Source organism: Chaetodon trifascialis, chromosome 10, assembly GCF_039877785.1.
Source record: "Chaetodon trifascialis isolate fChaTrf1 chromosome 10, fChaTrf1.hap1, whole genome shotgun sequence".
Classification (NCBI taxonomy): Eukaryota; Metazoa; Chordata; class Actinopteri; order Chaetodontiformes; family Chaetodontidae; genus Chaetodon; species Chaetodon trifascialis.
Genome location: NC_092065.1, coordinates 13,769,441 through 13,909,481, shown reverse-complemented (window position 1 = coordinate 13,909,481; position 140,041 = coordinate 13,769,441). Strand labels below are relative to the sequence as shown.

The 140,041-nt window shown below is 43.3% G+C and overlaps 11 protein-coding genes across 17 annotated transcripts in view; 7 read left to right on the top strand and 4 right to left on the bottom strand.

Moving 5' to 3' along the window:
- grm3 (glutamate receptor, metabotropic 3) overlaps window positions 1-3,264 on the top strand; it is a 39,440-nt gene extending 36,176 nt beyond the window's left edge. For all 3 annotated transcript variants that reach the window (XM_070973194.1, XM_070973192.1, XM_070973193.1), the window contains one exon: window positions 1,055-3,264. In XM_070973194.1, the coding sequence (XP_070829295.1) occupies window positions 1,055-1,131 (77 nt within the window). In that variant the 3' untranslated portion in view covers window positions 1,132-3,264. The remainder of the gene's footprint in view (window positions 1-1,054) is intronic.
- A 3,265-nt stretch (window positions 3,265-6,529) lies between these two features.
- elapor2a (endosome-lysosome associated apoptosis and autophagy regulator family member 2a) lies at window positions 6,530-19,471 on the bottom strand. The gene is made up of 22 exons (XM_070972226.1): window positions 19,168-19,471; window positions 17,488-17,608; window positions 15,752-15,941; window positions 15,527-15,674; window positions 14,749-14,838; window positions 14,520-14,625; window positions 14,266-14,418; window positions 13,125-13,213; window positions 12,840-13,020; window positions 12,590-12,718; window positions 12,099-12,189; window positions 11,908-12,004; window positions 11,681-11,818; window positions 10,675-10,938; window positions 10,401-10,574; window positions 10,101-10,287; window positions 9,805-9,901; window positions 9,608-9,709; window positions 8,542-8,668; window positions 7,961-8,139; window positions 7,351-7,519; window positions 6,530-7,258 (listed from the first exon to the last, which is right to left on the bottom strand). Exons 1-22 carry the CDS (start codon window positions 19,261-19,263, stop codon window positions 7,190-7,192), a joined length of 2,997 nt encoding a protein of 998 aa, XP_070828327.1. The 5' UTR covers window positions 19,264-19,471; the 3' UTR covers window positions 6,530-7,189.
- Window positions 19,472-33,629: 14,158 nt separating this feature from the next.
- On the top strand, window positions 33,630-51,038 carry fam107b (family with sequence similarity 107 member B). 2 transcript variants are annotated; one of them, XM_070972159.1, is made up of 4 exons: window positions 33,630-33,825; window positions 46,160-46,331; window positions 49,130-49,286; window positions 49,468-51,038. In XM_070972159.1, the coding sequence occupies exons 2-4, from the start codon at window positions 46,204-46,206 to the stop codon at window positions 49,585-49,587; spliced, it is 405 nt and encodes a 134-aa protein (XP_070828260.1). In that variant the 5' UTR covers window positions 33,630-33,825; window positions 46,160-46,203; the 3' UTR covers window positions 49,588-51,038. The 2 variants fall into 2 exon arrangements, with proteins under 2 accessions (XP_070828260.1, XP_070828259.1); XM_070972158.1 differs by lacking the exon at window positions 33,630-33,825 and adding an exon at window positions 44,889-45,145.
- An 801-nt stretch (window positions 51,039-51,839) lies between these two features.
- On the top strand, window positions 51,840-55,968 carry LOC139338089 (glycine cleavage system H protein, mitochondrial-like). The gene is made up of 5 exons (XM_070973006.1): window positions 51,840-52,015; window positions 52,235-52,317; window positions 52,479-52,542; window positions 53,128-53,259; window positions 55,412-55,968. The coding sequence occupies exons 1-5, from the start codon at window positions 51,865-51,867 to the stop codon at window positions 55,507-55,509; spliced, it is 528 nt and encodes a 175-aa protein (XP_070829107.1). The 5' UTR covers window positions 51,840-51,864; the 3' UTR covers window positions 55,510-55,968.
- Window positions 55,969-55,982: 14 nt separating this feature from the next.
- Window positions 55,983-61,991, bottom strand: LOC139338088 (deoxyribodipyrimidine photo-lyase). Its single transcript, XM_070973005.1, has 9 exons — window positions 61,594-61,991; window positions 59,467-60,142; window positions 59,019-59,330; window positions 58,750-58,922; window positions 58,566-58,650; window positions 58,240-58,472; window positions 57,857-58,051; window positions 57,519-57,744; window positions 55,983-57,365 (listed from the first exon to the last, which is right to left on the bottom strand). Exons 1-9 carry the CDS (start codon window positions 61,825-61,827, stop codon window positions 56,821-56,823), a joined length of 2,679 nt encoding a protein of 892 aa, XP_070829106.1. The 5' UTR covers window positions 61,828-61,991; the 3' UTR covers window positions 55,983-56,820.
- An 8,748-nt stretch (window positions 61,992-70,739) lies between these two features.
- On the bottom strand, window positions 70,740-88,195 carry LOC139337072 (zinc finger homeobox protein 3-like). The gene is made up of 11 exons (XM_070971426.1): window positions 87,900-88,195; window positions 83,723-85,430; window positions 83,090-83,628; window positions 82,714-82,927; window positions 81,947-82,054; window positions 81,671-81,807; window positions 81,404-81,514; window positions 79,706-79,859; window positions 74,786-79,545; window positions 73,977-74,645; window positions 70,740-73,834 (listed from the first exon to the last, which is right to left on the bottom strand). Exons 2-11 carry the CDS (start codon window positions 85,392-85,394, stop codon window positions 73,718-73,720), a joined length of 8,481 nt encoding a protein of 2,826 aa, XP_070827527.1. The 5' UTR covers window positions 85,395-85,430; window positions 87,900-88,195; the 3' UTR covers window positions 70,740-73,717.
- Window positions 87,441-96,171, top strand: gtf3c6 (general transcription factor IIIC, polypeptide 6, alpha). Its single transcript, XM_070971429.1, is given in 8 exon segments — window positions 87,441-87,483; window positions 87,486-87,522; window positions 93,945-93,978; window positions 94,385-94,465; window positions 94,587-94,650; window positions 95,354-95,398; window positions 95,501-95,608; window positions 95,831-96,171. Coding segments are annotated over 8 exon segments (528 nt in total). The 5' UTR covers window positions 87,441-87,455; the 3' UTR covers window positions 95,962-96,171.
- Window positions 96,172-96,938: 767 nt separating this feature from the next.
- On the top strand, window positions 96,939-101,740 carry calub (calumenin b). 2 transcript variants are annotated; one of them, XM_070972868.1, is made up of 7 exons: window positions 96,939-97,000; window positions 98,174-98,413; window positions 98,619-98,812; window positions 98,941-99,107; window positions 99,299-99,359; window positions 99,620-99,819; window positions 100,529-101,740. In XM_070972868.1, the coding sequence occupies exons 2-7, from the start codon at window positions 98,193-98,195 to the stop codon at window positions 100,631-100,633; spliced, it is 948 nt and encodes a 315-aa protein (XP_070828969.1). In that variant the 5' UTR covers window positions 96,939-97,000; window positions 98,174-98,192; the 3' UTR covers window positions 100,634-101,740. The 2 variants fall into 2 exon arrangements, with proteins under 2 accessions (XP_070828969.1, XP_070828968.1); XM_070972867.1 differs by having other exon boundaries at window positions 96,997-97,149.
- Window positions 101,741-103,450: 1,710 nt separating this feature from the next.
- Window positions 103,451-110,463, bottom strand: LOC139337030 (cadherin-related family member 5). 3 transcript variants are annotated; one of them, XM_070971318.1, is made up of 17 exons: window positions 110,231-110,463; window positions 109,581-109,707; window positions 109,270-109,484; window positions 108,227-108,283; window positions 108,038-108,130; window positions 107,864-107,950; window positions 107,649-107,759; window positions 107,297-107,467; window positions 106,965-107,055; window positions 106,774-106,880; window positions 106,491-106,691; window positions 106,267-106,398; window positions 105,970-106,048; window positions 105,681-105,871; window positions 105,558-105,578; window positions 104,030-104,957; window positions 103,451-103,924 (listed from the first exon to the last, which is right to left on the bottom strand). In XM_070971318.1, the coding sequence occupies exons 2-17, from the start codon at window positions 109,669-109,671 to the stop codon at window positions 103,881-103,883; spliced, it is 2,619 nt and encodes an 872-aa protein (XP_070827419.1). In that variant the 5' UTR covers window positions 109,672-109,707; window positions 110,231-110,463; the 3' UTR covers window positions 103,451-103,880. The 3 variants fall into 3 exon arrangements, with proteins under 3 accessions (XP_070827419.1, XP_070827416.1, XP_070827417.1); XM_070971315.1 differs by having other exon boundaries at window positions 103,451-104,957; XM_070971316.1 differs by having other exon boundaries at window positions 103,451-104,957; window positions 109,581-109,703.
- Window positions 110,464-113,390: 2,927 nt separating this feature from the next.
- On the top strand, window positions 113,391-136,344 carry kcp (kielin cysteine rich BMP regulator). The gene is made up of 46 exons (XM_070971428.1): window positions 113,391-113,832; window positions 114,812-115,344; window positions 115,777-115,849; window positions 116,505-116,809; window positions 116,893-117,061; window positions 123,725-123,798; window positions 123,893-123,986; window positions 124,242-124,324; window positions 124,398-124,491; window positions 124,576-124,655; window positions 124,767-124,852; window positions 125,045-125,135; window positions 125,800-125,899; window positions 126,009-126,094; window positions 126,349-126,442; window positions 126,553-126,702; window positions 126,785-126,891; window positions 127,020-127,113; window positions 127,205-127,378; window positions 127,450-127,532; window positions 127,636-127,729; window positions 127,980-128,162; window positions 128,298-128,468; window positions 128,585-128,758; window positions 128,878-128,960; window positions 129,051-129,141; window positions 129,217-129,299; window positions 129,386-129,559; window positions 129,700-129,879; window positions 130,001-130,265; window positions 130,436-130,518; window positions 130,602-130,695; window positions 130,766-130,939; window positions 131,020-131,102; window positions 131,454-131,574; window positions 131,668-131,750; window positions 132,542-132,641; window positions 132,759-132,847; window positions 133,369-133,465; window positions 133,568-133,710; window positions 134,013-134,185; window positions 134,394-134,505; window positions 134,590-134,691; window positions 134,778-134,942; window positions 135,036-135,336; window positions 135,700-136,344. The coding sequence occupies exons 1-46, from the start codon at window positions 113,646-113,648 to the stop codon at window positions 135,918-135,920; spliced, it is 6,396 nt and encodes a 2,131-aa protein (XP_070827529.1). The 5' UTR covers window positions 113,391-113,645; the 3' UTR covers window positions 135,921-136,344.
- On the top strand, window positions 118,589-121,753 carry LOC139337073 (uncharacterized). Its single transcript, XM_070971427.1, has 4 exons — window positions 118,589-119,428; window positions 119,553-119,872; window positions 119,978-121,146; window positions 121,540-121,753. The coding sequence occupies exons 1-4, from the start codon at window positions 118,870-118,872 to the stop codon at window positions 121,730-121,732; spliced, it is 2,241 nt and encodes a 746-aa protein (XP_070827528.1). The 5' UTR covers window positions 118,589-118,869; the 3' UTR covers window positions 121,733-121,753.
- Window positions 136,345-140,041: the final 3,697 nt, after the last annotated feature.

Below are 140,041 nucleotides of genomic sequence, written 5' to 3'. Positions count from 1 at the left end.
TACACTTTCACAGCTAGCGAGCAGGTGAGACCAAAACATGCGTGGGGCGTGTCTATTGTTTTGTTTCCGGTTTACAATCGGATCCGGTAGTTTTTGTAACGTTACTAGCAGTGGCCACAGCTTATAAAAAACTACAAGTTCACTAGGTCACAAAGAACGTTAAATAAAAAAAATTACGCCGTTAAAATTGATTTGCGTTAACGCCTTAATAACGCGATATTTTTGACAGCACTAGTATGTAGTACACATTGCACCCCAAAATAAAGATAAACTTGAAATGGCTTTAGAAAGAAATTTTACTATTGGATTAAGCCTGTATTTGCACCACCATTCAAAGTTTACTGCAGCTGTAGCTTTGGATGGATTTTTAATGATTCGCTCGAATGAATATCAGGTTTTAACCTTGGTAACATGTCCATGGAATGGAAATAAGGGAAATAGTGAACATGTTCAACACCATAGCTGAGCATTTTCACTATAGAGCTACAGTGCACCAGTGACATGGATTCAGACAGCCAGACTGTCAAATGCCGCCTACCTAAGGAACCAATCCCGTCAACTTGTGGGGCTTTCCATAACATCTTAACATAGTCAAGCCTAAGGTTCATGTTATCATAATTGTTACATTTCTACCACAAGTAATACAGGAGCAAATCAGCCATGCGTATTTGAACCGATACCAGACACTGTTAGAAATGTAACAATTGTGATAACATGAGCCTTAGCTTACAGTAGCTAGCAAAACAGACAACAAGCAGGAGTTTGTATGTTTGATAAGCAGAGTCGAAGGTGAGCAGGTACGCTCAGGCTGCAGGCGAGTGGCAGAGAGGTGGGTGGAGATAGAGGCGGAGAGTATTTGCATATTCATAGATCTGTGTGTACTGAATAAAGGCAAAGGTATAGAGTCACATCCAAGCCATTTTAAGGCATGAAGGGATTTTTCATCATTAACTCAATAACTGAGGAAGGCTTTTATGAATGATTAAATGCACAAATCTAACACCTAAGAATACTTGATTTCTTTGTAATTATCTTCCTTTTCTTCCTTCTGTAGCCTCCGTCAGCGCCCACCATGTCCCAACCGTGTGCAACGGCAGAGAAATTGTCGACTCCACTACTTCCTCCCTGTGACCACTTGCAGTCCAGTCTCTAAACCTGCCCCTGCGACTGTTAGCCAATCCATGAACATTATACCCCTCGACCATCACTCCCCACCTCGTACACACACTGTATACACTCACACACACATAAACATGTGTACACATACACACGAATACACGCACAAACAAACAAACAACCTTCCTTGTGAACTAGAACTGTATTGTTTCACAAATGTAGAAAGTGTGTAACTATAATTAAATTATTTTCTAGGGATGTACATACATGGAATCCATATTGTTGTAAGTAGAGAAACAAAAGAACAAAAAAAGTTTTTAGGAGGAATTTTTGGAGCCTTTGTTTTTGATAGCTTTGTTATGATGCGATGTAAATAGACATGCGCTTAATCATGTTAGGAGGGTGTGTGTCCCTCAGTCTGGATGCACATTTGTGGCTCTGCTTGCCTCACCTGCAATATCCCACAGACTTTTTATTCTCATGCTTTTTTGTAGGTCTCATTGTAATAACCAATTATGTATGCATTTCTATTGTGTATCTGTACATTTGTATATTATACTACTGATGGTTCAAACAGCACAATGTTGACGGTCTTGTAACCCTCAAATGAATGTGGACAAAGGGATAAACTGGATAGTATAAGATGGCTGGAACGGACGTGTAGAAAAATTCATCAACCCCATCGACTTACAGTTACACTGTGCCAGACCATTATCTCCGGTTTGAGAACTCATCTATTCACATCTTGATAGCTTTGCTTTGCATCCTAGATCCGTATAAAGAACCTTTGTGGCTGTTGTTGCAGAAAAAATGTGTTTTGCTTTTGATACAAATGTTCATTTTTCTATTTCTAATCATGGAATCCCTTTATCTTAATGGCCATAGTTCCAGACATGTGTTCACCAAAGCAACAGTATGTTCACTCCCACTCTCGAACTGCTGTTTCTTTAGAGGTTTGCTGAAATGGATCACTAATAATAACTAATAGCGGGGCTGCAAAGACACAGTACATCAAATGCATTTATTTTGCCTCAAAACTGTTCATACAGACAGTACTGTGATAGTCCTGTCAGCAAAAACAAATTGGTGTCTTACCCTGTAAGTATGAATATGTACTCAGATGATTCAAACACTAATGGGGGGAAACTGCCTGCTTTACTGAGCACATGTTGAATTTTTCCAATTACAAGGGGGTGGTAGCTCATGTTTTTGTGCCCCATAGATATGTGGTGATGTTTTGAATATGGCTATGTGCCTTAATGTATGTTTGATAGTGCACCAGGTAGAGGTTGTAAGAGATGTTTTACATTACCAGCTGCAAATCCTTGTTTGGTAAATGTAAGAGCGACCCCAGCATGGAGTACATGTTTTAGGGCAACACTATACGAGTTAGTTCCCTACCAAGCCTTCTGCCATTAATTGTTTACCTGAAATGTAATCAGCAATCAGAAATCCAAGGAATCCTTAGGTGAAAATGACTGTCTCTACCACCCCTTCTTTCTCCATTCTGTGGTTAAAAAAAAACAGGAAATGGATATTTCTGATAGAAGGCCATTACACTGATTTTACTTTACATTTTTTACAGCTTAGCAGGTCCAATAAAAGAAGGAAGGGGGAGGAGAAGCTCTTATACCATTAAGATGAAGTCACTGACTCGTCGACTTATTGAAGTGTGCAGTTTACATGTCTGTGTTAAATGTGTTGACGTTGAGAGGCACAGTGGAGCAGCTGGCTTCGGCAGTCCCAGAGAGGCTCACAAGAGGAAGCAGAGCACACAATGTCAGCTGCTGGCAGATCCCAACTAACAAAAGGACGCTGAGAGTAGAACTCAGATGTATAAGGTACATCACATTTATGAACATCCATAACCATCAAACTCTCTGTTTGTGGCTGGAAATATGAGAATATAAGACTGCTGGGTGGCAGTTATGAGGTGGGGGAATAAATGACAAAAACATATAAATAAAGTTTTTATAAGAAAATCTGAAATTAAATTAAATCAGTGAACTAATTTTGTGTTACAGCATATTTCATTTTAAAGAGTGACTTTATTGCATTTAGAATGTCAGACATTTATTAATGAACTGATCTTAAATGGTTACATACTATAATATGCTGTCTAAAATAAAGTGTGACTGTTATACTTGATATTTCTGACAAAATATGTGATCCGAATCACTTATTTTCTCCCCCAGGCAAGCATTTTAAATGTAGTTCCCTCGTGTTAAAATTCAAGGTAAGATCAGGACTGTTGAACACAGATCTCTGGACTGGTCTGCAGCTTTGCAACAGCACCCTGTGATTATCATGCTGAATGATAGATTGAAAGAATTTTAGAGGATGCGCCAAGACGAGCCGACCTACATTGGGCGTGTGTGTTAGGTGCAGAGAGCAGGAGGAGAGAGCGACGTGGCGGAGCAGAGGGGAGCTGCTGCTGGATTATGTAAAGCACTCCCACAGCCCAGAAGTCGCAGCGCTTCTATGGAAGCTCAAAAGCATCTCAGAGATTCACAGTCTTTGTTAGCAGAAGGCTTAGGCATCCACTCAGTGGTCCTGCTCCCACAAGATACACCCCGCATGGCAGGTTGCTATGGACAACAACCACCACATCCGCTGCCGGAATGTCTATTTGTCTGCATGGAGAGGAGGGTGGGAGGAGGGGTGAGGAGAGGGCAACAGAAGAGGAATAGAAAGAGGAAAAACGGGGTGCTGGTTGTGATTCAAATTGGCAGTGACTGATGAGATTTGGCTCAGCAAGGCCCAGGACTCTACTCCCAGCTTTTAATGGGCGCACAAACAGAGCACTTAACCCTGATTCTCCTCTCATTTAGTCTGGGGACTAGTCTCAGACAACGGTCTCACACTCTTCCTCTGACCCTCTCTCTCTTAATCCACCTCACCCCTTCAACCTTTTCCCCCGCTACCAGTGTCCACCCCATCTCCGCTCTATGTGTGAAACTTGCTGCTAAATCCATCTCAGCCAAGACCACCTAAGCCAGACCAACAGATTGGTAGCCCCCCACTTAAAACTGAAGCACTCAAATCTGGGCACCCACTGCAGCACATCCCAACGAGGCGGCATGGAGGAGGTTGGAAAAGGGATAAGGGGAAGGTAGATAAAGGAGTTGGAGAACATATGGGGAAATGAAAATGGGAATTGGATGCAATAAAAATGCATGACTTCGAAATACGTCACCTTTCTCACTAAACTACACACAGTTATCATCTCATGTACCCACTAACTCGCTCTGTGGCTCTCTTAATTGGCTTTACTCATGAATATCCCTTTCAAACAGCAAACCATCCACTACGGACATTGTTCCCCTATTCAGCCTCTGCCAACTGCCATGTGCCCTACAGAGGCCTCTGTGCTGCGGCCCCAGCTATACAACAAAATGTGTCCTTGGCCTCAAGACTTTGAAACAAGACAGGATCTCTGTGACGAAATGAGGCATAGGTCAAGCTGAGCTCTGGAGCCGGTCCATCGCAAAAAGCAATAGTTCCGTGTTTATGATATGTGCAATAACGAGGCTGTGATGACATCATAATAAATAACAACAAGCAAACAGCTGTTGTTGTCTGCTCGTCCTTCTGTGTCTCATCTGTCCTGTTCAGAAAAAGTAGTCCAGTGCCTCTGTGTGCAGACTCTATAAATCTCAGCTAAAATCTAAATGTTGAACACAAGTGTAGATAGATTTGTCTCTTCGGCAACATTAGCAGCCCCTCACCACCACTTTCTCTCTCTCTCTCTCTCACACACACACACACACACACACACACACACACACACACACACACACACACACACACACAGGCTCTATTCATAGAGTGTGTTGGCAAATGTTGAAAGATGTCTCTAACACTCCTGCCTAATCTGTTCCCTAAGTGATGGCACTCCAATTAAACTATCTACTGGAGTGCTCCTTGCCTTAGGACAATGCACCCCAGTGTGTAGGCTCACGCTCCTCAACAAAAGAAGAATGACTGAAAGAAAAAAAATTTAAAAAAGAAAGGTAGAAAAAAATAAAGGCAGAAAAAATGACAGAAATGAATGCAGAGAAAGAAAGAAAAAAGAAGGAAGGAGTAAGGGCAGCGTCTGTCAATAGTTTTCTGGTCTACACAGCCCTTTGCAACAGTCTGACACTGAGTGTCTTAGATTGGATTTTTGTGCAAAAAGGAAAGTGACATGTCAGGTTGTTGATTCAGTTGATGAAAACATTGCAGGTATTGCAGGTACTGAATGTCTGCTCCTGTGTCTTATTTCTGGCGACATCACTCTGCCTACAGGTCCTACTTTTGCAGAACTAGGTATTGACTCATTTCTTGCAGCCAGGCAGTCATTGCCCTCTGATGGCAGCCTCATATCATTACACAAATAATCTAACCAGGAATCTCCATCTTCATTAAACTGGGCAAAATGCAAGTTTAATTATCAAGTAAAATGATATTGTATTAAAATGAAGTAAAAGTAGAGTGAACAATGTGTACTTAAAGTTTCAAAAGTAAAACTGCTTTGCGGAAAAATATGACTCATGACTGATTTTTGTATATGATCTTATTAGATTAATACTGATGAACAATGTGCATGTAGCATTTTACTGTTGTGCAGCTGAGGTGGCAAGAAGAGTGTTGAGAGTTAAGTTTTGCTCCACTTTTCTCTAGTGTTTGCTTTTTTCTGAAAAATTGAACCTTGGACAGTTTCAAAGGAAATTGCTTTCTCACCTCATATACAGGTGAAACATGAAAACTAGACATTGCTTTTTTGCAAGCGATCAAAAGTTTAAAAAAAAGGATAAAAAAACCACTGAGTTAACTGCTAACAATGCTCCTTCTGAATTGTAGTTGAGTATAATTACCATATAGTGGATATGTAAAGTACCTCCAAACTGAACTTAAGCACAGCACCTGAGTACATGTATTTAGTTACTTTCCACCACTCCTGCCTATCTGCAGTTTAGTTAAAATTTGGATTCCTGATTTCTGCTTGTAAGTAAATTAAAAAACTGATTAAAATATCAACAATGTAAGAAGTTTCTTTCAACTTCTGTCTTCCACTGCCCCCTACTGGAGAGTCCACGGAAGGCCAGTGAGCAATGTGACCCACAGGGGCTTAAATATATATTGCTATGACATTGTAAAAAATCCCAAAACAAGACAGTCTTTGATCCTTTCAAATCAGATTTTAGAGAGAAAATCAATTGGTTATATCATGAACTCATTTAATAATGAAATCATATATTTCTTGAAGGTTATTTTTCACCAACAATGCCAGTGAGATTTAATTCAATATTCCAATATTCCTTTTTTATTAGTCCCGCAAGGGGAAATTCCAGATCTCTCTGTCTCCAAGCCTGTCAGTAGATTTCACAAAAGAATCGGTAGACAAGGGAATCAATCGAACTATCTCCACGTGTACATAAATACGTCATAATTTATTTGACATACATGGACAGGCAACACCACAACCTCACCTCATTTTATATGACATCTTCATTTTTCAAGTGAGTCAGCAGAACACCTCTCATTATAATAATTTCAACGAAGCAACAGAACAAACAGATGAGACGATAGAGGCTTTGTATGGCCAGAATACACCAGTCTGTGTAAACGTCTTTGACAGATGGACGCACACTCAATCCTGATGGATGCATTTACACCATGGCTGTCTCAAGAAATATCAGACACTACACAGGCTGAAATGAATATAAAGAAAACAGAATATCAATCAGATAGGTCCTTGTCTTACCCTGAGCTCTTCTAACAGCCTTTCTGACATCAGCTTGAATCAGAATATTACCAGGAAGTGTCTATCGCACACACCTGCTTCACAGTACTATGCATCGAGTTGGTCGGCTCTGTCGTGCCAAGCGTTAAGGCCACAGTGTTCGTGTGACTCCTCTGAACCTGGCCCAAGGTGCATGATGTGTGTGTGTGTATATGTGTGTATGTACACACAGTTGGTATTCCAGGTACCAAAGCTCATAAAGGGGGTGGTTGGTTAAAGGGGTTGTTCAGTGGAGAGTCTCTTGAGAGTCGATCTCTGGCCCTCATTCCCACTCACTTCACCACCTCTCTAGCTCCATACCAACGCTTTTGAGTGAGAGGAGTTTAGCTGCACGTGTTCATAGTTCTCTCCATTTCCCTGAAATCAGAAACAAACATTTATCTTGCAACACGCTTTTACCACAGTGAGATCTTCTTCCTGTTAAAGTAAATTCATGCTGTGACTCTCACCTTGGATGCTATGGCTTTGAGTTTGCCAAGTAAAGAAGGTTTTGTGTATACGACTTCATCCTCCATGTCTCCCTCATTCTCCCCCTCCATCACGGCACAGCTGTCAGCGCCTGGCATCTCACACTCCTTATTGGCAGACATCACCAAGCGGGAGTACTTATACTCCAACCTAGAAAAGAGACAAGCGACAGAATCAATACTGTCAGAAAAAAAAACAGAAGAGGAACAATGCTGTCCATGTGAATATTGACAAAGAGGGTGACATGACAAGGAAAGAATGGCAGCAGGGATGGGATCAAACAACAGGAGGTCGGAGCAGAGGAAGAGATAAAGCAGGAATTAAAGCCAGCTGGTGGGAAAGTAAAATACAAAAGACAGGAAATTAGGAAGAAGAAAACAGGAAGTGACAGTAAGTAGGGAGGAAGAAAGAAAAGATGGGAAGGCAAAAGTAAGGAAGGATGATGAGGAGGACGACAAGAGTGTAGGGAAGGAAGTAGACTTAGACTTAGACAAGCTTTATGACTTAGACAATTAGAGGAGTAGGTAAAGGAACAACAAAGGAAAGAAAGAAAGAAGGAAGGAGATAGAGGACGGGAAAAAAGAACGGTACCTTTTGTTCTTCTTCCAGAAGTAGCAGGTGAGGGAGACGAGCAGCACTGCAGTGAAAGCTCCCAGTCCAGCACCGAGCCGTACCCAGAACTCCATCCCCTCACATGGCAACGTTTTCTTTTCCGGCAGGGTGACACCTCCTATACACAGCTTGGGCTCAGTCCACACATACAGCAGGTCCTGAGGATCAACATGCACATATACAGCATTAAATAAGAATGTGGCAGAGCCAGCAGGCGCACCGAAAATTGTATTTATAAATTCTCCACACATATGGTAGATTCTCTAAGACAGTGGGGTGTTATTAATTGTTTTGGCTTTACTCCACTCTACTGCATTTCAAGTGAAACAAAGACTGTTAAAGTGCTGACTGTGAGTTTTAAGGCTGTTTGCATCCATATTGGCTGAATGGATGTGTGAATCACAACCCTTTTTACGCTTGGAGGCTATAATTTCTACACAGTCCGCCCATAAACACCCTCAAATTAAAGTTGAAAGTCAGCAGTTAATTTCAATTCCAATGTGCTTCACTCAAGAACCAAAACAAATCTGTCCCAGCACTTATAAAATACATCCACACACCTGGTGTCTTCCCTTGCAAGCTCCCTCTATCTGATGGTAGTCTCTCTCTGTGCATGTAGGACACGCTCCTGAGCTCTCCCATAAGAAATGAAAGGTGCAGCCATCACATGTTCCTGCAGGGCACTGACTGGAAGAGCCAAGCACAAGCTGTCATTTGTACACCAAATCACAGCAAATAATAATAATACTTGTACAGTATCTTTCATACAAGAAATGCAGCTCAAAGTGCTTTACAACAAACAAAATTACATGCACCAAGTACCTCACATAAAAAAGAATTAGAATGAACGAAAAAACAGGGATAGAAAATAATGTAAAAAAAAGAATAAAAAGGCCGTATCCCCAAATTTTTGTCTGTTCCTGGAAACCTCCAATAAAACAGCAGCAGATGATCACAGTGTTCCTGAAGGCAAATAATAAATGAGGGAGATAGCGATGTAGCTTGGTCCTCGTCCATTAAGGGCTTTGTATACAAGGAGGAGGACCTTAAAATCAATTCTGAATGTTACAGAAAACCAGAGCAGAGCAAAGCTGGTCTAATGTGCTCTCTCCTCTTGGTTCTGGTTAATAGCTGAGCTACAGAGTTTTAAAGGAGCTAAAGTCTCTCAGTGTTTTTTCAGGAGGCCAGTAGTGTGTCACAGTAATGGAGCCGGCTTGAAATCAAGGCACTTTTTCAGCATCTTTTTGATTTATAAATGCTTGTACTTTAGCTGTTTCTAAGGTGGAAAAAACTGTTGTTTTCATCACCTTGCTGATGTGGAATTTGAAGCATAGACCTGAATCTAGGACAACACCAAGGTTTGTAACCTCAGATTTAATCCAGGGAGTTAATCTCCCCAGGCTATTTAACAGTATGTCTCTTTTTGTTTTTGGGCAGACTAGTAGGACTTCAGTTTTTCCCTCATTTAACTTTAATAACTTATTGCTCATCCATTTATTTATTGCAAAAAGAAAGTTAATAATAAGCAGATGGTTCAGCAGAGATGTACAGTTGTGTGTCATCTGCACAGAAAAGATAAAAGGTTACATGTGATATTATACAGGCAGACTGATGGAGATTTAGTACCTGGGAACTGAAAGATCTCCTTTAGTGCTTTTTACTGGGTTACAGCGAAGTGTCACCACTGCACTCCGACCCAACTCGCAAGACGAGGTTGCCTCCAAGGACCTTACCAAAGAAACACAAAAAGAATGACAGAAACTTAGAGCTCTGATTTTATTTATTTATTGACAAAGAACATCTGAAATAATTGTCTATCTAACCTGTAGTAGACGTTGACATCAGGGACTTTCTTGGAGGTCGGGGGGTACAGCTCCGGTCTCGCCCTTATTCCTTCGAGTGTATTATCTACTGTCACTCCTGTTAATAAAACCCAAAGACAGACTAATTCAACATGACTTTGATGTCCTCTTTTCTGTAACATTAAAAGACGAACAGGACCTGACTTTTTCTCATCTTTGCGTCTTTTCTTTTCATCTTTTAAAGCAATGGCAACAGTACAAAACATACCAAATGCAGCTCTCCACACTACCACAGTCTGCATCTTACATTCACTAACCAAGGAACATGTCAGCCAGGTTCATGGACTGCGAGGAGAGTGCTGTGTGGAAGCCTCGTCCATTTGCTGGGATTATTGTTGACTGACAGATGAAGGTCTTGACAGCATTGGCTCCTTCGCCTTTCTCTCTCTGGGAGTCAGTGATGGATAGGTCTGTTACGTTGTCTGTGCATACTGCCAACTGACCCTTAAATAAAGAAAGAAAGAGCTAATAGACTGGGCATTGCATTTGTGTGCACAAACTTCAAAAAAGGGCCATGTTTTCTGCAAGTGTGTGTGTGTGTTCTCATCTCATCACACCTGTCCTCCACACAGGCTGATATTGAACTGGTGGAAGTACTTGGTTCCTTTGGAGGTAAAGCTTGGACCATTCATCAGCGACCCCACAGACCCAAGGAGGCTGAAGTCAAAAGTCAGAGTGGTGTTTCCCTCTGTGTGGGTGAAGTGACAGTCACTGTAACATAAACTGTGGTCCTGTTAAAAAAGAAAAAAAACAATTATATTGTTGTGGTCATAGATAACAGCCAAAAACAAATGATTTGTAGAACTTCTTTCCTTTCCCAAACAAACAGACCTTGTCACTCTTGCTGGCTGGCCCACAGGGTTTGCAGGCGTCTGGGCCCGGCGTGGCGTGAGAGACGAGGTACGTGTTATGTGGACACTCTGTGCACTGGCTGGTGGGTGTGTCTATATAATGTCCAGGTGGGCACGGCACACAAGTAGAGCTGGAGGGTTGTGTGCTGAGGGCACAAGCCTGGCACCCAGAGGACACCCCATCAACAGCATTACTCACTAAAATGGAGTAGATTCGCGCCACGTCATTGACTCTCCAACGCACCTGAGAGAGGACCCAAGAGACACAAAGAGTACAGAATGAACTGCAGTGTTGACTCAGTGTGAGTTGCTGGCAGGTATAAAAACAAACCACTTTTTCCCACAAACCCCTTCACGAGTGGATCACAACATACAGTATTGCTGGTTTAAACAAGATGCCCAAATTCCTGCAAAACAGACGATTTAACAAAAGCGACTGGACCTTTTCTCCAATCTTCATGTATGGTCTAAGGCACTAAGTGAGCACAGTGATGAATAGTCTGTTTGATTTATGGTTTAAACAATAACCCCACCTCAGAAACACCTGACAGAAGGGAGTGTTAGGTGTACCAAGTGTGGAGTGCATTTACATCACTAAAGGCTGTCCCAGCTGTTGTTTGAACTTGCTGATTGAGGTGCTCTGAAAACCCGTCGCAAAGTTTTTCAGAGCCTTCTTGTTCCTGGACAAAAGACAATGAATATGAAGGTTCAACCAGAAGACTGCAGATCAGGCTTCCTGGTCTTTTGAAGGACTAATCCTGGGTAAGTGGCCTGACCTGCACAGCTCAGGACAGAGGTTCCATGTGCACATGGAACAACATTAAAGTGGTTTAAAACTATGGGGATATAAGCTCGTCCTCCTTCTGCTGATCATGGTTTCCTACTGCAATTGATGAATTTGGTAATGATGAGAATATTACCAGATTTTCAATGTCTTTATCTATGATCCGGCATGCTGTATGTTAAAGTAACATACTCATACTTACGTCTGAAGGTTGGTTCGTCCTCTGGAAAGCCCATGTGTAGGAAACCGAGGCATTCTTCGTCATGACATGTGTGTAGGTCTGTCTTGTTTGTGTTTTCTCCCATAACTCCACCACTGTCGTACTCTTCCTGTTTACATCCTAAAAAGAGCATTCACTTCATTCACCTTGCCTGTGTAATAATGTTTTATATATAGCACACTGTAACACTTGTGAGGAGTTATTCTCACCATCATGAAGTAGAGCTCGCAGTCAGCTGTGCACAAAGTTTCAAATTCAAACGTGATGCGACCAAACTCTGTCCCAGAATGGCTCGACGTTGGGAGCCTGATGGCAGAGACGAATTAGTCACAACAAAAAGAAACAGACTGCTCAGTGAGGAGAGTGATGGAGACTGAAAACACAGCATGACAGTACTTACTTGAAGCCAGGAACATGGATGTTGAGGATAAGGTAATCATTATCTGAGCTTCCTGATCCACTCTGGATATGATCACCTGCCACCTCCCAGCCTAAGTGACAATATAATAATAATGATGAATTTTATTTGTACAGCACCTTTCACACAAGAAATGCAGCTCAACAAAGGTTACAGCAAAGAAATCACATGAAAAAGACAAAATGAACATAATTATTTACTAATTACTGCGATCTCAAGAGGTTTTGGTTTACTCAGTTTGTTACCTTTGGTCAGAGCCAGGCTGGGTGTTTCCTCTTCTGTCCAGTCTTTGTGCTAAGCTAAACTAACAATCTCTTGTCTTCTCTCTTGAGTGGTATCAATCTCTCATGTTACTTTCAGTAAGAAAGTCAATAAGTGTATATCTGACAATGCTGAAAAATCCCTTTCAGAGAAGCATACAGGGAGAGAAGAACCAGCACTACTGGTCATAAAGAGATACAAAAAGCACCCACCATTCATACTGTCGCATTTGGTGTTGCCCACATTGAAACAGGAGGTCTTCATGTTTGCAGGAAGAACGTTCCACCATTTATACTCATAACCCAAGGTGGGCTCAGTGCCTGCTGGACACTGCCTACATGCTGCGGGAGGAACACAATGAAAAACACAGAAAAATCAGGAAACCACACTGAGCAAAACCAGAAGTAACTGAAGGAAGATGGCAGTGAGGAACACAATACAAATCAGCAGAGTTCTCAGTACGTTTCATCCCATCAGAATAGGTCCCAGGTGGGCATGGGGAGCAGGTGGCCGTGTCATTGTTATAGAAACCAGGGTTGCAGGGGGGGCAGGGCTCTCGCTCTCCACTTGGAGGCAGCGGCTCAGCTCCAGTCACACCCTCCAGGCAGATCTTAGGTTCAATCCACTTATACATGACCTGCGTCTGAAATTACAGAGGTGAAAGGTGACGGAATAGAACAAAACCTGTGATTACAGAACAGGTCACTGCGGGCTGTTTTAATCCAGAGGTGGCCTCTTTTCTTTCACCTTGCCCTCGTGGTCGCACGCTGTGTGGATCTGGAAATAGTCCTTCCTGGAACATGGAGGTCTGTCCTTGCACACGGAGGATCCCTCAGCTTGGAAACGAAAAGTTAAAATAAGGCAAAGTGAAATTACATTCGCCTGCAAAAACCCAATTAAAAAGAGCAACTGAAAAGTAAATCTGATGATTTACCCAGAATCCTACAAATACTGTAGTACTTTAATGAATAATAACCTTTTGCAAAGAGTAACACATAAAAGACATCACATTAAGTCATTTCAACTCAAGAATCCAAATGAAAAATTTAACCATTCAGTTGAAACAGAGTACAGTAAAGCAAACCGTAAGATATGTGATGCAAGATGTGAATGTAGATGAGAAATAATAGAAGAATAGAAAGAATAATGGGCTCCTCAGACCATTTTGGCAGGAGACACTGAAAATACAGCAGTGAAGCGATGGGGTCTTACAATATTCATAAAGAGGTGGACTAAATTAAACATGGTAAAATCCTAAATACTCAAGCCTTTTCAGTCACTTATTGGTGATTTTACATCACATGATAGAAATTTTAACCCGCTGATAGGAGCGTACTGTGTATCAAGGCAAAAAAAGGACATTCAGCACAGCTTTAACTGCTTTACATTTTGGAAATGTGTAAGTAAATGCCTGTTGAGAAATGTACTAAAATAGATCAGGGAGCATATTATTTTATCCTCAGAAACAGCATATTAGAAAACAAATTTGTAAAACATAAGTAACACAAGAGCATTGTGAAAAATACAAGAGTATATCCGCTACATCATCTGCCAAAATCTGCTTCTCCCTTGCGATCACACAAGCCCTCCGCACTGAACTAACAAGCATGTTTCTTCTTCAAAAGTTTGACTAGTGCGGCTGAAAATAGAACAAGCTCTCTTTCTATCCTTTGGCTGTGTTATGGGCTTCTGTGAGCAGCACTGATAACAATTAAGCTACACTGAGCACTGCACTGCAGCGTCATTATGTTGTTCCAAGGATTCATCATAGAGTAGATCTGAAACGCTGAATACGTCTTTTTCTGTGTGTGTGTGTGTGTGTGTGTGTGTGTGTGTGTGTGTGTGTGTGTGTGTGTGTGTGTGTGTGTGTGTGTGTGTGTGTTCTCACCTGCATACTGGGTGGTAATGTTACAGGGGGTGCAGGAGCTGGCACCGTGGCCAGAGTAGGTGTCCCGTGGACAGGGGTCACACGTGGAGGAGCCTGGGACATGGCTGAATGTCCCCGGCTTACATGGGAAACACTGTGATGTGTAGGCGACTCCTGGTAGAAGGAAACGACAGAGAATTAAAAGGATTTAATTAGTATATTTGATTTGTTATTGATTAAAGAGAGAATGGGAAAAAAAGATATTTGTTACTGACCTTCTATTTGAACATTTTTCAGCAGAACAGGCTTCACCACTTTGGTCCCCATCAGGACTCCGCCCGTCCTCCAGTACAGGATGTTGGTGCCAGATTTCAGGTTCACCTAGAACACACATGATTTCTTATGTTATCAGTAAACACATTTATATAGAAGACCGACAGCAGTTACCAAAGATCTTAAAGATCTCTGTGGTTTTTGTTTATCTTTCCTGCATGAAACACTCACCGTATGGGTGGCCCATTCTCCGTGATTGGAAGGCTTGAGCCACTTCGTATCAGCAGATTGATCCATCTCCTGACATTGGTCATTCTGGATCTAAAACACACACAAATGATTAGTGATGTTTCCTGTCCATGTCGCCGTGTTCTATAGAAGTACCCCAGCAGTAAGTCACTGACACTGAGCCAGCATACATAATATGCTGGAGGAGCCCTGGGACTGGTTTTTCTAAATGTAATGCAGCCATCAATAATGTTATTGGGTTTCCCCGCTATGGTCACCCTGCTGTGAAGAGGGTATATTAACATATTCTGAAAAACAAAGTCTTTCCTGGAGCACTTTCACACAACCAACAGTCGTCATGTGAGACAGTTAAATGTCAGCTCACAACAGACAATAGAAGAGCTATTGTTACACTGAGGAATCACCGCCCAGAAAGTGTTTTTCAGGGCTCCTGATAGATATACAGCATCAGTTGTGGGTATGTAGTATACATTATGCGTCATAATCTGATTTCCAATTAGATAGTTTTTTCCATTAGCATTAGCATTAGCATTATACCATTACATTTTTAGGACATTTATGATGAGTGAGATTTCAGAACAAGATGTACTGAGGTACTCTCACAGGTGTCCAACAAACATATTACTGGTGGTGTGTGCAAAAAAAAACACTACACACTCACACTCAGCTTCCACTTTAACAGAGGGATCAATAGCCAAACACATCGAGGGATATAATTTTCCCAGAAGTGCAAAGATAAAAATTCATGTTTGAAACTCACAAAGAACTCAAACAGCAGGTTGTTGTCTGGATACTGGTACTCAAAGCTGACAGAGCCCTGTTTCTTCAGATGGACAGCATAGATGAGGGACACCGTGCATTCATCCCTGTTGGACTCAAGATAGTTTCCTTGAGGGACCCAGGTTGAACTGCAAGGAAAAGGACAGAAAATTAATTTTACACTTACAATCTGGCTTTCAGCTTGTCTTGCGACCCACTCACGCACCTGTTGCAGGTCAGCCTGTCATCTCCGTGGGGACTGTTTTCCAGCGAGGTTGCCAGGCTACTGAATCCAGCAGGCATGGAATCCCATTGGTCGAAGCGGATACCGCTGCCGAGGGAGTAGCTTCCTGCCGCACACCGGGTGCACTCCTGAGCCGACATCTCGAGGAACTCCCCAGCCTCGCATGAGAAGGCTGGAGGACACCGAGAGGAGGTACAGAGGGATAGGAAGAAGAAGAATACTGAATAAGTTATTTCCTAATCTTCTTTGCATTCTCCTTTGCGAACACACAATATAAAATCACACAGACTTAAGATGACAGAAGATGACAGGTCATGCAAACTGCAGCTGCATTTAGTCTAGCGTAGCCCCAGTGATGAAGAATCTTAATCCTTGCATCCTGTTACACACTCTGTCTGTCTGTCTCTGCACTTTTTTTCCACTGAGCCATCATGTCTTCTGCACCTGCCAGTGTTTTGACAGCGTCAGCCTTTCCTCATACCTGATCTGTTCAAATGCTTATTGTGATGTCTCTTCATGCTTCAAAGGAAGCAATGCAAAAAAAAAAAAAAGTGTGTTGGTATGCAATCTGCGTAGCACCCGTCCTTCATCTGAGGGTAAGTAGCTTGCAGAAAGTGCTTGTACGTGTGATCTGATTTAAAAACAGTTTGCTGTGCTGCTCACTTTCATGGTGACATAATTAGACGGCGAGAGATAACTCGATTAACTGGACGTCATGCATTGCATTACGGTGCAATGGACAGCGTCATGATATCCTTTGTTCAATTTCTAAGAGGTTGAACAGAAAGAGGGAAACAGAAAAAGGCGTTAAGAGTTTAAACTTTACAAATGTATCAAGAAGATGCAAACTGCTACAAGCAATGCGCAAGGAACTTTTTTGTGAAGGTATATTAACATACCTCAAGATAAGCTATTTCACCTCATAATGAGGTTCTCTCAAAATGAGAATAGACTGCATTTTATGCAGTTTATACATGTAAAATATCCACCTTAGACAACATCAGTGGCCATTATTATGCACCCTATGTGTAAGTGACCTTTCAATTATCTTACACACAGATTTCACCAGTGATAACGTCAGTTCAGCCATTAGTGAAGCAGCGTTGTAACAGCGCAGGGCAAACCTGTTCCAGGGATCTCTAACAAAGAACAAACTCGTGTGACCACCTTGTTGAACATCGGTGTGCTTTTACACAATTAAAGTCTGTCTTTCTGACTCCATCGTGATCAGGCAGTGATAAGGTCACTCGCAACAAAAAGAGGAATTTAACGCTGCCTGTGACTCACCTCTTACTTAGCAGGTCTGTTTCCATGGCAAAACATTGGCAAACACAACTGGGGAGTTGCGAGTGCTCCACCATGGGCCTCTGGAAAACTGTTTCCATTCAAAAGCACCAATTCTGCAAGCGCACTGTGTTTTTATTCTAATTGTTTAAAACTAAGAAACTCTGTTTGGTCAGATTTCCTCATGGTGACAGATGAGGTTACTGCACCTCATATGAGACTCATACAACATGGCTTATAAAAGATGGGGTTTGTGCATTAAACCAGCAGATATGTGGCACTGTTTTGCTCTGAGATTATTGGCCTGTGGTGTTGCTCTGCGGTTGGTTGGAGGGTATCCAAACAGGGTCAGTCAGGCTGTAGTGGTGGAATTTCCAGGCCACCGATAAGAAGGTGAGATACACACATCAGCTCTCTTTCACACACATACTTACTGCACTCTTTGCCGCGGACTGGCTCTGGTAGTCCAGTGCAGGATCCAGGGCTCTGCGGGATGGCCACTCTCCACCGAGATCCTGTGCCATCACATTCTGTGTACTCATAGTAATAGTCCAGCTGCCAATCACACACACACACACAATACATCTGCATAAGAAATCAGTCACCACTACAGACACAAACAATGAGCAAATGTAGTCCAAAGACAGGTCAGTAAACCTCACACCGCAAGCGGCCTCCACCCAAATCGAAGCCCTGAGTCATCTCATTCTGGGTGCGAATGTTTTGCAAATCAGAGCAGGCTACTGCATTAGCACCCACCTCTGAAATTAACTTCCCTATCCAGCTGCTCAGGCTTACAAAACATGACCACCTGTTATGCTGTTATCTCTCAAGCACACTACTACAGCCACTCTTCTGCCCTGGATACATAACATACCATCTCCACGGCGATGGGAACAGGGACAATGGCGGCAGGGGGCTGCTGGTTAAACAGCATGCTTTTCACATTTTGATGGACACTAATGTTCATGTTATGGTTTTAATCTGTGGTCTGGAGTGAAAACCGTTAGCGTGGTGTTCTCGCCCCCACAAAGCTTCTCACCATCTCTCTGTCTACAGAAGAAGGGTGGCCTAATTTCTGACAGTTTACATAATGTCGCTCCTTGAGCCAAACCAGATTTTGACACCACAGCACATGCAGGCTGCAGCATGTGGAGCGATTTTCTCTGCTATCTAAGGGTCTCGCAGTAAAGCTCGGTCACACTGATGAGAAACGATGAGAAAAAAGCGGCGACTGGTGCATAATTGTTGTCCAAACTGAATGTTTTAACATCAGCAGCAGAGACTCAAAACACAATAAATCTACCAGGAATAGGATGAATTCTGAACTCTGCTGCACTCATTATGTCTTCTGACTCCTAGAAGAGCTGTGGTCACCCACTGACAGATGGCAGACTCTCAGTTCTCCTCTCACACCACAATTGAGCACATCCACTCATGAATGCATTTCATGAGATTGAAACTAAGATAGTGGCTCTGTTGTCATATGCTGTCATCCCAGACAACGGCTAAAGCACAGCAGCGCAGTCGTTTCACACCATTATTGGCTTTAACGGGGCAGCAGCAGCCATCTCTCTGCCACTGTGAACACAGAGATTGAGACAATAACTTTGAGGAATGTTGCTCTTCTATCTTGGGACTGTGTGTTGTGTGTGTGACTTGGACTGCCAGTCAGGGCTGAGGAGGTGTTGAGCTGAGCCAGACCAGAGGAAAGGAAAGGCCAGTCCATGCAGGAAACTGATAACAGCCTGAACAGCACTGAGTGGTGAAGTTCAACATACACCAGGCCTCATCAGAGCTGCATGCTGCTCCGCGCTGCTCAAACTTGAACACTGTACAAAGAGAGTAATGGTTAGGCTGCTTCTGATTTATTATTTTATTATGTAATTCCATTTATTTACTTGGTCTTCCCACCTGCTACATGATAAGGGAATCGCACCATAAATCAGACCGGAAATGTGTCATCAATTTTTAATCGTACTTGATTACTGAATTACCATCTCCCTGTCAGCAACCGCGACAGCCCGATCAGTGCATTTTCTAATTGCCCTTCCCAGAAAGCCCCAGCAGTGAAATAGGATGAAGCCTCATTGATCGACTGTGGCATCTCTCACCTCACTACACTGCCGCTGTCCTTTGGCCCCGTCCATCAGCCGGAGCGTGCAGAGGATGAGAGCGCAACTGGCGACGAACCAAGCTGAGGACCGCATTGTGGATCATGGAGGGGGGGATGAAAAAAAAAAAAAAACACAACAAGCAGCTCGATCCAGGAGAGATGGTTTATGAACCTGAGTCAGATCAGTGCTTGGTCGGATACAAAGCGACACCCGCGTCTGTCTCTTCTAGTCGGCAGATTGAAACCCTTACCACCTGCGATTATCCTCAGACTTTGCGCTCCGGGGTTGCCTCATCACAATCAAGATGGGGAAATAAGAGGACTTCCGGTCATGGTTTTCAAAGTAAAACTAGCGACGCACGCATGAATGAATGATCGGTCACCAGTTTATTCTTACATGATTGTTTGGTTCTGTTTTTTTTCAATAGCTGCGATATAATTTTGTTAATGTGCAAACCAGTGTTCGTTTTGTGCAATAACCCCGCCACTTTTCGTACTAGGAGTCTTTTGTTGCTTTAATTTGAATAGTCAAATAGTAATACATCTGGTATCTTCTGCGGACTTGACGCCGCTGTGTGCGTGTGCCTTTAACCACCGGCTCTGACGCGCCTATGACGTCACTCAGGAAAAAATAACGTTTTGTTATCATGTAGCTGTCATGACAAAACAATAAACAAAACGATGTGCGATATAATTTGTAAGCTATGTGTATTTAGGTCATGAGGAATATTGCAAAATTAAGCGCTTGAGGCAAATGTAGACTCTCTATCGAAGTCAGTGATGCATATTTGTTCGAGGTAAATGTCGCTGCGAGAGTAGACATTTTTTAATGCATTTTGTTGTCATCTTGAAAACAGCCTCGAGTGCATGCAGCGTATTGTTCTCCTAATCATTGTAGTCCCTGTCTCCGACCGCCAGAGGGAAGCCAAGCTCTGTAATGGTTCATCATTACTGCAGGATGGATCACTTCAGGGCTGCTTTGTGTTATTGATCTGCCATGATAAAAACGTTCAGTTTGAATTTTGTTGTTGTTGTTGTTGTTGTTGTTGTTGTTGTTGTTGTTGTTGTGCCTAAATTGAATGATTTTCATAGACAGGAGAGGCCCTGGTGCTGCTGCCTGTACCTTAAGAGGTCAGTTTTATAACTCATTGGGTGTGAATAGTTGATTAAATGAACACGATAACAACTGTGCTGGTAAGGCTTAATGCATCATGTAGAGGCAGAGCGAAATAAGGTCACAGAAGAAATAAAGGAAGAAAAATACTGTGCAAATACTCTACATTTACATAGCATCTCTTATACAAATATACAGTCCAAAGTGTTTCACAGAGCAAGATTAAAGAAACACAGACAAAGTAGACCGGAGACAACGATAAATAGAATTTCTCAATTACCACAAAAAACAATAAAATGTTAAAAAAGTAAAAGCGATAAAAGCCAATGATTAAACTTAAAAGCTAAGGCAACAAATGACGAGGCCCCAAGCTAAAAGGACCTGTCTTGAGGTTTCTTTTGAAAATGTCCACAGAAGCATAGAAGAAATAAAAGTCCCTTTCAACTAAGACATCTTGAGTACAGTTATTTGAATCAAGCTTGCTGCACCAGTGTATTGTTTACACTGAGTGATAGTGAATATATGGTCTAAACTGTATATTCAGGGGTCTGCCGAGAGTTATTTGTTTCAAATAGATGGATTTCAACTTCTAACACCCCCTTTTAATGTAGTGCAATCATGGTTCTTGATCCCATTCAATCCTGTTCAGGTCTGTGAAAATGTGTTACTGTCTTTACAAGATCCACACTTCCTCTACAACACAGCCATCAGCTCCTTTAATGGTGCTGTCACATAAGGAAAATATTATCCAGCTATCTCTAACCTCATCCTGTAAGTTACCTTTAAGTGTTAGTATCAGAATTTACATGTTGCAGAAAATGTATGTGTTACAAAAAGTTATCACATGCCTTGTATTAAATCCTCTCCTAACTATAGTTAGGAGTGGTCCCTCTAAGTTTCCAAATAGTGAGTGCAAACTATATCTCTGTTTACGTCCTGAGACAAAAGAGCTCATGCATGTTTTATAATCACACCCTGGTTCAATTTGTCAGCGAGTGTTACACTTACAACAGTGTGCTGGAGAGATGGACAGAGAGGCGGAGAGCTCTGTTTACACGTGACTTATAATATTGCCCTCGAGTGGACAGAGATTATGAATGAGGTCTATTACCTAAAGAATGTTTAGTCTTCAATAAATAAATATTTATAAGAATATGTTTTATTAACATCCGAGCGCCTGGAGACACCCTGTGTGTGGGTCTGCCAGTATTTCAATTAACTGCATTAATGCATACAGACATTCATCCATCTCTACTCCATATGAGTAACATTATTTAAAGGGAATGTTGTGTCTCCTAACAGCACACCCACAACTACAAGACTGAGTCCTGAACGTCATTAAAAGAGGGAGAATCTTCCCAGCCATCAGGAGCAGATCACTGATCAGGAGGTGGATATGCAAGGTGGTCACATCACCACTGTAAAACACAGGAATGAAATATGGGTCAGGTTCCAGATAATGCAGAGAAATATGAACAAAATTTATATTGTGACAATCAATCAATAGTTAGATTATGATATTAGATATAATGTTCTTTAAGCACATTTTTTTGAGCATTTTGTCATTTTTTGTTCATTTTACCAAAACAATAACAACACAAGGGGCTGCACGGTGGCGCAGCAGGTAGTGCGCGTGCCTCACAGCAAGAAGGTCGCAGGTTCGATTCCCGATCAAAGTTTGCATGTTCTTCCCGTGCATGCGTGTGTTCTCAGACCAAAAACATGCTCATTAGGTTAATTGGTGACTCTAAATTGCCGTGTGAATGGTTGTGTGTTTGTGCCCTGCGATCGGCTGGCAACCAGTCCAGGGTGTACCCCGCCTCCCGCCCGTCGACAGCCGAGATAGGCTCCGGCCCCCCCGCGACCCCGAAAGGGATAAGTGGCATAGAACATGGATGGATGGATGAATAACAACACAAGCGGATTGGTTCCATTTGGAAGTTCAAAATCATGAAACTAGAGTTTCCCATCTGGACTTCAAAGCTGGAGACATTTTTTGTCATGACATGTTTGACTGGTTGAAATAATCAATCCAAAACCTGCATACACAACTTAACAACCAATAAGATGCCCCTCATTATTGTCACAATGCTACGCTTGGAATTGTCTTATGAAAAATATATTCACCAGGCTGGATAGAGTACTGATGCAAGTCTGCTTTATGTGATTGTATGAATATTTAAGAAGCCATCACCCAAGGGCAGCTGGGTTTCTCCTCTCTCGCTCTTTCTGTGAAGCTAGGCCTCTCTCTCTCTCTCTCTCTCTCTCTCTCTCTCTCTCCCCTCCTTTCTCTTTCTCATCCGTGGCCTATCATTTACGGTGTCTGCCTGTAACTTGAACTCTCATATTCAACCATCTGTAACACTCCAATAACCTTTACACTCTAGGCCACCGCTCTGTGATCGGATGAATTCATTAATTAATAGTGGTGAAGTGTAGGGCAAGTATATCAGCAACTGACCCTGAATCAGATGGTAACCAGAGTACCTGTGGCCCAACCCCTGCCTCCAAATGCACAGGCCAGGGAGTACCTGGTCGAGTAATGAGACACCCCTCACTGACGCTGCAGCTCACTCACTCACACACACACACACACACACACACACACACACACACAAACCCTGAGACTCTCATACATGCATAGGTTGTCAGGGAGGCAGACAAGAGGCCCTGAAGGGCTGAAGAAAGAGTGACCCTCTCCACTGAGGAGCAATGTGGCTGGGAATCTATTTTCTGTGAGAGAAAGAGAGAAAGAAGTGATGACAGATCGACCTACTGACCGAGAGACAGTCAACACAGTCTGGGCATCTGAGGTAAAGTCTGGGATAAACTGATGATCCAGTGACACAGCCGACAAGTGGACAACTAACACAGCGATGGCTTAACTAGACGACATGCTGAAACGGATGATGGAGGATATTTGTTGGCATGGATCAAACAATGTCTCCTCTGGATAATGAGATGCTTTTATTTCACATGTCACATGTTGACAGTTGTGGAAACACTTGGCTCTTTCTTGCATTTGCCTTTATCCTACTCAAAGGAAATGATGTATATTCTTATGTACTAAGTGTCTAATGCACACACCAGGAAACCCCAGATCCACCTAATGTCAGTGCAACTGGGATTTGTTTTACTGTCTCTTTTGGTTATTTCTGAATCCCCCAGCATGCACGGACTACCTTGTTCTTCTTTGGGCCACTGCTTTGGTAATCCATCTGATGTCAGCACTGATCCAGCACCAGCTCAGGAGCCAAGCAACTCCAGAAGAAGCAGAAACCAAGGCCTTCCTGCAGCAGACCCGGTTACATCACAGCCAGAAGCCTTGCCAAGCAGCCCACAGGCGCAGCAGCACACACAGCCTCAGAGGACTGTCAGCTGTATCTCCACCCACTCCACCAGAACCAGAACAGTAAATGGTACCAACTCAAACTCTATCTGCCACCTGCAGGACACGGAGGACAACCCATGCTTTGAGTCACCTCCATCCTGCGATAGCCTCTCCCAGAGCTCAGAGGATGATGAGCTGGAGTTTGATTGTAGCCCAGAGCTGGAGCTGAAATATCCACAGATCCCCAGACCCTCCATTATTATCAGACAGCCTAAGGTAAGAAGGCTGGGCTCAGGAAGTGGAAAGTACATTTTCTTATTATTAGTACAATATGAGGTATTTCTACTTTACTTGAGTGTTTCTGTTTCTTGATACTTTATTCTTCTAGACTATCACATTTCAGATGGAAATATTGTACTTTTTCTCTGCATTTATTTCATAGAAACATTTATATCAGCTTTCAACATATAGGGTATTATCCCAGTTTAAGATACACAGCAGTTGTATGAATTAAAATTAGCTCCATCTTGACCAACTAAAACATTAAAATATAGTCTAATATTTACATTTAGACATTATTATTCTTATGCTTATGCATTTATGCAATGATATAAAACTTATCTCTGGGATCATTCTGCATAATGAGTACTTTTGATACTTTAATGACATTTTCTGATAATATTTTTTGATTTCAGGACTTTTTTGTGATGCAGTAGTTTTATTCGCAGCATCGTCATTCACAGCAATCATTTTAACAAGAAACAAATATGATGAACTAAAATTCTATTTTATGGATGTGTGCAGTTGATTGTATAGTTAATGTAATGCATTATATCACCACAAGGGGGACGTAAAACCCAGATTAAGTTATTCATACAATGAGAAAGGGGTGTAAGTAGATGCTGATCTCCCTCTTGTCGTATTCATTCATCTCTTGTCAGAATACAACAGAATCTTCTCATCAATGAGATGTAAGACTCTGAAACTCCAAACACACATGCACACTTTGCGGTCAGAGTATTCTGTGACTGTAGATAGGATGTCAGTGAAATGTGTCCTGAGCTCCTGTTCAACATGATCTGTGTCTCCTGATCTCCCTAAACACATGTCTGCCTGTGGCAGTGTGTGTGTGCTTGTACATGTCTATTAGTGTGAGTGTTGTCGCTGGTCAAACAGTCTTTCTGCACAAGAGTTCTCTCTTATTCCAAGAGGAGGATGGCACGCCACGTGAAGTCATGTCTGCAGGCTTGGATCAATAATGCTGATCAGTAGTGGAAACTCTAGAATGTGAGGGGGAGGGGTGGGTTTTAATAGGAATCCTGGAATTTACACTGTTGATTACTTCATCCAAAGGGAGACATCTCATCAGCAGATGTTTAGACAGCTGTTGCGTTTGATTGTTTTTGGCCTGAGGATTGTCAGTTTCAATACGGTGTAAGTTAAGCAATGTGCCATGAAAGAATTAAACACATGGTTGATTCATTCTGGATACAAGCTTTGGCATGAAAAAATTAAATTCACTGTCCAATCGAAACACTGAGCCAACTTTAACCATTACTCAACAATTTAGATAAAAGCCCCCTTCAGCTACCTTGTACCAGCCTCCCAATAAAACTGAAGCAAACAGTACAAGACATGTTTGTAGTGGACACCCCCAGAGGTTATAAGGCTTGTGAATGTAATGTATACAACCGTGCCCTCCCCCAACATAGCCTTTATTGCTCTGTCAGAGTGAATTACAAAACCTTGTTTTCAAGCACATGTTTCGCAATTTCTGTTCTGAAGCAAGAAAGAGGTTTACCAATGCTTACTTTAGCAAGGTAAATATGAAATCATGTGTCACACCCAGGGTTGCTTCGATATTAAACTGTGATCTTCAGAGCGGATCAGAAAAAGGCAGATTGATCCACTGGAGTGCAGGCATAATCTGAGCATGTGCGTCAACCCTTGTGGCGCCCCACCTCCTTATCAGCTGACCTCTCACAAATCACAGCCAAAAGCCTTTGTGATTTCTGCCCTCAAGGCACAAATTAATGTCCCTTCTGTTGTAGAGCTCAAGGGACTGGATGTGGAGATGCCAGAAATTAATGACAAGCATAATGCCGTAAAAAAAAAAAAAAAAGACTGTATTTTGTGCCCAGGAAAAGGAATGAGAAGGGGTGTATGAGCATGACGAACAGAGGGTGACTTTTTGAGTTATCATGTTCAGTCTGTCATTCCACAGCGTGTAATTCTCTGAATCATCAGTGTCTCTGTTAAGAAATCCACTATAACAGATTTAGCTTTGATCTCCAGCACCCTGGCACTTTATCTTTGTGTGTGCGTGTGTGCGCATGCGTGTGTCCATATCAGTGTAATAATACAATTGATGCATTTATCTCCGACCTTCACCTTAAAGGTGGTCATGTTTGCGGCACACAAGAGCAGGAACTACAGTCATATCTGAGCATTCAGCACAGGACTCACACACACACACACACACACACACACACACACACAATAATTATACTGTTCATAAACCAATCTTCAACTATAAACAATCAATACAAATTCTTCAGAATCTCTCTCTCTCTCTCTCTTGCACACACACACACACACACACACACACACACACACACACACACACACACACACACACACACACACAAACACACACACAAACATGAGCCACACAAAGAAGTAAAAGATTACTGTTATTAAGCAAATGGAGGGTTTGGTTTGAACAAGACAACAGAGAGCAAAGAATGAACATTCGCCTGTCGAGCAATCACTGTCAGCCATCTGAGCTGTACTTATACATGTTCTGATATCTGACAGTAATTTCTCGTTATTTGCATTTATGTGATAAGCCCTGAATTCCAGCCCCTTGGTTCTAAATGTCGTTGACCATCTATGGCAATATTATGACAGTATTTGCATGTTAATCACAATCAGACTCTGGTACTTTGGTATTTTGGTCCATAACAAAAGATTTTAAAAAGCAAGTTCTGCAAAAGTCAAGAAACACAAATGCAAAATAGAAAATCTGACGATGAAAATATTTAAAAAATGGCTGTTGGCCTGTGAGTAACCACATATGTGAATTAATCAGCGGTATTACCAAACATGGCTATTCTTCCAAATGTGGTTTCATTGTGTTTTTCTCTCTGAAATTACACATCGTACTAAGATCTTGGCCTTTATTGTCCCATAATTCTACCTTATTCAGCCTCATGGAGGAATGCACTTCTCGGTGTGTGACTGGTAATCCCCTTTGGATTAATGTGTTTGTTCCTCAGTGATGACCTTACAGTGACTGACAGTATCCCTGTCTTTGCATTCCCCTCCCACACGCTCCCCTCAGGAATCAGAATTCCAGGAAACGGCGTCTGACAGGTCGAACGGTAGGGAGACAGAGGATGGAGGGTTATCAGGTACGGAAAACAACACGAGCTTCCTCCTCTTTATCTCCACTCCCTCCTCCCTCTCCAGCCCCTCCACGCTGGAGCTGTTGGGCCCACATTTGGTAAATGGAAACAAAGTTCTGGCTGGAGAACTTTGATTTTTATGTGGAGAGGAACGTACTTGTGCGTAAGGGAAGGATCAGGTTCACACAGTTGTTAGGGAGATTTATCTTTGACTGTAGTAAATATGATCCAGAGGAAAGGACGGACATTCTGTGTGTGTGTTTCTTTGTGTGTGTGCATGTGTGTCTTTGTGTGTGTTCACTCACCTTGTGGGGATGTCTGTGAGGAGCTGAGTGCTGGCGGTTACCTTGGCAATGAGTCTTGGGGCAAAGCACTGGGAGGGGTGGAGGACTATAAATGGGTAAATGGATGGAGTTGAGTGGCTGATTAATAATGTGATTGTTTGTGTCAACATGTGTAGCCAAAATGGATGTGTGAGTTTGGGTGTAGTTGTGTGTGCCCGCAGGCCTCCAGGAGAGGGTGTGTAACAAAGCCTTGGTATGCACAAACCAAGGCTGCCCCATCTGCAGTCAATCTCTCCATCTTTTGTTTTCGAACCCCATCTGATAACATTACAAAGAATGGATTTTGGGGGCGGGGGTTGGGAGATAAATCCATCTCACCATATAATGCAGTCCAGCACAAAAGACTACAAACTACAGCCTCAAAAACTGCAATATGAGTGAATCTGGCAACACAATTCAAATTTTTGAAGTTTTACAAACATGAAATGTATTGTATGCAACATCCCATGCTTTTCATGAGGTATATATATCACAAGTGTTTAAGGTACTGAAAGGAGGCACTCCTTTGGAACAACAGGCAGAATAGAATATATAATGTAATAATAATAATAATATATAATATAATAATGTATACCAAACACTGACATTAGTGCTTGACCAGCCCAGTTTCGATGCTTTTAAAGGATTAACATCTTTAACTATGCCCCTGTGTCACAAGCACATGCACACACACTCAAAAAGAAAACAAGAGAACATCTGTTACAGTACATGTGGTTCTCTACGAGTTGTTACACCAACACAAAGAGCAGTGTAAGCCTGACAACTGAGCTCTCTTCATTCCAATGAGAGACACTTCAACAACACAAGCACACTGTTTTTGTGGGAGAGATTATGATGCACCAGGGGGTACTGTAAGTACAGAACCTCCTCTGTCTCTCTCTCCGTCTCTGACACACACACACACACACACACACACACACACACACACACACACACATGCACACAATTGTCACACTGACCTTGATTTCCTGTGGTCACGGTGTGTGCGTGTCGTTGGAAGGGCCTTCCTGCTCTCTGTGTTGGAAATCCTGCTTATTCAGCTTATTCACACAAACATGCAGACAGACAGACAGACAAGTGGATGGACAGAGGGAGGGACTGATACATGCTTCTCTATTGTGTTGTCTGTCTCTCCTGTGGGTGTTTACCCAGGCCACCTCACCTCCCATATTCCACCTCAGTTCTTTGGGCCTTCTTTGTTTCCACACAGTTTATGATTAACAAGTATGAATGCCATTCAAGGATCCGCATGACCTGTTGGCATTTGTCCGCCATTTGATTTAACTGTGTTTGTACTGTATGTGTGCACATGCCTAGGTATAAAAACTTCCTTTTATGCCTGTATTTGAACAGGGAGTAATGAATTACTCCATTTGTGAATCCAAAAAAAAAAAAAAAAGGTTCCTAATAGTTTGAATAAGTGTGGTGTATCATTTCTAGTCCAGCAGAGATTTACATCCAGGCACACATAAATTTACCGTGTCTGTGGTCTGTGTCATAAAATAGACATGGTAAGTTGTGGGCACTTTTGTCCAACTCTGTGGATATTTCAGCCTCACTGTACTGTAACAGAGCCATCTGCTCTCATTCCTGTTGGCAGTCATTAGGCTAAGTGGAAAGGCTCTGTATGGTAAAGCTCAATAAATCTGGGTGGCTTGACCAGTAATAACAGCCTCAGCGACACCATCCAAGGGCTGCAGTTAAATTACTGTATCTGGATCTCTTTTTTTTGCATGTGCTCACATGAATGACATTCAAACACATGCAAACACGGACGCACACACGCGAGCATGCAAATGCAGGAAATGGCATGCAGCATGTCATTTTCTCATCTGCTACACTTGAGTGCATAATTTTTCATACGAATTAGAATTAAATTTGTGGTCACCTTTTAGGGATGGTTGGGATGCGTGATAACAGACAAGAGGGGGAAAAATCAAATGAAAGATAAGTAAGAATGAAACTAGAGATGAAAACCTTTCAAATGTCAGCTCTGATTAAGTAACCTAGAACGGATCACAGAGGCAGCCCTGAAAAAGAGATTTATTTGTCATATGAATTATTGTTGCTCCAGATTGCATTTTACATCTCTCTGCTACATATTTATGACAAGGGAAACACTGGGTTGGTATTAAAGACACACCTAGATAGGGAATATAGGCAAGAAAATAGTGAATCAAAGCATGACAGTGCATCAGCCAATAAAAAGCAGAGAAAGGGAGAGTTTGAGAGGGTTATGAAGGTGGGAACACTGAGAGGCTAACGCAGCACTGACCTCATAAACCTCATCCAGCCAGGCACCACGCTGCATGTGTTTGGATGTATGTGTGTGCTTCTGTGCCTGAGTGTGTGCGTGTCGTGAGTGTGCGTCTGTGCAGAAAGGGACACTGCGGTGTGAGTCATCCACCAGTGATTGAATTAGCTGAACTTTGGCTGAACACTCACAGGGAAAAGCTGAATGCATTATGTTACCCTAAGAACTGGTGAGCACATCTCAGAGACAGACAAGCTGACAGTGAGGAGTGTCGCCCAGATTTTATTAAAAAATCACCCCGCATTATTAAAGCTGCACAAAATGCTTCCACACACCCTTTTTGTAATGGGCACACGTGTGCGTGCACAGAAATACACAAGTCACAAAGTTGCTTACAGTGACCAAATTGACAATTTCTTCCAAAACGTGTCATAAATGTGGGATATTACTTCAGCACAGAGTTTTATCTTGTGGTTTCTCCACCAGTGCAGTGAGGTTTACTGTATGCCCTAAACTGTTCCTGGGTCAGACATGAGGGAGAAAGCAGAGTGGAAAGAATGCATTAAGTCTGTTTGGGACGAGTGAGAAAGAGAGGAAAATGGTGGCCTGATGTTAAAAGAGAAAGCCTGACAATTTCAACAAGAAGTTTAACCGAGGGCTCTTGATCACACACTGCCTCAGCATATGATCGGTGTACCGCTGGTGTAAACCCCCAGACATTCAGAACTAGGTCACACACGCGGGGGGGTGGTGATATGTACACTACAATTACATGCAATTATTTACCATCTACTCTTTTCCTGTGCTGCTGTGATGTTAAGTATAGCTTTACATTCTCCACAACAGCAGTGAATAAATTACTATGTTGTTGTGCTTTTCAAGTCACATTTTGTGCCAGTTTACTTCACCGTCACTCTACAAACGTGCACAAAAAATGAGCACGAGAATTGGACTTTGTGCTTGAGTATACATCTCATGAGTAGGATACTCTTGCCCAGAAAAGAATAATCCTCAAATTATTATCAGTTTTAAGACCTGCCTTCACTTACAGGAAGACCTATGCGTCACCATGGTTTTCAGATAACTGCCACATCCTGTTTAAAGCGGAGGCCCTTGGAGGACTGACAAAGAAAAAACAAGGGGCCCCACATGCAAACCTACATACACACGTGCACACACACAAACTGTGGGAAGCCCTGGAGCGATAAGAGAAACATCTTTCCTATAGTCTTCAGATACTAGCAGTGTGAGACAGAGAGGAGGAGGCAGTAAAGCTGTCCAGTTTCAGGCAGTGACAGTGAGTGAGGAAACCCCCACCCCAACAAAACCCCATCTACATACAGGAAGAGGCAACAACATGACCTTCAGTGTTCAAACCTGCCTGCATCACCCAGTCAACCTTTATTTACAGTAAAGGATATATTCAGTCCACACAGGTCAGTCACACTGAGCTGTCATTACACTGTGGAAATGAAAAACAGAAACTGTCAGTGATCGGCGTAAAGAGCACAGCGGGTTTATGTGGAGTTTTGGGTCTTTTCTGGAGCAGTAAAAAGGGGCTTTCACTTTTCCAAACCACTGGGCGTTTCTCTGCAACGTAACCGTCCCACTGAAACTCTTCATCTCAGTTGTGGTTTTGAAGAAGAACTACGAAACTGGTTCTCTGAAACCACCTGAGGCGGAAACCACTGACAGATGCCACATCTGTGCCGAATTGTGCCCGATGTCCTGACAGTGAGGAAGTGCTTTCTTCTTATAGCAACTCAGGTTTTAAATATAATTTGATTTGAGTTGAAATAGCAGTAAAAGTGTTTATTTTAGTCTGACAAGCCTGTCTATCACAAGCAGATGAGGTAATGGCAGACCAATGCCACTCTCATGGATAAACAGGACTGTTTCCTAACATTAACTTCCTGGTGTTGCCAGTGGTTGCCTAGCAATTGATTCCAGCCTAGAAATAGTCAAAAACATAATCCCTCTTAAAATGACAAAATAGATGTTTTTACACATTTTGTAAGAATTGAAAAAACAAGATGTGGCAAGCTAATTAGCGAACTTTAGAGGTAGGCAGTTTTTGTCACCTTTGGACAGAACAAGGCCAGCTGTTTCTACCTGTTCCCAGTCTTTATGCTAAGCTAAGCTAACTGACTGCTGGCTCTAGTTACATATTTGGCATACAGACATGAGAGTATCTGTCTTCTTGGTGAATAAAGTGAATAAGACACATGAAATAGTCTGGTGAGAATGGCTTGTACAACTTGCGCAATAGCTGTTTCTCTGACATTTGATTTCTCATACAGCTTCGACTTTACACTGTGTACACATCTGTTTCCTGCATGGTGGGAGCTCTGAGCGTGGTGGTCTCTGGAGGGAGTGTCCTCTCTGTCAGAGGCGACCCCTCTCGTGACTCATCCTATTGTTTAACTCAACACTTTGAGTCACCCCTCTCCTAAATTATGAGAAGGTCCTTAGGAATGCTTTACTTCTCTGACGCCCCCATTTCCCACATGTTTAGATTTCAAATACGACCCTTGGGCTGTTTTCTGTTCTTTTGGTCATTTCCAGTAAGCCTGCTCTGGCTGTTGTGCAGCAATCAAATCAATGAGATATAGTCAGAAGAACATATGCCCTGTGAAGTTAGAGGGGCCCTGAAACTAGGGGTTTCAGTGAGCCGACTTAACAGAAGGATGGTGGATAAGCAGATCCACTGACCCTTCATCAGTAAGCTGATTACTCTTTATCACAAGGAATGCTCAGGATATTCAGTCAGTGACAATAACAAACAGCAGACTGATCTATTGTAATCAGAGTGATGAATGATAAAAAGATCGACCAGAGGGAATGATGAAAACTTCACACAGAAGTTCTTAAAGGACACAAAACATCAATATTTGAGGGACACTAAAGTCACAAGTAATTCCAAATTCTGTGCAGACAAACATTGTTCAAACCCACACAACATACATATAGAAATAGCAGAGATGCCAAACTTAATTGTCAGGCATGTTGTTGGATATGTTGGATAAATGTGTATAAAATAATGCACAGTTCATCTGGAATATCGCTCTGCTTCCTTCAACAAAAAGCCAAGAAGATTCTTTCATTCTCTTCATAAGTTCTGTGAAAAACAAACGTTTAGCATATTTACACATTTAGACATTATTTCAGGCACCTAATCAAAAACCTATTCATAAAAACCCATTGACTTCAAGACAAAAGAACCAGTGCAACACTAGCTCATTTTGGGGTTTTAGGACTCACACCTGCAGCGCTCTATTCATGCTCCTTCCAGCTCTGTTTTGGTCTCATCATCTCCAAAAGGACATATCTGTTCTTCAGCTGCTAAATGCTTCACTGGCTAGTTGTTAACTTTGCCTGATGCTTGGTGCTGGGAGTACAGTGGGTTTATCAGAGCTTTTTGACTGACAGCAGCTGGACACTAGGGCCACAAGGGCAAAGAGAGCAAATGTAAACAGGAAAGCTGTGGTCTGTAAAAACCAAAACAATGAGCTGAAAGTCCTTAAGACCTAAGGACAACGGCAGCTGGGAGAGAGTACTCTCACATTCCACGTGTGATCCATTGTTAACATTAAAATATTGATGCTGTTTTAAGGGAAAGAAAAGGTAGAAAGTATGCTCGGGGGTGAAAAACAAAACACTTTTCACATGAAGACCAGCATTTTTCTGCGTGTCACAGAGAAATTGTATTTAAATAGCACTGGAAATAATGAGGAAAAAATAGAATTATATGAAGCACAATTAGTGCACTAATACATTTTGAAGAGAACACGCAAGTTTGTTTAAAGAAAAATATATTTTTTCGCTAAGTACTGAAGAAACTGTAAAATCCAGCGCTCATTAGTGTGCGCGTGTGTTTGCGGGTGCGCGCGCGCCCCTTCCACGCCCCGCCCTAACCTCGCGGAGTCCCCGCTCATCCGGCAGATGAAGACAGAGGAGGAGGAGGAGTCCCTGTGTGACGTCACTCCAGCCCTCCCACCCATCTTACATTTACATTTTCTATGGGTCCTGACTGAGCGCATATGTGTGCGCGAGGGCTAACCAACACTTTACTGAGACAGAGTCGCGCGGACACACCTCAAGCCCAAGAAGTGATCCGGAGAGGCACCGATGTGGCCTGAACCACTTTGTCATTTTTAAATATTAAACAACTTCAGTTGGAGAAGTCGCGTCGGGCTCGACTCTGAGGTAGGTGTGTATGTGTGCGCGCGCGTGTGTGTGTATGTGTGTCTGGAGCTCGTGCGTTTTTCGCGAGCTTGTTTCACCAACAAAAGCGGCGCGGGTTAACTGTCCGTCTGCTCCCGTCGGCAAAAGCAGCGGGTTTGGGAGTGAAAACTGGAAAGTAAGGCGGAAAAAGAAAAGACCGAGGAGAGAGAGAATGAGATTGCAAAATGCAAACTCTTGTTTCATTGTCTCCTTTTGTTGTAGCGCATGACTGAAGCAGACGGGACAGTGAGGAACAAACACGTTGTACAGCTCGTACAGACTACAGTTACTTTGGACTGATAGTACTCAAACAGCTGCTACTTTGTACTTTGTGAGAAGAATAGTAGAGGAAAAGGAAAAAAGGTTTGTTATTCCCAGTGTGTCTGTGGCATTCAGAGAAGATGTTATGCCTCACATGTGGTCGTACAGTTGGCAATATCTGTACACAGTTCTTCAAAAATGTAGACCCACTCTGTTTTTAAGACAAGTCAAGGTTATTCATTTAGTCCCAAATCTTTTTTCTTTTTTCTTTTTTTTATCCTCAGATGTCTTTAAAGTCTGTACAACACAAGACTGACTCTGCTTTTTGCTGTATTTGTCACCATAGCCTACAACTAAAGTCATCTTTATTGTTGAAATGAGGTTCAGCTGTGTGGCAAACAGCATTTAAGGGGCACTTTTTTATAGATGAGCTGTTCCTGAAATCATCATGTGTGAGTAAGAGTGTGTGTAATAGCTCAGCAATGACTGCTGCCCTCTGTGTCAACACACACATGGCTTCAGTCAGAGCTGACACAGGCCTGCGCTGTCATCAGGCACACAGTGCAACTGTCATGTGAAGAGGTGTGTGTTCTTTTATTTTCTTTTATTTGGCAACAGGGCTGTGAGTCTCAAACTTATGCCGTTTCTTTTTCACGGAGGCTCAGAGCATTGCTGTCAAACTTTAACAAGACGTTAAACAAACAGGGTCGAACCCAGCTCGGGCCAGAGGGTTGAGTGTGTGTTTGCTGGGTGGAGGCTGAATGGCAACCAGGCAAACACAACTGAGCAGCTTCAACCTGTGACGGAGTTTAACTCTGGTTCAGGAGTTGTGTTCTGGTGAGAGGAGAAGTGACAAAAGCAGGTGGGATGGTTGAGTATGTTGTACTGTTTAGGTGCAGTGTGTGAGTGTGGGTGCTTGTGTGTGTGTGCAAGGAGGGGAAAGTTTCTCGCACATGTGTTAGTCATTTGGAGAGGAGTTTGCTAAACGATTTACATCTGTTTTCTGATCTTTGAACCCCCTCCTTCCCTCCTCTCTCCTGTTTCTCTTACTCTGTCTCCCTTGCTGCCTTCTGCTTCCCGTAAGGGCTGATGCTGTCACTGTCTGTGTGTGCGTGTGTATGTGTGTGTGTGCGTGTGGTGGGTGTTACAACCTGAATGCTCTCTGCTCCATTATTACTGCACTCAAAAGAATTTAAATATGTGAATGAAGTGAGTTTCCATGCTATAATGGCACGTGTCCATTAGTGGTTCTGTTGCATTTCTGAGATGTATCATTACAGAATCTGAGTCTATGTCAAGGACTTATGCTGACCTCAAGAAAATCAAGGTATTTGGGGCAGGAATGGGTGTGTGTCCAGGAGGGATAACTGGCAACCACATGTGTGTTGACAGTATTATCTCCCACAGTCCTGCTGGTCTGTCTGTGGGCACAGAATCTTCATTAGTCAGCAGAACGCACTGATCCTGAGGCACCGCACACCGCACCAGACACGGTGTTCCCGTGTCTGCGTTTCACGATCCGGCTCTGCTACTGGCTCTTAACAAACATGTTGTTCACCGATAGTGAAAGACTACCTTGTAGCAAATGTTGGAGTCTTTCACCCTGTAATGAGCCATGTAAACAAAGAGTGAGGTTTCAGAGGGCCTCTGGGCTGAGAGTGGAGTCTTCATGGTTTCACCAAACACGTCTCCACTCTGTCCAGTTCCAGCCTGCAGGGAGGCTTTGATTTGGCTGGTGTTTTGTCCTCTTTTCCATGATTCAAAATTTAGAGCGTGGGGCTGGGTGTTACCTTAAATTGAACACATTTGCTGTGTGTCTATTGTTAAAGCCATCATCTACTCACTAAGCTGATCACGGCACAAGATGTGTAAAATCCGGGTGGTGCGCCGCCTCGGCTAAACAGTATCCTGGGTTACATAATAGAATGGAAATTTGTGCAACAAACTTTTGGATTTCACTTATTTTAGTTACTGTTCCTCAAACTTTACAATTGAAAGTATGCTTCATGTCATTATCATGTGAAACATCACAATTTTTGCTGCACTTCCTCTAAAATCATGAGGAACAAGTCAACTTCTATGAAACAATAACATTTAAGGAAAAAGCAAATGCCGTATATTTTTTGAGCCAGGAGACTTCGAGGAAGTCACCTACTACCTAAATTGATCGTGATACAAGATATATTACCATGTCACCTCAGATAAACAGCTTCCTGAAAGGGGACCATAAACATATGACAAAGCATTTGATACCAACTATTGGCATTCGACCTTTTTTCAATATCCGATGCTAGAAGCACATTTCACTCGGCACTGCAGCTCTGTATGAGCATGGTTTGTGCAAACACAAGTGATGCAATCACAGAACCCTACAACAGTACAAAGGATCTGTTTACACGGCGCTGTAGTTTTGTTGCCATGGTTTTAGGTTATGATGTCACAATTAAGGTATTGGGTTTCCTGATAGAGAGCTGGTTGGGGTGTGTGTGTGTGTGTGTGTGTGTGTGTGTGTGTGTGTGTGTGTGTGTGTGTGTGTGTGTGTGTGTGTGTGTGTATGAGTCAGATATGTAGAGACTTGACTCTGACCAGGCTCAGGGCTTGATGTTGACTTGCTCATAAAAGAGAGATAAGATAAATGCATACAAAAGACTAGAGCCGACACTCCTACAGGAACTCAACTTCTCAAAGAATCCCATTGATCTTCCTGTTGTTGTGCTGGAGCTTCAATCACAATAAAGCACCATTACTGTGCTGACCACTTTCATAGGAGAAAGGCTGATACATGCACACAGACTCCAGATGCTTTGTAGCTTGTTAGGTTGAAGTATAGAGTCATTGGGAGTCTGAGCTGCATGAATTGGATTAAGCTCTTTGTAAGTCAGTATCAAGACATATGATCCTGTCTTATTACAAACACAAACAGGAACATTCTCCCACAGAGGAACAGAGCCACTTCTGTCTGCTACTGCCTGAAGCTAACAGGCCTTACAGAGTATATACCCATGCATGCTTTGGAAAGTTTCATCAGACAATGAAACCACATGATTGCTGACTGCCCAACTAAAAATATACATGTACATATCTATATTTTGTGTCACGGCAGGCATAAAGCATGGAATCAGATTGAACAAAGACGCTTCATTTGGCATGTTTTTGAACACCTGGTTACCTCATTATATGTGTGTGCGCATGCACGGTCGGCTTGCACGCCCGTCTCTCTGTCTGTCTGGTTAACTGAAGATTGCGTGGTTGCCCAAGGTAACAGTTGTTTGTGGGGTTTTCTCTGCAAGCATGTAAACAAAGGAGAACCTCCCAAATCCTCCCCGGTGTGCCCCCCAGCCAATGAGAATCGAGCTCCCAGCTGGGCTCAGCCAGTAGACGAGGAGGAGGGGCGTGACTCTACTCCATGAGGAAAGAGCAGCAGTAAAGCACAAAGCTTTGAATCTGGAACTGGAACAGACAGCTGAGCCATAACAAAGGCTCTTCCTTTATGACTGAATGCCACTTCACACTGCTGAGCCAGACAGAGCGGCTGTGGCTTTTTAACTATATGGCTTTTACACCGCTAAGGAGACAGACATTGGACCTGCATTTAAAAGGATGATGTGTGTGAGGAATGTGCAGTACATGAGCGCATGTTTACAGCTCGGCGAGGAGGAGCCACATGAAACATGCATGTGCTCTGTCTATAATTTGTCTTCTTAGGGTGTGTCTATATGGAAAAACAGTCTGGATTCTGTGCATGTGTTGTTCATCTGGCCCAGTCCACCTGTTCTCTTCAGATCTATACATATACATACAGGACCATGTGTCAGTGTCAGCTGTGAGAGAGTATAGATCAGCCTTTTGTATTTGACTGACAGGTGTGACCCCAAACTGTACCCCCCACCAATTACTCAGGACATGTGTTCAGGATTTGGTGCGAGTAAGCACTTTGATTTGAACCTTCTTAAAAGTGCACATAGCATGCATCCAAGTGTTTCTGTCACTCAGAGATCATCAGTATAGGGGATATAGGTCTGTGGCGATGTGTGTGTGCGCCCCTACATGTGCATGCTGCTGTGTGTCCAAAGCAATAATCACTTTGCAGGTTCATCACATTCCTACAGTGTGACTCAAAGTGGTGTCTGTGCCTTTTCAATCCATCCCATTCATTCTGTAATCTGCCTCAGCCCAGGGCTCACAATGTGTGGCAACAGGGCTGTGCAGGAGTGCCACCGCATTCAATAACTTCGGTCAGTGCTGAACAAAAAACTGTCAATACAGGCATGTTTATATTCAAAGGGAGAGATCGCAGCTTAAGGTGAACGACTTGCACTTGTGTTAACAGTGAAAGGTGTTGGTTATTCTTGTCATTTTAAAGACAGCAGTTGGAGCATGTCAGCTGACCGATCTGGAAACTTCTCAAATTGCAATCAGCTCTTAAAAGCCAGATATGGAAGCAGTCGAACCCACATTATAATCAGACAAGACCAAATGCAGCCACTGACTGTGGTTATCCAAGAGATGCAAGACGCAAAGAGGGATGGAAAGTAACTCAGACTTGAAGAGCTGCAGCAAGAAGGTGGCTGTTTTCAGGCCCGGGTCACAACAGTGATTCAAATCAGACCCCAGAGTCACGTTAACATCATACATGAAATCATTGCCTACGTGATGAATGTGCTGTTTTGTTTGTAACCTTTTCAAATGGAGAACAAGAACTTCCTTCTGCAGATCATAGACTTGAGAAGTAGAATTGTCAAGGTTCCTCTGTGTCTGCTTGTTATCCAAAATTACAGTGCCAGGGGTACAACAAAGGCCTTTGTGTGACACGATAATTTAAACCTCCATTTCAAACTTCCTCGAAGTCGGTTGCTGTTTAATGTCCTGATACCTGAAGAGCTGAAGGCCCTTGAATGCCTGCAGTCACCACGAGGAGAAGAGAAGGCCGTTAGGAGTCACAGTAATTCAGATGTTTTTGTATGAGCTATTACTCCTGGCTGCTAATGAGTTTGGGTGTTTACTTTTCATCATGACAGTCCGTAGAGCGAGTACTCCCTTAATGACATCAGGGATTTCAAACACACACACACACACACACACACACACACACACACACACGCTCATTCCTCCCTCACATGATGCACTATGTGTTACATTATCTTTTCACTGTGTGTGTGTGTGTGTGTGTGTGTGTGTGTGTGTGTGTGTGTGTGTGTGTGTGTGTGTGTGTGTGTGTGTGTGTGCATCTGTGCTTTATGAGCCCTAAACCCCTGATTGTAAATTCCCATACCCCAGCATCTCCCCAGTGACATCATCGTGTTGTGGGAGCAGGATGGATGCTTTTCGGATGTCAGTCCACGATGGGGCCCCAGAGTTCCCCTGCTCCTCTTTCTCCTCTGCATCAGACCCCCACTCCAAGGCAGGAAATACGAAACAGATCTCAACCCCCAAATTCCCAAGCATACTTTTGAGGAACCGTTTTCCTCTCACGGTCTTTCGTTGTTTCTCCCTCAGATCATCTCATAATTCAGTCCTCTTTAGCCAAATGTTAGGAATGTTAGCTGTATGTGTTGTCTGGCTATACTTGAATAAAGACCACATCTTCAGTCGACGCTCACGCAGTCATCTTCTGGAGACTGGCAGTGACTATAAATTTTGGCTTTTTACTCAAAAGTAGCAAGAGTCAAACTTTGTGCTTGCATTGTGGACAGGCAGAAAGGTGTTTGTGCTCGTGGCTAGTTCACGGTGTTCTTGTTTTGTCTTATCTTATTGGCTGCCTTCTACTTTGGCATGCACTGGCAGGACAGTTGGGGAGTGTCATTTGCACTCACACACTATTTTGCCTACACAGGCCTGCACTGTACGACACTAAAACAAATACTGTGGGAATGTGGGCTGGTCCTTTTTTTGAATTGAAGCTGACTTCTTATGTGTTTGTAGTTGCGAGTGACAGGATGATGTGTGTTTCTATTGTTTGATTCTGTGCTCTGGAAATAATGCGGACATGTACGTCACTGCGATGCCCACCATGATTTATGTGGCGTCTAGGGGGGGCTTGTAAATGAGCATGTACGTACGTACGTGCACAGGGCCTGTCTGGGAAATGAGCTCATTGTTACGACAAGATCCCCCAACTCTCTGTATCTCATTCACTTTCCATCTCACTTTCTCCCTCACACATACACACACACACCCCTGCTCCCCCTCCACCCCGCAGCTGCCAGTTAAAAGCTCATCTATCTGTGTGTTTTAATTAGGGCCTCCCCTATTTATGGCTGAATGGCCGCTTCATTAACCGAAAGGCTAGGAGAGTCGGATCTGTCCTTGTAACACACAGCAAGGGGGGAAAGGATGTGTGTGTGTCTGTGAGAGAGAGAAAGAGAGAGAGAGAGAAAGAACGGGGTGTGGGGGTTGCTTTAGGGGTATTGATGACGCAATTTCCCCTGAGGGGTGGACCTCCCATCTGTGAGTGGAATAGATGGGATCTGGCCAAAAAGAAAAGATAAATGGAGACTGAACAAGAGGAACTATATGAAACAAGACAGTGAATTTAAGTTTCAAGGAAATGCAACATGAGATATTCGTCTTCAGTTTTTCATGAAATTTTACTCATTCATTCATTTGGTGTGTTAGCTCTCCAAAGCTGCAGCTAATATCACAAAAATATACAAAGGCAAAAATAATTGCCGTCTCCTCTCTTCTCAGCCTCTTTTTAACCAATAACAGCCACCAATGAGAGAAAAAATGAACTGATCTAGGCTCTGCTTTTCATGTGTCTATGATCAGCACATGTCAGACCAGATGCTGACATGCTGATCAGTCCTTTTTTTGTAAACCTGACCCCCGCCTGCCGCTGTGCGGGATGCTGTTGAAAACGATTCCTGGCTCGCTGATGCTGGAGTGGGTGTGGTCAGCCATGTGTTCGCAACCACTGACCGTCGACAGCCCGACCCCACCCTGCGCAGAGCACTGGATGGTCTGCTCTGTTTGCGCCTGCATCCTGGAGGAGGACAGGAAGGTCAGATGGTGAAGCAGGCCACCAGCTGCTCTCCTCGCCTTCATTTTCTCTGTCTGTTGAGGCTGCAGCAGGAGGAAGGCCACTCTTGATTCACGAAAGCTAAACCATCTCGTTTTGTCTTCCATGTCAGTCATGATCCACTTTTTATAGCTGTCTTTTCCTGTGGCATTCACAGTATTGTTTGCTTGCTTGGCAGTGAAACGAAAGAGAAGCACTCATAATGGCCAATTTAGGTTCCCCTCTCCATCCCTCATCATTAGTGTTTCTGCCCATCTGCGCTTTTCTCTGTTGGGTTAGATGAAGAAGAAGGCTTGTCACACAAAGATGTTTTTTCTAGATATATACATATTCATTTGTGCAGAGTATTTGAGCCTGTAGTAAGCGTGAAGCAGCTGTGAAGCCAACAATAACATCACTTTTTAAGTTGATATGTTACCATGCAGTTGCTCATTTACACATCAGGCCGACTCAGAGCAGCATAAGCATTCATTTGGAGTTGTGTTTCTTGTAATCTGCACAGAATATCCAAATAATCAGCTTCAGGGTCTGAAAAGTTAAGCCAAAGTTGAAGTGCCTTAAATCCTTATTTCTTCTACCGACCAGCAGGTCTAATTGTAAGCTTATGATAAAATGACTCTATTTCTCACTTGATCTATTACCTCAGTAATCCATTTCTGGATGAGTTTATGGTCTCAATAGCTAGTGTTAAGTCTTCAATACAGTGTAATGTTCATTTTGTAAACTATAGTCCTATTAAGAGTAGAATAGATTAAGAATAGATGATAAAGCAGGGTATGCTTTAGGGCGTGGCTATGTTGTGACTGATAAGGTGCTACCAGTCAGAACCAATCAGAATAGAGGTGTAGCAATGCATATCCTCCCCAGCTTCACCCCGTCATCCAAATATAGTCACTTCAGGCTCCAAAAAACAAGATGACGACGACTGTGATGCCAAACTCGAGGCTCCAAAACCAATAAGTGATGTTATGGTGGGTTTACACTTGGTCACCTTGCACATGGAAGTCCAGTATTTACCCTCTTTCAGCTCTGTTTTCTGTCTCCAAAACTAAGAAAACTATCTGGCTCTGCAGTGTTTAGCAGCTAGAAGCTAACAATGTCTGCCAGCACGTTCATACAGTTGATTTGTCAAGAGCTTTTCTGCTGAAGGTGATTATTCTCTGTGTGCATGTCACGAAGAGCAACACCTTTCACATCACGTCATTTGATTCATCGATGTTCTAAAAAGCCGCTGTTTTTAAAGTGCTTATTTTGGCTGTTCAAAGCCTCCTCAGTGATGCCCATTTGCAGCCCTCAGGTGTCGCTATGAGTTGACAGCAGCTCCTTCCTGTGTTTTGTGCTGCGTCACTAAACGAAGTGCGGGTGATGGCCGGTCTCCATGGCAACTTGGAGAAGATGACAGTTGAGGGGGAAATTGAGAAATGAGTCTGTGTTATGAATGCAAGTCTTTGTGCGTGTTAGCCCGTATAGCAGAGCTGGCCACGGTGACGCAATCGCTTGGCACAGTGCAGGCACTCTATCCTTCCAAGATAAGTCACTCTATCAGCTCTAATGCAACCTGCCACTGTGGAGTACACTTACACACACGCATGCGCACACACCGTCACTAATGTGAACGTGCTTATCGAACCTTCAATCAGTTCCTGTTTTTCAACTAAAAAAAAAGCTGGTTTTCTTTTCATGTTTGTACAGTGAAAAGTATGTGAACATGATATGAAACCTTCGTGTCGAGTTTCAGCCTCTACGTGGATTTAACTTTCGACCTTTCTTTTGGTATTTTTCTTAGATGATCAATCAGATGTTTCCTGCAGCCAATTCAAAAATGTGATACTTCACAGTGTATGAGATCAGAGTCATACTCAGGTCATGATGATGAGTGAAGTAAACAGAGGAAAGCTGTCTTCAGCTAACTCCTGTTTTTCCGATCCTACACTCTCCTCTGACCCACTTCTCAAAATTTCTTTTCCATCATTTTGTCATTTTATCCCGAACCCTCGGACGTTGTGAATCGTCTAAATGCTGCGTCCTTTCTCCTGGACATTTTAGAGATCCAGGTCTTTTGGAGGCTCATTATCTGTCTGTGTGTGCCTGTGGTCTGTGCTGCAAGGGTGTGTTTCCAAAACCAATAAACAAACCGTTTTAATGGGATTCCTGGAACGGCAGGAAGTGTTGTCCCGAAAACGGTCTACTGTGATCCGCACGCTGATGTGCTTGGAGGGTTGCTTCCACATTTTTGTGATCCGGTTGTGTTGCATTCAATGCTCTGTACCGTGTTTGTGGCAGTTTCTTACAGTTTTACTTTGTTCTGAAACCCACACACAGTAAGACATGCACTGACTGACAGTGGAACATGTTAACTTGGTTATCTCCTGTACTCTTTAGATGCTGCACTTTAGAATCAGAATCCGATATACTTTATTGATCCCTGAGGGGAATTGTTTTTGTTAACCGATAGTGAAACATGTTATCTATATAGCTTTAAGTGAAACCAGAAGCGACGTTAAATACAACATGCCAAACTACCAGTGATAAGGCCGAATTTAAGCAGGCCTCCAATTTGAGGTTCCTTTTGAACTCCCTATGTCACTTCCCCTCTCCCTGGGGGCACAGAGGAAGTAGGAGCAGATGTGTTAAGCTAACGGACACTTTTGACAACACTGCCAGTCTGTTAGTTCCCCTACGCCCCGCTACCAGCATTAACAGAAACCGCCTTTGATGTACACAGCATGTGTGTGCTCACACACAGCCCCTGATTGCAGCCACAAGCTGTTCTGCCCACCTTTGCCATCTCACATGCACATACATCATGTCCTGGCTGTGTCTCAAAGTGTATTGCAACCAGTATGTTCCTAAAAACATTAGCCAGTGATGTACTATGTAGATGCAAATACTTGATAACTAAATTAGTAAAATCGCTTTTTGGGAATATTTTCTATTCCAAACTTGACCCTAAACTTGTGTAACTAACATACATTTATTGCACATAGATTGTAAGATTTGTGTTGGTCACATGAGTTTGTAAACAATTTTTAAAAGGTTACTAATCTGAGATTATGGAAGAGATTACCCACCACTATTAATCGCAACCAAGTGGAAAAAGCAGGTTTTCCATCCGTCAACATTATTCCACGACATGCATCAAGCGTATCTATTATGTGGTATTTCTCTTTGTTCTGCAGCGTGCAGCCACAAACCATGTTTATCCTAGGCTTCTTTGTTATGTAACTGACATGATTTCCTCTCAGGGATGCAAGAATATCGACCTCTAGTGGTGTCTTGAACTCATTACAGCGATCCTCTGCGTGCATGTTTTGATTCTGAGGACACGCTGCACGTGCAGTACAATGCATCTTTGGTACAAAAGATGACTATAATTGGCCCAATCACATTGCGACACATCAGTGTGTTTTCAGTCTGTGAGTCTCTTCTAATCAGGCGCAGACGGGAGAGACTCACTCACAATGCATCTGAGAACATGATCGCTTATAAATCTGAGTCATTCCTCAGACTGTGGGAGACGAAGTGCATGTGACTCTGTTATCTAATATCCAACTAAACAGACTCAGCTATTTTGTAGTGTACTTTTATGCCAGTTTATTTTAAGGCAGACTTTTTGTTGGCAATTCTAGCTACAATACCATGAAGTTCCATGAGATAAGAAGTATGAAAATGTATTAATCAGAAATATGTTCTTTGCCCAGAGATGTAAATTGAAAGTGAGTGGGAGGGGAGTAGGTGAGGGAGGGAGAACACAGAGAGAGAGAGAGAGAGAGAGAGAGAGAGAGAGAGAGAGAGAGAGAGAGAGAGAGAGAATGTGTGTGAGCGTTGCTATAAAACAGACTTTGAAATTCAGCCAGCTCAGTAGCAGACAGCTGTTCAGACCGAAGCACCTCTCCTGTGTGAGGCTCTGCGCTGATAAACAGGACAGCGAGTTCTTTGAACAGCTTTCCTCGGATATCATCCGAATCAGAATAGCAGACATGACGACAATGTTCAGATACCCCGTCTTTCCTCATCTTCAGGGTGAGTTAAGCCAAAACTGAATTCTGTGCATTTTCGTTTAAACAGTAGACGGACATGAAGTGCTTTACTGTTTAAGCCTTATGTGTATTAAATATTAAAAGGGAATGAGCATGAATTTATTCAAACACTATTCAGTTCTCAGTCGGTTAGATTGTAGATTTTCTCTGTCGACTTGTTCATTTAGAAATCCTGATCTTTCATTGTTTTAAATGGGGCATGTGAGCCATCAGTCTCATGCCAGTGAGGATGTTTTCTCTGAGCAAAGCAAGCTCAGGAACAGTCAGCTGCCATAAAAGTTATTCACTTTGGTGTTGTTGTATGTGCCCTGTGATCAGCATGAGGTCAAGCTTTCTGTAGCCCAGTCGTTTCTCAGCTTTACCGTGCTCCAAGACATAGTCTGATACAGTGGTCAGCAGGTAGATTTCCATACATGAACTGGTTTAATTTTTAGCAATGTAAAATTATATAGAATATTTGTGAAATACAAAATATATTTAGTTTTCAGCTAATTAAGTGAAATGGCCAAAGGCATTGTGTCCACGTTTGGGGGTCATGAATAGCAATCAGATTGGTTTGTGAGGAAATGGAAAACACTGGACTGAGCCTTTGAGTTTGTAATGTTATTAGAAACTTTTGAAATATTTCCATAACTATTTGCATGACAGATATTGAAAGAGCTTTCCTGATTCCTGATTCATCTCTTCTTTATTGTCCATATGGCTCCTGATAGGAGTATGAAATGTTCCTCTTCACTCAGGGTGGAACAATTATGTAATTCCAGCACAGAGTCCCTCCATCACTATGGAGACTCTTCAAAACCTCTGAGCTTATGCCAGGGGAGCAGGCAGATTCTCTGATCAGAGTGTGAAAGGAGTCATTTCAGAGAAGTAATAGACCCCTAAAAAACATTTGCCTTTGCCGCATGAATGTAAAGATTCCTGTCACCACTGCGCTGCTGCACCTGAACCTACTGTGTCAGTGATGGTTAAATTTCATGTGTTCCTGTCTATTCAGATCCGTGTGACCCTGGTCTGTCGCTGTCACCGGGGAGGAGTGTCATGGCGGAGCCCGACTATCTGGAGGGAGACTGTGATGAGCTCATCAAACCCAAGAAGCTGATCAACCCGGTCAAGAACTCCCGTAACCACCAGGACCTGCACCGAGAGCTGCTCATGAACCAGAAGAGGTCAGGAGATGGAAAAATGCACCCTCTGCCTCTTTATGTCTCATGTGTTTCCTGATAAGCACGCCCAGAAATTCTTATTTTACAAGTAGCAACACAAAGCTTTGTCATGGTTCATGGCACAGAAACAAAACCAGGTCAGTGCTGAACAAATAAAATCCCAGACTATGACTCGGACAATAAAAAGCACTTAGTAATATTTCTTTATGTGCAGCACATAATTGGACAGATAATACTTTATCCATTTATTGAGTGGTAAAACTCTGTTGCTGTTCAGTGGTTTCTGGATTATCATCGTCTCTTTGTTTGTTTATGGCAGCAATATCAGGTGTGCCATTGTCCAGAACAGGTTAGACAAGGAAACACAGTGCCCAGATCCAGGCTCGTTTAGCTCAGCCTCTAACTAATGGGGGATGAGTTCCCCTGCCACTGTCTTGTAATTGGTCTGATAGTATCCATGCTGTGCTGACGCTTCTGCAGCGTGTCACTGAAGTTGACTTCACTGGTCCCTTCACCCTCCAGCAGCAGTATTATGTAAAGCTCAGCACATAAAACTTTCATAGGAGTGATTATATAAAACCTCAAGTGCATTAGTGTGTCAAAAATTGGTTATGTGAAGGTCACACAGATACTCTGGACAGGATAAACCCGGCGTGGCTGATATTAATACGAGATCATGCAACGCAGGATTTCATGCAATCTGCATGAGCGCTCGTGCATCAGTTTTAATGTGTGTGTGTTGTGTGTGTGAGAGAGAGAGAGTACACATGTGTACTGGGGCCAATGATCATGCTTTTGATGCTTTTGACTGCAGCTTTGTGCCTGAGCTATAAATAGCTATATAAACACACATGCTGTTGACAGCTGTTACATCACAGCAGCCATGCTCCGTCTGAAACAGGTCAAACAGTGAGGTGCTATTGTAGTGATGGAGGCAGGACATTAACGAATGATGGGGAGAAGAGGCCAGGGTGGGCCATGGAAGAAATTTAATAAAAATATTAGGAGGGAAAAAACATTCTTCCTCTCCAAATGCTGCAGAATATTTGTTTCTAGTCGTCTAGTCTAGACGGAGTATCAGTAGGAGTCTGTGAGATGGATCTAGAGGGTTTTGGGGGGATGAACTTTGTTTTCGTTGGGCTCTGTATCCTGTACTGAAAGTATTGAAAGCTGTCCTGCCGAGTGGATTAGTCACGCTGATGAGAGAGGGGAGGGGATGTTGGATGGATGCATGGATGGATGGATGGCTGCACGATGAGAAAAAAAAAGTGTTATGTAATCAAGATTACAAAACAGTCTCTAGCTGAGGGCCTTTCTCTGCCTTTGCTACCTTCGCTGTGGTGACCCCTCCTACACACACACACACACACACACACACACATCTGCGGAGGAATTTCAGAAATTCAGCCACCAAGACTGGTGAAGCATTTGAGCAGATGGAAGTATTGACGTGTGGGACTTTTGAACACGCATTCCTCCCAGCCTGCTAGAGGGCTTGCGCTCATGGGAGGGGTCGCAGATAGGAGGGCCAGTGATTATGTAAATGTCACCTACAGTCAAAGGACAGCGGCGCAAGCATCTTTATGGCCTGTCACACTGCTTTCAGTGACCCTGACCCCCCTGCCTTTCTGCGTGAGGTGCAACAAAACAGCCCGACCCGATCGCGTCTTCTCCCTCTGCTCTGCTTCAGCCTGTAAAGTGCTTTCATAAGACCCTCACTATCAGCCAGAGCATTGAACTGCAGCAGAGACGGTAGATAAAGTAGTGCCTCGTAAATTAAGTCCTACTCCTTCTTTGAACAACGTGGGCTCAGTTATGTAATCGTCAAGACTTAATAGCGCATTTAATTCAGGCATTGTTGTTGCTTGAGTGCATTCAGGTAGGCACGCTGTGTTTTCTGTGAAGAACCGACGCAGCCTGTGCAGAGTCACGCTTTCACGGTGAAAGGAAGATCAGTAACCTTGAGGAGAGTTAACTAACATGGTTATATGGTTTTTAATTGAATTTCTGAGGGCGTGAGATTGTATTTCTCACCAACAGATATAGCCTCTGTCCTCTTACTGCTCTTGATTTTTTTGCAGCACTTTGTTTTGCCTCCTTAATCCTTCGCAGGCTTTGCTGGTTATTGGGTTTCGCCTTTCCGAGCTCGCTCTAACTCATCTCTGTTGCCCTCTGTCCTAAGCACCCCTACTCTCAAGCCTCATCCTCAGCCCCCACCCCTCTCTCTGGTAATTTGGAGGAGTTTGGAGCATTACATAACATTTGGTATTTTTGCTATTTTCTCAAGACACACTCACACTTCTCTAAGATGTTCCTGTTCTCTCTTTAAATTTTACTGCTCACGCACAGGCAGTTGTGTAACAATTGTTCTGTTTTCCGAATAACTCATCACCCCCAGCCAGCTTCCATGTGAGGAATATGTTATATAGTTTAAAATATGGGTTGACATGTTGGGGATTTTTAAAGATTGTTGGTACCTCGAAAAGGGAAAGAAAAGGGAAAAGGGCCCATGGGTTCATCCCTCTGTTCCGATGCCGGCAGCCATCGTATACACAGATTGGTAAATGTGGAGTAATCTGTGATTGGCTCAGAATCAGAATTTTCCTGAAATAAGACTTACATGTTTAATCCAGAACATCTAATACAGATCTGCACGTCAAAGCAGAACGAGGTCATGGTCATCATCTGTTATGCATCGATGTGAATCTGCCTCTGAGTGGGGCTCTGCGGTGTCATCAGCACGGGTTGTCTGCAGAGTTGCTCATCAGTAACATGCCGTTTCACTGATTGTTTCTGCACAGGGGTCTGGCTCCTCAGAACAAACCTGAGCTCCAGAAGGTTCTGGAGAAGAGAAAGAGGGAGCAAGTTCTCAAGGCTCAGAAGGAGGAGCAGGAGGCGCACAAGAAGAGGAGTGACCTGGAGATAGAGCTCATGAAAAGACAACAGAAGCTAGAGCAGGTAAATGATTAAAAGAGTGGATATAAACTGCCACACTGGCCCTTAGGCGTGCGCACATTGTTACTGTATCTGATCAAGATTCAAGTTAATGACTCTGGGTTTACAAGCTGAAACTAGATGCAGTTTATAGATGTTGCTATAATTTGTTTATCTAAGTTTGCCAATCTCTGTGTTCCTGCAGCTGGAGCTGGAGCAACAGAAAAATGAGGAGGAACAGGAGAACACCCCCGAGTTTGTCAAGATGAAGAGCAACCTGCGCAGGACCAAGCAGGAGGCTGATGGCGAGGAACGAACCACCTAAAAACCAGCAGGGGTGTCTGGGTCTGGCTGATTGTGCGCGTGTTTGTGGGCACAGAGACGTCAGGAGTGTGTGCACAAAAAGAGAGAGAGTGTGTGGTGGTGACCTGACCGTGGTCCGAGATGAACTTCCTGGCTTTCCCAACCTAGCTGTTCCTTCCTGCAGTGAGGAGAGAGACTTTACAGACTAAAGACCCCCCTCTGTCTGCCTGCCACGGACCGCCAGTACTCACCTCTGCTCCTCACACCCATCCAGCAGCACACAGCACCCCCCGCAGGAGGGACCTCGCACAGACATATTACACGCCTTTTCAACGAGGGCAAGCAAGCTTCCAATGAGCTCTGATGGAGGAACAACCAACCAAACACACACACACACACACACACACACACACACACACACACACACACACACACAAACACACAAACAGGAGTTTTCATCCCCTCTGTTTTCACTCCTCTCTCTACAGCAAGCTGTCGTTTCTCTTTACTGTTATCGATGTTGTTATCGTTGTTTTGTTCTCATCTTCAGAATCAAAAAAAGGAAAAGTGGACACTGGATGGACTCTTGAAGCTGTGTAATGTAAAAGCCAAACAAATGTGCTTTTGTTATTTATGTTTGTAGCTTTTAGCCCAGGTATAGGGGAGGACACTTTTAGTCGTTCTGTATTTTAGTTTGTTTTACAGCATAGTTTATGAAGCCAGAACAGGACAAAGGGAGTGTATGGTCGTGTGAAACACTCAAGTTTGCTTTATTTTATTCTATTTTTTTTTATTCTAAACATGCCATTTCCTCAGCTAATGCAATTTTGAGCAATAGTGCAACTCCCAGGCATGAGAGTGACCTTTTCTTTATATATTCTGTTGTTTTGTATGAATAAAAGTGTTACTTAATAAATAATTTAAGTTTTCGTTGGTCAATAACAATGGTTGGTCAAAAGCAATGAGCCTTGAGCTGTGTCTGATCAGTCTTTGTGTGCTTTTGTGAACAAAAGATTTGTTACACATGTAGGCCAGTGGTCATAAAATATATAATTGATTGGTAGTTCTTGGGATATGTGTATGGCTCCTGAAACAACTCTGATAAGCATCCTGGAACTTTCTCACTCATATTTTGTCTGCATTTAAAATGGAGCCATAGATGTGCACAAAGATAATTTAAAATCAGTGAATCTGAAATAAAGTGGCTACCCGCAAAGCAGCGTATGTAGCCATTACCGTTCACAGTTCCAAACCGGTTACTCGATGTGATAAACTGATAACTCTGTGTATTAAAGTGCACATGTAGTCATTATTTAAATAATACACAATAATATTAATGGGTCCAAAATTCTGGTTTGTGGATCTGCAAGAGATGATGGCTCTTATTCTCATGGGAAGAAGCAGTTCCTCACAACATAACCCTGTGTTCTTCTCCAGAAGTTTCTTTTAAATAAAAATAATTGTAACATTTTCGTTTTATTTTTCCTTTTTTGTGTGTGCCGCTGGAGTCTGGATTTGTTATCTAACTAACAATTGTGAACACTAACAATTATTTTCTGAATGGAACGTGATGCAAAGATAACAGCAAAGACGTGTCGCTATCAGACAGAGCTAGTCAGTGTGATAAGCTCATGTTATTTCCTCCAAATTCAGTGTTGATTTTGCTCACAGGCTGCCAACATTCAGACGTCTAGACATAGAGCAGTATTTGAAACAGGCGCAAGCTCTTTATAGATCTGGAAAATGGGAAATGATGTGGCACAATAGAATCCAGCAAAGTAATCACATAAAATGTACAATAATTAAATAATAGTATTTTCTTTGTATTTCCGCAATGCTTTAAAGAGTATGGGATGCCAAAAGAACTACAGAATTTTTTGTTTTGGTGTATAAAGTATAATACCACAGTAGCCTATTTCAAAAATTAGCTCAGGCTGCCAAGCTGTTTGAAACAAGGAAAAAAATCTTAATAGAATATAAAATAAAGAAGCATTTGTTCAAACCTGAAATTTAATAATCCGGAGCTGGTAAGAGTTTAGTGGTTGATGTCTGAAAGTTACAAATATTGATTCAATGGATTTTAATATGATATTTCAGAAAATAGCAATCAAAGGGAGACCTGGCTGTTTGATCAAAAAAAAAATCCAAATATGACCCACCAAAGGACAGGAGCAAACACAGTACTTTTGCTTATGTTAGTAATTTTCTCTTGATCACTGGAGGGCAGTAAAGCCCTGCTGGTGTCTCTAACAGCCACGAAGAAGAATCCCACCCATGCTCTCATCAGTAAGCGACAAACATGGCCGCCTGTGGGCTATTCCGCTCCCTGTCTTCCAACTTTTCCACAGTTTTGCCTTTACTTACCCGCTCGGCACAACTCTCCCCGTTGCGGCTGGCGTCTAAACCGTATTTTGGAAGAACACTAGCTTCTTCTAGCCGATTAACAGCAGGTACTCCCTCGTGAATGTGTTTTGTTGTAGCATGTTAGCTAACGTTTACGGTAGCTAGAGGGTAACATTAGCTAGAGTAAAGGGCGCGAGACCTGACGAAGCAGTAGCGTGTCTGTTTGCTTTTCTCCTGGTCGTCTTGCTGGTCTGGGATCTCAAAGTACTCCATACTCTTTCTAGCGTAGGCTCTTTAGATTCTGAGTCTGTTGTGTTGTCTTGCAGCACTTAAATTTACAGACAAGCACGAATGGATTCGAGTAGAAGACGACGGGATTGGGACTGTCGGTATCAGCAACTTTGCGCAAGTAAGTTCCCTGGTTGCGCCAGTATTCCCACAGGCGCAAGCTCACACATGCACATGTACAAGCTCACACACACAATCACATGGGCAAGCTCACACACATGCACAAGCTCTAAACTAAATGTTGTTGCTGCTACCTTTGACCTTGCTTTTTGCCACTTGCAGGAAGCTCTGGGAGACGTAGTTTACTGTGGACTGCCAGAGGTGGGAACACAGCTGGCTCAGCAAGGTATGAAGTTCAGGGTGGTGTGGGTGGTGTGGCTCAGGCTTACATTCAGGTACCCTCTTGTAAAGTACTGATATGACAGGGATAACACCCCGATCTCATGTATGATGCTGCTGATACTAATAGTTCATCTATTTTGTGATAAGATAGTTTTGATCACTGGATTATTGTGTTAATTATGAAAGTCTTATTTTTCCCATGGTCTTCAAGGCTGCAATACAATGATGTAATGCATTTTTTTGAATCCATCAGATGAGTGAGCAAAGTAAAGGATGGCGCCTCAACTTGCTTGATCAACATACTGATTGATTGTTTGATTTTGTCAGTATCACCACATTGAGTACTTTATAGGTGACAGTGAGATAGAGACATATATTTTGTGTGCTGTTTTGATTTAGACAAAATCCTTTAGCTTGTAGTACCTGAGGTTTGGCAAATATATATAGCTGCCATCATCCTACTAAATACCTACCTTAATTTAAGTCAACACAATACAGCAATATTCACTTGTGCCCTCTGTGAAGTTGCCATATTTCTTAAATGATCTTTGATGTGAATGCTATTGTTCCTCCCTTTTCATTTTCACAGATGAGTTTGGAGCTCTGGAAAGTGTGAAGGCAGCCAGTGAGCTCTATTCGCCTTTGACTGGAGAAGTTGTAGAGGTCAATACACTACTGGCAGACAAACCTGGTCTGGTCAACAAGTCTTGCTACAAAGATGGTAAGCACACATAGTCAATATGTACATGTAGCGTATACGTAGATTGGTCTTTTATTTGAATAATGCTTTGGAAAAAGAAAGAGGCCACTTCAGGGCAATGTGAGAGCTGACACAGGAGCAAAGTTGTAAGACTGTCAGCGGTAAGAACAGCCGGCTCAACCTACTGGAGTCTAAGGTCATTTATTACAATTTGTGCATTGACGGCAGTCTGTTCTAAAAACTGTTAGTGCAGTTTTCCTCGGACTGGTTTATGTCTTTGCAAAAGCGGAGCAGTGTTTGAGTCAGTACACTGGAGAGCTTATTGAATTTTTCTTACTAATTTATTCACAGACACATGCTTTGCCTCGACTTGTTCCAAAAACTTAAATATGGGGTTGATTGAAAATTAATTACATATATACTGATTAGGGATGCACATGGTTAACTGTTCAACCGTTAACCGATAACAGGAACGTTAACCGATTAATACTAACGGTCAATTTTTTTTTTTTTTTTTAGCTACGTAAGTCAATCAACTCATGGGGGCGTGTCGAGTTCGTAAGTTCGTGGCTATTACAACGGACTGCTGGACCGCGCTCATAACAGAGAGCTACGTGACAATTACATGTCACTATATCGATGAGTACTGGATAGTTAATTCTGCCGTCCTGTTAACGCAGAGCATGCCAGGTAGACACACAGCTGAACCTCACAGCTAAACTGGTTGATGCAGTGGAGACGTGGGGACTTAGTGGGAAAGTGTCCGCATGCATCCACAACAACGCACACAACATCGTGGCAGCCAACTCTCCCGGACGGGTCAGCTGGGACTCGATCCCCTGTTTTGCACATACACTGCAGCTGGCGGTAAATGACGGATTTAATGTGTTTGTGCATCGTGTTATTGTTGCAACGGGGCGGCTTGTCAGGCACTTCAACCACAGCACACCTGCATGCAAGGCACTGGAGGCCAAACAGGACCAAATGCAACTTCCGAAGCACCAGCTTATTGTGCGCAATTACGCACAAAACGCACGTTACATTGAATATTATTTTTTATCTCCAGACATGCCCCGGGTCGCCCAGGTTTACAGTAAAATGGTTCGGAGCCGCATCATCCAGATAAACATTGAGCTCCATCAGAACTGTTTAAAAATCTGATTTCAGAAGCGTGAATCAGAACACACAATTAAAGAAATCACCAGCGCGCTCGCTCTCGACATAATTTAAAAAGCAATAGGAGACGATTGAAGCCTACAGTACTGTTAATTATCTAAATCTTGTAGCTTTTTTTTTTTTTTTTACATTTTAGATGAGTAATCTAACTATTTGCCGTCATTGTAAATCTGCAGTTCGGACCGAACAGCGCCGAGTCAGTGACTCTCTGATTCCAACCTTTCCTTACATGGAAAGCCTTGTCAGAATGGTGGGACGTTTGTGTGTCGGAATAGCGGTATTTCGGGATGGTGATATGTCTAAATGGTGGTATGTCGGAATGACGGAATGGCAGCATGTAAGGGCATTTAAATCTTATCGGTTAACGGTTATTAATCGTTAAAGGGCGTCGGTTAACGGTCATAAAAAAAATTAAAAATGTGCATCCCTAATACTGATAAAACTTTTGTCCTGTTTTTGGTTTTATCTATTTGGACAGTAGATGGCAGTAATGCAACCTGACAGAGATGCCAGCCACTAATGGTGAAGCTGGTTTTGTATAATTAAAATTAGCATCTAATAATCTTCTCTTGTTTCATTTGTGAAAATTAACCTTTATAGCATATTTGTATCTTTCAAGTGTGCACCGTTTGCACCACTTGTTCATCTGTTAAATCTCCCAAACAGATATGGTAAACCATCACACTGTACTGTCTGCTTTTTGCTTTTGTCAGAATTTTAATATCATTGCATCTTAGTGCTCTGCAAAATTTTGATTTTTTTCAATTTACTCTCCAAATGGCTGCAACTCTGACAGCAATAAAGGGAGAAAAAATGTGTAACTTCAGCAGGCTAAAAGTCAAGTAGATTTTAATACTGTAATGAAAACAGGGAACAAATGGTGGAAGTGATGTTAAAAATATGTGACTTATCATAAATGGGCTGAAGTAAGCAAAAACACTCTATGTGCATGGTCCTTGACTCAGAGCTTAACTGGATTTTGACTGATTCAATATAGGTTGGCTGATGAAGATGACCATTGCCAACCCTGCAGAGCTTGATGCTCTAATGGACGAAGCAGCCTATGAGAGATACATCCGCTCCATTGAGGACTAACCTAACACCTCCTTATAAGTGCTATGCTCCCTCTCTCCTTTTCAAACACCACTGGCAGGGAACTCCACAAGTTGTGCCTGTGTCAGTTACAACGCTATGCTTAGCATCCACCAGAGAGCTGAAGAGCTCCAGACTGCTGACCTGCCTGTGTTGTAGAGCTGTGAACATTAGGAATCCTTTATCTACTGTTAAAGACTGATTTTAGGGGACCTGTAAATCTGCACTGACTAAACATCCAGTGTTTGGTTGTTGCAGCCTGAAAACCTCAAACAGAAGAGACTGAGACTTAGAAGTTTTCAAGCATTTCAGTCAAACCTTGAATTCTGTTCTAGGACATTGTTAGACTTAAAAAAAGCACTTTGGTCATTATGGTATTAATAATAATGTTGGTCTACACTCCATGTTTGACAGTAACACTGTGGACATGGGACCTGTAAATTAGAAAATAAACATTTCCTGAAACATTGTGTTTTCCTTGCCATTTTTTAATTCCCAAAGTTAAGGCTTTATGGCATAAATACATCAAGGTTTTATAATGCAGCTTGTCATATAAGCTACTGAACAGGTGATCTGCTGAACACTGTGTCACAGCGACACATAATATAAATGCTGTTTGCTTGTTTAGACATTTCCATCACATAAAAAGGAAAACTCTTTAGTCAATAACCTGATATGCGCGTGTGCACACACACACACACACACACATTTCCAGCCTAAGGTTAGAACCAATTATACAAATACATGTAGAAAGTAAGCCCCACTACAAAAATTCATTATCTAGTATTCTGATGCTTTATGTCAGCTGGCAAACACTATAAAACTGGCCTTTATTTTGAAAATGGTCTGCTGGGAAACAGAATGCCATTTGTTCCCCCACTTAAAACTCCACAATGACTGTACATTTATGTGAAAGAGATCTCTAATTCTTATGTTCCAGACTGGACCTTTAAGAAAGGAAGCTGCCCTGAAGTCAATTATATTGGCTAACTTCAACCAATGTTTGTCACGTCGGCTGGTACAATATTGCTGCTCAATATCTGAGATAACACTCAATAGTCAATGTAGAAAATGTTCCATGCATTTTGCAACCCTCTTACAAACATTGTCCAGTTGTCCCAACACAAAACCAAATTTCCCTCACTGTCTGCATCTTTGGATCCAATGTAGATTTAAAGAGGAGACTTATTGACCTTTGCTTGCCTCATTTTACAGATTATTCTGCTGCAACATTTTGCTTGTGCATTTTTCAAGTAACTCATTAGTTTCTGTCTGGTCACCTCGAACCTGCAACTTTCAGTCTTGATCTCTGAATCACCTGGGTGAGCTTATCGCCCCACCGGGTACTATAGAAAACCTGTCCTTGGCTGTTGGAGTTCGCCTGGCCCTGCCCCGAGGTGCAGGAGGCCGAGGGAGTCCCTCCATTCTGCGATAATCACTCTCTAGCCTTTCCCTCCTCTGGGTTCCCTCATACATCACACTGGCTGTGAAGTCTCTCTCATTAAGGAAGGCAATGGTCTCATCCCTCTTGCGGCTCACGTATCCTTTTAGAACAGCATTGTAGGGATTTGAGGCGGCATCAGCATCTGGATCTTCTAGCTGGTGTTTGAACTCCATGCGGGTGATAACAGGCAGCAGGAACTGCTTCCCTGCTGTCACTACACCCCCATCCCTGTGTGATAAGCCCAGGGCCTCAGAGACCAGGCGTGGGGGCAGAGGTATCAAGTCACAGCCTGAGCGCTCATCCACATACTGTCCAAACTCTTTCCGCACCAGAGCTACATCTTGGAGCGAATGAGTCCTCCGCTCCTCCAGGTCTGTAACTATTCGCTCAGGATACGTCTGGCCAAACACCACACCTGAACAGTGAGGAGAGCAAGGAAGGGAGATTTCTGCATGTTAAGGTGTGTAACGGTGCACTGTTGGTAGCATGTTTCAAAATAAAAGCATGTTTTTTGGACTGAACAACTAATTTTAAAAAATACAAAGAAGCAGAGTGATGATTTCCTCACCAGCGCGTCGAAGCATCGATGCAGGACATTTCCAGGGTTTGTGAATAAGCTCATCTGGCAGATCTGCAAGTTCAGGACACCATTTCCTCACATAGGTGCCGTAGGGGTCGCAGGTCATTGCTGCATCGACGGGGTGCATGACAAAGTTCCAGTGATCCAGACCAGACATGCCCCCATTCTGCCACATCATGGCATCTATGGCAACATCTGCATCCACTAGAGTGTCCTAAAGATGTGGATACAGCCAGCAAGTAGAACTTAGTATATTGTGCGCTGCTGTTTACAGTATGATATCTATGTGAGTACATTTTGCGCCAGCATATGCATGCATGTCTTACCTGGAACCAGCGATAGCCTTCTTGCCAGGGCAGGTAGAGATAGGCTATGAGAAAAGACGCCACCACGTGTCTCATGTAGTTGTTCATCCAGCCTGTCAGCCACAGCTGCCGCATGGCTGCATCCACCAGAGGGTAGCCTGTTCGTCCTCTCTGCCAGGCCTTCAGGTGGCCAAGATCACTGCTCCACCGCAGAGCCTGCAAATCCCAGGGAATGAATAACACTTTGTAATAAACATAGTTTTCATGGTGTGAAATAGGCTTTTAATTACAGATGAGGGAAGTGGAGTGCAGTTCAGCTTTATATATTTCTTTCTTTGGCACTTCAGTGTAACACTTGGAGTGTATATTTAAGTGTTTTCAAGATATCTGCAGCAAAGTTCTACCTTGTATGGAGGTCTGAGGGATTCCCAAGGGAGCTCAGGAAACAACGTGAGCTGCCAGTAAGCCAAATCTCTCCACGCCAGCTTGCGTTGGAACTTTGGGGGTCGACAGCGTGCCCCTTTGGCGTCCCACAATAACCAGCGTGGGCTCAGCTGACCGAAGTGAAGGTATGGAGACAGACAGCTGGTATTTGGAGCATCCGCCCTGCCTGACTCTTTTTCATATCTATACACACCTGGGACACATGGGAGAATCATACAACGTTGTTAGATCAATGCCTCACTCCTTCACATTCCTCCAAACACAGTGTGCACGCAAGGTGTCTCACCATCATGAAGAAAGGCCTCGAGCCGTGCGTGTGCTCCTTCTTCACTGAAATCCCAGGATTTGCGAATGTTTGCTGCCCAGTCAATCTGAATGCCAAAATGAACACAAGAAAATATTAATGGAATCTTAATTGCATATTAGGCTGGAGCTCAGCCCTACAGGACTGCTCTGCTGTGGTTACTGACCGTTGTGCCGTCCTTCCTGCGGGGCATGCGTGCCAGGCTTAGCATGTCTAAAGAGACACCTTGGGGCCAGTGGGCAGGTGTGGGCAGAGACACAGGAGGGTCCAGGGCAGCCCCTAACGCAGACCCAGGGTTTTGTCGGCAGCAGCTCATGAAATGAGACACTGAACCTATTCCTAAACCAGGAGAAGAAAACACAGTCAGCACTGTTGATATTAACCACAAATATTTAAACAAGCTCAGTACAACGAATCCATTTCGTTGTGACAAACCTCTAAGTCCCACACCCTCCGTGCTGACAGAGTAGGGGTCTCTGAGACAGTATGAGTGGAATATGCGGCATTCAACACCATCTTTCTGAAGGGCTGACACCACAGCATCATCCCTCTCCTTCAGCCAGGGCTCATAGAGGGCATTAGCCAAGACTGTCCTTGCCCCTGTCTCCTTTACAAGCTCCTTAAGGGCACGCAGAGAAGATCCAACCTCATTCCCCTCTCTGTTTGCCTTGAGGAAGACAAGATGGCTGCCAATGCCCTCCAGAGATGAACAGAAACAAGATAAAGCTTGATGAAGCCAGTATTTACCTACGACACAGTAAAAAAGATGTGATTAGTCAACAGTCAGGAGATTTGCAAATGAATATGCTTTATGTATGAAAAGTTTATGTATCGCTAGCGCAGCCACTACCAAGGACAGTGACTGATTCTTCAATCAACTTACAAGCTCCTCCCATAGCCACTGTGATCCCAGGTCCCTCCTCCTCCTCAGGGCTCCAGATGAAGAAAGGGATGACAGGCGCACCGAACTCCAATGAGCCAATGAGAGCAGGGTTGTCACAAAGTCGCAAGTCCCTCCTGAACCACAGGAGTACCGGCGGCGGTGCTGATGGAGAACGGGGCAAACCTACAACGTGCTGACCGGCACCTTTACGCCGCTGTCGCCTGTTCTTCAAGCGTTTTGGTTTCTCTGATAGATTCACATCTCCCTCATCCATCACTTGGTCACCTTCTTCAACTGTGTCTTGCTTGGAAATTGAGCCAGACAGTCTGGAGACACACACAGTCTGACTTGTCTCCGGTGTCTCCTTATTATATTTGTAAACATGTGTGCTTTTCTGAAGCTCGGTCTCTCGGGTTGTTTGTGGTGGCCTCACCTTGACCCAAGGTCCACCTTGTGGTGAGCTGATGTTTTTTCTCCTGTCAGCTACATCTGCTAACTGACTGAAGTTGCTTTCCTGAGGCTGAGATACTGAGGCCAGGTGAACAGAGCTCCTCTGATTCGGTCTGTTTCCACCAGGTTGCTGAAGTCGGGACTCTTGGCTGGGGGTTGACAGCTGCCGATCTTTCATTTCCAGCAGAGAGAGGGCCAATGCAAGTTCAAGTTCATCATCTTCAGTCTACAATTTGATGAGGACAACCCATTAATATTACTATTAAAATAAGTGCTTATAGTAATTATAGCAAACATGACAATTTTCACCTCCAATATTATATTATTAAACGAGCATAACAAGTTGCAAGTTGTTGCAGGTACAAGTATGCACGATACCATATGTATGACCAAACACAGAGAAAATAATTACAAATGTGATCTCAAATATTAAAAACTCTGAACGCACTTTAGATGTTGAAGACACTACACTCCCTTCATACAGCTCCACAGCTGATTTCACAAGGTTTGATGGACATCTCTCTTTTGGCTTTGATGGCACATGTAAGAGCAGAGCAATATACACCTTTACTGTGGTTAGTGCTAATAATTAACACACAGCTACATAGCGTTTTAGTTTCTTTCTTTTATTAAGTATTCATGGAAGCCATTCTTAGCGAAGCACCTCTGAGCAGAGGTCTCACAAACCCGAATAAGTGAAAACTCCTGGGTGTGCAGGTGTTAAATGCCCTTGCAGTCATTAGTAAAACCAAAATATGGTTAAGATGTTAGAATGATAATTTGTATTAACGAGAAAACACTGAATAATGCAGCATCCAGGAAAAGGTCGAAAGTACCCCGAAAGCCCGCATCACACGTTTTCCCTTTGCCCATTAATAAACCTGCAGACGTAGGTCAGTATTTACAACTGACAACTTTTGGACACTCAGGTAAAACAATTTTCATTATTGTTACATGAAATACTAGTTGTTATAATTTTAACTGTATTTCTAACAGCAAATTCTTAACTTTCAGCTCGTTTAACTGAATATTTGGCCCAGAAAAGACAAAACATTACGCCGTGGGGCAGCTGCTAACAGCACAGAAGCTAACTCGAGCTAGCTTTACCTGACATCTCTTAAAGGCAGGGGGCTGAGTACAGTGAGGAAGTGACCGGTGAAGATAGCGTATTCTACCAGCCAAGACTCAGCTATTTGTCTTGTCATGAGCTGGCAGGCAAGAAGGAGCTGAAATGTCAATGAAAGTGGCATTTAAATTTAACGGAGACCCAACGGGAAGCCCTTGTTACTCTATTTCTGCTTGTCAACAAAACTTTAATAGCTAGCTAACGTTAGTTGTTTGCTAACACGTTAGCCATGCTAACTTGACTTACAAGTTTAGGTAAGTTTAATGTTTGCCTCTGGCAGTCTTGTATGAAGCTTAAGTGGTAAGACACAACAGACCACCTGTGTTATACACTATTGCCCTCTTATTCTGATTTATTTATTTTTTATTAAACACTTACTTTGTCTGATTAACGTAATCTAACGTTAGCGATGATTACTACCGTTGAAATGTAATCTTATCCTTTTATTCCTGCTAGGTATTTTCTTACATTTGTAACTTTGAACCACTTAGTAACTCAGGTATTAAAACATGCCACAACGTTATGAGTACACATATTTAACCCTTACTGACCTTAGAGAAATACTCTTTGTAGATGGAGGTGAGGATGGAGTGCAGGGAGCTGTTGGCCGTGGACAGGGGCTTGATGAGGGACAGGAACTGTGAGCGGGTCTCCTGGTGCCCCAGAGCGGACACGCACATCGCAAAAAACCCTTCTGGATCCTCTCGACCCACCAGTACCTCCCGTAACACCTTCCTCATCAAGGCTTTACTGTCTTCAGCACCCGCCGCAGCTGAAGGAGGCATCTTCAAGTTAAAGGTGACGATAAATTGTAGCTATAAAATGCTGTTAAACTTGTAAAAAGTCTCGGATATCGTTAAAATCCATGCATGTAAAACAAAGTCGCCCTCACTTCGTCCTCACGTCCTGAGCCTACCATCAGTAGTGATTACCAAACAGCTGCCTTTTCAGTTACACAAGCCATGTGTTTGTGTTTTGTAACCTGCAAAGCTAAAGATTTGTAATGGATTGATTTCACCAGTAGGGGGCGTACCAGTCTCATAAATAAGAGCCATGTAGGGCGGATGGAGAAACCCATGGGTGCATGGCTGTTTTTTCACAGCATGTGAGTAACAGTTGGGATTCCCTGTTTACATCCCATTAATTCGACATTAGGATAGAAAGATCAATCAATAAATGCTGCAGGAATTAATGTTTTTGTCACATCTCTCTCTCTCTCTCTCTCTCTCTCTCTCTCTCTCTCTCTCTCTCTCTCTCTCTCTCTCTCTCTCTCTGTGTTTTATCTTCCTGTCAACAGTATCCTCTACCAAATCATACATCTCAACTAAAATTTCTCATGGCAGGGGTCCCCACAAGCTAAATCCAATCAAGTGGAGATCCTTGGTTCAATTTGATTCAATGTAAAAAAAATGCTGGGGGGACATCTCCCTTAAGGTAATCGTTCTATAATTTTTGCATAGCCTTCATCTTGGCTGGAATTTGGCCCTTTTCAAGTGCACCCTGTGATGTGAGACTGACAAACAAAGCCAGGAGACAGTGTACCCAGCAGTGAATTTTTAATCATGATTTGTATTCACGCAGTGGAGGGGTTGCTAAGTAATTGATTTTTCTTTTTTTAATGACACCATGCATAAGTGTTTGAACGTACGCAGCGGGGAACAATAATTTGTGACACTTGTGAAACTCTGAAATGCTTTGTATAGTTGATTTGTGCCATGCACAATACTGTATTGCTGAAATGAGTTGTAAGCCTTTATTTTGTTCATGCAGAAAAAAGTATTCATCTAAAATGTGACTCAGGTCTTAGTGTGCAAGGACATAAAGTCTCTATTATTCAAGCTTTTATCTGAGATATAAAGTGTATGAAGGGAAGGTGTGTTGAGAGCTGTGGTATGTGGCGAGAGCAAGACAGAAAGAGAGGGAGAGAGAGAGAAAGAGATTGAGAGAGAGAGAGAATCAATAGTGTTTAGACAGAGAAGTGGAGTCTAAGTGTGTGATCAATAGAGAGCAGAGAGGAGAGATTAGCTGCTTTTCTCTCTCAAACTAACACTGACAAATTGGTGAATTGGTGTATCGGCCCTTGGGCTAAACGGATTGACCTGCTGTTTCCATGTTCTACCATGTACTGTCAATAAAGATCTGTGTTCATTGTGGCTCTCAATGAAGAGAGTGAATGAAGCACCGGAAAAGAGAAAAGGGGAAAGGAAGTGAGGGAAATGGACAGGTAGAAAGGGGGAAAAGCAAAGTGCAGCTCAGGTGCCCACAAAGCCTCGATCCTCACAAAATGTCCACACCTCTGTCTCATTAACACATACATGCACTCACATGTGCATCCTCGTGCACACTGTTATAAAACCATAATAACGTCTGCAGGAAAATTAATGGAAAGACAGATTAAAAACTAAGTGAGGAGAAACGGGCCACTGGTGTAGCTATTTGCAACTCATAAATCATTCTGACACACCCACGCGCATGTAGACACATGCATAGACACACACGTAGTTACTCACACAGACACACACACACACACACGTACTGTAATTAACCACAGGCTATTTACTCTCTCCTGCTGTAAATTAGACATGCAGACACAGTTATTACATTAGGGGGATCTGCCATGCAGAATACTAACAGGAGGAGGAGGGGGACACTGGTACACACAACAAACTGCTCATACAAACATAAACACACACACACACACACGTACACAAGAAAGAGGGTATGGAAGAATCATAGACTGACGGGAGTGAAAATGAAGCTGCAGCACAGAGAATAGGGGCCCCCAGCTCTTTGTTCCCTGCTGCATTTCATTATCTGAAACGCCAGCCAACACACGACTCACACACACACACACACACACACACACACACACACACACACACACACACACACACACACACACACACACACACACACACACACACACAAAACGCACCTCCCCCTTCCCTAAAGCTGTCTGCCTCCACTCCATGCACACAGCACAAAAAGAGGAAAATAGAGATACTGCGTCAGTGCCATTCACTGGCATCTGGACTCGGTCATGACATGCATGTCTGCATGGTCATCCTGAGCTATCGTCCGGTCCAGGATCTGCTCTGAAAGCTGAGTGCTGCTCTGAACTGAAACCGTTCCCTTCAGGCTGAGCTGGCGGAAAGCGCTTTCCCATAAATTCTATTTTAAGCAGAACAATAGGCGATAAGGACTTGATTAAAGCAAGTATTGAAACTCTGTCTTGGGTGGCTTGTCTCCATTTAGTTCATCTGAAGTTTTTTTTTTTTCTGGCAGTCCACCTCCTTCTGTTTGTGTGTGTGTCCTCTGGTTCCCCCTACCTTTCTCACCCCTCTCTGTCCCTCTGTTTTCCCACGGTGATCGATAGCTCATTACAGTCATTGACTGTGGCTCATCAGCACCTGTTAAGGTCTGGAGAGACAGAGAGAAGGTGCATGTGCATCTGAGAGTGTGATGTAAGCCTATTGATAAATAGAAAAGAACGGTCTGGAATGATTCAGAGGTGAAGTTTGACGTTTGAATGGTTAATTTCTGATTCACATTCATTGCTGCGGGTATCTAGTTTGTCGCCGTTTTATGGTCCGTGGTCTTGGGGAACATCTTATTATGCAACTCACGTGGGTACCATGGTTTGTTGCTATGGTGATTGCCAAGGGAGCCAGAGTATTATAGGTGTTTATCCTAGAAAGGAGCAAGGCTACTCACCGTCTATCAGGACACGCTTCAATTTACCACACAGTTTGGACCACACATCGAGATCAACACAGTCACAGATGGACAAAGGGAAAACAGCATTCAACACAGTCAAGTGTGGACGCGATTTAGTGAACAGATAATTCAGTATTCATATTCCTAGAAGAAAGACCTTGTTCAAACACTCAGCTGTTGGTTTAATGCGTCACTGCAGGGTTTGTTTTTGGAGGGGACAGGCTGTGAGCAGAAAGAAGCAAACAGGGAAGAAGAGAGAGCTCTGAGAGACTGTTAGAAACTACAAACTACGGTTGGAGGCAGGGAGAAATGTCTAAAAAATGCAAAATAAAAGAGACAATAGTGAGACCTCAAGAAGTCTCCCTTGGATTGATTCACAAGATGTGGTCTAAGAAAAGAGGAGAATTGGTGGAAGAGTGTGAAGTTTTAAGGAAGGGGGATATAAATAGAGTGAATACAATGGAGGACTGAAAAGAGAACAAGTCTCTCAGCCTATGCATAAATTACACACATCATTTACATATTCATTATGTTTTGTGTACTAATGAGAGTATTTGGTTAATACCTCCACCACCACTGGCAGCTTTTGTCTGACACGAGAGATTGTAAAGGGGAGAGGAAAAAAAAGAAAAACAGGAGAGCAAGGGTCATCTTGGTAAAGTGGGTGAAGTCAATGGCGCACAATCGATTTTACTGATAATCGCGGCAATCGTATTGCCGTATAGTGCGTGCTTGAACAAGCACAACCTGTACAAGGCTGTTAGAGATGTGAAACGAAGCGCACATGATGGGGGTTGGTAAAAGTTAATTAAAACAACACAAGCTTTCTCCAAACTCAGGGCTCTCTTCGTCTTTCTCCTCATGTCTCCATGGAATAAGTAACTGCTGCGGTAATTACCTACCGGGCAATCAGTCACAGCATTCCTTCAGGTGTCAAAAAGTCTCCTAAATGACAACACAGATACATCAATTTGCGGCAAGCATTTAAGAAATGAGAAGTTGTATATCTGTCAATTCAGTAATGTTGTATTTATACACAAACGCAGCATTTCATACACACAGAGAGAGTAAATGATTCAGAAAGTGGATGAATGAAATCAGGGGAAGAGAGAGGGATGGAAATATAGAGACAGGGGGAAGGGCAACGGAGGGATGAGCTACAAATGAGAGCGATGGCGGTGGCAGGTTGGCACAGTGCCATCCAGTCAGGACTTGAGCGGGGGCGGGCATGGGCATGGGCAAAGGGGCGAGGAGAATAAGAATGGAAGAGGAAGAGAAACAGACCTCCATACTACTACCATGATGCCACCTTGGCACAGGCACAATGGGGCGAAACAAACAGCAGGATGGGCAGAGAAGAGGAAGATGTAGAAAATATCAGAGGACAGCAGAGCTTGGAAGAGCAAGATGCCAGCAGACAGAGGATGACTCAGATGTAGTTTAATGAAGGGAAGCATAGACAGATGTTTAAGAGAGAAATGGATGACACTATGAAACTGTAAGGTGTCACTCCATGATGATACGAGGAAAAATATCGGCAGAAAATCCTGCATTCTATCCATTTTCCGACTTTTTCCTCTCGCCATGCCAGCCGCTGCATGCCAGCCAGCGGGCACTGTGCCAGCCTGCAGTCATGGCACAACCGAAGCGATCAAAGCGGTCGGCGGAGAACTGTCTTACTCAAAGACAAGGAGACTCACCTCTGAGGATTTGCTGCTAATCACCGTTTGTTTGCTTGGACAAAGCCAAGAAAAGGTGCCCAGGCAACGGTTGCCAGCGATTCTGTGATGGCATCTTTTCAGGGGCGGCGAGGGCACGCGGAGAAAGATGGCACGCTGCCAAGCCAGCATAACACACACATTTGCAAACAGAAACCTCCATACGGTGAGCAGAACATTTCGGATGCCTTAAATGTTTTGGCGATGGCATCCCCTCAAGGGAGAGACCAGAAACAGAGATGGCACCATGCCAGACGCAAACTGGGAGGCATTTGTGGGCGCCACCAGAAGCTGTACATAAGCGTAGTAAATGCGGACACAAAATAGTAGCAGAAGGTTGGAACCACGAGCCACGAATGCAACTGTGGTGGGAGTATGGAACAAAAACCATTTACTCAGTGCCAACTCTACTGAGTGCCAACTGCTGCCCACTGCAAAGAACTAAGACAAGGGATCGTACCATTCCGTTATGGAGAGAAAGAGAAGACGAGTAATGAGCAAAATGAAGAAAGGATACAGAAAAAGAAAAAAAAAAACAGGAAATTTTGTGCTTAACGAAGAACAGTGGGAGTGGGTGGACAAGGATGATGAAGAGCCTCCTTCCTGCACATGCACACCTGGGATGCTCTTAAAGGGATATCCCCTCAGACTGCAGTGTGTGTGTCAAAGGGAGGGATGTGTTGGCATCATCTCCAGGGTGTCAAGCTGTGTTTCTCTATTGCCAGTCAGGGAGGGTGCTGCAGTCGTCAGGGGCGGGCAACTGTCTGGGCATCTCATCTGCAGCTAATTAACAGCCACACACTAATTCTAACAGCCGATCATAATTAGCGATTTAATCGCTCGTCAACGCTTTTCTCCCCCCTTAAATTGTGCCTCCTATTTGGACACGTGCGGATAAGCTAAGGAACGCTGGATCCCCCCCTCCCCTCCTCCTCGTCCTTCTTTCCTTCATCCTTGGCTCCAGACTCCAGTGGGATCTTAATTAAGCCTGGGCTTCATTATGCAAATGGAGTACAATAAACGACAGCAGAGGTGGAGCTGGATCCAGACTGAAACGGAACGGTGGGAGGGGAGCACTGGAAGTGGAAAATGAAGAGATGTGGAAGGTTACCAAAATCATCAACGTGATGTTACGGCGTTGCAATACTTGTCTGTTGTTGTACCGTGTATGTCTTCTGCGTACCACGACCACATGTGGTGCAAGAACCAACATTTTGCGCTCTGATGCTCCATCTCTGTTACCACTGGAAGAAACTTTGAAATAGCACTGGATACACAGAATGTCATCTCTCATAAAGCAAATTCATAAGGGAATGGTGACAATGAACCCCTTAATATCACCAGTTGGCTGTTGTCGTGGATACGAAGAAAGATGGTAAAGATAGGGAGAGAAAAAGGAGGCAGACAGAAACACTGACAGTGGCAGCAGCATGGCAGCTAATGTCATCTCAGTTTAATCATCGCATGGGATCATGGGGTTCATGAAAATTCATTTGCATATCATTAAATGGAGAGAGGTTATTTGGTGCGGGCAGCCAAAATGGGATTGGATGAAGGAAGGGGGGAAAAAAAGGCAAATGGAGGGACTCGTTATTAAACAGCAATGTTTTATAGTCCGCCAGCCGATTCATTTAATTTGGGTGTAATTAAAATGTGTCAGACTCAATCAATCATTCCAACAGGGATACTATCAATGTTTCAGTCTGAAAAAAGACTAATCAGTTGATGTGCGGTCGGATATTTTCCAATAACAGTCTAAGTGCTTTAGTCTACTGTGAGCTTGACCCATCCTCTCCTTTATTCTAATTTATCTGAAGGAGCGTATCAAAATATCCATTGTGACTTCTATGTATTGTGTCAAGACATGTCTATCTCTGACAGGTGGTGATGCCACCCTGTGTTAGTCAGTAAGAAGATGGCTCACTGTCTTTTTGACCTTAGCAGTCAGCTATCAGTGGTGTGTATGTATGTGCGTGCATATGTGCACTTCTCATTTGCATAAGTGATGTAATTAGACCGCCCTTTCACATGTAGATCAGTTTGACAACATGGCAATCACTCCAACACACACATACAGCCATACACACATACACACACAAACACCCACGACAGCACACGCGTACTGCCATGACCACCCCCATATCATGGGGAGTCTGTTGTCTGTGAGCAGAGAGTGTAAAGATTAACATAATCCAGCTAATAAGTGTGAGTAATATTCACACAGTGACGCGTGGCGTAGACACTGTCCTGCTGATGCGTATTTGTATCTCATTATAGATGTAAAGTACTAAAGGGGGGACAACGGGGGCAGGGGGGTGCCACTGGATGGGGGATGGTGAGGGGTCACAAAATAGTGTGGACCTGAATGTAGAGACACCAAAGAATGACAATAAACAGGAGATTTTTTGTTTTGTTTTGTTTTTAAGTTACACTGTGCAGTCAGAGAGTGCTGATATAGAGACACATCATAACTAGGATGCTGGAGATCAGCACAGAAAGTGTTTCCACAAAATCAGAGAGACAGTTTCACTCATTTTTTCTGTTCATTTACAGTACTTACTAGGCAAAGAGTGTCAGTTTTTGCAGCAGAATGTAGCAATTATAAATAGAGTGTATTTGCGCTTGCAGGCTAGCTCTGCCACATGATTGATTAGGATGGTGTGACGACCATTAAAAAGTCATTTAAAAGATGGATAGGGACCACATTTCCAAATAAAAACCACTTTATACCTGATGAAGTGCTGAACAAACTCTCCTTCAAAGACATTTACTGATTACTCTCGGCGTGTGTGAGTGAGTGTAATGTGGGAAGCAACCATGTACTGTGTGCATCAGCTATACGCGATACCAAAGTAATCTTCAGGACACCGTGGGACAGCGGATAGTGATGTTCACATTTTGAGAACTAAAATTAGATCACAATTTTTAGATTAAAAGAAGTGGCATGATACTCATTAGGTCAGAGGTGTAGTATATCTGTGTACACACGATGCCACAAACAGGCCTACACACACTCATTGGAGTGATCTGATAGCATGGCATTGCTTCAGTGTTGCTTTATCCAGAGAAGCAGAGCTGTGTCTGAATGTGCGAATGCATTTCGGCTCTGTCTCTTTAACTCAGGGCTCCACCACAGCAGCATGCTTTGGGATTCATGCATAAACATGAGCTGGCCTTTCAGCTCTCTCCTCACATAACCAATCTAAATCTAAATGAGCCCCCACTACAGATACACCAGCAGGCAATGACATTACATCCCCCCCCCCCCCCCCCAGCCCCAGCCCAACCCCCTACTCTACCCCACTACCCCCAGCGACACATATACACCAGCAGGCAATAATTTCACGCCATCCCTCAAAGCCCCCCCTCCACCTCCTCTGCACACACACTCGTACCCCTTTTTGCCGCAACCTCACCAGCTGCACAGTACTCATTTGATTAAGAGGGGGAGGACAGGGAGAAGGAGAAATGGTGGGGGATCACTTTATCAGGATGACTTTCTAAGATGGCTATCAGCTAGGAAGCTATCTCAAGCCCTATTCTGTCTTTACTTTGCTATTGTCCTCCCCATGTGTCTGAGTGTCTGTTCCCTGCAACCCCAATCACAACTGTTTCATGGATATGTTTCCTCTGTTGTCGCATTTCTGTATAATGGTTAAATGAATTACTTGCTGGTGGAGAAGCAGGAGCAGATACCAGTTTGTGCTTGAGACTCTGAATGAACAACGCATTCCTGTATTGTAGTTTCTCCTCTCTGGCAAGTTGTCTCATCAACCAACCACTGGAAAGTTTGACTCAACAAAAGAACAAAATAAAATCTGCAATACCAACCTTTGCTATGGTCTTCGAAATGTTGCATATGAAAATCTGCGTGTCCTAAATGTGCTGTAGTGTGCAATTTTCCTCCCCTTTCTCCCAGAGTCGTAAAACACATTATCATCAGGAGCAGCAGCAGAAGCAGCAGTGTAATTCATCTGAGGTCGTTAATATTCATCATATCATTTAGTCACAAAGGAAACTCATCTGGCTGAATGTCACAGATGTAATTAATGAAGTGACCCCAGAGGTCATGGCTCCATTCACCAAACGCCTTCCACACACGGCCGTGTTACACACAAAAGCCTTCTAGCCAGACACACACCGCCACCAAACATACAACCTGGATAATGAAACACATACAGTAGAACAGGCAGACACCCTCGCATACCACAACATTCACAAAATGGCTTCTCTCGGTTAGACTAAAGGGATGAGACCAGAGCATGCACCAAAGCAGACTTTATTTAGCTCAGTGGAGTATGGGAAGGGAAAGGAAGAGAAACACACACCAGTAGAGGAAGACTGGGGGAGGGAGAGTATAGAGACACACTAAACCACTGGAGCAGGACATAAGGACAGGTGCACATCACAGGTATCTTTTTGGTCATCACTATGGCAACAACATATCCAGAAAAAAATGAAAAGAATAGTTTTACCTACAGTAAGGATAACAGAGTCCCTTCACCATAGAGGACCCCAATATGTACATCTTACAGTCACTAAGATCAAGAGAATACGAGAGAAATGAAATTGAAAATAATCTGTATACAAAAAAACTGCCTTTGTGGTATTTGGAATGCACATTTCTGTACAGAAGAAAGCTCATTGGTATTGTCGTAAACATTGGTTAGTTTAAGAACAAAAACATGACAGAGTTAGTCAGTCCACATCCTTTGGAAAGTTGGCTGTGATGTCAGTCTGAGCTCAGCAAAGCGGTTTGAGCTGGACAAACGGACCAGAGACATTGCAACACACAAAGACCGACAACATACCAGCGGAAGGTTTGGGGCTGAACTCCTTCAAATAGCTATCCAGTATCTCCATACTTATTGAGAAGTTAATGCCCCAGACAGGTTCTCTGCAACTGGAAGCTTGAAAAAAAAAATTCTGGTGTTATGAAAGCCATTTTTATCTTCTGAGTAGGGGTAGTTAATAGGATACTGAAAAACAAACCTGATGGAATTGAGCCCCACATATCCATTTGTTTTCAACAGAATAACGGATGAGCAGTTTATCAACAGCATCACAGTTATCATTACAGTTTGTAGTCATTAAAGCCTAGTGGTAAAGCGATCAGAGCATGCATCTTTCTACAGTATCGTTAGAAACTACAGTACGTTAGCAGCAAACTGGACATCCTTAAGGGCTGAAGTTCAACACTATGGTAAAAAAAGAAAGAAAAATAAACTGCAACATTTCTCAAGAGAAGTAAAACTCTTTAACCGCTATATTACAGACTGCCATGGCTCTAGTTTGGGGTTTTGGTTACAGTCTCCAGTGTGCTTATGAGAGGCAGAAAACAGTAGCTTAGATATAGGGACTCCTTCCTTCTTTAAAAACAGCAATACATCGTCAAGTAAACAGTAGCGCTTATTTTCGTAGGTCATATGGTTAAAGTATCATCACGTCTTTGGATTTTTGTCTTAAAGCATTAATTATTGTTTAGCTATTATTGTTATATTATCATTATTACAGTTAGAATAAGGACTGGTTGCAAATGAACACAGGGGGAAAGGTAGAGAGAAAAAGAGGAAAATAGGTAGGGAGGGAGAATGAGGGAAAATAAATTAAATGTACAAAAATAACATCAATAACATCCGAAGTTTTTCTCAGCTTTGCGCAGTAGCTCCCCATCTGTAAGTGGAACAGGGAGCTATGTCTCAATCATCCAATGAAGTCTTGAGTCAACCATACAAAAGCTAAATACTGTACATTTACCCCTCACACTATTAAACACTTTAGTTTCAATAAGGTTTTTGTAACAATCTATTACTCAGAGGTGAAAAGCTCAGATCCTTGAAATACAGAGATGTTTTTGTAGATATCTTTTAATACTTTGTCCAAGGTTAAACCATGCCTCTTCTGTTTTAAAAACAGAAAAAATCAGTATTAAGATCACATTTGAAGCAGAGCCATGTTGAACTGTTGACCTGAGCATAGAAAGCTTTACATTAATCACATAACATTGGTCAGCCATTGGTATATTCAAATAGAACGGAAAGGCAGTAAGTCACCTTGCCTGAACATATCAAAGCTGTCATAATCTTTTCATAATCATGACACTATTATATCGAAGCAAGACAGTTTATCTCAATCCATAAGATTTATATTAAGAAACTATTACTAAACACACACAATGTAAATTTGAGTTTGGTTAAAGTTTTCATATACAGTATAATGGTTGAGTGCTATAAAAAATAGTCTGTCCGGACAAGACAAACTGGCCTTTACGTTCTGTGCTATTTGGGCTGTAATCCACTAAAGGAACATAGAAGGTGTACATGTACAACAGAAGACTCATCATTGGCTTGTGGAGGGTGAAGCTGCATTCTAGTACCGTATCAGTCTATTGGTACACGGCTTAACCTACGGCAGCTGCAGATCTCACCCATTCACTGTACAGACGTCAGCTCTGCAGTTTGTTATTGAAAACAAACACGTTGAAATTAAATCCACAGACATGTAAAATTTTGGTTACGAGCTTTGGAATCTGAGTCAGTCTTTACAAAAGCTCTATGCGAATACCTCCGTCTATTTCAAGGATTTTTTTCCATTTTTTTATCATCTTCTTCTTCTTCTACTACTCCTTCTTCTTCTTCTTCTTCTTCTTCTTCCACTATTAACTGCTTTGTTTTTCTTCAAGTTTATCTTTTGGAGCTCTCTATTTACACTAAAATCTCTTTGACAATTTCTTTTCCAGCCTCGTACAGACTGATACTACATGCTACACAGCTAGTCATCTAGCACTGTCTGGTGGAGGGCCCACTGTGAGTCTGTCATGCAGACTGAGAGGTAGACTGCAGGTCTAGCTGGGCAGTGAGGTCACATACTTGGAGAATGCTCTTTGGCCTCTGTGGCATCTGGTTGGTTTTATCAAGGTGGTGTTTGGTTGTAGTAAGGTGTCTGACGGAATAAGGAGAGGAGCTCTTTTCAACAAGAACGTACAGACCAGGAAAGAGAGTTTAAGGACAATATGAAAAGAGGAAAGCTGTGGTAAAGAGGACTTGGTTTGGGCTCTCTCTGACTTTCAGTTGAGAGAGTTTGTCTTTGGGCCACTGTGGCTCTGCATCTTTGGGGTGTTCAGGTTAGAGGTTTGGCAGCAAGGTGGACAGGGTATACGTTTAGAGGCCTACAGCAGGTGCAGGAGGACTTTTGGGGAGCATGTATTAGAAGGAAGCAAAGGGTCTGAGAGTCTGCCTCTCTAAGCTCTGTCTCTCTCCCCAGCCCCTGCGGACAGCTCGGCCTGCTCCCTCTCTGCAGAGTCAGAGCTCAGGCTCCTGGCCCTCTTCTCCTTGGCTCTGGCGTTCTGGAACCACACCTGGAAGAAAGATTTGTATGAATAAATATTAACAATTAGCTTTACAAGACTTAATTGAAATTACAGTTTTTAATCTTTAATAAATGCATTTATTAAACTGCATTTTATTATTTCATTATATATGAATAATTTAAAAATTCACCTGCACCACACGGTGAGGCAGTCCCAGTTCTTGGCCCAGTGCCTCACACTCTCGTCTGTTGGGGGTACGGTGGCTCCTGTAGAAGTCTCGGAGCTGAAGTACCTGAAAGTGGCTCATCTGTGTCCTTTGGCGCTGCTGTTGATGGTGGTGCTGCTGCAGAGTTTGTGTCTCACCCCAGTCTGAGCTCGGAGCCCCAGATCCCTCAGGACTCAGAGAAGCTTGGTCAGCCATACTGGAACCCTCCTCACATGGGTACTCCTCATCATCTTCATCATAGTCATCATCCTCCTCCTCTGCGTTGTTCAGATCAGTGGTTGAAGACGAAGAGGTCACATGTGGCTTCACAGTGAGCTCTTTGTTGCTGATGACATAGCCATGGTTTGGGATAGGGTTGGAGGAGGCAGATGGGCCTGGCCTGTCCATGACAGGTGACACAGCCATACCAATCTGCCCAATGGATCCATTACTCATCGATAAATTGTAGCCTGCTCTTTCAGCCTCTGCCCAGTGGCGCGATCTCATATGGGCATCCAAAGCACTCTTAACCTTGAAGAGAGCCCTGCAGAATGGGCAGCGCAGGTGGTTGAAACCCAAGCTGAAACTGGATCCTGGCCCCATTGACCGGAACTGTCCTTTTCTCTCTCTGGCTCGTGTATTCTGAAACCAGACCTGTGAAGGAAAGACCCAGTATGTTAAAATCTGAGGTGCACACAATGCATAGTCATTTTTTTCTGCCTTTCTTTCTGTCCCTCTCTCCCAAAAACATTACATTCACACCCATTCAAACACAACAAGCATCCATGAAGTACCTGAACCACACGCCTTGTGAGGCCTACATCACGTGCAATGCTTTCCAGGACTCCTCTGGTGGGGTTAGAGTCCAAGCTGTAGCGCTGATACAACACTTCCAGCTGTTCTGGAGTGATGGTGGTCCTCTGACGCTTATCTCTTCGGTGCTCCTCTTCAACCTCTCTACTGCCCCTTTGGCCTTCAAAACTGGTCTCTGACATTAGTTTTGAATTCTGTTTCATTGGTGTCAGGGAACTTTGAGAGAGGCTGCTGAGGGTATTACTTGAATGATCAGAGAGCGTGTTCTTTAGTTGTATGTTGTTTAAGTGTGAAATCATGGGATGTGTGGGATTAGTGTGCATCTGGGACACAGTGCCTGAAAGCATTTGGCTGGCCATCAGGGTGTGGTTGGGATGGAGCATCATGTAAGGCATGGTTCTGTCTGTGAAGCCAGAGTGGAGAAACTGGACCTGGGTCTGAGCTGCCAGCAGGTGCCTGGTCTGATGCTCCTGCCACAGTTGGAATGAAGGCAAGGACATTGGACAGAGACTGCACTGGAACTGAGCCTGGGTTTGGGGTTGTAGCTGGTTTTTTGGCTGGGTTTCAGTTGATAGACCAGAGCTGACATCAGGCAGCCGAGTGTGGCTTTTTTCAGATGCTGGAGAAGCAGGGATGCTGGGTAATGTATCAGCAGGCTTTTCAACAGTTTGATCAGAAGGAGAGCTGTTTATATGCCCCTGGCTGGAATGAGCCATGGATTGGATGGTTGCTTCTGTTTTTTGTGAAGAGGAGGAACAGCGAGGCTGGGGTCTTTCTGAAGTACTTTCTGGCTGCAGATTGGGTTCACGTTGTGGAGAGGACCCAGTTTTCATGACCTGAACACTTTCGTTACACTGGATGTCTGCATCTGAAACTCCATTTTGAGCTTGAACAAGACTTGCCACAGGAGAGGTTGTTTTATCTTCTTGTTTCCTAGTAACGAGTGTTGGTTCACCTTTGGCTGTTGGATGCTCATTTTCTTTGCAGTGACAGGAAGAATCAAGAGCAGGTGAGTCGGGGTGGGTGTAATACTCATAAGTAAGATCCATGGAGTTTTCATTCTGAGATTCACCCTGTCCTTCATCCCCACAGCTGTTATCCTCATTATCACCATCATTCTTGTAGTAGCCATTTCTCTGTCTGTGGATGTTGTCAAGCTGGTTCTTCCCCTCTAATCCATCATCTGTACCCCGGTCTTGATTTTTGCGAGCTCTTTGTCTAGCATTTTGGAACCATACAACAATGACTCTGTTCTGGAGAGACAACAGAGCAGATAACCTGTCATATTCTTCCTCTCTGGGATAAGGAGTTGCCTCAAACACCTTCTGTAGGGTCTCAAGCTGTTGCTCCGTGAAGCGGGTTCTGGAAGAACGTCGGCCCCTATGAGGCTCTCCTCTCTGGAGGTCTGTTGTCTGGGGCTGTGGGGAGGTGTTGGCCTGAAGGCCTGGGGACAGTGAGCATGGGGAAATTGTCTGAGGCTGGTTTTGCACTGCTTCCTCTCTGGAGTCCTCCAGGGCTATGGTTGGGGGGTTATTAAAATTGTAAGGGGAATCCTTGTCTCGCTGGCGCTCTTTAAATAGGGTGTTGCGGAACCAGTGTTTGATGACTTTATGAGGCAAACCAGACAGAGCAGACATCTTGTTGATCTCTTCATCACTAGGGAGGCTGTTAATATCAAAGTGTTTCCTCAGAACAATCAGCTGCTCTTCAGAAATTCGGGTTCGGGTTCTCTTACCCTGTTGTTCAACTATTGTTGGGCTGACTTGTGGTTGCTGTGCTGTTTGGATGGGACTGGGTTGGGATGACTGACACAGCAGTGCAGGATTGAACTGTGGAGGCTGACCTTGCAAAGTTGGGCTGAGCTGGGGTTTCTGGGTTAGCAAAGCTGGACTAAGCTGTGGCTGTTGCCCTATTAGCGCAGGGTTGATCTGAGATTGGTAGAGTTTTGCAAGCTCGGGGCTCACACTTGAGTCTAACCAAGTTTGGGGCTGAAGAGCCACAGACTGCATCACAACTGGAGGAAGGAGAGGTAGCTCCATGGGAAATGGAAGGGGGGATAGGGGCAGCTTAGGTAATGTCAGTGGGGGTATAGGAAGCTGAGGCAAGGGAAGAGAAAGCATAGGTATTTTAGGTAAGGGAAGAGTTATGGACTTAGCTGGGGATGTGGTTTGTGAAGTAGCTGTAGCAGATGTGCTTGGGATGGGTGCCTCTGGAGAAAAATCATGAGTTTGAGATAGAAATGGAGGAGAGGGTGCAGGGGCAGTTGGTGTTAGGTCTGTAGCCAGGGTGCATGTTTTGTTTATGGGGTCTGAAATTGAAGGTACAAGCGAGGGTTCAAGTGTATTAACTTGAGGCTTAACTGGTTCCGGTGCTATTTCTGATTCTGAGGATGGGGCTGGAGCAGCAGCTTGGGGACAAGCAGTTGGATTCTCAGCAGATTTAGGCTGTGTGAGGGGGTACATCTGGTCATACTGCAGCCTGTATTCTCTGGAAAACCTCTCTAGTGCAGCAGTGGGAAACAGCATCCTGTGAATGTACTCCTTGTGGCTCTTTAAAATCAAGGCATCTGAAAACAACTTTCCACAGTCTCTACACTTTTCTCCTGTTCTGCAGCATTCTTTTCCTTTGTTTGCTAATTCCTCATCTTTGTTCTGTGTTTCCTCTTCTATCTCTCCATTGCCATCTACTCTTTTGTTATCCTTACAACCATCAATCTCACCAGCCTGTAGTCCACTAAACTCATCTCTTTCCTCCTCTGGACACACCTCCATCTTGTTGACATCAGAGCACTCTTGTTTATCTGTTATCGTATGAGCTGATATCTGCTGCTGGTGTCTGTTTCTACTTTGTATATACTGCAGTGCCAACTCATAACCATAACTCTGCAGCAGGGCTCTAAGAGGCTCCCCATTCACAGCAGCATAGGGTACTCTGGGAGGGGGGCACTGCAATCCAGTAAGATTAAATGAGGATGACTCTGTTTCTTCCTTCTGACTCTCATTTTTAACACCAGGAACAAGCATGTCTTCTTTTTCTTCCTGAAGACTGGAATGGCTGTGTTCTCTTTCTGTGTGGTTGATTGAGGATCCACTGCAGGCCGTTTCAACCTTGGTTTCACACTGCATATGATCCTTTGGTTGGCAAACAGCTGAGTGTGAACTTTGTGTCTGTGTTTTTTTCTCATCTGTTTGGGGCTGAGACTCCCTTTTAGCTTCTGCCTTAACTTGTTCTTTTGGGATACAGTTGGCAGATACTAACTGACTATGTTCTTCGCTCTTAACGACTAACTCTGGGTTAAGTTTTATGTCTCCTGACAAGTAAAAGGGCAAAAGAAGTTGCTGCTGCAGAGAGAGCAAGTTGTCTGGTGTCAAGGGGAAATGTTGTTTAAGGAAATTCTCTGGTCCAATGGGAAGGTGCTGCATCAACTGGGACTGAAGCAGAGCTGTGTGTTGCTGTAACTGAGCTTGGGCCTGTGCCTGAGCTTGAGCTAACTGCTGCTGTTGTATAAGCATTAGATGGTTTCTTGATGCTAGAAGCTCTGCCACTTTCTTTTTAGTCTGCTGGCTGTCAGTTGCGTTAGAGATGGTTGGCTGGGCCTCAGCTGCTAAGCCTAGCAAAGAGGCTGAAGAGCTTACTACATCTGGCCTCTTGGTGAAAGGAAAACTCTTGGATGTTTCTTCTCTGGTGGTGGCAGCCTGAGAAGCAGTAGTGGGAGCTGACACTGCTACACTAGATGCTGTGGTCTGTGGAGCTGTGTTCTGGGCAGCACGAGCTCTAGTCTGATGAAGGACAGAGCGAAGATGTATGTCCAGTGTGGAGCTCTGGCTATAGCCCACTCCGCACAATCGGCAGCGGTAAGGCCTAGGATCTGAACCACGGGGAGCCTCAGTGGCAGCAACACCTGCGCCAGAGTCCTGCAGGGCTCGTCTGGCCCGGTGGAGATGGGACACAGAGTTATAATGGACCAGAAGAATGGTTTTCTGGGTAAAAGATTCAGAACATATGGTGCATTTATAGGGCCTGGCTGGGTCCAGATAGCGGTCCATTGTGGGATTAGAGCTCTTTTTGACAAGAGAGCTAGAACTGGGTTCTGATATGATCTCCTCATGTGGCCCTTTCTCTGGCTCAGTTAAATCCTCCTCACCTCCTCCTTCACCAACCATGTCCTTCTCTTTACATGGAACCTCTTCTTTTTGTTCCTCCTTTCCCTCCATGCCTAGAGCCTCTTCCTCTATGTCTTCATCCTCACCCTCTCCTGCTTCTTGACCAACTTGAGGTGATAAAGTAAAATCTTGTTGAACTGAACTCTTATTATGCTCCATGTATTGCGCAGTATGTGGTGGTAATAGTGTATTCTGCCCCTGTGTGTTGTCCAGCTGTGAGTGTGTGTTCTGCATGTGTCTCTGCAGGGCCTCCTGACTGCGGCATTGTCTAGAACAGAGGGGGCACTCTGTCGCCGCCCTCATGGCATGGTACTGCCAGTGCAGCTGGAGCTTCTCCTGAGTGGGGAACGCCAGGCTGCACCTGCTGCAACGGAACCGGTAACCATGGCGATCAGAAAGGGGAGGGGGATCGCCGGGTGGGGACGTGGGCGGGGAAGAGGGGGGGATCTGTGTCGGGGACTCGGGAGCCAGTCTACCATTGGAAGGGTGAGTGGTGTTGTCTTCTAGGGGTGGGGTGAGTAGAGCTGTGACATCTTTGGGTGCGGCTACATCTCCCTCAGAGTTCTCCACTGAAATGCCTGTGAAATGCCAAAAATAGTGATTGTGAATTATTTCACAGTAACATCAGGCCAACGAGTCAATGTGTTTTGGACAAATGACCATGAAATGATTTGGTATTTATGATTCTTTAATTAACATCTAATCTGTGGTCAGTTGTATCACGCATTTTATACCAACCTTTGTTTTTCTGTAAATCCAGAGAAGCAATGGAATCAGCAGTATGGGAACAATTTGCATTGTTACTCTTGGCATTTTTATTTTCATCCGTGTGCAACTCTGTCTGTGGTTCCGTCTGCAGCTGAGGCTTTGGTTGTTCCATGGATAGTGTGACCTGGAGGAAAATAATGTGACACTCTGTCAGGTACATTCTTTTTTGTTTTTTATTGCCAATTACATTCATTGATGTTTTCCCAATTCAGACTAAATGAAATATGGAATATTACCACATTTTCTTGATCCAACATCATGAATAAAACATGTTTAATTGTACAGCATAGAAGCAGGCAAATATCAAGTGTATAAACACAGAGTGCCTGCACACCCTGTCGTAGTATCATAAAACATTGAAGTGAGAATCTGTAAGTGTATCATTACATCTTGCACCTGCCTGCACAGCAGAGCAGACAGCAAGGCACATCAATTTGGTGATAAGTGTATATGGTTGAGATATGTGGGTCTGCCCTTCAGCTCCTACGACACCCTCCAACATGCCCCAAGGGTTTAATAAAACTTTACTGAGCTGAATAATGAATTTATTTAAAATCATCCTTCATATAGAAAACCTCCCTATCCACAGCTTCAAGCACTGAGAGCCAATACTATATCTGTGCGAACAGCTAGCTACCCTAAGGAAAGGACAGACAGCTTAAGATGAGATTTACATGACAAGAGTTTTCTCTGCGTAACAGCTTCATAAGAGAGAAATAGAGGAACAACCACACACACACACACACACACACACACACACACATATACATACATACACACTGCAGAGAAAACTGAAGGTCAGGCTTAATCTAGAGAGCGTAATTGGAAAGCAAGGTACATAATGGCCATCATCACCTCAGTCTGAATTAATGAACCTCAATTACTATCAGAGAGAGTGAGGGAGGGGTAGGAGGGGAAGGAGGGAGGACGATGGTGGGGGGGTGGCGGGCTACAGGGTGTAGAATATGAAAAAGAGAGGGAGCAGGAAGAGGGAGGGAGGAAGTATGGGGCAATGAACAAAAAAACTGCTCCGGAGAGAGAGAGTGAGTAAGGGAGGGGTAACGCATAAGAAATTGAGAGCGAGCTTGGGAGAGACAGAAAGGGAGGGGCAGGGACAGAGATTGCTGAATAGGAATGATAGGAGTAGCTGGAGGGGGGGAGAAAGGGACAGCAGAGGGGAAAAAGGGTGAAAAGCAGTCAGTCAAGTGGAGGCGAAGAGCGCAAGAGACAAAGGCCACTTAGCATACGGGCCAGGGAGATGGAGGATGGTGATGTGGATAGATGACCAGTCTTTGTTAGTTGGAGAGACACAGTAAAAAGCATGGGGGCCCCTTTTTAGCTTGACTGCACTTCTGGTAATAGAAGGCTACTTAAACATGCATTATAGAAAGACTGGCTTTTCCCTCACTCACTCAGTCAAACCTTCTCTCTTCCACTCTAAAAGACGCACATACACATACACACAGAATGCACGGCTGCATCAAAGATGATAGCGGGGAGCTACTTAAACATGCATTAAAAAAAGCGCTGCCTTTCTCTCTGGTGCCTTCTTAATGGAATTGTCTCCCTACATTTCACTCTGCCCCATCCCCCATCGCTTCGCCTGCTCATTTCTTTTTGCTTCCTGACGAACGCAAATACAACAAATACACACTTGCATATACTTACAGTGCTGATGAGCTTGTCTACACAGTCCTGCGCCACACTGTGCACATGTGTGAGATGTTGTTGAAGGTGTATGTATGGGAGTTTAACCTGGCACAAAGGGCACTGGACAGTCTAAGAGAGAAGAGAGCACAGATGTGCATGGGTTTGTGGGACTACACAAGCACCTGCCATCACCTCTAATCTAGAGCTGCATTTATTGTCTCGGCTGTTACATTTTATAGTCACACAGACATACTTAAATTATTAAAGTGTGTGTCGACTGCTCACCTGCTGGTTCTCATTTTGCTGGTGTATTCTGGGGCGTTTGGTTGAGATGGAGTTTTCCATTTCCTCACATCGAGAGGATGGACGCTTGACTGAGGGCAATGACTCCCTCTTTTCTCTTTCCTCCCCCCTAGTTTCTCCTTCAAGAAAAAAATTACAAGACCATGTAAACGCATTGATATTCACTATGTATGCATCATATTATCATACTATCATTTGAGTTAACAAGAATATGTCATAAAATGTGTTGAATTGTCCTGCATGTAGAAGCAGCAATACCTGTCTCCTCAAAAATATTCTTCACCCCCAAGTTACATGTGTCTTTGGTTGTGTCCAAAGGACCAGTGGTGGTCTCACTGGAAGTTTCCATATCCTCACTGAGCTCTCCTGGGAGGGGACAAGACAAATAATTATCTTGTACAAACATTGTGCTTCTTACAATATGTTCTCACAAACTATCAGGCTAATTGTAGTTTATATTATTCTCTAGGTAGCATCCTTCAAAAAGACCATTGACTTTGGACCACACTTCATTCTTCTTGCTTGCCTCTATACACTATTGATCACATATTGATTCTCCATTAGATTCTCCTCAGAGGTGGAGTAGAGGTAATATGGACTTACAACACATCAGTTCACCTCGATAAGTCTTAATCCACACATTGACAAATCACAGGATACATTTAATTCACAAATGAAGTCCTGGACTACTCATTTTAGCTGTTGTACCAGCACAACAGACAATGTGAAATCAGTGTATTCTTTGGAACAGACTGTAGATTGGTGACTAGCCTTCACCTCCCCCATTCTTGTCCAGGGGATTTGTATTGGTCCATTGATTAGCAGGTGCTAGTTAGCTGTTGTCAGGGGTTATTGGGGATATAACAAGGATGTGTATTGACTAATCAATTTGCTTGATCAATATCTCAGCTACAGCCATTAGTCATTTTCTCACTCTTTTCATCTTAATCCCCCTGTCTGTTCTCTCCTGTCAGCGAGCACATGCAACATGAAATCAAATACACCCACACAGTTCATATTCTCACCCGTGTCACCATCAGGACTTTTCCTGATAGTAAAAATGGCTGCCAGCTCCTCTCCGCCCATTGGCTGCAGCTGTAGTAGCCCTTCCCTCTGCTGATGGGTTGGGGTTTGACTGTGTTTCAGTACTTGGAGTTTAGAGGAGGAGGAGTGGTTGCACAGGAGACAGTGGAACAGCCACGAACCTCCATCAACCTCACCGTCATACTGCTGCAGGAACTAAAAATAATGAGGTAGAAAGGAAAGAAAGACAGAAAGTTAATATGGTTGGACAATAGTTTAGAAATCTAGTCTGATAATCATGAATGGCTTAATACATTTTTACTTCAAAGCTGCTTGCTGGTCCTAAGACAAAGGGGTTATTATTGAAAGTGCACTGACTCTGTAAACCCGGACGCTGGCCTCGTGATGGGAACTGAGGGAATGTCCTCGTAGCTTCTCTAAACTACTGGTCACGTAGTCACACAGGTTGCACCTCAGCTGGACAGGGTTGCCCTTAGCAATAAGGGCAGCCCCCTCCTGACCCCTGTCACCACCCTCCTGGAGGTGAGCAGCAAGTTGGTACCGGGTGCGATGTCTGTCAGTCTGGCAGTGCAGGGAGAAGTTAGCCCTCAGCGGGGTGGTGTAGCCACATAGCCTGCAGTGGCAGCCGCCAGCAACCAGGGAGCACCACTCAGACTGGGGCAGAGAACGAGGGGCGTTCAGGTGCTGCTCCACAGACTCTAAGCTGTCAGACGAAAAGCAGGAGCAGACAAGGCATTGAAACACGCCCTGGGAGAGGGGTCCAGTTGGGGACAGAGATGGGGCTGGAGGGGGAGAGGGAGAGGGGGAGGGAGACGGAGTCAGTGTTGACCCAAGGCTGACTGGCTGTTCTGCAACTTTCTGACTGGTCAGTCGCATGTTCAGGGAGAGCTCGGCGCCTAAAAGACAGAGAGAAAACCTGTTAAGAATTCACAATTTTTTTTTCCAGACTTTTTTGTTGGATTACATTAAGAGACGTGATGCATTACTCACCTGTGTTTTGTAGGTGTTTAAGCTGCGGGGCAAGGCTCCTGCAGTGAGACAGATAGTAACCTCTCTGGAGCCGCAGCATGTTATGTGTGTGTTTCTCGCTGGTGGTGTGTATGCGCAGGTTCCGGGCAATGCTGGTCTCATAGTCGCACACATCACACCGCCACCGCTTGCCATGTGAGTGAGAGTGTGCAGGTGGTGTGAGCTTGGCGGCCTGGGTAGTAGGCGTCGGAATAGAGAGCGGGAGCTTGTATGTAGGCTCATCCACTGCATGACCGTTGGAGGAGCTGCTATTGTTGGTAATGTGAGACGTGTGAATGTGACCATTTGAGTGTCCCCCAGTCTGAACGTTATTAAGGTGTTTATCCGACTGCATGTGTATGCTGAGGTTGCCTTTCGATGAGGTAGCATAGTCACACACCTCACAGCGGTAGGGCTTGTAGCCACAGGCGTAGGTTTCACCTCGGGCCAAGCGAGGATGGGGTTTCCCCGAACTGCAGTATCCACACATATCTCGTGTTGCACCTCCACAGACACACTTTCCCCCAGAGGCACCACACACACACTGGCCTCCTGTCTCTGGATGTTTCTCTTTCATGTGGACTTGCAGTGTATGCTGAGACTTATAGTGCCAGTTACACTTGGGGCATTTCAGCGTCTTACAGGAGTTGCGTGAGTGCATTATGGTCATGTGACTCGTCAGTGAGTTCGGAGAGAGGTCTTGGTTGAGGTTTTTAAGGACAGCTTCTTTCTGTTCTCTTTCTTTGTCTCGCTCATCATCCACCTCTGTGTCTTGCTGGCTGTCATTTGGTTCTGGAGCTTTGGCACCATCTCCATTAGAAATGGAAGAGTGAGGAACCCCTGCCGGCCCATCATCCTCAGCAGGTATACTGGCAGGCTCCATACCTGCCAGTGGAAAAGCCAGAGTAGACTGCTGGGATTTAAAGCTCTGAGGAAACCCAGAAATCCAGCCCTGATCTCCCTTAATGTCTTTTACCTCTGTCTCGCTCAGCAGGGCAGAAGAGGAGGACGGACAAGTGAAGTGCTTTGGAGAGATGGAAGGAAAAGGGGAGGGCTTTGGAGAGGTGGAAGGAGTGGGGGAGGGCTTTGGAGAGGCGGCTATTTTGCTGTCGAGTGTGCCACTGGCCTTTGCAGTGCTGGAAGAAGAGCTGTGCTGGCTCTGTTGAGGTAATAAAGAACATTTGGATTTGGTTTGGCTTTGGTTTGAGATGGCCTCCTCCTCTTCCTTCTCCTCCTCTCTGCCTCTGCTGCTAAGAGCTGCTGGGAGGCCCCCTGTAACTGACGCCTCTCCCTCACCTACATGCACCTCCCTTTCTTCCTTCCTTTGCCTTGACAAGTATCCCTCCCCGAAGTCTTCCTTCAGCCCCTGCTTTTGACATGGTCCATTCTCCTGCGAATGTCGGCCTCCTTCTTTCTGGTCACCTTCCTCTGTCTCTTCTCTAGCCTGGGACCCCTCTGCGCCCTCCTCCTCCTGCTGCTGATGCAGGGTCAGGGGCTCTTTGGCAGGGGCCATGGCTGAGATATGAGAGGATGACCCCTGTTCAGGAATGACCGCCAGGGTCAGGAGAGGAAGAGATAAAGCCTGGGGACTGAGGTCAGCATCTCTCTCCTCTCCTCCCCCTCCATCCCCTCCTCCTCCCTCACTGCTGTCCATACCAGAGGCTACAGCTGCCACGCATTACTACCCCACCTGTGAGTTTCAGATACAGAGAAAGCAACAGAGAAGGCAGGACAGAGACAGGAGAAAAGTGTATGGAAAAAGGAGAAAATGAAATACATGAGTCATGTAAATAGTATTGCATAACAGTGGAGGCCATTGATTACAGTCCCTGGATAGCATCTGTTCAATACTCCCTTCACAGTGCGCAATACGGAGGCTGGTTACTCAGGGGTTAGCGTTAGCCCTTAATGGGAAAATCAATAGCATGAGCGCTAAACTAGGTAGAGGAATGCGGGTAAAGGCTACACAGGAGGTCTATAATATTCCTCAGGGGATAGGATTAAATAAAGAACTGAACGCTTCTGAGCTAAAGGGCTTCCACTAAATTGCCACACTTAGATAAAAGCGGATAAAAGAACAGTTTTTAAAGCCTGTGTATCTGTCTCTACATCTTTTGTTGTGCATTAGTACAGAGATATTATGTGAGGAAACGGGATCCCCGTTTAGCACGAGCCATTATAAAACACAGTGCAAACGCAGGGAATGGACACAATACAATAGACACCTGTATAATGTTTTAGTCCAAAATACAACAAATACTTCGGTGAGGCTTGTACAATTTTTGTTGATTTTTCAGACAGGTGTTGATTAAAATCTGCAGCGTTTTCTGAAGCAATAGTTTGTGGTGTTATTTTATGTGTATAATATTGTGTCCACCTCACATCTTGCACACTATAAAACACACCAGTGCACATAAACACAAGCAATGTTGTACATTCAAATAACGACTGCATTTTTGTAATACACCGTCACTTAATGTATCATGCATGTATAGTTGATAAGGTGTAAGCAAATGGTTTAAGCAAAGTTGACAGCATTTACTTGGATTTAGAAAAAAATATATAATTTTAATGGAACTAGTAAAAGGTTATTGCATTTCATTCACACACCAATGACCATAAAAATTCAAGTTAATCATTAAAATTTTCAAAAATTGAGAATTGCGGTTTCACAAAGACTCTGAATCACAAGCACAATCATGCATCACTACAGAGAGTTCCTAAAATATGAATAAATCGGGCCACTCCTACTCTTCTGTTCCTGACTGATAGATGGATACCACATATGACAGATACACCTTTCTTAGTCTGTGTGTGTCCCACAATCTCATTACTGACCTTTTTTAATCAAGGAGAGACCTTAATGTACCCTTTCACCTTCTCCTTCAACCGACCAACCCCCTCCTCCTCCTTAAACACCCTCTCTCTCTCCTTCTCTCCTGCAGCCACCCCCTCTCTGCACCTTAAAGATATATGGCTCATATCGGCACTCTGATAGTGCTTTAATGTACTGTGTTTATGTCACAGGCCACAGACCCTTGCCCACTGCAGCTGTCCACTGTCCCGCCGGATAGCGCTGAGGGGCTGAGCCTGCCTGCCAGCAGCTGAGAACAGTCTCTAATCTGATAAAGATTTTCATTTACACTGCAATCAATAACCTGGGTCTATCGGCAATGTAACTATTTATACAAACATTCCTGGCTCTCTATCGATCACAAGTGCGGGAAACCATCATTTAACAACGTGTGTGTACATCTATATGTGTGTGTGTGTCAATGTGTGTACATCCGGTTGTTTGCTGCAAACTGATTCTGATAATGCCAGTTAAAGCACACACACAGAGAACACCTGAGATGTAACATGCATATTAGAAGTGTCTGAAAATATGAAGACATCTGTGTCACTTGGTGTGCACGCTACAGATTCTGCAACATAAAGTTAGGTCCAAATATCCAACAAAAACTGTGGTCCCTTGTGCTGGTGTTTTTGTGTGTCTGTAAGAAAGAGAGAGAGGGTGAGTGTGTGTGTGTGTGTGTGTGTGTGTGTGTGTGTGTGTGTGTGTGTGTGTGTGTGTGTGTGTGTGTGTTAAGAATAGAGAGAAAAGGGAGACAAGGGTGGGAGGGAGAGAGAGAAAGGGACAGAAGAGTTGTGTGGCTATACTTTAGGAAAATGCATTTTGTTTGTCATTATAGGATCTGTACAAATACAGCTGGACATGGACAAATACTGTTTTGAATGCACGAGGACCCGATGGAGCACATGCAGCCTACACCAGTCTCAAGGTAATAGCACTAAGCTGTATTTTGCTTTTTTTTTTTTTTTCTGGGGGCACACCACCGGGGTCGTATGAGAATACCGGACGGGCAGCGACTTGAAGTTCAGTCCCCGTCCCTGCCGGTGCTGTCAAGCCGCTGACCAACATTCAGCCTCCAGACCAGCTACTTCTGCCTTTGTTTACAGTGGATCGTACCGTACCACACTTCGATTCAGCCAAACCAAGCGTTCACTATCCAGTAACAGGTGACTCGATGCACAAACACATCAACAAAAGCTTGATCTGTGCGAATTACGGGCTGCACTGACCAAACAACCCCACCTCCCTTAGCCGGGTTGCTTCCTCCCACGTCCCTTTAATATCGTAAACAAATGGCAGACTTACATTTCTGCAGCGGCTCTGGTACAAAGCTCCGTACGCTGAATGTGTAGTAGTCCAGAAAACAATCGTATAGAGAGCCCACTCATTCCTTATGAATGATCCTCTGCGTTTTTACGGAGCCAGGAGGAAAAATGGGGAGAGGGAGAGAGAGAGCAGCGGGGTCCAAGTTGTTACCAAACAACAGTGTAATTAAAGCTACATATAGGCTGTAGTAAACAGACGATGGGGGACGGAGGGGTTTGTGCGAGCTCCAGAGGTAGAATGAGTTCTGATCACTGTGGGGGGAAAAACACTTGGCTCTTTATTCCTGCTAATTAGTTTCCTTCAAAAAATGGCTGAGATTACGCCCAGTGCGCATGTGCGTAATTGCGCAGACACCGCTAATTAGCCCGTTTGGATCAATAGGATTCCGCGAGAGAGAGAAAGAGAGGGAGGGAGGAGGGAGGGGGAGAGGCTACAGGGGACGCATAGAGAAGACAAGGAGAAGAGGAAAATGTTCAAAAGTCGGAGAAATTACATCTGAGAGGATGAATTGTAATTACAAATTCAGAAAATTATGGCTGAAAAATCCCGACAGTACATTGTAAAGAGATATTAAGACAAATACCAGCTCCTCTATAGAAAAATAAAAATCTAAAGCGAGAGCAATACTGTAGAAAAATCTCTAGCTCTACCAAAAATACATAATAAAATAACATGAAGTATAATAATGTCAAAATAAAGTCAAAATTGACACACACACACAAAAAAACAGACATTTAATCCCAACAGGTTTTGCAGAGAAATATTATGATGACAGAAAATCTGCCAAAAACTGCGACACTATCACCGCGATGAAGACTACAAGCACATTACAAGGCCCCAGAGGATTATTTTAGGAATATTATATTGACATTTTGTCAGAGCTAAAGCACGAGTCAGACCCTCAAAGTGTGCATTATGTCCCACTCTTAAATCACTGTTTTGTTTTCTTTTTTTTTTTTCAGTTCGTGAAAAATGTCAATGTCTGTCATAAAACACACTTGCTTTGGAAAAGTTGCAGCTTCTAATCGCGAGATTCTGACAAATATCCACCTCTAACAAAGAGATCTGACAACGAAAGCTTAAAACAAAAAGGAAAAGTCTCGTCTGAATATGCTTTAATGTGACATATCGCACCGTGGACTGTGTTTGCACTCAGGCTGCAGGTCTGGGTTTCGAGCAATGGTCTGCTGCTTCATTCTTCTCAGTTTGGGAAACAAAACAAAAATATTTAAGCTTAAATTGACGTGTCCATTTCTACGTTTGTCATCACAGAAGACCTCCAGTTTTTCTACTCCGGCCGTCCCATCCTCGCCTCTCGGCTCCATTGTTATGATAATGCTATTGTGAATTTCACGCTGGAGATGCAATCTGTGATCGTCCATATTTTAGAAGGTGAAAACTGCATTTATTTAAGATCAAACCGTGTCTTATTTACTTTATAAAGGTGTGACTGTCAAAGCTGACCTCGTCCTTATTGAAGGATTGTATAAATGCGAATCTTGAAAGGTAAAAGACTACAATATCACAATAAGTCCCCACGGAAAATAAAAATATAGGAATATTCTAGTATTACCACAGGAGGTAAAAGGGGCGATGGCGTTAACTGCAGTAAGGTTACTATCAGCTCACTGTTGCGTGAAACAACCGCACTACAAGGCCATATCTGAATAGTACATGAATATTAATGATATTTCGTTATGTTGGTTTTCAGAGCACTGCCATAATTTGATTTTGGTTTGTCTTGGTTTGGTCTGATTACATTCCTACATGTGCAACGATAAATATGTAAAGAATCGATGCATTGGCCAGTGAATTAAGTGCAAATGATTTGGCCTACGTTTGTAGGACATCCAATAATCATATTACGATTTGAAAACGTTTAAAGTGATTGCCTGGCACGTGCCACCAAGCAAAGATTGCAGGTTATCACAAACATAAATCAGTGGCTGTTGTGTTGTCCTCGTGCCTACGTGGACATGTTCTGTTGTTGTTAATGGCTGCAGCTACAACGTGACAATTTTATGTCATTTTATGAGCAAAATGACAATGAAAGTGAATGGTGATATAATTTTAACGTTAGTCCATATCACAGGGTGTGTGTGTGTGTGTGTGTGTGTGTGTGTGTGTGTGTGTGTGTGTGTGTGTGTGTGTGTGTGTGTGTGTGTGTGTGTGTGAGACATAAGAATTTATTTTGTAGGTGCGTCTGTGTTTATGACTTTAAATTAAAAGAAACTCCTAATTGAAGCTAAAACAATATGTGGACCTGCTGTGTGAGAAAGTCTATTTATCTATCCTCACGTGCATATTTTAAAACTGTCGTGTATTGACAACATATCAGGTTTGTGCTCCTTGTATACATGGAAAATGATAACCTGTAAATAGATAGAATAGAAAAAGAAAAAAAAAAAGATTTGGCCCTGATAATTTGCTTTGATTTCACACAAAGTATGTATGTAGCCTGTTTGAATTTCATCACACACATATGATCTTAAAGTTTCCCTTGTAGTGCTGTGACACAATAATAAATGATCCTTCTTACCATATCCTTCGCTGGCTATTGATGTGCATTTCCATCTGTATTTGAGTTTGCGATGGCATTTTATTGGCCCCATTTAAAACAATGAAAAGGCAGGTGGACACCTACACGTTTGATGTTTACGTTTGCGTGCGAGGAATGTGTCATTTACTGTATGTGCGTGGCTCACAATTAATAGAAATGTGCAGTCCTCTGAAAGCAGCCTTTACATAAAGTCACATTTTTACAGAGTAGAATAGAATAATCGATTCCCCTGATTGCTTTAAATGTAAATGCCTTGAAAAAGTGCAGATATGAGAGGAGATGCTGCCCCTGACTGGCACTGCGACTTCATTTCCATAGTGATAAATATAGATTTCTAATATTTTACCAATATTAAAGCTCTCGCGTTAGTCTACATTTACATTTGCAATTTACACACACACTGTTGCAGACACACTCAAACATACACAGGCGGTGCTGTAAAAGGCATCATGCTTTCCATGCCCTCAGGTATATGCCAGGGGTTGTTGTTTTCACTGTAATATATAGTTAGCCCTTCCACCAATTTACCCTGTCAGTGCTAATGGGGCAATTAACCACTGTGATACCCCCCAGGCAGAAGGAGAGCCAAGAGCTCCCCAACTCCAAACTTGTCTTTATGACATTTATATGACAAAATGTGGGGGAAGCTGGGGACCCATCTGACACCTTGGAGGGTCCTTAATGTCACTCCCTCCCTTGCCCCCTCCCCTTTCTGCCCCAGGGTATGGCACTGAGCAGGAAGTGTAATACATCATGTACAGGAGAGGCTCAGGCCTTGTCCAGGAGGGAGAAAACTTTTTACTATGCATCCAAATCTTCAAAGAGACAACTCTGATTTACACACCGTGTCTACATTTGCATGATTATGAATGCAAACTGGCCTTCAGAGTAAGCCACACACACACAAACACACTTCCCTGCCAGCACACTCCAACTTGACCTCCCTTCATTTGAGCCATTTGGTGTCTATAAGTCTCTCTATCTTTGTCTCCGCTCACATTCCCCCTGTCTTTCTTACATCCCCAAGGAGGCAATAACCTCCCGAGCAAGTGCTTCCCCTTGAGCCGTTGTCATGGTAACTTGTGGGCTGGTCGACATGACAACCCCACCATGGTCCAGAGATAGATGATAGGCCAGGAATGGGGAGGGAGACGGCACATGGGGGATTTGCACCCCCTTTAATTTGGTTTGCCTGATTCTGATTCAAAATGTTTTTTTTTTCCTCTCCCTCTAAGGGTGAGGCTCACTCGGCATCAACCTGCTTTACATTTATACAGGTATTTACAGCCTGCAAGCACTGCGTACTAAACTGTTACCTGCCTTGCTCTACGGTACCTGGATGGCCATCGCTGAGGGAGAAAACCATATCTCTCGAACCTGTTTTATTCTCCCATTCTTGCAAAGCATATAACAATAAAAATATGAATAAACTGAATATTGTGTCCCTGCAACAGACCTGAAAAACAGTTGTCATTTTCATCCAAAGCAAATGAATATTAGTGGTGAGCGCAGGAAATCTGTGTGTTTTTACACTTTGTCCCGTTTGGCCATTAAAGCTAGAGTCTGCTATTTACTGTTATCACCAAATTCAGGAGGAAATGCAGATACATATTTGAAAAGCCAGGAGCGTAAAGATGTCTACGTAATAAAGCACCATCTTCCCAAGACTCCATTTCCTACATCTGAGGACTGTATTGTAATTGTCCCAGCACCATTTTATTGACTTTGTCATACCTCGAGTTAAACAGGTTCAGCATTACTCCATCAGTCTGTTTATCTTGTCGTCTGTGGAAGAGGCTCCATCTATGGCTCCTTCTAAAACGAAATGTAAAAATGTAAATTTGCCAGAACATTTATTGAATAACGTAAATGTTGTCACATCACATCATATGTGTAAAAGGCCTGAGTGACAGTCGGTAATAGCTGATAGTTGACCATTTGCACAAATACGTTTCACTTATTTATCCTCTTTTTATTACAACTGTCCTGTGGGATTGTCCCTCAAGTGGAGGACGCGGTGATAAGAAACATCGTCACGACAGTCCTGAGCGAGATGATGAATCCCAACCAGCAGTGCTGCCCCTCAGCTGACCCTGATCTCTGACCCCTGTGTAGAGGGCCGCAACGAAAAAGAGATGTTTAATATCAGGATCAATTAATCAGGAATATTAAATACACTATATTATGTTTCAAATATACCAAATGTTTTATATATGTCAAATATATATAAAATAACTGAAAAGAACAATCCAGTCGAGTATTTTGAGGCCAAATTATGTGAAACAAAATCAAGATAAATGGATGATGAATGAGTTAAAAACATTTCATTCATCCAAAAGGCTTCACGATTCTATTGTTGAAGAATTGCCTGGCTTTAAACCTTGCCCTCCAGAAACTGCACAGTATTATTTGTTTGATTTCAAATGAATATATGTTGCTAACCAAAATTCAATGACGTAAAAACAAATCAAATATCTGAGAATTCCCCACCCCTTCATAAAACTCGTAAAACCTCTTTGATGAATTGCAAAACATTTTTTTAGCTCGTAAATTATATGTCCATCAGATTCAGTTTTTAATTATTTTAGATTTTACTGTCTACCTTAAGGCTGGGAGTCATTTTGTAATGACAGACTTTAAGGTGGATTTTTGCCTTTGATGTGTGTATCAGAAATAGGTTTGTGCCAGCACTGGCCTACTTCCATGCCATGTTACAGAGACCTCCAAATTCATTTCTGTGTAAAAACTGCAGTCCTGACAAAGCAAAACGGAAAAACTCATCTTCTCCCTCGGGTGCCTCCACACACCAAGCTACATGGTTTGTTTTAGGCTCAATATTTTTCATTATTGTGCACTTTGATTGTGATTCAGTCGTGTTTCTCATCTGGCCTCCTGTTTGTGCGGCTGTTCCTTTTTTGTTTTGGATGCGTTTGATGTGTGTGCTTGTTTTAGGTTTTGTTGGCCCTGCCTTTGACAGATGAATTTCCCCTTGGGGATCAATAAAGTGTATCGTCTCATTTCATCTCATCTCATCTCATCACCTCAGCTATGGCCTGCTGCAGGAGAACATTAATAACATTAATGTTAGATGTAGATGAGTGAGCCAACAGGTAGGCAATATTTAGATCCAATCACACTCGACCATAAGTAGAATGAACAGACACAGACAGACAGACAGACAGATAGATGGAGGGGGGAGAATAGTTGTTCCTTCCATTTCCAGTTCACATTAAATGGCTTAGCTAGAAAACATGCCAGTAAAACTGAACAACAGCGCCCCTCGATGGTCGGAGACCGTAACTGAAAATATGCCAGACAACAAAAACATCATAAGGCTTGTCGGGCACCGTACATTCGCGGAAGTTGTCAAAAGAATTATTAGCAGAAAGAGATGGGGGATTTCCTTCATAAAACGTAGAGAAGATATTAATTACGGACATCTTTATAATCTCTCTTTATTCCAGGACGTTCAACATGGACGATGAATGGGAAGAGGAGGTACGAAACTAAGTCAGTGGACTACAGTTTACAGCATAGCGGTTCCAGCGTTAGCTTCATGTGGCTATCATGTTTCTGTTAGCCTGAGGGATCCTGACAGGATTGGAAGGATCAGTTGGAAAATTAACGTTAGTTGTCGTTTTAACTTTAACCTTTCAAATGGGAGATTGAGGGACAAATTTCCCATTAAATGGTTGTTTGGGTTTAAGCGTGTAACGTGATTAATATTGATTTCATGATGAACGTGTGTGGGAATCCCTGAGTTCACGTTAATTCATTCATTTTCTGACCAAAATGTTGTGCAAGAGAAATACTGTAATTAACGCTATGGTAATTATGCTCTTTTGACTGTTGAAAAGTTTACATTTCAATCATTAAAGAAAACTTTTTCTTTTCACGTGTTTAGGAGCAGCTTGTTGTGGTGGAGCTCTCTGGTATAATCAACAATGACTTCTTATCCAAATGTCGGGGCTCATGCAAGATACTTGTGAGTTTCAGATATTAATTCTCTGTGGTGAAGAGAGAGAGTCCGGCCGTCATGCATAACATCCACAATGTAGGTGTGCCACTGCAGCATTTGCTGAACCAGTTTTGTCCATGTGTTCCAGGATATTGACAGTGAGAAGCCCATGATGCAGGTTGGCCAGTATGTGTTTGCAGGGGAATATGAAGGTAAAATGTGGCTTTACTGACTTTAGCCTGCTGTTAAAATACATTGCACTCTCCTTTTTACTTCTTTGTAAAACAAATTGTCATGTTGGAAACAGGGCTGCATGGTGGTGCAGCAGGTAGTGCGCGTGCCTCACAGCAAGAAGGTCGCCGGTTTGATTCCCGGGTCGGGCCTTTCTGTGTGAAGTTTGCATGTTCTTCCCGTGCATGCGTGGGTTCTCTCCGGGCACTCCGGCTTCCTCCCACAGACCAAAAACATGCTCATTAGGTTGATTGGTGACTCTAAATTGCCCCTAGGTGTGAGTGTGAATGGTTGTGTGGCCCTGCGATCGGCTGGAGACCGGTCCAGGGTGTACCCCACCTCCCAGGGTGCACCCCACAGCCTCCTGTGACCCCAAAAGGGATAAGCGGCATAGAAAATGGATGGATGGATGTTGGAAACATGTGACTTTACACAACCTCCACAGTTATTTCCTAACACTGTCACTGCTGCCTGCGATAGATGTTTGTGGTTTCAGTCATGATGACTGGTCAAAACAGCTAATATCTGGTTTTGCAAAAGATGGCGTGGAAATAGAGACATGTTTTTAACAAGCATGATTAGTCATTGTGATACTGGCTATTTTCACCAGCACAAAAGAGTCTCCATGAACTCCTGTCATAGATTTTAACAGAAATTTTAATTGTTGTCCTTCCCTCTTCAAAGACGCACTGGGAACTTGTGTGCTGTTCGAGGAGGGACCAGAGAAACGTAAGGGTTTCCATATAAACACTCAGTGTTTACTGTTGTGTTTCAGTTATATTTATTTCTTTATTTACTTTGCTTACTGCCCATTTTGATATATATCTGCAGGAAAAGCGGACAGTGGTCCGGAGCTGAAGTACATTTGCCACACTGTGAAGAAACTGATGATGCAACGAATCTTCCTCACTGACAAGAAAGAGGGTGAAACCAGCACAGGTCAGCCAGAACAGCTAAACTCACCATGGTGCAAAACGTGTTGTGACCTCTTTCTTCTAATACAGTTAATATGATCCGTATTTTATGACACACGTGTTTATACGGTGTTGCTTTTTAGGAGTAGCTTGAAGAAACTCCTTCTTTATGTTATGCATCTTGACAAAAAATCAACTTTGCACAGCAACATTAAAAACCTAAAAATGCCTTTGTTTGTTGTCTCAGCAGGAAGTGGTGATAGTGGTGAACAGAAGGACACAACCTGCCAGTCCACTCAAGAAGAAAATGCCAACCAACAGGGAGAAACAGATCAACAGGAGGACAACACAGAGTTGAAAGGCTCAGCAGTGGGCTGAGAACTCCCTAAACAAGCGTAGAAACACTAGCATGTGTGAAGCTGTGAGGGGCTCTGTGCCTGAAACAGACAGTTCAGACTGTTGGATTTGTACAGTTCAGCAATGAAGAGAGGTGTCAGTGTTACTGTAAGACTTGCACAATGTGTCACAGTTAATTTAATATTTGATAAACAGTGTAGATATGACTAAAGGATGCCTGAAGAGAAAAGACTCATCGTGTCCCTCCATTCCTTTCAGATTGGAGGGGTCTTGGTAAGGGTAGTTACAGAAATGTGGTGGGTGCTCTCAGTTTGTGCTTCTCTAAAATAAATTTTTGTTTCCACTGATCATTATGAATATTTAACCAGCAGAGGAAGAAAACTCTGCTTGAGCTGCAAGGTTGTAGTAGAGTTGTGCTCATTGGAGCATGAGTCGTGTATACGTTTAAAGAAGTGAAACGAATACTCGCCTAAAAATATGCAGGCCATATGTTTCTGATTAGGGATGAATTGGTTTTATCAGCAATTCTTTGACTATTGATTTGCAGACTTTTTATTTGTTAATTAAATGAATTGGGCTCAGCAAAAAGATCTTCATTAAAACAATCTTTATTGTCTGAGTGTGGTTTGTGTCCTTTTTCTTGTTTTTTTTTCCAGGATTTCTGCCACAGATGTGTGACTTTTACATTTTGTCACAAACCAAAATGGTTTTATGTTTTTAAGAACTATAAAGTAATTAAAAGATTTGTAATGGGTCGTTTCATTTGAATAATCAGAGGAAAGTGCTGGTCTCGGGTTGCTATTGTGCAGCTCACGTACCTGTGCCAGACACCGTGGAGTCAGTTTTATGAATGAAACAAGTTTGTTGACTTTGAGGACGTGGCGGTTCTCGGCCAATCCAATCATCGATGTTCCCTTGAAGTGGACCAATGAGCGAGCGACATCGCACTCGCCTTGTCGGAGCCTGATTGGTCGGTTCTCGTTTTAGCACAGGAAGTGTATGGGTGTGTTTCCGAGGGGAGGGTCTTAAACTGCATCGAAGAACTTCCCAGAAGATACCGGTGAGTTTCCTTCATCAATTTAGCTTTAAAATTCAAAATAAGAAATTAAGTTCGTTTCTCCTGTAGCTGGTGTTTAGAAAGACGCAATACGGACAGTGAGGTAGTTGCTTGTTTATCTTCACTGGACGAGTGAAATTGCGGATGAGCAGGTAAAACTAACGGTACGCTAGGTTAGCCAGTCTAATGTTGATCTCTAACCTTGGATTCGGATGGTTTCGGTCACTAATTGGGAATAATAGATGCAAACTGTGCCTGACTTGTAATACAACGACTATGGCGAGATATGATTTGTCTAGACGTGCAAAAGTGAGAGCACGGACGCTGTGCTGTATCACACTAAATCAACCAAGATAGCGGTGAACGTCTTGTAATTAGAGGATAGTTAAATATATCAAGACTTTTTTTTTTTTCTCCGAATACTGCCTTATATTCTCTGCTATTCTACTTATCGGCACATTTCATTCTCTTGATATGGATCTTAGTTTGCTGGTGATTTTCTATTTGAGAAATTTTTGAGAAAATGTAAACACGAAAGTAAAACTAAGGTACAACAGGTTTCAATATTCGGTACTATTTGAAACTGGTTTAGATAGTAGGTAGAAGAGACTTAATAATGCAAAGGTATATCAGTGAAATACAGTAGCCTACAATTCACCAAGTCTCCAAAATGACCTAAAACATCAATCAACGCCTCTCTAAAGCTTAAACATAACTTCAGCTTTTGAAGCTAGGACTTAATTACTGGACCGGTGGATTAGACTGCACTAGTTTGAGCTACGTGTGCCTAATAAACTGACAACTGAGTCTAGTCTACAATTTGAATCTAGTATGATAATATTCAGTAATTTTATAAATTGTTGTGTATGGATGATAATGTTTTGCAAATTGTTGAGCTGGTGGTAATACAATATATGCAGTGTAAACTTCTACAAAGTACCAGAACAAATGAGGAATTGCATCAGCTGGGACAGATTATCCTCTCGGAGTCTGAGTCATACGCTGGCATGTGCAACGCTGAGTCGCCCTGAGTTAAGAGCTGAGAATGGCACTGACTGGAAAGTGCACTGTAAACTTAGACATACTTGCAGTAAAAAACGGTTTGCACCTGAATGTCCTGTTTGAGCATTAACCACAGCTTTTTGGTGTCTTCTTTTTACCCCCTCACCCGGACAGTGTTTGTACATATCGCAGGATGGAGCTGCGGCCACTTGTCATGTGTTTTGCTCTCTGTGTGGTTTACGCCACCAGCAAGCCCACAGAGAAGAAGGACCGTGTTCACCACGATGAACCCCTCAGCAACCGAGAGCACGACGACGCAGAGGGCTTTGACTATGACCACGAAGCCTTTCTGGGACAAGAGGAGGCCAAGACCTTCGACCAGCTCACACCAGAGGAGAGCAAGGAGAGGCTCGGGTAAGAATACATCTCAGGGGGGATTATGTGTATCTGTTCTTAAAATACTGGGGATGCTCTTTAACAGCCATAGTGATAGAACACTTCTTGCATTACTGTGGTAGTGACCTAGTTTCACCTCAGGGTGGAGTAAAAATTCATTGAAGGTGAGAGCTCCAGCTAATGTGAGGGAACAAGCTGAATGTTTGCTAACCTTTCTCTGCAGCATGTTGGTTGAACGTATAGACGAGGATAAGGACGGCTATGTGACCGCTGAGGAGATGAAGAAGTGGATCAAACATTCTCAGAAGAGGTGGATCTACGATGATGTGGATCGACAGTGGAAGAGTCACGACCTTAATGGGGATGAAGTGGTGTCCTGGGAGGAGTACAAGAATGCCACCTACGGATATATTCTTGGTACGGTTGCAGAAAATCTTTATTGTATATATTTGATATGTCCCTGAACTATTACCTATATGCTGCACAGATGCAGACACACATTTTCTTTACACACAATATACAATGTTTTGACCTCTGTCTTGCAGATGACCCCGACCCCGATGATGGCTTCAGCTACAGGCAGATGATGGCTCGCGATGAGAGGAGATTCAAGATGGCCGACCAAGACAATGACATGAAAGCCAACAAGGAGGAGTTCACAGCCTTCCTTCACCCAGAGGAGTACGACCACATGAAAGATATTGTAGTGCTGGTGAGCAAACGCGCACACACACACACACACACACACACACACACACACACACACACACACACACACACACACACACACACACACACACACACACACACACACACACACACACACTAACACAGATGTTAAATTATGACACTAACAATATATCATCCCCTCTCACTGCCCTGCATTCTGTTTTCCTCCTATAGGAAACTATGGAAGACATAGACAAGAATGGAGACGGTTTAATTGATTTAGACGAGTACATCGGTGAGTTCTTATACCCCAATGTCATATAAGCATCATCAGTGTGTAACACACAGTTTTGGGTTATTATTGGTGGCAAACCAAGACAGATACAGAAGTTGGAAAGAGTAAGAAAGCATGCGTATTGGTACATTTTGGGGAACCAGTTTGAGGAACCTTTATGAAGTGTTTGTCACCACAAATACTACAAGTGCTTGTACAAAGAAGCATTGCAACGTCATCAACCGCCTCACTCAGCCTCTGCCTATCTTTCGGCGCTCTAGGTGACATGTACAACCAGGAGGGGGATGCCACAGAACCTGAGTGGGTGAAGACGGAGAGGGAACAGTTCACTGAATTTAGAGACAAAAACAAAGACGGGAAGATGGACAAGGATGAGACCAGAGACTGGATCCTGCCCAGTGACTACGACCATGCTGAAGCCGAGGCCAAACATCTGGTCTATGAGTCAGATGCAGACAAAGTACGAACTGTAAAACTTCAAATTTCAAAAGAAAAGCATTGTTCTCATGAATTTTACTTCCTGTGTCATTCGCTGAATACTGGGGGGAAGAGGAAGTGTGTGTTTGAAAGCACAAATGAACTTAGAAATGTGCTAATACAGTTGACGCATGAGTCTGTTTGACTGATTTTACTGCAGGACTACAAAATAATGAGAGAATTTGTGATTTGTCACAGATTTCTTAAATGCAATGGAAGGCACAAAGAAGATTATGAACATCTAGATTTAGGCAAACATTTTTGAAATAATGAGTTTGCTTTCAGCAGCTCAGTCAAAACGCAGCTGCTTCACTGTGAAAACCTTCCAGTGTAACCTCACGTCTTGTTAGCCAACATTGAGTCAGTCTCACTGTAGGTTTGTTTTTTTTTAACACTTTGGATCTGACTTAATTACAGCTCTAACAAAGCATGATGAATGCAGGCGATACAGGCTTTTATTTAAGCCTTGCCAGTATTGTAGCCCTTTGGGACATTTTTGTTGTGTAATTAAGAGAAAAGATATCTTCTTTATCCATTTCAACCAGTGACGCAGGTGCAAACAACAAGAGATACCAAATACCTTCGGTAACAGCATGACGTAGCTGCTTTTCTTTGAAACGGGTTTTTAAAAAAAAGTTTGCATCCTGACTGAATTAAAAGGCTTATCATGACTGTTACTCTCCCTCCATCAGGATGGCCGTCTGACCAAGGCCGAAATTGTGGATAAGTACGACCTGTTCGTGGGCAGCCAGGCGACCGACTTTGGAGAGGCTCTGACTCGACACGACGAGTTCTAAACATCCGCCTGCCTCCAAAGACTCTGTGTTCATTGTTTTGTACCACCTTACTCCTCTGACAGTGGATGGGAGATGTCAAACACCACAAGCTTGTCTAATCCAACGCCACAGACAATAATTTATTTGATTTCTTGAATGTGTCCCGTTATACACACACTAACGCTCGAACGTGTACATGCTTGGCCAGTGTGTCCTCGTGCTCAGTCGTGTGTATGATTGGGATGTATCGCCAGCCTTTGCTCTGCTTCCACACACTACACTTGCCTTTTCCAGGTCAGGCAAAGGACAAACAGTGTTAGATGAATTTTTTTTCTTTGAAAGGATGATTTTATGAGATAGCCATGTTTTGTTACAAAACCCTGATAGAACAAGTTTAGGCTTCCAGTATACAAACAGTTTATCGTACCATTTCTTTTTTTTGCAATGCACTGGACTGTGAAGAGTAAAGCTGATTTCTAGTCAATAGAATTTGTTCTACTTCTCTGTCTAATCATGTAATCAGGCCCACTTGTACTTTGTTTTCATGTCTTTATTGATCATAATATGGTAATGCTGGAGATGTTTGGAGCGAGGAGTAAATATTGAATTCCAGTGACGATGAAGACTATTTGGACTAGTGCAATACAGTATCATCAGTGGGACCACACTGTTTGCTATACTGGTCCCCATAGCATCCATGTTAACACGAGCTGTGGCTCCTACATAAGGATGGGCTGCGCTGTGTGTTAGCTGAAGGAAACACGATGAATTTAGAGACGGATGGATGCTTTGTTCTCAAAGCTGCCTCTTGTCTCCTTTCTCATCACCTCAATAGTGTGTGTGTGTCTGTGTGCGTGTGAATCTGTGTGTGTACATATATTACTTGTATTCTTAATGACAGACTTCCCTTTTTTTGATGTTATGTCTTGTTTGATTCAGCTGAACTAACTCATTTGTGTGCTAAGCTAAGATAATTGACCTGTTTTGTAAGCGGTTTTGGAAAAAAAAATCCCCCCCGACAAACACTTTGTTCTCCTAAATATGTTTGTTATGCTTATGTTATGACTATCACCATTTATAACCACTGTTGATACTTTTTATGGTATGCTATAATGTATATGATAATGTTTTTTACATGCTCACTGCAGTGACCACCCTTTCACTAGTGACTTTACTGTAAATAAGTTGTTGGTCTGCAAACAGAGCACTCTAACAATCAGGTCCAGTTTTTGTGATTGAGAAGAATGTCTCAATAAAAACAAATAAAATCTGAGCTTTCAGTCTGCTGTATTTTTTGATCGGACGCTCTGGTTGTCAGATGTTGTGACCGCTTCTATTACAAGTGATGAGGTGTTTATCAGGCTCCACAGCCAAGCTGATCTCACAAGTTGTTTGTACTGTAGTTAAAATGATGTCCCGTAGTATGAAGCAGGAGTGGAAAATTGTCTGCGTTGCATTTGAATTGCTTGTAGCTATCATCGTTTTTTCCTAGCTTTCTCGCTTTTAAGGAAATGCTCTGTTTCCTGGTTTCCTTCTGGCTGTTGACCCGTTGATCTCTGGATCGTTGTTTCAGAACCTTTTCCTCTCACCATCTCTTTCAGCAGAATCATTTACCCCCTAATCTCTCTACAGTAAATCAAATATTGGCAATTGGCAGGCACTCAAATCACATAACAGAATACATATTTAATGTGTGTGGTACATTTCCCAGGTATGTCACTGCCATCCTTTACATATCAACCAACTGAAGCTTGGGGGAGCTTTTTCTTAACCATTTACATCTCAGCAATCAATGCAATCTCATCAATGTTTTTTGTTTTTGTTTTTTTTCTTTTGATTGGCCTTTTAGGAGCTTCACTGAAGCACTTTGGGACCAAAGTCATCTTCATTCACCACAAAAACTGATCTACAAATTTAAACTTTTGATCATTTGAACACAAGCCTTCCTATCTCTAGCCTAAGAGGTTTTACAGACAAATTTCTCTGTGTTTATGTTGTATGTAACATTACTGTGCATGTGCAAGGGTGTGAGAAGAAGTGGGTTAATCTGCAGATGGTGAAATTCAATGTTTGTTCATTTTAACAGACCTACTGAAATAAACTGAAAGATTGCTAATTGGACAAGAACATTACATGCTGTCACATAATATCTTAGTGTCAGGTTCGGGTTGGGATTCGGGTATGTCATTTGATGGAAATCCAATAATGTAGTATGTTAACGACAAAACTCCCACCATTTCAGGACTATGGACAGTCAGTGAACGAACAACTGCAGAGAGAGCAACGGGCGTTTGTGTTTGGGATAATGGGCTGTCAGACAATTGAGGTTTTGATCTGATGGGATATTTTTCAAACTATTCAGGTTTTAGAATAATGAGTCATCAGAACAGAGTCATGACACCACAAGAAATGCTGTCGGAACTCAGATGAACTTGGGAAATGGGCCAAACTAAAATTTCATCCAGATGGTTGGATGAGTCTTCAGGGCCAGTCACTGTGCCCCTGCCCATAAGTTCTCTTTAATAACAACTCCTGGCTCATTGATTCAGGTAGACAACACCTTTACTCGCGTTCAAAGAAAAAACCGAGGCAGCTTGTAGTGTGAGCAAAACAAAACAACTGACGCTGCAGTACACTATGTGAGAGCATTGAACTTAAAGCACTCTGCAGCTATTCAAAGGATAAATCTACCCGAAATCACAAAGGGCACAACACCGCTGCTGCCCTTTTCTCCATCAGTTAAAAAAGGTCAAGCACTCCTGCAATGTCAAGGCAGGCGTTTTGCTGTGATGTGATGTGATTTCATGTGGATTTACCTTTAGAAAACACCCCACAATATATTTGATTCATGACTGATTCATTTCACGCTGTTAACTTGTACTAACCTCGCAATGAATGTTGCATCCTTGAAAGTTGATTTATAATTCATACTGATTAATTTTATTTAAAGGAGTGGTTTCTTTAACCGTGCTTCGTGCGTCAAGGTCATGCATTCCTGTCATCTAGTATCTATATGGTATAAATACAACAACAGTATGTATTATAATTGCGTGTTATTAAATGTTTAGTTTTACATATTATACAGTGTGTGAACATATACTTATCTTCCTTCCTCCATCCTGTGGCCCATGTGCTGTATACCTCATGTATGCATTCTGTCCTCTTATGTGTCTCAGCAGTACCTACAGCACAAGCAGAGCCAGACTGCAGTGTTTCTGTCTTTCGATGACATGTCCGCTGTTGACTGTCTGTGCCATCCATCTTCACTTTACCTCCTCCATTCTCTATCGTCCATCCCATCACTTTCAGTGCCTGCGATATTGCAGAGACATCACTTACTAAACGTGATAAAAATGGGGTTACAACGAGCCAACACTCTCAGCAGCTCTTCTTCGTCTGGCTCTAACTCATCCTCACCCTCACTGTTCTTGTCTGCATCTTCATCTCCCAGAAAACCATCATCATCTGCTTCCCCCGCCTCGCGACAGTCTTGTGTATTTCCTGAGTTCGTTGAGGGTCTTCTGTCCAGAGGTGGACTACCTGCATCTGCATCCCCACTGGGGTATTCTGACTGGTGGTCTTCTGTTTGGTCCAGTGATGTTGAGGGTTGGTCTACCTCTGTGCTTAGAGTCATAGATGTTCGCTCTGGTGTTACTAGGGGTGTATCAAGGGAAGATGTATCTATATGTACCAGCTTGGCTTTCAACGGTGCATGGTCTGGGCAGGGTGGGGGTGTCTCCATGTGCTTGGAAAGTGGTGAGGACTTTAAAGGTGAATTTGGAGGTGTCTTCACACGAGGTTTGCAGAAGGGTTTGTCTATTTCTGCTGAAGCAATTCGGGTACGACTACATGGAATACTGGATTGACAGGAGGGACTGGTGACAGGGTCATTGTCGGTTGTTGTTTGTGTGGTTTGTGAATCAGGATAGGGGAACAATGGGGTGTTTGTGGCTTCATGGGTTGTGGGGCTAGAACCAGTAAGGTCTGGGTATGTATCAGTTTGTGAGCCAGGGTTTTCTTTGGGTGGAGCAGCATCTTGAGCCGTATGTGTGGGACTCACATCCATGGTGGCTGGGCGAAGGGTGGGTGAGCTAGAGGGGCTTTTGGTTGGTGTAGAAACATTATTATTGAGGATCACAGGGCTTTGCACTGGTTCGGTGGGGACGAAACTGGCATCAGGGGCAGCAGTCGTTTTCGGTGGAACAGGTCCTTGGCAGCTGGGGAGGTCTTGGTGGGTGTGGAGGCCAGGTTTGTCTGGGAAGCTGAAGGAAGGATTGTAGGTCCCATATTCTTCATTGTTGGAGGGTACTTCCTCCATGTGTGGCATGGCATTACGGTGACCCAACTGAAAAGCAACCATGGTCATCAGGTCAACATTTGGAAAAAGTAAAGCACTATTGCATTGTGGTGAATGATCCTCGTTCAGTGTGACGTGTAGGAATTGCCAGAGCTTCTAACAGCCAGGAAGTGTACATTTAGTGAGTGAAGTGAATTATAATGTGAGTAATTGACAGACTTATGAAGTGCTTGAGCTAAAAGGTAATCTGGACCTTAAAAAGGCAGTTTGACCAAAGAGAAAAAAAATCTCAATACAAGTCCAACTTACTTGCTGCTTCCAAAGCTTTTAATCTTGTAGCCTTCATCAGAGGACAGCGTAGTTCCATGGTTATGAAAATGGTTTAGTTGGGTCATGTGATATTCTTTACTTCGGTCACATCACAACAACTAAATAATCTCCATGACAACTCAGAAACTTAACATGCTCATGAAGGCCATGAGACGTGCCCAAAAGCTTCAGTAACAGGAGTAAATTGGACCTTGTGTTGAAAACACTTTTGTCAAACTGTATGAATTGAACAGTTTGTTAAGGAGTTCATTCAGAAAAGGGTCAGGATATATAGGACAAGGATGAATATTAGCTTCAATAGTAAATAAAAAAACTCACCAGTTGGAACCACCGTAAGCTCTGTGGGAGTATATGTAGTAGAGAATAAGTCAGAAACTCAAACTTACTCGCCAGCAAGCCTTGATAAACATGAATCCAGATTATAGAGATGAAGGTTCTCACCACATTGGGGTGTTTGCCCTGTGCCACACAGCCTCTCTCCAGTGGGTCCCTCTTTCCCTTGTGTTTCTTCTTCAGCCACATCACCATAAACAGGATACATCCGAGTACAGTCATGAACATCATGCTCAGAAATAATGCTTTGCCCACAGTACAGCCTGTCATCCGGTCTTCTCCCAGTGGACTATGAGGGACTGTAGTGTACAGAGACAGACACAAAGAGAGTATATTTCAGTCTGCAGGCTCATCAGGTGTCAGCTGTGAATACAAGCCTGTAAGTGTGTGTCCTTACTTGATTGCCATTCAGATAACACCTCCACCACCACAGTAGCATAGGTAGCATCGCCAGACTCCTTGTCTATAGCCATTACCTGCAAAGCATTTTGACTTTTTATCGCATCATCACCATCATATTTGTGTTTTTATTTTGAAAAATAAAGAGTGAAAGAAAATATTATGCCATATGTAAGCTAACATAATCTAAAGTTTACATCATTTGTAATCACTGACCTTACACGAGAAAAATTGTCGCCTCTGTGAATTCAAATTAATAATCAAAAGATGACACTCGTTTTTCACTGAGGCTCACCTCTAGAACATGTTTCTGCTTTGGTTTGAGCTGATTGGTCCTGGTGATCAGAAGACCCTCCTGTGTGATTTGGTAGATGTCGGTGTGATTTGATGTGGGACTGAAGGTGAAGTGGATCATGGGATTGAAACCCTGTCAGTTAGTGAAGAAAAGGTGATGGGTAACAACATAAATCATAGAACTGCTTTCAGCATTTTGTGTGTGGAGTGCAGCGTTGTGCGTACGTGGTTAAAGTCTTGATCTTGTACATGTAACATCAGGGCTTTGCTGCCATAGGTATTGACCAGAGAGGCAAGGCTCTTTCCTGCAGTCACAAAGCCGTGATATTCAGCCATGTCGAACGTTGGATAAAACTGGTTCACTGCCAGAACTCGGACCAACACTGTAGCAACGGAATACTTCCTGGGGTCATTGTCCTGATACGCCTGGTTGCAAGAGACAGAAAGACAGAGCAGTGAGATGGACATCTTTCAAATTTATTACTAACACTGCATATGTGAGTCTTACCATGACCTGCAGATGCAACTCTGGAGTTGTGAGTCTGTCTATAACCCCCTGAATCAGTTTCATCTCCCCCGTCTCTCTGTCCATCAGGAAATGTCCATCATCGTCTCCTGGCATGCAGACAAACACAGTTACAGATGTATATGCTTAAGCAAAGCACATTTTGTATCGACTTGCATCTGTGTGTATGATACCTGACAGAATGGCATAGCTGACTGGAGAGCTGAGTCCTCTGTCTCCATCCACTGCATGAATGGGACCCGGAGAGAAGTCCAACACAATGTCCTGCAATATGACACACATTTGTTGCTCTACAAAACGGATCTTTATGACATCTGAAACCGCATCCCAGTGAACTGATCTGATCTTGCAGCTGAACTCTGATTTTTTAGAATCAGAATTTTACTATGAAAGGGAAATTACACAACGCCATATAAAATAGATTAAACCTCACCGTCACATGCAAAGTGGCATTATTGATAAGTTATCAGTTATAAAATAGGTGTGACTGAGTTTGGCAGCTGACCTCATCCCCCTCTGTGACATTGACTGTGTACACAGGGCTGGTGCAGATGCGGCTGGTCTCATCCTGGAAAAGCAGCATGCAGGGTAGGAACTGTGGGTACTGGTCATCTCCATCCAGGACAGTGATGGTGATATTGGTGCTGGTGTTGAAGTGCTCAGCAGTGCTCATTTCCTGAGATGATGACAAGGACAGAGGATATTACACTGGTCAAGCATGTTTCATGGAGAAATGAGTGGATACATGAACTGAAGTATAGTTCGTTGGAGCATCAGGGAATCAAATTGTAACTTTATTATTTTAGGATTAGAAGCCAAGCTCTAAAACAGTCAAAAATGAAATGCACATAGCTTACCGAGGCATGGATGGTGACAGTAAGCAGGGTTTTGGTCTCATAGTCTAAAGGCTTGGACAGAATCACCTCTCCACTGTTGGGGAGATCAAACCTGAAGTACTCAGCATCAGGCTGCAGAGCACACACACAAACACATTAACAATGATGCCAGGAGTGTGCGTATTTGTGAGTTTTTTGTGCAGAAACCCTGAGTAGAGTAAAAGAGCAGAACTCACTGATGTCTGATCAATGGAATAAATGATGTTGTCGTTATCTGCATCTGTGGCCTTGACAGTAAAAACTGTAGTATTCGCTGGAGTCAGCTGGGAAACGCACAGGCAGAAAAGCACATTACAACTTTCACCTTTCATGTTTTGTGTATGCATGCAAACATTTGTGTAGAGTCATACCTCACTGATAATAACGGAGAGGACAGTGTCTTCTGCAAACACAGGGGAATTATCGTTCTCATTGAGAATCTCCACCATGATCCTATAAACACTCTACAACAACAACAACAACAAAAAAAAAACCACACAACTTTGAATGCGGGATGACACACTGAAGCACTATGGGTAAAATGACAGGACAAAGCATACCTGAAGGGTGTCCTCCTCATAACACAATAGTTCAGCCAAGAGGACAGGACCCAGAGCCTGAAGGACATGAGAAAGGCCACAACCGAAGACCTTCAGTCAGTATGATCAAATATTTTACACAAATACTGTGATCCATGCTTTAAACTGAATTATTATCCAAATCATGATAACCAAAACTTTATGAATGGGCCACACTCCACAAGGAAAATATTTTCTAGCTATTTTATAAAAATAAACCCTCCATTAACTTCCTTTGTATTTGTTGTCCACTCTCACATGTGCCTACTTCAGACATTGGCCTACATTTGTCCAAATCAAAAACATATTTTAACATGCACATTCTGTACTTTTTGTTAATCATACAACACATGCACAAAAAAAATTACAGAAATAATAGGGCACATAACATTTATATATAACTTATATATTCCATGTTCTTTTTTTCAGATTTTCCTGTTTTTCTTTTATGGTTACAGCACAAGAAATGAACGTTCAAATATTTTTATCAAGTGTATTGAGAAGCAACATTTCCAGAGGCGGGTGGCCACACACTGAACTGATGCTCTCAAACATGTGCTGAACAATGTGAATTCTAAATATGGTCCCTCTTGGTCACATGCTGAGTATACTGAACGAAAATGTAATGCTGAATCTTTGCAGTTGAGTAAATGTTAGTCTAGAAATGTTGTGTTTATAGGATAGGATGGCAGAAGTTGTTAGACTAAGAAACAGAAAGAAAGAGAGACTGCTAATCTGGTTGACCCTTTACCAGCTGCCATGATGTAAGACAGCTGGCTGGGAAGAGGATGACGGTAAGAGAGCTTGTGTTCGGTCCAAGGACAAGGCTATAAGGCTCAATCTCTGATAGTTTGTTCTAAAATTAGATGCAACTTGTCCACTGCGGCTCCATGCTATTTCAAACATTCCTACAGACTCAACTCACATGAAGTCCATAACAATGCATTTTATTTACAGCTTCCTGATCATAAGACACCTCCAACATTCATATCAGTGTTCATGAGGGCATGTCCCGACTCATTTACCTCTCGGTCGAGGACCTTGTCAGCTGATGTGTTCAGCCGGATGTTTCTTTCATCCAAGAAGAACCAATCAGCATCTTTTCCGTCCAGGCTCCAGTGAACCCCCTCCACTGTGTTGTCAGCCATGAGTTCAGCAACAACTTCTCCCAAAGGGCTATTTTCTCTGACTCTTGCATATACATCCTGACCATCCAAACATCCACCCCACCCTGACATTCCTGTGTCAATACAAGCACATATGCAGAGTTTAAAGAACCCAGCTGATTACGCCCGAGACTCGACCTCTAATACGGAAAAATATGAAGTGGCTGTACCTGTGGCTGTGTGCAGACATAGGAGGAGCAACAGTGGGCAGACTAGAGCCTTGGCCTGGGACAAAGTCCATTTCAGTTCATTGAGGGCCATGCCTGGGCTCAGTCAGCTCTTAAGAACCAGTTCTGTCTAAGTGAGGAGAGAGAAATAACAGTCAATTACACAAGGTCAAATTCTCCCCTCTAGTATGGCAGAGTGGGCTAGACCTAGCTTTGTGCCTTGATAGCAGCACTGCTTAAGAATCATAATTAGGTAAGGCTCTCCTAATGTACAAACACTGGTGCACATACTCTGTCCTATAATTCCCTTAAATCCCCTTTAAGTGGGTCTCTACCTGGCTTTCCCCAGTCTGAGAGAGCAGACCAGCAGAATAGCAGCCAACTGTCTGTCTTCTCTTCATGTTTCTCTGGTCTGTTTGCTCCTTTTGGCTTTCCCAGTCTATCTCTGCAGACAGGCGCTATTCTAACTGTAGAGTCGCCTGTTATCTGTTAATATTGACAATGCTTTGTGTAGATCTTCAGACTTATATTCTTCCTCCATCTGTGGCTTAGTAGGATCTGGGGTCACATCCACTAAAACATCATCTCTGCTGCAAATGTCAGGTAAATAAACATATAAGCTGACTGTTCAAACTGTTGTTCAGCCTACTGACCTGTTGTTGTCAAATCCTCGGCAGCCTGTTTGTCAGTCTCCATATCCTCCTGACTTGTGATGGAAGCAGCATCTCTGATTCCCCAAACCCTGAAAAGTCACTAAACGCCAATCAGAAAAACAGACGAAGGCTTTTAGGAATAATCAAAGTGTCAACAATAGACAACACTGGCCACACACTCACACACATACAAACAAACATACACACTGAACCCCCACTACATACATTAAAAAGCAGACAGCAGCTTACGTCGTATATCCTGGGATAAATGTCAGCTCAGAGGCTAAAGCCTGAAGGCGGGGCTTACCTGGCCGGGGACAAAGACTGAGCCAATCAGATTAGATGTGACAAAAACCTGACCTGGAGGTGAGAGCCTGGGGTCATAAGTGAATTCAAGAGATTTGTCTGGTACAAAGACACTTGACCTTCATAAACAGTTAGTCATGCAATCGAAGCTGTGCAGTCACAGTGTCCATAGCTTTTGTTCAGGCTGTAGTTGTATTAGTTCAGAGAGCAAAAAGGGAAATGTTATTTCCTTCAGTAAATTACATCCTGGCAGCTTGTATCATACTTTTAATGTACATGTATATTTTTATAGTTTAGAACTAGAAGAGTCTGAGCATGTTCTTTGGCTACACAGCTTGCACATGTAGGATTTGTTCAATTACCTAATGGGGTCTGACAAGGGATTAGCTATCAAACATCGGCTGTTCACCTTTTGAGGATTAACCCACATCCTTTTTCTCACTTGTCCCAGCATGCCTAGGCACACACACACACGCACACAAAGGCACACTTGCAGGAGTGTGTCTGCACATATCTTTAGGTCTCCTGTGATTAAAGCTCCGTCTGGCTCCATGAGAAATGTTTTGGTTGGTGCAGGCTTGTGAGTGGTTTCCATTGTCAGATAAAAGCAGAAGTGTTTCGAGATTAAAGTTTGCCTCAGGGAGAGGTTGAATACTGTACAGTCTGTGTCTCGGAGAGAGAGCACATAGGGTGAGCATTTCTCAGATCATATGAATGCTTAAGGGTGGTATTTCAAGCAGCATCAGCGGTATGTATGGAGATGATGATACAACCCCAGCACCTTTGGTTTATTTCTCATTAATGTGGTGTCATAATAAGTTCTAACAGTACCTGAATATAATAAATGATAACAATTGAGTAGACTTGTTGTTGAGTGTATGTATATGTCCTGCTGTAATGGAGTATGGCCACTGGATGTCAGCAGAGATGTTGTCAAAAAACATGAAACATTTGCAACTCAACTTTGCTGTTAAGAAACGTAAGCATTTTGTTTCCAGTATGTGTAATTACGTGTGTGAATATTTAAACATTTCACGGGCAAAGCACAACTTGCATGACCTTTCAAGTAATGAAAAAACAAATTAATAACCCTAAAATAACACTGCAGATTGCAGTATGCTGAGCAGCATGACTCCAGGGATGGCAATGATGGTTCATCAGTCCAGACTGAAACATCTTAAAAACTATTTGATGGATTAAGATGATGAAAAGAAATTCTGCATTGACACTCGTGGCACCCAGAGGATGATTCCAGCAGATTTAGTGACCCTGATTTTTCCTCGAGCACCTCCACAAGGTTGACATTGTGGTTTTGAATGAAATGTCCTGCTAACTGCATGGATTGGGATGAAATTTAGCTCTGACATTCATGTCTCCCTCTGGGCAAAATATAATAACTTTGGTGATCCCCTGACTTTTCATCATCGTCAGGTTGTCCAATGGGTTATGGGTTAAATACTTGCTGAACCAATGACATTCTTATCAGCCTCAGCAATAATTTGTGTTCAGTGCTGAGTAACAAATATTAGCATGCTATCGTGGTAAACTAACATGCTGAACATGATAAAAATTAAACCTGCTTAACATCAGCATTTTGGTGTTACCATTGTGCACATGTAAGTGTGAAACATTTGAAAAGCCTCACAGAGCAGCTTGCATAGCTGTGCACTCATAGACTAGTTTTGTTCTGACACTAGTTCCTGAATGTGTCCTGCACATGACCCAACGGGCTGGGTGTAACACTGATCCATTTCTTCCACACAAGACAAAAGCCCACGAGGTACAAAGTGGGTGTGAGCGCAACATTTTGTTCCTGTCAGTGTTCCCCTCGATGGAATTTCTAGATTGTGACCTTTTTATCACTAAATTACCATCTTGATTCCACTTTGAAACTAAATCTTTCAGCAAAAACTGTGCTGCATTCTTCTTGTTTCTCATGCTTTATCACTGTCATCAATCAGCTCCCTCGGCCTGGAAGTACCATATTATCCAGGAGGATTAAGTGTATGTTGGAAAAACCACCCAAGCAGAGAGAACAAGTCCTGTGGGAAAACTTAATTGTGATTATTACAGAAGAACTGACATGAGTCATGGATAAGGATTCGTTTCGACAGAGGCTGTGAAAATCTTAGTTAAAATCAGGGGGTTGAATGTGCGTTTTTAATGCCTGATCTTCTTACAGATATGTTTTGATTGTGTAAAAAACAATCCGGCACCAGAGTGGCAAGAGGCTCTATCTCCAGTCTGCTGCACCCACTAGGAAACACCTGGGTGTCATGTCATCTCCCCAAAATGACTTTCATCAAGACAGAGAGGCATTCATGTTTATCTGTTCAAGCCTCAAAGCTATTGCCCTATGAGGGTGCACTCAGAGAAGCTCTGAACTAATAAACACAGCAGAGACGAGAAAGACAACAACATGAGGGAAAGGCTGTGGGGACAGATGTGGGGGGACTGAGCACAGTGGGATGCACACTGTTTCCAAAGCAGTGAAATATGACCACTTGTGTTTACCCCGCCCTCCTCTCTCTGTCTCTATACACACATACATTTTTGGCTGCCTCAGTATGGCTCCCCTCCAGTCTCCAGACCAGGTTTTAGCTCATTACCAAAACGAGGGTCTTCGGGAATCAACACCACTCAGCAATGCTGGGTGGAGAGCTTTTTTTCCCCCTTGACAACATGAGGGAAAACAGGGGAAGAAAAGAGTTCACTCTCAGCTTTCCCCCTGGGACTGCAAACTGAACAAGAGACACTGAGCAGAGACAATAGCCGGTGACCTCACGCGCACCGCACACCTGAACTCCTCTGAATGCGTCTTTCTCTCTCTCTTTCCTCTTTCTCATCAGAGATAACAGGCATTGTGAACAAGGATAGCAATAATCATCAACCATCCGCCTTTGTCACCATGGAGAGAAAGTGTGCTGTAGGTATGGCTCCAGGGGGGAATGTAAGTGTGTGACTGCAGAGAAGTGACGCCCTGCCTGCATCCAGATGTTTCATGTTTCCCTGGCGCGCTCTTTGGAGAAGTCCGCTGGCAGAGGAACAGGGGAATCTTACAAGTGCGGTCCAACGTCCATGTTACCAGATCGGGTTAAACGGACGATGAATGCCATGCTTCTCGTGTAAGGTGTTTGGTTTTCAATCCAGGCTGTACGATTTTCTTTTTCTTTTTTTCTTTTTCGTCTGGAGAATGGAGAGCGGCAAAGTGAGGACGCTCATGCTGCTGGAGATACATTTGCTCTGGGTCTTTGCGCTGTCTGTGCAGGGGCACTCCCGTCCAAATCACGACAATGGTGAGTTCACAAAGGTCTGGGTCAGCAGTCACATCTATGTAGTTTTGTTTGTTTTACTTTTTCCTTTTGATATATTTTATATCGCGATAATATTTGAGAACAACAGTCATCATTCTGAGGACACCAGCTGTGGGAAAACTGATACTACAGTGAAAAGTATACCTTAGAGGTAAAACTTAAGTGTTCCCAGCTAAATATTCTTCAGTGTATAAAGAGATTGTCTCATTATTTCTAATTAATTATAGATAAGCAACATTTTACTGCTGTTATGGTCGAGGTGGAGATGATCTTGACTAGGCTACTTAACATACTGTTAATCTATAACAACCGATCACATTTGGAAAAACTGATCAATATAAATCCCTGCACATTGTAGATTTCATTGCATATATTGTTCATTGTTTATTTTATATTTTTGCATTATTTAATTTATGGTTCAGTCTTTTCTTGTTTTTCTGTCCTTGTTGAGCTGTGTGTCTTTTTTTTCTGTGCATTGAGTGCAATGTTTAAACTGGAATCACAACTTGTGCACACATACTTGGCCAATAAAGCTGATTTTACAAATCTGCAATTCAATTCTCTAGAAATACTGAAATACAAGTACTCAGCATTCATTCTGTTTAATTGAGCACATCTACTGAGCTACTTTCCACCACTGGGGAAAAAATATACATTTATCTGACGATCCAAAACAAAATCCTTCAGTAGTGCGGAGCTCTCTCTAATTAGAAAGAATTGTATCAGAATGAATGAAGGCGGCTGGATCAGACTGACTGTATCATGCCAGCCTGGTTTAGGGTTGTGTTTGAGGTCAGCGAGGCAGCCATGTGTGACCAGCAGATGAATGGCTTCATTCTGATTCCCTCTCACACAGACTCACACTCACCACAAACCAAAAACCACAAGCACGACCTCATGCAGTATGGATGTGTATGCATGTGTGTCTCAAGCTGGACTCTCTGTTTTATCTCTTTCCCAGAGATTGACCTTCTGGCAGCTCTGAACATGTCCCAGCACAGAAGCGGTGTGTCCAAACTGCAGAGTCCCAGCAGTGCGACATACAGAATACGTCCAAGAGCACCGTACCTGACTCTTCCTCAGGAGTATTCTCACTTCTTGTACTCCAACCTTCAGGGTGGCATGGGGGTGCATTTGGTGGGGCATCAGGCATCGGGCTCCAGTGCCACACTTTTGTCTCTCTCCTCTGCATCCTCACCCATTCTCCAAATCATCTCCTCCACCCTCGATAACACTCTGCGTCTGGACTACCAGGCTGGAGGAGGAGCTCAGGGCCTTGTCAGCTTTCACTTCCCCAGGAGAAACCCCTTCTCCAGGGAGGAGTGGGTACAGTTGGCTGTGAGCCTGGACACTGATAAACTGGCATTTTTTGTAGACTGTCATGAAGCTGTGGTTCTACCCATAAAAAGTGAGGAGAGAATCAACCTGGAACTGCCTCAGGATGTTGTTGTCACTCTTGCAAGCACACCAGGAAAGAAGGACAGCAAATTTAGTGTGAGTTTCTCGCACGAACTGCAAACCTGTGCACACAATGAGACAAAATGAGACATCTCCTTTACTGATATTGCTATTTACAATTGTATTTTGTGATGCTATTTTACGATAGCAGTAATTCAACTTCAACTTCAACAATAGTGACAAAGATATCATGCTATAAAAACCCTCTAATCATGAGCATCATCTCCTCCTAAAAACACTCTTTTAGGATGTAATTGAAGCCACTTGCAGTGCTATATAACAGCAAAAAAGGATGAAACATAAAAAAAATGCAGCAACATCTTTGGAACAGTACCATATGTCCAAACATCTGCAATTATTTCTCATGATTTACAGTTACATCCCATATTTTCCGTCTCCATTCAATGTGCATTCTGTATATACAGTAACATTTTGTGTGAGCATGTCTGTGTTTCTTTATGAATACAGGGATATCTGAAGACAGCTGAGATTTCGATGAAAGCATATCTGAGGCGACCGTGGCACTGTGACAATGTTACAGGTAAGGAAAGAGCATCGATATCATTTTCTTTGATTGGAGGGTCAAAAAAAGGAAATCATCTGAGTACCAACTTGAGCACAGAACAAGGATAAATGTATGTGGAGATGGCCCAAAAATAGCCTGAGTAAACATTTAAAAGCTTGCTGCAGGACTGATGGCTTTTTTTATTTTCTTGATACTGCACATGTGTGTGCATGCTTGTGTGCACTCTGCAGGGCCAGAGAGTGTAGTGTCATTCCCTTCTTTTTCCCTTTCCTCCACTCTTTCTCTTCATAACTGACCCTGATAATTTATTGTGTCTTGTGTCCTCTTGTACTGGGAGACATGACAAGAATCTCTGTCAGTGCAGAATTCTCTTGTTGTGAACAGCTATTACAACAACTATTAAATAATTGATTTATCTTACAGCTCTGTCTTGAATTCCTAACAGTGAGATACTCCTCTCATTCTAACAGTGAGTTAAAACTGAGTAGTGGGACCACCATGGTTTATATGTTTTAGACACTATCTTTTGGCCCTCAGGCAGAAAGTCCCCCAAACATTTTGCTTATTATTTCTCAGCGTGGGTCTTTATTTTTGACAGAATTTTTCCGGGATGTTTGTTTAGGCTCCAAATTAGTTCTCTTATTCATTCAAGATGCCTTTCTCCTTCCAGATGCTCTGCCTCTGTCTCAGCACACAGGCGCCCATAGCTCAGATTCTCGGACTGACAGCAGCCGAATGTTTCAGCGGGATGCATCCCCCAGTAAACCTCAAACGAGCCACAGGCCAACAGACCAAACCAACCATTATCACCAGGATGTCCAGAGCGACCAGCTGCAGAGAGGGGTGTTGCTGGGGCCCCCAGGTTCTCCTCAAGGAGTAAAGTCTGTTTCTCAGGCACAGAAAGACGACAGGCTGAAGAAGCTGGAGAAGAAGCTGGAGGAGCTGGCTCATATGCTGGACATGGTCAAAACCCAGGTATATATTCCACTTAAAAATAATTTAAAAATTGCAAAAAATACGTTTGTTAAAGTGACATGTTGGTAATTTTTTTTCAACAGAATGCAGACCTACAGTCACGTGTGCAGTACCTGGAGGGATGTGAGTGTGTGAGGCAGCGATGTGTGTGGGAGGGCCGTGAAGTGGAGGATGGCCAGCACTGGCAGATTGACTTCAACACTGTGTGTACGTGTGCGTCTGGAAAGGTCACATGCCAAGCTAACATCAAAGGTAAAAATGACTCAGCTTTTTTCTCTCTCTTATTTGCTTTCTCTGTTTTAACTTTATTGCACACATACAAAACACACACTAAAAGCAACCTATGATTTTGGCCCACTTACAACAACCTAGCACTAACACACAATCAACTGGTGTTAAGTAGCTAGTTTACAGATGGCTGTCCCTCTCTCAGACCCTTGTCTGTCTAACCCCTGTCAAAACGGAGGCGTATGTTTCGTCTTGACCTCTGACCCTGCTGGGTTTCACTGCTCCTGCCCCCCCAACACCAAAGGACCAGTGTGTCACAGACAGCTGAGACAGGTATTTTTATGCCAGGATTAGTAGAGTAGAGTAGATTCATAGTTAGTGTTACAAAACAACAAAATGTCCATGTTTGTCAAACCTGTTTGTCCATGTTGTGAAAACGTATCAATTCCAGGCTTTTTTTTTTTTTTTTTTTTTTCCATGCTAGCTGTTTGGGGATGGCAACTATGCAACAACTACTGAATGAATTGCCTTAAAAAGTTGCACAGACATTCATGGTGGAGGATGAATTCTCATAACTTTGGTGATCCCGTAGCCTTATAGTGCCACCATCAGGTCAAAGTTTCACTTTATCCAGTGCTTCGGTTTATGAGTAAATACTTGCTAAGCTATGTGACAGTCGCATCAGCCTCAGCTGAACGTTGTGTTTAGTGCTGCAGCAAATATTAGCATGGTAATATGCGAAACTAAGAATAGGAACATGGCGAACATTGTACCTGCTAAATGTCATTGTCATTGTGAGCATGCTAGCATGTTGACATTATTAGGAGCATTTAGCTCAAAGCACTGCTGTGCCTTAGTGTAGCCACACAGAACCGCTAGCATAGTTGTAGATTCTTAGTCTTGTAATGTTTAGCATGTGTCCTGTAATGTTTAGCATGTGTCCTGTTTTTCTCAGTTTCATCTGGTTTTGATGATTCATTGTTTAGTTTAAGTCAGAATTTGCTTATTGTATGTTTGGTTATCCGGCAGGTCTCCAGAACTTTTCAAATGCTTGAGGTGGGTCACAGTCACAAAAAACAAAGGTTTGAAACCCCCATCTCTTAAGTGTTGCGTTAATGTAGTTTTCTTATAGTTTCTTCTAGTTTTAGCATTTACTTTTCAGTCATTTTGTTTGTTTCACATGGCAAGGCGCTACCACAGTGGTGAGTTAGACATTTTGGGAAATACATCAATTGAATTTGCAAGTTAGACAAGAAGATTGATACCCATCTTACTGGTGGGTAGAGTGTTTTGTGGGGGGTTTTTTACCTTTGGACTGAGTGCTTTTTCTACTGAGCCAAGTTTACTGTCTCCTGGCTGTAGCGTCATATTTAACAGACAGATATGAGAGTGGTATCTTTTCATCTAACTCTGAGCAAGAAAGCAAATGAGTGTATATCTCAAAATGTCAAACTCTTCCTTTAATGTAACTAATGTAGTTTTTAGATCACTTGTGAGTGCCTGTTGTTTGTCTGTGGTTTAGCTGTAGAGCATTGATTGGCCTGCTGCATTGGGTGAGCCCAATAGCAGTGCTTTGCTTTACTTTTGTCCATTATAAATTCTGGCTATGGACATTGCAGTGGGGTTTAAGGCTGGGTAAGAGGCCGTCTGTCCCCCCTCCCCACTTCTAGGCATGTTGGGCACCCAAACCAGAGAACAACTGTGAAGGTGTGCGGCCATTTCAACACCACTGGGCCTTTAACCCTACCACTGGCCTTTGTGAGGAATTTCTCTACTGCAGTGGAAAAAGCAGCAACAACTTCCCTTCCTTTAATGCCTGTAGGGACCAGTGCATGTTGGGTGCATGCTGCCTCCGCAAACCAAGGAAGGGTCCTCCCACTGGCCATCAGCATTACAATCAACGTGGATACAACATCTCCTCTGTGAACAGGACTGTCTGGGGATACAGCCAGCAGAATTTGGAGGATGAAATGTGGTATAGCAATGTAGACTTTAACCACACTGAGCTGGGAGGTCTTAAAGGAAATCATACAAAGGAAGACTACTGCCACAAGGATCCAGATTTCACTTTTACCTGTGATTACCTCACTCTAACACAATGTCAGACTTTGGTGAAGGACCAAGCTGGAGAGGTACAAGTTATGAGCTTCTCTCCTGGAGTGAAATGCTCTGACATGACATGTGGTGGAGGTTGTGGATGCTTCTTTCAACACAAGCTCTGGAGATACAGGGAAAGGTTCAGGCAAGGCTGTGAAGAGTGCATGTGCACACATAGTGGCAGAGTTGACTGTGTGTGCAGCCACTTGACCCAACGTAAAGAGATTAGAGACCTTACACTGAGAGAGAGGAGGTTGTACCAAAGGGCAGTCAGGAAACTCTACACCAGGCCAGGTAAGACTAAAAATCTAGATGATTTTGTTGTTTATCTTCTTTACCTTTTAAAATTAAAAGTATACCTTTGTGTCACTATTATGGGTTTATTTGTGTTTGTGTATATGTTTACATGTGGATTTAGCTGTGTGGAAGGGCCTTGCACTACTGAGAGCTGAGTTCTCCCCTCTGGCCAGTGATCACGCCTTCTTCCTCCCCTGGCACCGCTACTTTTTGAGATTAGTGGAGCGTGAGCTACAGTCAACATCGTCATGCAAACTGGCACTCCCATATTTTGAGTGGACTGTAGACTCTGGGTCAATGAAGTTCTCAGCTGCCTGGCAGACTGGATTGTTTGGAGGAGATGGTGAGGTCGACTCTGGATGTGTCTCCCATCACCCTTTCCAGGGCTTGACATCCCGTTTCCACTGGTCACCTTGTCTCAGGCGGAGCTTCAACTCCTCGGTTTGTCAAACAACTTTTATTCATTTGACAGCCACCTCACTGTACTTTCCATACAGTGCAGTGTTTTGAGCTGTTTGTCTAACTAATTTCCATTGATCCCTTTAGGTATGGTTGCCAGATGCAGTGACCATGCAGAAGACTATAAACCAGGCAGACTTCAAAGTGTTCTCCCAGTCTCTGCAGACCTTTTCTGGCCTCTTTAGGCTTTGGGTAGGGGGTCACATGGCTTCACCTTTAGCTTCTTATGACCCTTTATACCTGTCACACATGGCATTCATGGACAAGCTGTGGGCACAGTGGCAAGAGAAACATCAGCATGCATCAAAAAGGCAATCATCCAGAGATGACCATGCTCAAAGCAATACCCTTTACCCTGCTAGGCAGAGGCATGTTAAGATGAAGCCTTTTGATGTTACCCCTGATGATGTGATTTCTTCCCAGCAGCAGATGTGCACTGTGTATGTGCCCATAACCATTGGTGCACCTTGTAATATTACATCATTAAAAGCACACCCACAAGGAAGTCAGAAATATCAAAAGCGTAGCTTTGACAAACACAACTCACACAATGGTTTTGGTGACTTTGACAGCAGTGGTTTCAACCAACATGGATATGATCGTGATGGCTATGACCGGAGCGGTTGGGATAGGTGGGGCTACGGTAGAGATGGCTTTAACCGGGACTTCATTGACAGGGATGGATATGACATATCTGGTTTCGATCGCTATGGGTTCAACCATTCTAATGTCACCTGGTTTGGCATGCGTAAGGATGGGGTGTTTGAGAAGAGGAATGACAATGAAGAGACAGATGAAAAACAGGGAAGTGATAACAAGACACACAGGGACAAGATAATGTCCGAGCTCTTCAGTGACAAAGGATACAGTATTTATGGGTTTGATCCATTTGGTTTGGATCGCGGAGGGTTTGATGCATTCGGCTTTCGAACAGATGGCTATGACAAGGACAGGTGCAACTGGTTCTTCAACGGGCCGTTCTACCTGCGCTTCTACTTCCACACGCAGCAGCAGTTGATGTCATCCAGTGACCAAGCTTTAAATCGCATTACACGCACCTGCCCTCCAATCACCTCCCTGCCCCTGCACTGGGCCACCCAGGACTGGATGACTTTTGATCTGGACGATAGCCGTGCTCTATATGGTCAACTAAAACAGGATTGGATTGGACAAGTTAAGGCAGAAAGTGATGATACTGTTAGGGCAGCTACTCAAAATAGGAGCAACATATGGCTTCCAATCACACCAGATCACAGGTATCAGCGTTACAAGAAGAAAGTAACAATTGCCTCACAAAACCAGTCCACAATTAGCTGTTTGCTGCTCATTGTGGTATGACACAGCTCAGTAGATATTTGCTAGGGAGAGGCATCATTTTAAGTTGTGGCACAGTTAATTAATGGCAAGTGCCTTCCTTATCCTAGACATCAACATGACCCCTCCCTCCACCTGATTGGGTAAACACACCATTTGTTTGGCTCATCATCGGTCAGTTTTCAATTTCTGTCTGTGAATTTAAGATATACAAGCTGGTTTTGTGAAGCTAAAGTGGCAAAAGTCATATGTTGAAAACTAACTTAAATGTTTTCTAAATTGTTTTTTAGCATTTCAACCAATATTGTGATCCCCTTTCCATCAAAACACTGTAGGTTTTGTTTCGAGCTTCACTGGTTCAGCGGCTGTCCCCTTGGTTCTGCACCTGTCACCTGCCCTGATCTCTGCCATCAGGCCCGTTGCCAGGTTTTCCCTGAGGCTGTCTGCCGTATGCACAATTGTGGTTCCTGTTTCACAGAGTGGCAGGATCCAGCTACTGGAAACCATGTAATGTGCCATGGCTGGTGAACTCAAAATTGTTTCCCAGAAAAATGGAGGAATTAAGTACTTTTCACAGTTTTTCACAGCAGTGACAACTGTTTGGACTGTTGTACCTACATCATCTCTGTGAACGCAGAGAAACAGAAAGCACCTCATGATAAGGATGACTGTTAAAAATATGTTTTGAAATAGTTACACCTCATTCCAAGATTGTCCATTTGTACCACCACATTTACATTCTGACACGAACTCTGTATGATATACTTTATCTCCTCTATATATGGTGTGAAAGGAGCTCATTGTTTTGGTTTTTATGGCCTGCAACTTTCCTGTCTCACTGTTACCTCTCTCATCAACCCTGGTTCCTGTTTTTGCCCCAGAAAAAAAAAACATATCAATCAAACATACCAAGCTCCAAACAGCAGATAAACAAAGTTAGCAACTAGATTTTGATCATAGTGCAGCATTTAGCCACTTAAGTCAGCCATTTAGCCACTTAGCCAGATATTTCCCTCAGGGGTTGGTAGAAACCAAAAATAGAGCTAAAAGGAGAGTGAATTTTGGACCTCCAACCATCGGGTAGCATCAGACACACAACTTTAAATAAATTGCTGATGCTCCCTGCTGGATGTGCAAATAATTTGTTAGGATATTCACCATCAACTTGTGGGGATACCAGCAACTTGGGGATAATTTGTCAAAAAAAAGAGCCAATGCAGGTTTAAAGCATCATTCTGGTAGTTTTACATGCTTTCGCCAATGTATTTTGTATTAGTACCATCTGCCAAAATATACTGTTAGTGTTAGAGAACCTTGTCCTTATATGGTAACATACTTGTGAGCAACTTCCTAGCTGGTGGCTTTCGGTATTTGAGGTAACTGTGAATAAGTGCCTGTCATGGTGGAGTGAAACAAACATGTGGGACTTGCTGAGGTTGGACCAGCCTCATTAAGGATTCTCTGTGTCTCTTGGTCTCTCTCTCTTCCTAAATTCACTCCCAACTCCCACAGAGTTATGTAAACTTTGTTCTTTCCTGCTTATTGTGCACATTTTCGCCAACAATGTGATACACATGTGCCCACTGTCCGCTCTCTCACCCCCCTTGACTGCTCTCTTTGTCACTGTCTCTGCCTTTTCATCCATCTTGCCCTTAATTGTTTCTGCATGTTCGCCTGAAGACTCCAATGGCACCCAGTCAATACACACTCGCAGGCTCACACTCCCACACACACTTTGATCTTATGCATGCTTGGCTTGCTAGAGGAAATGCCTGTTGGCTGCTGGCACAGTAGGCAGCCCCACTAGCTTCTCTCACACTCTGTGATTATTGCGCTCTCTCACACACAGACATTGTCTCTGTCCTTTGGAGAGTCATCATTAAAATAATTATCTGCTGAAATGTCCAAGCTAAGCGAAATTATTATTTGATGAGCTCTCTGAAATCCTTTGATGAAACGAAAAACTGAATTGTAGTTGCCCCTCGGTGTTTATTCTGCACTACAGGTAAACAAGTTTCTTTTTCGCCAAAATAATTTAAACAGCCACAGAATGGGGAGTTTTAGAAGTCATGATCTGTTTTGTATGGAACCCCTCCAGAAAACTGCCACCCCTTGCAGTTTTCTCCCTGTTTCTCCAACAGTAAATCTCTTTCAGTGTTAATAGACTTGCCAGTGGTAGTCTTTAACAGCTGGAAGGCTGCAGGCACTTGTGGTTATTGTTACAGCCCATAAAACAGTTTGTGAGAGCACATATGCGTACATTACATCAGAACCATGTTGATCTGTCATTACTGGGGAAAGAGCAGAGCCAGATGTTCCCCAGTGACCTAAAGACAAGGTAAAGGAAATCTGCACTGAAAGGCAGAGAGGGACCAGCTGGACTGTTGAAACATTTTTCAATATTTATCTTTTCTAGCTTTCAACTATCAGTATACACTCTAACTTTATCACTGGGATATGCAGTCGCACACGCAGAGGGTCAAAAATGTGTATGCACTTAAAAATCTGTCTCATCTTCAGGATGTGATCTGGATGGTACAGTTCATAATGTGTCCTACAGCAACCTAGATGGCTGCCAGACATGTACGTGTAAGGTGAGTGCGTGACATGCACCTACACTAACACAAAATGTTTATGGAGTCTGAACAATCGCTCTGGTCTGCCTTTGTTCATCATTTTCTTTTGCAGGGGGGTAACAGGGAATGCCACCCCCTACCCTGCCCTTCACTGGACTGCACGCAGAGGGAGACTGTACCTGGAGACTGCTGCCAGCGCTGCAGAGGTAAAGAAATCTGTACACAGCAATGGTTGTCAGAAAAAGAAACGTGATTTAGATCAAGTGGATTGATGCAGTGTGAACTAGCAAGACATGAAAGAGGTGTGGCAGCTCAAGGTTACTGTTGCTCTCTATATTGATACAGCATGTGAAGGGTGATATTAGTCTATTTGTCTAAAACGATAAGCCTATGTGTTCTGGTGTTGAATTCACATTTAACTGTCAATGACACCATAACATTAATGTATATTGTGTTTGCAGGCTGCATCCATTCTGGGATCCGGTATGATCACAGAGCCGAGTGGAGGCCAGCAGAGAATCCCTGTGACGTCTGCTACTGTTTGGTGGGTCTGATACCAACTGACAATTTAACCTTTAACCTTCATCTTCATTGATATTGTTCTCTCCTCTCACCAGGAGGGTCATGTTCGCTGTGAGAGGGAGCGTTGTAACACCCCATGTCAAAACCCAGCTGCTCCTCCACCCAACACCTGCTGTCCAGTTTGTCAAGGTGGGTTTCTATAATTCACTGCAGCAGCGTGTGTGGGTTCAGTGAACTGCAGAGACGCACTGTGTGTTTGTGTGTGACTCGCAGGCTGTGGTGTGAACGGTCATGACTTCTCTAACGGCGCTGTGGTCCCTACTGGAGACCGCTGTCAAGAGTGTACGTGTGTGGTACGTCATTTATCATCATTTTCATCATGAAACTTAATTTTTGTGTGTATGAATCATTTTGAAATGTTTTATTGTAAGGTTTATCTTTAGTGTAATATCTTTCTCCTCCAGAATGGAAACGTGACTTGTTCACCTCTTCCCTGTCGTGCCTTGTCTTGTCAAAACCCTGTGCATCATGCTGGAGACTGCTGCCCACGGTAACCAACCTGCCTAACCTCATCTATGTCACGTTCTTTCTACATCAGTCCACTTTGAATTCATCTCCTACTTTGAATACACAGGTTGCTTATGTGGAAGTTGATGCATGTGGTGGTGCAGATGAAAGACTTGGGAGGTTTTTAAGACAACTGTAAGATTTCAAAATCTTTAAATGTTTATGTGACCCGTAGATGTGAGCAGTGTGAATATGAGTCCAAAGTGTATGTGGATGGACAGAAGTTCCCGTCTAGGAGAGACCCATGCCTACACTGCCGCTGCTCTGTGAGTTCAGTCTGACAAAGTGTTTCGGACATGTGATGTTCATGTGACGGGACTCATGGTGGGTTGGCAACAGTTCAAAGAAAACCTGTCAAAATCTATTGCTCTTTCAGAAGTAAATTTGATTGTTTGAAAATGGGATTAACAGTGCAAAAAAAGGAGTTTATAGTACAGAATAATAGAGTCAGGATTCTGCAGGCAGATTTAAGACTTAAACATACAGACATTTAATAAACTATCTTGATCCCTTCTATTTGTTTTACTGAAGAATTGTGGCCTAAACACTTATGGGACATTTTGCAGTTGAAAAATCAACTTGTCAGCTCTCTGGTGGACAACCTATTTAATAGAGATGCTGTTACTAAATGAAATGCACAGTTTTGCATTTCTGTCCTACAAGTTCTTTGCACTTATCAGCCGACACGCACACACACACACACACACACACACACACACACACACACACACACACACACACACACACACACACACACTGATACCAATATATCTGCAATAAGCTAATATCAGCCTGGCAGATTTATCAGATTTATCAAACCACATTACCAGCTCTTGTTTATAGGTCTGAGCTTTGTATCTGACAGCAACTGAATGTTAAAATGCTCTATCAGACTGACACATTTAATCCCTTACTGTGTCCACCTGTTAGGCAGGTGAAGTATCTTGTGAGCGTATGGAGTCATCATGTCCCACACCACACTGCAGTCATCCAGCGAAGCACAAAGGACAGTGCTGTCCCACATGTGATGGTCAGTATATCTGTAACTTTGGTCAAAAACTTCTCATGTCTTTGTCAAGTGTGTTTGGCCGTCTTCCAGTCTGACCTTTACTGTTCAGAGTTTTTGTTTGTTCCCACAGAATGTGAGTATGACCGGAGAGTTTATGCTGATGGAAAAGCATTCACCCCTGCTGGAAGTGGACCCTGCCTACAGTGCAGGTGTAAGGCAAGTCATTCAAAAAGAAAGTGGTAAAACTTTGAGGGGTTTACGTCTAAAACCTGTTCAGTTTAATGAGACAGAGCGAAACATGTTTCTATATTTGTCTTGTGTCAAAAAAACGTCAGATTGTTTCACTTTCTTATGGGTGTTGCCGCAGTGTTATTCTGTACTTCTCAAAGCACCTGGTGGCCACGCACATAATAGCTGTTCTGATTCTCTATGTCCTTTTAAACATACTTCATACTGTGTTTCTGTTATAGGGTGGGAATGTCATTTGCCGTGAAGAGAAGTGCCCTCCTGTCCAGTGCTCCAACCCTATTATAGACCCACATCTCTGCTGTCCAATCTGCAAAGGTAATAATTTGCTTTCATACACACACACACACACACACACACACACACACACACACACACACACACAGCTCATCAATGAATATATGACAATTCCTCTTGTCTCATTGCAGCATGTGTGCTGCATGGGGTGGAATATGAGGATGGCTCCAACTGGCAGCCTGAGGGTCCTTGCTCCAGCTGCACTTGTGTGAATGGAGAAACCCTGTGCACACACACACACTGCCCCTCCACCGAGTGCCAGCATCCCACCAAGATCACTGGTAAGACTGTGTGTGTCTGAGCGTTGTTTATATCCAGATGACTGTGTAACTTGTCAGTACCCTGTCTCTTTCCTTTCCCCAGGCTCCTGTTGTGCAGCGTGTGAAAGCTGCACCTATAACCATCGTATCTATAGCAACGGCCAGAGGTTTATGACCCCTGATCGGCCCTGTCACATCTGCACTTGTCAGGTGAGCACGTTTCCATTTACACACACACACACACACACACACACACACACACACACACACACACACACACACACTACACAGTGCTGTTCACCTTCAAACCAGCTGATGCAGCCTTTCCTTCTCCTCAGCATGGCACTGTAGAGTGTGAGAGAAGTCCTTGTCCTCCACTTAACTGTTCCAACTCGTACACACCGCCTGGAGAGTGCTGTCCTAAATGTCCAGGTACTCAAACTCGAAGACAGAAATGATCGTAAATCAAGTGGTACATGGTTATTTAACTTACCTCACTTCAATGTGTTTGCATCCTTCCCAGACTGCTCCTTTGAAAACCGTATATTTGTGGATGGAGAGGCTTTTCCAAACCCTGTGAGTGTGTGTGAGGAGTGTAAGTGTGTGAGCGGGACGATTGACTGCCACCGAACACAATGCCCGCATCCTCGCTGTAATGCACCTCGACCAGGAACGTGCTGTCAGAACAACTGCAATGGTGAGATATGTGAATTTTCAATCAAGAATATAAATTAAGAATTTAAATCTCACAGCACTCCTCTGCATTAGGCTGCAGCTATGCTGGAAAAGAATATCCAAATGGACAGGAGTTCCCCCATCCTACTGACCCATGCAGGACATGCAGCTGCATAGTAAGAATAATGAGCATCCCAGAATGACTAACCCTGATCTGTTGATCACCTGTAGTCTTCTTGAAACAGGTTGTCATTTCAGTCTGTGTTATGTTTGTTAAAGAATGGGAATGTCCAGTGTCTGATGAAGAGGTGTCCACCGCTGCCGTGCTCAAACCCCAATGTGCTGCCTGGAGACTGCTGCCCCCAGTGTCCTGGTAAGGAAGTGCAAGAGAGAAAACTTGAGAGGGTAGAGAACTATCAGCAGCAGTGGCGTTCAAACTGTTATAAAAGTAGTAAAATGATTTGCATGAAATTTGATGGTCTGAGTGATGTACCAAGAATCAGTTAATTAAAAACTGACAATCTTGTTATTAAGGATTCAGACAAAACAGGGACATTGTTTGTCATTAATGAGGATGTATATTGGAGGCATAAAGTTGACTCTTCTCACTGATTTCTCCTCAGCTCCTCCATCGGACTGCATGTATGAGCAACGAAGTTACAGACACACTGAGCGCTTCTACCACCCGACTGACAGCTGTCAATCATGTGCCTGCACTGATGGTACAGTGCACTGTCAGCGCAAGCCCTGCCCCTTTCCTGCATGTTCTAACCCTATCACACAGGAGTGCTGCCGGACCTGTGAAGGTACACTTTCTTAAATCCTGCCAAGATGCTATCACTTAAGGACAAAGCAGTTTTCACCGTCGCTAAAGAGGTTGCAACAAAAAGTCCTCTTCAAGTTTGACAGTTGTTCAGTCCACACTTATGTCTCATTTCCAGGTTGCCTTTTCGAAGGGCGAGAGCGAGCTAACGGGGAGACATGGGATGACGCAGCAGACCCGTGTGCGGTGTGTGTTTGCCATGAGGGCTCTGTCCGGTGCGAGAGGAAGCGCTGTCCACCCTCCAACTGCAAGCACCCAGTCCAGAGGCAGTGCTGCATGTCATGCGATGGTGAGTGATTGAAAGACTTTCTAGAAAATCATGTGCCAGTTCCTGAGGGTGATCCACAGACCTTTATGCCAACGGTTTCCACTTGGAACTGTTTTCCCCAAATTTTCTACCCACAGGCTGCATGTTTCATGGGAAAGAATACGCTGATGGCACTGAGTTTGGTGATGACAAAGACCCCTGTGGCATATGTTACTGTTATGGAGGGGAAGTCGTCTGCACCAAGATACCCTGTTATGGAGAGTGCAGCCACCCTTACAAACCACCCGGACAATGCTGTGGAGAATGTGATCGTATGTTAAGTCAAACTTTGCCCCCGTCCTACTTTATCATTGCTGATTTTAAACTAAATTTTGCTCATCAATTCGTACGATTGCAAAAACGATTAAATGAATTCCTCTTTATTTAAAAGGCTGTTCCTACAACAGCGCAGTCCTCCTGAATGGACAGTCAATCCCTGACCCGGGAAACCTCTGCTCTGAATGTACCTGCCAGGTAGCATCACCCCCACATTCACATACGCACTCCTGTTGGTTAATCCCTTTAAACAACATGTCATGCTTTGTCATTGTCTGTCTTTGATAGAGCGGTTCAGTGCGATGTACGAAGAAGACGTGTCCAGCAGCCCCCTGTCCTCACCCTGTCACCAGTCCATGTGGCTGCCCTGTCTGCGATGGTAACCAGCTTACAACACATCACAGTTCAAGTTATGTAGAGTAAGAAAATAACCGATGTCTCACCCTGTGTGTAGGTTGTCAGCTCCAAGGTGTGACTTATGTTGATGGACAGATCCTTCCAGGAGGAGAGGGAGGGTGCCAGGACTGCACTTGCTCAGTGAGAGGGAGAGGGGCTGCATTTAGTTTGGGGACTCTGACTCGCTGCACCCCTTACAGCTACTGTACATTTTGTTTTCTCCTTAGAGAGGTGAAGTGGTGTGTGCACAGCGGAGGTGCCCTGCCGTGTCATGCCCACACCCAGCTCTGGATGGCTGTGCTTGTGGAGTGTGTGATGGATGCAGCTTTAACGGGCGAGACTGTTTCAACGGAGAACGATTCCCCCACCCTACAGACCACTGCCAGCTCTGCTCCTGTCTGGTACTGTCACACATGTACTTTCATTTGTATTTCTTTAAGATTCAACTCTGAAAATCCATCAGGATCACATGTTCACTGGTTCAGTAAGTACCTCACTGTTGAAATATTGTCAACCTCTGTGTGTGTGTGTGCGTGTATAGAACGGTGGTGTGGTGTGTACCCATGTGTCTTGTCCAAGTGTTGCCTGTGTGCGACCGGAGACCCCTCGTGGGGAGTGCTGCCCTGTCTGCACAGGCATTTGTCTTCATCGGGGGAAAAAATATGAGTCCGGCTCCTCCTTCACTCCGCCCTCTGATCCCTGCTCGTCATGTTCCTGTCTGGTCAGTCTGACAATTCTAAGTGAATATAAAAGAATGATCCGCTCTCAAATTATCTGATTGGTTCCACACCTGCTCTGCCTCTTTCTTTTCCACCTTGCCCTTCATCCCCTCCCCTCATCAGAATGAGGTGGTGAACTGTCAGAAGAGACCTTGTCCAGTCCACTGCTCCCATCCCATCCCTTCAGATACCTGCTGCCCCGTCTGTGACTCCTGTCTCTATGAGGGTGTCGTCCACACCCACGGTCAGACCTTCACATCCTCCTCCAACCCCTGTCAGCGCTGTACTTGTGTCAGAGGCACTGTCACCTGTGTGCCCCTGGTCTGCCCTCCAACATCCTGCGTCCAACCAGTTACCAAGCCAGGACAGTGCTGCCCTGAGTGCACAGGTACTTCCTGAACTATTTGTAGAAATGATATGCAAAGGACAGCATGCTTCTCCCAAATCTTGTAATATGTAAATTACTGTAGCAAATTTGTGGCATCTATATTTATTCTAATTTAATCTAATCTCCGCCTTTTCCCCTTGTCTTTGTCTCTTGTCTGTCTCCGGTCTCAGTGTGTACTCTTGATGGACAGGAGTTCAGTGACGGGCAGACATGGACCCTGAGCTCAAACCACTGCTCTGCCTGCACTTGCCAGGTCTGACTCCTCTGTCTCTATCTTTTCCCTCCATATTTGCACCTTTCCTTGTGTTTGACTGCTAATCTCTCTGAGTCTCGCAGGCAGGTGAGGTGCAGTGTGCATCTCCCGAGTGCCCCAAGCTGCCTTGTATGCATCAGGTGACCGATCCAGGAGCCTGCTGTCCTCGCTGTAGAGGTAAATAGATCACTGAAAATTAAAATCACAGGAGGAAATATCTTTACTAGTGATTGAATTTCCCTCTCAGGTTGTGTGTACGGAGGACAGGAGCATACTGAGGGCAGCAGCTGGTTCGCAGACTCCACTCCCTGTATGACCTGCATGTGCGTGGACGGGGTGACCACCTGCTCTGAAGTACGCTGTCTGTCTCCCTGCATCAACTTCCTCAGCGTGCCCGGGGAGTGCTGTCCTGTGTGCGCCGGTAAACAAACTTTAGCTGCATTTTGCCTTTTTTTCCAGGTTTTTGAAGCTTGATAATCTTATTTGGTTGTTTTTGATTAGACTGTGTATTTGAGGGCAGGGTGTATGGTCCCGGTGACAGTTTCCATCCAGCTGATGACCCCTGTCAGATCTGCACTTGTGAGGTATGACATATACACGCATGATAAGTGGAAACCAGACTGCTACATTATTATGATTCACTTGTTAACTCAGTGACTTGTTTGTTTTTTTAGGTGATTTTACTGTTTTCTGTTGAATGAATAGATACATCTTTCAGTTGATAAAACATCAGAAAATCAAGGTTTATAAGTCCAAAGATTTTGGATTTCTCATGATATCAAACAGAGAAAGCAACAGATCATCATATTTAAGAATATGGAACCACACTATTTGGCATTTTGTTTATTAATTGAATTTAATAAATCTCTCAATTGTAATCAAATAATTGCTTCAGCTCAACTTTATTATAGTAATCCAACCTGTGTGTATCCCAGGTGATGCCAGACGGAGAGCAGCACCTGAGGTGTTACCGAAAGCAGTGTCCCAGCCTGGTCGACTGTCCTAAGAGCAACATCCTGTTCTCTGGACCAGACTCCTGCTGTCCCGTCTGTGCACGTCAGTACTAAACTCCACTCAGTGATACGCTGCGTGTCATCTCTGCACTGTCACTGAGCTCTGTAACATTTGTGTGCATGTGTGTATGTTTAGAGCCTCTCAGTAACTGCACCCCTGCACTGATTGGAAATGAGGTCTTGGCGACAGATGACCCTTGTTTCACCTGCCAGTGCAAGGTACCACATCGACGCCACTTTTCTCGTGCAGTGTTGTGATCTCTGACTTTTTCTGAACTCTTCAGAGAAAGGAGGCACAGACACTAACACAGATTGTTATATCCTGTAATGCAAACACGGATAGCAGTCAGATCTTTAAACTAACAATACCACAGCGTAAAAATACTCTGTTACAAGTAAAATTCTTCATTCAAAATTCCATTTCAGTAAAAGTGCGTAAGTATTTCCTGCAAAATGGTTCATTTCAGTTAAATTATGGAGCCTGCAAGGTCCCAAAAGATGATGGAATTTTTTAAAGATACAATTTAATTTATTATCATGTACAACAAGATATTTCTTTATGACTTCAGGGGCTCTCCTGTTAGTTCTGTTGCGAATTCCAACTTTAGCATTCTTGTAAGTACAGGATGACATCACGTAAATCATGAGTGGGTCTGATCAGCAACATAACTGAATACTCCAGTAAGGGAATGTATGGCCTTCAATCAATACATCATATTGAATTAGTTGATTATTTTGTACGTAAAATAAAAGTAACTATAGAAGTTAAATAAATGTAGTGAATTAAAAAGTATAATATTTCTCACTGATATGTAGTGGAGTAGGAGTATAAATTAACATAAATTGGATATACTCAACTAAAGTACAAGTACCTCAAAATTGCACTTAAGTACTGCACTGCCATAAATGTACCATTTGTACTTCTACCAGTGATTGTTGGCACTGATCAAGCTAAAGTCAACATACCCCTTGATTCAGAGCAGCACAGTGATTCAGTGTCTGTGATTTAGGACCTGACGTGGACCTGCTTGCACCAAGTCTGCCCCCCACTCACGTGCCCTTCAAATGAACAGTTTACACCCCCGGACTCATGCTGTCCCGTGTGTAAAGGTGAGATAAAAGCACCTTTCTTCACGTTTGTCTGTTCCCTGTGGCTTTTTACGTTTTCACAGTCTTACTGGCATTAAAATGTGCAGAATAGTGATGGTTCTCCTTCGTTTCATACAGAATGTGTGATTGAGGGCCAGAACAGACGTGTGGCCAGCGGCAGCAGCTGGACAGACAGTGATGACGACTGCATCACATGCACCTGCAATGTGAGTCTCACAGAAACACGTACACGACTCATGCAATGCTTCAACTAATGATAACAATATTTGTGTTATAAAAAAGCAAAACTAAGTGACAATTTAAAAAAACAAGTGAAAGACCTTTGAAGAAGACTATATATTTCTGACTTCAGTGGACAGGTCAGAATCCAAATATATCTATCTCTGGTTGAGGTGGAGCTGATTTAACTATATTATTTACAACTGGATACTTTAATATATAATGAGGCAACATATTTTATTAGATGGTCACTTGTTTTATCCATAAAATCTTAGTCTGAAAAGTAACTTGTAACTATATCTGTCAGATTCATGGAATAGAGTCAAAATTGAAGTGGAAGTATAATAATATACATAAGTTTAAATATAGTATAAGTATAAATGTAATTAATGAGTAAATGTATTTTGTTGTGCTCCACCACTCGACTGGAATTTGTCGATAGGTCTTGCATCTATTCAGGCCATCTGCTTATGAAGTAATCTGTCCTCTGTTCCTTCTGTTTTCTTAGCTGGGCTATATTGAGTGCAGCATTGAAGAGTGTTTACCTACCGTTTGTCCGCATGGCCAAGTGAAGATTCCTGGGAAATGCTGCCATGAATGTCAAGGTATCACTGCCAGCTAATACAGTGAGCATCGTGGTAGTATTTGTTCAGAGCTCCTCTTCTTAACATGAGTCATGTTTGTGTGTTTGTGTGTGTGCGCTGTAGACTCAGGGGCGTCGTGTCTGTACCAAGGAACAGTATATCACTCTAACGAACAGTGGGAGGTGGATGAGTGCACCAGCTGTACGTGTGTGTCTGGAGACGTACACTGTCAGAGTGAACGCTGCCCTCCCCTCACCTGTGCAACAGTCAGTATAAGCCAACGCACACACACACACTCTTTCTCAGTGTTTCATCATAGTATGAAATGTTCCCATGATGCCTCACTGCTCTAAACCTTCAGTCTGTAGAGAGACATTGAAAATCTGACATTTCTCATCAGTGTTTACACTCCGGCCAGCTCCTCAGAGCTCATCACTGCAGACATTTTTCCAGCTCGCTCTGAGCCTCCTGGTTTCCTCATAGTTGCATGGCCAGTGTGACTGAGTCCATGTCTGTGTGTGTGTGTGTGTGTGTGTGTGTGTGTGTGTGTGTGTGTGTTTGCTCCCAGGACGAGATGCCAGCCATTGTCCCAGGTTTGTGTTGTCCTCACTGCCTTCCTCGCCCAGCCACCTGCATTGCCTTCGGAGACCCCCATTATCGTACCTTCGATGGCCGCATGCTGCACTTCCAGGGAGCATGCACATATGTGCTGGCACAGGACTGTGAGGGTGGAGACTTCAGGTGAGTGGGTCAAGCAAGTATGGCCGTGAAATATTAAATACCCATGCCTCTTCCTGCCCCCTAAAAAATAACTCTGGATTTTTTTTTTGTTTGTTTGTTTGTATACTGCAATTTATGCATTTAGAACAGGAAGCAACAACCTTCTCGTTCAACCCCTCGCTAACGTTCAGAACTTTTAAATAAAGAAGTTTTGTTTTTGTTTGTGCAGTATTCATGCCACCAATGATGATCGTGGCCGTAAGGGAGTGTCCTGGACCAAAGAGGTGACTGTGTTTATAGGTGACGTCACAGTGCGCCTGCTCCAGGACTGGGTCGTGAAGGTTTGTGTGTGCATATACTGTTCGTGATTTTTGTGCAGTCATGCCTGTGTAATGCATACACTTGGCTATTTGTGTCCTCTTCAGGTGAATGGTGAGGTTGTGACTTTGCCATTCCTCAGAGAACCGTACATCTATGTCGAACGACAAACCAACACCATCTTACTCAACACTAACATCGGCCTGAAGGTACTGTCTGTTTCATGTCTTTTATCGCTCATTGTCTTTGTGAGTAACATATGTTTGGAAATACCAACATACTGCTCCACCTTTAGGTACTGTGGAGCGGTCGTTCACACCTGGAAGTGAGCGTGCCAGGCTCCTATAAGGGCCACACCTGTGGTCTCTGTGGAAATTTTAACAACTACTACCAGGATGACCTCCGAATGCCCAGCGGACGCATCAGCCTATCAGAGTCTGACTTTGGCAACAGCTGGAGGGTAAAATAAATACATAGAAGAATTACAGAGATGGAATAAAAGAAAGTTAAATTGTCATAAGGAAAAAAGTCAAACAACTGTTTGTCATTTCAGGTCACAAATGGAAGCCACTCTCTCAAATCCTGTCGTCCCGGGGAGGACGTCAACCCGTGTAAAGAGGCAGGCTACCAGGCCAAGAAGGGGGCTAACGCTCGCTGTAAGGTCCTGAAGTCTGCTGCCTTTAAGCCCTGCCATCGCGTGGTGCCTCCTGAACCGTGGTACGGAGCCTGTGTGTACGACCTCTGTGCCTGCGGGGCCAATACTGATGAGTGTCTGTGTGACACACTGGAAGCCTATGCCAGCCAGTGCAGACAGGCAGGAGTCATCCTGCAGTGGAGGAACCCATCACTGTGTGGTGAGTGCAACAAACACTTAAAGGCCCTGATAACATTTTTCTTAATAAGCTTCTCACTCTGAGTTGTAGACAGATGATGTTGTGGGATTTGTTGGCAGGCTGATGGCTTTGGGTGAAGAGGCATCACATTGTTACACAAAAAAGAGTCTCACCTGATTAATATCAATTATTAAATATTGCTTTTACACACTTCCTTAAGAGTGAAGAAGAAATCGATATCAGACACAATCTCTGGCTTTTTGAGTGCCAAATTCTAAACCAGGTTTTCAGGCCTTAAAAATGTGTTTTAAAGGTCAACAGAAGTCACACCCTTGAAGTCATCACAGTCTGTCATTGTTTCTTCTCTGTCGCTGTCCTTCACAGCTGTGGGCTGTCCAGTGGAGAGGGGCTTTGTGTTTGACGAGTGCGGACCCCCGTGCCCCGTAACCTGCTTTAACATTGACGTACCACTAGGGGTGATAGAGAGCCACTGCTTCAAGCCCTGTGTACCAGGCTGCCAGTGTCCTGCTGGTCTGGTTCTACACAACAACTACTGCATACAGCCAGAAAAGTGCCCCAAGATCATTCATGGCGACCCCTCATAATGCTTGAACTGTTCACTATCAAGAGGACACTTACTTGTACGCACCTCTAATAATCTTCAATCGTCTCAAGGACTGCACAAGCCTTCAGTTACTGTACACCCATGAACCTCCATGACCTGTGGATTTAACACACTGGCTGACATGAAGTTCTGCATTTAAGTGTTTTTATTAACATTGTTATTATATGTAGCACTGAATATTTATACTACACAAGAGTTTGTCATTTTTATTCCACATGTTCATTGATATTGTCCCCACATGTTTTGTTTTTCACATTTATGAGATATTGCCCACAGCCTTTAGATTAGTGTAATAGTATTATTTATTATGTCCGACTGTTCATACAGGAAGTCACATAATCTCAGGTAATCTTTTCTTCGTCCTCCATTGTACAAATAAACAAAGGCTTCACTAACATTTGTGGTGTTTCATTTTGTCGTCAAAGTTTTTTTAAGGAAGGTACCTGGAAAGAAATATGGAATTTAGGATCAAATACAAGTAAGATAATGAAAGGGGGGGGGCTCATTTGGCACATCTCTAATTAATTAATTCCAATTGTCACCTTGTATAATTTAGAGTATTTAAGTGTGTGCACAGCAGGTCAGCTGAATATGCACAAATGTGAAATAACTTGAGAATTCAGTAAATAAAAGGAAAACATTTACTTGTTATGTCTTGTCTAAACTCAACTGACCACTGTAAGTCCCAGCTAAGAGAAACATTTCAGATTTGTTTATACTTTCTTCATAATTAACCCCAGTTCCATACAAATTATAAAATAGCCAATATAATATACAGTTTACAAGTTGGGATCCACCAACTTTCACTTGTAGTCCAATGTCACAGGACACTTTTCACACAGGTGTAATCTATCACATGATCATGTATCACATGTCACTCCTCTCTGTCTCCCTCTGACAGACACACTGTCACTTTTGTTGTTTGGTAAGCCGATCAAGCTGTTTCCAGAGGACTGCTGTAACCATAGTAATAGTTTTTATTATTCATGAGGCCAAAGTAGTGAAAACATGGAGCAGGTAAGATGCCTTGATGTTGGGTGAGTGGTGCATTTCTTTTCCAGGTGTACACTGCAGCTAATGTCCTCGTGTCTTCCTTCAGGATTGTGTCGCTGGTCTGTACCAGTCGCTGGGTTTGTCTGTCGGAACAGAGCTCTCCTCTGAAGATGTGAGGCTCCTCTACTGCAAAGTGTTTCATGTTCCATGTGACACTGATGAGGCACATGCAGCCATGAAGAAGGTAATTCAGACATATTTCAAACACGCATCCCTATTAACGCACTTGTTTGGTCAAATCGTCATTGACCTTCATGGAATACTTCTATGTGTGTTTCAGATTGCAGGAGGTGACAATAGCTGGTCCTGTGTTGGTGAAAATGTGTTGGATGTTCTCCTAGAGATGGAAAGGGAGAGAGAAAGGAAGGAAAAGGTAGTCAATGAAATGCTGTTCTTTTTCTGAATTATTTTCTGAATATTATTTTCATCAATACTAAGACTCAGTATTGTTACCTCCAGCTCTACTGGGACCTCCAGCTGCAAAATACTGCAAATCTCAACACTCTCTGTGTGACAGACGAACCTGTCATCATTGATCCTTGTGTGCTGAACCGCCTGCACCAAAGCACAGACCCAAATACTTCCAAACAAGCTCACAAGCAATCAGATTCAGGATCTGTACAGTCATGCACATTTGACAAAGACACTTTACAGGTATGTGCTTGCAGTGTGGCGGATTTTCTCTTATGTGGGAGCAGCTGCTCTTTCCATCTGCATTACATTTACTTTCCACACACAGAGGGAGAGACTGGTGGTGAAGAAAGAGCTGTATGGGAGTGTGAGGGCTGTGAAGAGGCTAAAGAAGGCAGCCAGGCAGTGCTGGGCCAGGTGAGCACATCAAGTTTAAAAAGCTGCTTCAATACACTTCAAAATAAAGGCACTTTACGTGAGTTTGATTTCCTTTTTATAATACAGCACTTGATACTTTAACTCTACCAGAGTACAGAATTTTTTTTATTTTTTACTTCACCATATTGTATTTATATAAACGATTGTGTTTCTAGTTATTTTGCAGATTGAGGTTATTTATGCAAAACATACAGTAAGACAGGCTCAACATATAATGCATTCCCATATTTAATCAGCTGTTTGACTTATAAACCACATTGCCCACTTACAGTATTACAATGCTCTATGTTTGAGAAAGCCATGATTCAAGACCTGAAAGGCACTAAATTAGTACTTTTACTTTTAAACATTATTGCATTTTAAGGCACATTTTCTCACCTTAAGTATTTTTGAAATGTAAGACATTTACTTTAAAGGGAGCCTGTGTGACAAGTGGCAACTATTGAATAATATTAAACCCCACAACATGTTGTAACAGTAGTACAAGTAGAAATAGAATCACTCAGTGAACTGTTGTGCACACAGTATATCTACCTAAAGTTTGCTAACGTAAGATACTGGTTATAAAAGACCAAGTAAGGCCATGGTACTAAGTGAATTGATTTGTGCTATGATGCATTTTATTGCAAATGAATTCAACTTTTAATTTCTTTGAGGAGGAATGTGTTATTTCCTCTTTAAAAGACACATATTATCAGTTGCAGTATTGTTCCTTTTACTTTAAGTAAAAGATTAGTTTTTTTTTTTAACTACATAAATCAATTAATAACTTTATGTAAAGGTACAAGTCATCACTTAACAATGAAGTGCTTGTTTATTATAATTTGGATGTTGATATGTGTTTGTGTTTGTTTTGTTAGATTGGCATCAGAGGGTGTGCAAAGTATATTATTGCCCTCTCCCTGGCAGGGCCAAAGCCCAGGGGTTAGAGGTCAGTCCTGGGGCTGTGTCACCCTGTCAGATGTCCTCCTCTTGGTGGAAGTGAAGTATGATATTGTGACCCACTTGCTCTACACAGAAATGCTCCAGGAGCACTACAGTAAGGAAAAGTTTCTCTGATCCGTCGTCACAATATAACACAGAGAACAGTCTCAGAAGTCTTACTCAGCATCATGGACCCTGGTCCAGAGGCTTCACATTCCTGTGTGTGTGTGTGTGTGTGTGTGTGTGTGTGTGTGTGTGTGTGTGTGTGTGTGTGTGTGTGTGTGTGTGTGTGTGTGTGTGTGTGTGTGTGTGTGATACCACAGCTCTGAGTATCTGGGAGACCATGCTGCCATGGCAACAACGCAAGGAAGAGGAGGGGCTGGAGGATCTTGCAGAGGAGGCTTTGGAGTCAGGTGACATGCTCCGTTTGGCTGAGCTGCCTGGAGCATTCAGGATATACAGGTAACACCCATGCACCAGGTTATTATTGTAAATTTCAAATGAAATGAAAACTAAATATACTGAAATGTCTTCATTATAAAAGAAAACAACCAAACAATGCCCACTACAATACAACAATATGCCTTGGTTCTTGAAAATGATGCTCCTGCAGGGCCAACCTAGAAGCCAGAAACCGGCCTGAGTCCAGGGAACAGTCATGGTCTGCTGTTTCGCTGCTGTGGGAGTTACACACATTTCGTCGACAAGAAAGGGACACTCTAACAGTTCTGAGAGAGCGGTAAATACATCTGAAACACAGCAGGTGCAGATCACACACATTGTAACCTGTTGGAAGTGAGTCACTGGTAGATCTACACAGTTAGAAAAATAATGTAATGTGAGGTCCCACATATATCCATATCCTAATGCAAGGAATTCTTTGCAAATACATTTTTATTCCAGACTGCACACACATGGATTTCCAGTGTATTTGCCTCTCACCACGTCTGGAAGGAGCTGATTCATTCATCTTTTGCCTTCCAGGCTTGACGGGGAGAGTCTGACACTGTTGTGTCTATACATCAGGTTGGCAACTCTCAGAGCTCAGAGAGAAAAGATGTCCTACGGCGCTCTTCTGGCAGCTCGGCAGTCCTGGGAGACATGGTGAGCCTACAAACACTTAAAGTGAAAATAGGAGTTCAACCCTGGAAATGATAAGCGCTTCTTGGTCTTGCTTTAAGCTCTCTGCACACTCAGTTTCAGCTGCATACTGTGTGTCCCTCATGTATCTGTTCAGGCCACATGTTAAGAGTCCATGCAGAGCAGATCAGGCAG

What these genes read in the sequence shown, in the direction of transcription:
- fam107b (XM_070972158.1), top strand. Translation starts at nt 44,935, where the DNA reads ATGTGTGTGAGCGTTGCTATAAAACAGACTTTGAAATTCAGCCAGCTC. An exon ending in CGTCTTTCCTCATCTTCAGG is followed by an intron (nt 45,146 to 46,159) that starts GTGAGTTAAGCC and finishes CTGTCTATTCAG; the next exon opens with ATCCGTGTGACCCTGGTCTG. An exon ending in GACAACAGAAGCTAGAGCAG is followed by an intron (nt 49,287 to 49,467) that starts GTAAATGATTAA and finishes GTGTTCCTGCAG; the next exon opens with CTGGAGCTGGAGCAACAGAA.
- LOC139338089 (XM_070973006.1), top strand. Translation starts at nt 51,865, where the DNA reads ATGGCCGCCTGTGGGCTATTCCGCTCCCTGTCTTCCAACTTTTCCACA. An exon ending in GTATCAGCAACTTTGCGCAA is followed by an intron (nt 52,318 to 52,478) that starts GTAAGTTCCCTG and finishes TGCCACTTGCAG; the next exon opens with GAAGCTCTGGGAGACGTAGT. An exon ending in AACACAGCTGGCTCAGCAAG is followed by an intron (nt 52,543 to 53,127) that starts GTATGAAGTTCA and finishes TCATTTTCACAG; the next exon opens with ATGAGTTTGGAGCTCTGGAA.
- LOC139337073 (XM_070971427.1), top strand. Translation starts at nt 118,870, where the DNA reads ATGTTGGGTGCATGCTGCCTCCGCAAACCAAGGAAGGGTCCTCCCACT. An exon ending in GGCGGAGCTTCAACTCCTCG is followed by an intron (nt 119,873 to 119,977) that starts GTTTGTCAAACA and finishes TGATCCCTTTAG; the next exon opens with GTATGGTTGCCAGATGCAGT. An exon ending in CCAATCACACCAGATCACAG is followed by an intron (nt 121,147 to 121,539) that starts GTATCAGCGTTA and finishes AAAACACTGTAG; the next exon opens with GTTTTGTTTCGAGCTTCACT.
- elapor2a (XM_070972226.1), bottom strand. Translation starts at nt 19,263, where the DNA reads ATGCGGTCCTCAGCTTGGTTCGTCGCCAGTTGCGCTCTCATCCTCTGC. An exon ending in GAGAATGGGCCACCCATACG is followed by an intron (nt 14,626 to 14,748) that starts GTGAGTGTTTCA and finishes TGTGTGTTCTAG; the next exon opens with GTGAACCTGAAATCTGGCAC. An exon ending in TCAGCCTGTGTGGAGGACAG is followed by an intron (nt 10,288 to 10,400) that starts GTGTGATGAGAT and finishes TCTTTATTTAAG; the next exon opens with GGTCAGTTGGCAGTATGCAC.
- kcp (XM_070971428.1), top strand. Translation starts at nt 113,646, where the DNA reads ATGCCATGCTTCTCGTGTAAGGTGTTTGGTTTTCAATCCAGGCTGTAC. An exon ending in GCTCTGCCTGCACTTGCCAG is followed by an intron (nt 130,519 to 130,601) that starts GTCTGACTCCTC and finishes TGAGTCTCGCAG; the next exon opens with GCAGGTGAGGTGCAGTGTGC. An exon ending in TGTGAGGGTGGAGACTTCAG is followed by an intron (nt 134,186 to 134,393) that starts GTGAGTGGGTCA and finishes TTGTTTGTGCAG; the next exon opens with TATTCATGCCACCAATGATG.
- LOC139337030 (XM_070971315.1), bottom strand. Translation starts at nt 109,671, where the DNA reads ATGGCCCTCAATGAACTGAAATGGACTTTGTCCCAGGCCAAGGCTCTA. An exon ending in ATTCCATTGATCAGACATCA is followed by an intron (nt 107,760 to 107,863) that starts GTGAGTTCTGCT and finishes TGTGCTCTGCAG; the next exon opens with CCTGATGCTGAGTACTTCAG. An exon ending in AGTTGCATCTGCAGGTCATG is followed by an intron (nt 106,692 to 106,773) that starts GTAAGACTCACA and finishes TCTTGCAACCAG; the next exon opens with GCGTATCAGGACAATGACCC.
- calub (XM_070972867.1), top strand. An exon ending in TGATTTAGACGAGTACATCG is followed by an intron (nt 99,360 to 99,619) that starts GTGAGTTCTTAT and finishes TCGGCGCTCTAG; the next exon opens with GTGACATGTACAACCAGGAG. An exon ending in ATGAGTCAGATGCAGACAAA is followed by an intron (nt 99,820 to 100,528) that starts GTACGAACTGTA and finishes TCCCTCCATCAG; the next exon opens with GATGGCCGTCTGACCAAGGC.
- LOC139337072 (XM_070971426.1), bottom strand. Translation starts at nt 85,394, where the DNA reads ATGGACAGCAGTGAGGGAGGAGGAGGGGATGGAGGGGGAGGAGAGGAG. An exon ending in TAAACACCTACAAAACACAG is followed by an intron (nt 83,629 to 83,722) that starts GTGAGTAATGCA and finishes TCTGTCTTTTAG; the next exon opens with GCGCCGAGCTCTCCCTGAAC. An exon ending in TAGACAAGCTCATCAGCACT is followed by an intron (nt 79,860 to 81,403) that starts GTAAGTATATGC and finishes ATTTTCCTCCAG; the next exon opens with GTCACACTATCCATGGAACA.
- LOC139338088 (XM_070973005.1), bottom strand. Translation starts at nt 61,827, where the DNA reads ATGCCTCCTTCAGCTGCGGCGGGTGCTGAAGACAGTAAAGCCTTGATG. An exon ending in AAGGCTATCGCTGGTTCCAG is followed by an intron (nt 57,745 to 57,856) that starts GTAAGACATGCA and finishes CCACATCTTTAG; the next exon opens with GACACTCTAGTGGATGCAGA. An exon ending in ATCGATGCTTCGACGCGCTG is followed by an intron (nt 57,366 to 57,518) that starts GTGAGGAAATCA and finishes CTCACTGTTCAG; the next exon opens with GTGTGGTGTTTGGCCAGACG.